Source organism: Eleutherodactylus coqui, chromosome 8 (genome assembly GCF_035609145.1).
Source record: "Eleutherodactylus coqui strain aEleCoq1 chromosome 8, aEleCoq1.hap1, whole genome shotgun sequence".
In the NCBI taxonomy this organism is placed as follows: domain Eukaryota; kingdom Metazoa; phylum Chordata; class Amphibia; order Anura; family Eleutherodactylidae; genus Eleutherodactylus; species Eleutherodactylus coqui.
This window is the reverse complement of record NC_089844.1, coordinates 113,440,190-113,584,368: the sequence shown is the minus strand read 5'-3', so window position 1 is coordinate 113,584,368 and position 144,179 is coordinate 113,440,190.

The following is a 144,179-nucleotide window of genomic DNA, read 5'->3' as shown; positions in this document are numbered from 1 at the left end:
CAGGAGAACAAGCGGTAAAGCTGCAGCTTCTGATTGGCTGCAACGGTCACCTGACTTCTGGTGACATCATCTATCACCACAAATGTTGGAACCACAATGGTGCTGCAGTGCTGGGTTGTGGCAGCAATAAATAAGTTAAGCCTCATTTTGATACCATGATTATCACTCAAAATTCGCTCAAAAGCCCTGGAATGATTTATTGTGATCTTTTGAGCGATAACCGTTGCGTCTAAACACCTGCCCATTGTGCACTTTTTGTGCACTATTCATTCATCGCTGACTTCTAGTTTTCTAGAAATCAGTGATGACTCTTATCAGCGGCGCAGGCTGATAAGATTCTCTCAGCTGGTATCCCGCTGGCAGTTCTCAGCAAGACGCCAGCTGAAAGCACGGAGAAGAAAGGAGCTGTATACAGAAGACAGTGCTCTAGGTTAAGGCCTTAAGTACTGTTCTTATTTTAGCAGGGAGCCACTAAAGGGGCATGCTGTCCAGTAACACGACAACCCCTATAAACATAGATGATTATTATCATTGGACGTGTCACTAAGGGGGGTTTCAGACGAACGGATTTTAATTGCGGAATTCTCAATCACCTTCCGAGCGGAATTTCCTCAGTAAAACGCATGCATTGAAAGGCATTTAGTTGTGATTTTTCTTTCACACTCGAGAATATGAATTGCGTATTCCATCACAACATACTCTATTTTGCCGTGGAGTCCATCCAGACGTCCTCCATTGAAGTCAGTGAAGGCATCCAACCCGCAGTCCATACGCTATTAACATTGTGTCTGTTCTGCATGTACCCGTTTTATCGCTTTAGCAACAGCGCGGTAAATCCAAAAATAACAAAACTGTACTGAGCATGACCGCCTGCGAGCCTAGGTGCCTATTAACAATTCAGGTTAGTGCTATACATAGGGTCACCGGCTGGGCTCACAGCCGGAATCCACTGTGGGTCTCCTGCATGCAGAATCCAATCTGGTCGTTTGAGCCCGGCCAAACAGTGGGGTAGCGTGACTTGGTGACAGCCAGCTCCCCCATAACTGATAAAATTCTTCCTGTAGCCACCACTAAGATTTTAGAAGCCTAGTAAATACTGTTGGCTCCAACAACTATGTGAGCTAGCATGCCGCGCACTAGAGTCTCGCGGTGTGGCACACAATAAGTACACAATAACGTGTACTTGCTGCGTGCCACCAATAATGCATGTCAAGGTAGAGCATGATACATTTTTTTTTGCGCAAGCAATACCAGCTATGAAAAAAACGCTGGCGAGTGGCCCAATACAAACCAATGAGCCATTGGAATCGTGTGTTCTGCACAAGAAAATTGTGCACAAAACAACAATACGCCCATGTGAGAGCAGCTATAAGCTGATTTTTATGTATAAACACATAAACAGGATCCTTGTAGCTTTGGCTGCAGTGAGACAATGTAGGTATTTCATTCTATGTCTATACAGTGGATTTGGAGCCCTGAGTAGAAAGGATCTCTCACACCTAGGAAGCTGTATTAAAAACTTAGCTAGCACAACACAATTGGATTTATTTAGACTGAGGGCTTAAACAGATGGGCATGATTTGTGATTTAATCCCATTATGCATAATAACGGGACGAAACAAAAGCTTTGATTTCAATGTTTTTTTGTTCACTAGTGGTATTCTTGCCTGTTAATAATACGGGCGAGAAAAATAGGACTCGCCCTATCTTTCTGGCACATAGTTAATACTACATGTTTTGGAAAGATAGGCAGGACCTATCCCCCTGCTGTTTTATTCAAACTTGCGCAGAGTTTGAATACTCCGAGAAAAAAAACGTTCATGTGTAACTCCGCTCCGTAGTGGAGAGCATTCACAGAAAATGGCCGTTACTTACTGGGTGAGGAGTGCATATAGATGCATCCTCCTCTCCCCATGCAGGTAGCTGACTACCAAATGGAGAGCATAGTTGAGTTCACGCCCATCTGAAGAAGCCCTAAAAGAAACAAAATGGTGCTCAAGAGTGGAACTTCACTTGAACTATATCAGAAGGTCTCTGGGTTTTCCGAGGGGTTTATAGAAAGTATCGAAGTCCTGGAAAGGCACCATTAAAATGGAGCCTCATGCTCAGATAAAATTGCTCTTAAAGATTCGGAATATGAGTGTAAAGAAAAAACTATTTAAAATCATTTCAGCTCAATTATAATTATTTTCATAAAAAAAGAGCCAGCAGTTTGAAAATGTATTTTATTCTGTAAGTGATTAACATAATTTAAAAACAATGTTATTGCTTTGTGAAAACTCGTGTTCAGACTTTGATAGAATCATTATTCATATATAATACAAATCCTTGGTGCATTTATATATTAGATGGCGTTCTAGCCTAACCCTAGTACAATGCCAGGCCGATCTAGCTGTTGCTCAACAAAGAACATACTTATTGGATGGGATATATCCAACACACTTACGCCTCACGCACATAGCAGAATGTGATGCAAATTTGGGCACAGAATCCAGATTTTTCCAAGCACAGATTTGAATTACCTGAATTTTTGCATTGACACAATGTGATCTGATTGTTATCCATGTCACAAATATAGACAAACATAGTCTGAATAAACTAATAACTCACAAACAGTTCATGTCTTCTATTGAGCACACTGAGTAAGCAGCCATAGTGTAGGAGGGAAAAGTAAGTGAACCCAGAATTAAATATTTTATAGTCTCTCATTAACAGCAATCATCTGTACCTAATGTTTCCTGTAGCAGCAAATACAATTTGCAGAAAATTGAGAAAGAATTATGGATCATTCCTCCCTGCAAATGCGCTTCAGGTAATCAATATTTCTGGGATGTCTTGTGTGCAGAGTCCTCTTTAGGTCATGCCACAGCATCTCGATAGGGCTAAGGTCACAACTCGGACTTGGTAATTCCTAAAACAAGTCTTCTCTCATTTTTGTTTTTAGGGGCATTGTCATGTTGCATCATCCATCATTCTTTTCGGGGCGAGCTGTAGTTTTTATTACCATTTCAGAAACACATTTTTTGAAATGTTTTGGGAGCCAGCATAACAAAAAAAACTGCAGTTCTGGAATACGTATTGGGATATTTTAATAGTTTGGACATTTACATATATGGCGATACCAAAATACGTGTGTTTTTTTTAAAATTGTTTAGTTTTCTTTTATGGGAAAATGGGAAAAGGTCTTTTTCTTCAACTTTCAATCAGGGGACTTAAACTTACAATCATTTGATCACTTCTACTATATACTGCAATTCTTCAGTATTGTGGTGTATTGTTATTTTTGATGTTGCCTATCAAGCCCTGCCACAGGCATGATAGGCAACACAGGTAAGGGCTTGACAGCCATCTATGTATGGCAGCCCTGGGAGTCTGTAGTAGGCTCCAAGCCCCCATGCTAGCCCACCGGCACCCCCAATTGTGTTGTAGGGTTGCCGTTGGGGCATGGGAAGGGGTCCTCCTATATCTTTGACTGCAGCATCTAATCAGGTAACTGTTGTGCCAACTCTGGTCGTGTCAGTTACTGTCAGAAACAACTGATAGCCGCCGGGCATAGAGCGGACTTGGTGCCCAAGCCCGCTCCATACACTCTTCATGACTGCATGACTATATTTACGTTATAGGGTCTGAAAGGCTTCTAACGCAATCATCATACTGAACCATGCAATTAATAGCTCTGCACATCTAAAGCCCAGATTCTCCACTCCTGACTTCTCTGACTTTTACTTACTTCAGCTCACCCTGACTTTTTATCTGCTCTCTGTTCAAAACTCTTTTCCTATCGCTTCATTCCAATTCTCTCCTTCTTTTCATGGTGCTAACTGCATATTTTCACTATAGAAATGCATTCACTGTGCTCCACGTTATCTCCATGACCTTTAATATGTCTTATCAGTCTCTTGCACTCTACAACTGCTTTTCAGTGCCGCATGTTATGTCCAGCTGATATTTAAAAGCTAAGATATCATTATTGTAGATGCGCACCAACATTTTTTTTCTTTTGTTTTGCCTTCCGTTTAATTGTTCTTGTAAAATCACATAAAATGTAATTTATAACAAGGAAATAAATTAAGAAAATAGCAAAGAGCTCCAAAATATTTGCCCCATTTTGAAAACTAACCCCTTAAGGACCAGGCTGTTTTGTACCTTAAAGGTGACTTCACACGCGTCTATAAGCCACAATGCGATCCCTATGGTGTGTGCACATGTCCGTACTTTGCAGGTGCGTGCCTGCAAAGATAGGACATGCGTGCACCATAGGGAATGCACGCATTGTTTTCAATGGAGCCACGTGGGAAGTTGCGCTGACACCTGACAGCTGAAGGGGAAGGGCTTATGAAGCCCTAATGATGTATATGCATGTAAAACAATCAATTTATTCACCTATTGAAGGGAATCTTAGGAAGATCCAAAGCAATGTCTGAGACTCCTAAAGATATAAGATACCATCATCTTGCACTAAATGGCTTAATATAATATGCTTCAACATTTTACTCCCCATTAAACACATCCATATTGAAATGCTACACACTCTGTACAACCAAATGAGTCTTGTGTCTAGCCTTTGGATGGTAAAAGGTCACAATAACATTATAGATTTTGCAATCCAAATAGTAATTAGCAGTTACCACTGAAAAGCCATCACATCCCTTACTTATCAGTGTTGTAAAACATAAAACAATTGCAATAGTATGTAATTTGCCGTTATTAAACAATAATCTGCAATTCCCAGAACCCAATTCCCAAATGTAAATTTGCCATTTATTCAGATTAAATTGCAAAGCAGATGATAAAGATTTCATACATTAATGGGGAACAGGTACACTATATGGTGATTAGAACTGAAAGAAGAAGTCAAATTGAGTAGAGTTAAATGGTTAAAGGGATATAACTGAGATACTGCAACTACTAATAACAATGTTACTGGAAGCATTTTTGAAGGCTCAAAAGCTCAAGAGAGTAGAATAAAGTAAGTGTTCATTGGAAGCAGGGACTAAACACTAAGGCCTAAGTCACACGGGCGCTTTTTCCCGCGATTTGCGGATCGCATAACCGATGCGCATCCACAAATCATGTGACCGGGGCCGACGATTCGCTAAAAAATCTGCACCTAGCAGCGTTTTCAGCGAAAGGGGCCCGATCAAAGGAGCGCTGCCCGCTATCCTCTGCCACAGCTGTGGCACGGCTGTGGCAGAGGAGAACGATGTTCACCCATTGAATTCAATGGAGCCGACAATACAACCGGCTCCATTGAAAGCAATGGGCTGCCGGCAAGCGCTGTATGAATTTTCGGGGAAGGGCTTAAAATATAAGCCCTTCCCTGAAAAGCATCCTGCAAATGTGTAAAAATGTAAAAAAAAAAAGTATACTCGCCTTTTTTCTGCAGCCGGAATAGCTGAGAGCTGCCTCTGATTGGTCCCTGCGCTCAGCCAATCAGAGGCAGCACTCACTCACCCATTTATGAATTCATGAATGGGTGAGTGAGAGCTGCCTCTGATTGGTGAGGGCTGTGACCAATCAGAGGCAGCCCATTCAGCAGGTGGGTATTTTAAATCCCCACCTGCCGAATACTACAGAGCAGTTCAGGAGAACTGCCGGCCGGACGCGGCTGAACTCCGGCTGCAGAAAAAAGGTGAGCATACTTTTTTAAAGACTTTTTACACATTTGCAGGATGCTTTTCAGGGAAGGGCTTATATTTTAAGCCCTTCCCCGAAAATTCATACAGCGCTTGCCGGCAGCCCATTGCTTTCAATGGAGCCGGCTGTATTGCCGGCTCCATTGATTTCAATGGGAGAACATTGTTCTTCTCTGCCACAGTTGTGGCACAGCTGTGGCAGAGGAGAACAATCTTTAGTATATGTTCTCGATGGGGTCGGCGCTGCTGCCGCCTGCCCCATTGAGCGCATATATAGAACACAACAATTCGCAGAACGCAGATAGGCGCTTTCTGCGAATCGTTGTGTCCTATAATTTATCGCACATTCGCATAAAAAAAGAACATGTGCCTGCTACCATTGGGATGCATTGGGTCTATATATCTGCAGATCGCAAGCGCGTCTGCAGAACGGACCAAAAAACACCCGTGTGATCGAGCCCTAAGGCTCAGTTTACATTCTGCCTTTCCCTCTGCCTTGGCTCTTGATCTAAGAGTTCCATCTCAATTGCCAAGATGGCAATGAGACGTAGATTGAGATGGAAGCATAGGTTTTAGTTGTAAACTGGAATCCTCTTTGTTCTACGTTTCCATCCCTTTCCATCTTTTTAGTAGGATACAGAAGGATAGTCGTCTACACTGTTCTATCTCCCTAAAAGTATGGAAAAAGGGATGGAAACCTTGTCAAACGGAAATTAAAGGGATCTCCATTTCATTTAGACAACCTATGGTTCCAACCAGGTTTCTGTCTTCAATGGTATGAGATGGAACTCCGAGATGAAAAAAGGGGGCAGAGGAAATGATGAAATGTGAACACAGCCTACATTAAATCAACAGGTTTTGGAGACTGAAACCTCAAGGACAAGACACTGTAAATAAAATATGTTCAAAATGAATACTCACTCAGTCAGCTACCAGGTAATAAGCACAAGTAAATGCTTAAAGGGATTTCAGAAATTAAAAAAACATGGCTACATTCTGTAAAGAGAGCCTGTCCAAGAGCCCCTCATAAACTACATTAGGAAGCTCAAAGGTAAATCAAGGAAGATTTTGGCGAGCTGCATTTTATACTCACCAGGTTCCCCGTTTCAGCACTGGTCTCCCAAGAAGTCAGTGAGCACTCACAGCCAGACTCTTTTTAGATAACTCTGTGCTTACTCTCCCATAGCGATCAATAAGAGAGCACGTGTAAAATACATAGCCTTTTGATTTCTCAGGGGCACAGCGCTGGAATGGAGGATCTGGTGAGAATAAAAAGTTGCTCCCTAGCACTCCCATACCCTCACCTTTGAGCCCCAGAATGTAGTTTATGGGGCTTAACCCTTTCCAATCCAATTTGTATCCTGGTTTTCCTAGGGGGCTTACTCTTTTTCTGCCATTATACAATGGCGCTATATGCTGGCTAAATCCAGTACTGCATGAGGTGACATGTTGGACAGGCTCCGGCAGCAGAGAGGCTGGCAATATACAGTAAGAGAACCCCGACGGACGTCTTCCAACATCGGGGCTGTACAGCCTTAAATCATAATGTCTTCAGACATCAGACAGTGGATTGGAAAGGGTTAAAGGTGCTGACAAGTTACCTTTAAAGGGAATGTATTGCCTTTTTTAACTAATTAAAACCAGGTAGAGAAGCAATTTTCATTTTCTAATCTATTTATTTTTTTATTTTTTGATTGTTGATTTTTTTATTCTACTGACTGTACATGATTATGAGGGAAACCATCTTGCCTGAGTTGCAGAGATATGCTTTATGGCATCCTAATGGGCCATTCACCCAATATATAGGAGTGGACCCATTGTTTTCTATGGGATGGTATTCTTGGCATGCTCTGTGACATGTACAGGGAGAGGAGGTGAGCTTCACCCATTGTGAATGGTGGATCCTGTGTTTTATATATATATATATATATATATATATATATGTTACCTTTCGTTGTAATCCTGCCTGTGATGATAATGAGACTGATAATTAACTTCTGAAAAGTTTTCACTGCAGAATAGGAAGTGTCAGACTCTTATTAGGATTAGTGGTCAGTATAAAAACTGCAAGCTATAAGATTTTGTTTATAATACTGTATAAATTGTGACATCAAAAATGTTAAAATAATCATCAAAAGTTCTTGAAAAGTACATTTAACACTAAAAACCTGATTTATGCAAAAGGTTTTTTTTATGACATTCATTTTTTAAGGGGCTGTGCAGTTTAGATTGCTCATTCTCATATACCCTCTTAGGAAATTATGACTTAATATAGGTGGGTCCTCTATTGATAAGGGAAATTAAACACTAGAGATGAGCGAACGTACTTGTCCGAGCTTGATACTCGTTCGAGTATTAGCGTGTTCGAGATGCTCGTTACTAGAGGCGAGCACCACGCGATGTTCGAGTTACTTTCACTTTAATCTCTGAGACGTTAGCGCGCTTTTCTGGACAATAGAAAGACAGGGAAGGCATTACAACTTCCTCCTGTGATGTTCCAGCCCTACACCACCCCCCTGCAGTGAGTGGCTGGGGAGATCAGGTGTCACCTGAGTATATAAATCTGCCCCTCCCGCGGCTCGCCACAGATGCATTCTGACATAGCTGAGGGAAAGTGCTGCTGATGCTGGAGCTGCTATAGGGAGAGTGTTAGGAGTGATTTTAGGCTTCAAGAACCCCAACGGTCCTTCTTAGGGCCACATCTGACCGTGTGCAGTACTGTTGAGGCTGCTTTTTGCAGTGTTGCACATTTTTTTTGTATATCGGCCGTGCAAAGCATTGCGTCCTCAGTCTGCAGTAATTTTACATAGTATAGGGCCAGTAGTGCTGAGGCAGGGACAGTGAAAAAGGTGAAAGACATATACTGTCTATATAGGCAGTGGGCTTTTCCAAAAAAATTTGGGACAAAAAAATCTATTTGGGCTGCCTGTGACCGTCCTGAGTGTACTGCGTCTCTGCTGGGGGTAGTAGTCCTAATTAATACGCAGCCAGCTAAGTGTTACAACAGGCTTGCGCAAAATTCTTTCCTGGCTCTGCGTTGCCCGTTACATCACCGCTGTCATCCTGTCCAGAGGGAAACAGTCTGCAGTAATTTTACATAGTATAGGGCCAGTAGTGCTGAGGCAGGGACAGTGAAAAAGGTGAAAGACATATACTGTCTATATAGGCAGTGGGCTTTTCCAAAAAAACTTGGGAAAAAAAATCTATTTGGGCTGCCTGTGACCGTCCTGAGTGTACTGCGTCTCTGCTGGGGGTAGTAGTCCTAATTAATACGCAGCCAGCTAAGTGTTACAGCAGGCTTGCGCAAAATTCTTTCCTGGCTCTGCTGTGCGTTCCGTAAGCGAAGTCAGCCTCCAACCACAGGCCAATAAGCGGCACATTTAATTACAGCATTCTGTTTCTGCACTACTGGTAATACACCATGCTGAGGGGTAGGGGTAGGCCTAGAGGATGTGGACGCAGGCGAGGACGCTGAGGCCCAAGTCAGGATGTGGGCACAGGCCGAGCTCCAGATCCAGGTGTATCGCAGCCGACTGCTGCGGGATGAGGAGAGAGGCACGTTTCTAGCGTCCCAAGAGTAATCTCACAATTAATGGGTCCACGCGGTAGACCTTTATTAGAAAATGAGCAGTGTGAGCAGGTCCTCTCGTGGATGGCAGAAAGTGCATCCAGCAATCTATCGACCACCCAGAGTTCTGCGCCGTCCACTGCTGCAACTCTGAATCCTCTGGCTGCTGCTCCTCCTTCCTCCCAGCCTCCTCAATCCATTACAATGACACATTCTGAGGAGCAGGCAGACTCCCAGGAACTGTTCTCGGGCCCCTGCCCAGAATGGGCAGCAATGGTTCCTCTCCCACCGGAGAAGTTTGTCATGACCGATGCCCAACCTTTGGAAAGTTCCCGGGGTCCGGGGGATGAGGCTGGGGACTTCCGGCAACTGTCTCAAGAGCTTTCAGTGGGTGAGGAGGACGATGACGATGAGACACAGTTGTCTATCACTCAGGTAGTAGTAATTGGAGTAAGTCCGAGGGAGGAGCGCACAGAGGATTCGGAGGAAGAGCAGCAGGACGATGAGGTGACTGACCCCACCTGGTTTGCTAAGCCTACTGAGGACAGGTCTTCAGAGGGGGAGGCAAGTGCAGCAGCAGGGCAGGTTGGAAGAGCCAGTGCGGTGACCAGGGGTAGAGGCAGGGCCAGACCGAATAATCCACCGTTTCCCAAAGCGCCCCCTCGCGCCATGCCACCCTGCAGAGGCCAAGGTGCTCAAAGGTCTGGCAGTTTTTCACTGAGAGTGCAGACGACCGACGAACAGTGGTGTGCAACCTTTGTCGCGCCAAGATCAGCCGGGGAGCCACCACCACCAGCCTCACCACCACCAGCATGCGCAGACATATGATGGCCAAGCACCCCACAAGGTGGGACGAAGGTCGTTCACCGCCTCCGGTTTGCACCACTGCCTCTCCCCCTGTGCCCCAACCTGCCACTGAGATCCAACCCCCCTCTCAGGACACAGGCACTACCGTCTCCTGGCCTGCACCCACACCCTTGCCTCCGCTGTCCTCGGCCCCATCCACCAATGTCTCTCAGCGCACCGTCCAGCCGTCGCTAGCGCAAGTGTTGGAGCGCAAGCGCAAGTACGCCACCACGCACCCGCACGCTCAAGCGTTAAACGTGCACATAGCCAAATTGATCAGCCTGGAGATGCTGCCATATAGGCTTGTGGAAACGGAGGCTTTCAAAAGCATGATGGCGGCGGCGGCCCCGCGCTACTCGGTTCCCAGTCGCCACTACTTTTCCCGATGTGCCGTCCCAGCCCTGCACGACCACGTCTCCCGCAACATTGTACGCGCCCTCACCAACGTGGATACTGCCAAGGTCCACTTAACAACGGACACGTGGACAAGCACAGGCAGGCAGGGCCACTACATCTCCCTGACGGCACATTGGGTGAATTTAGTGGAGGCTGGGACAGAGTCAGAGCCTGGGACCGCTCACGTCCTACCCACCCCCAGAATTGCGGGCCCCAGCTCAGTGGTGGTATCTGCGGCGGTGTATGCTTCCTCCACTAAACCACCCTCCTCCTCCTACGCAACCTCTGCCTCTAAATCAAGATGTGTCAGCAGCAGCACGTCGCCAGCAGTCGGTGTCGCGTGGCGTGGCAGCACAGCGGTGGGCAAGCGTCAGCAGGCCGTGCTGAAACTACTCAGCTTAGGAGAGAAAAGGCACACGGCCCACGAACTGCTGCAGGGTCTGACAGAGCAGACCGACCGCTGGCTTGCGCCGCTGAGCCTCCAACTGGGCATGGTCGTGTGTGACAACGGCCGTAACCTGGTGGCGGCTCTGCAGCTCGGCAGCCTCACACACGTGCCATGCCTCGCCCACGTCTTTAATTTGGTGGTTCAGCGCTTTCTGAAAAGCTACCGACGCTTGTCAGACCTGCTCGTAAAGGTGCGCCGGCTCTGCGCACATTTCCGCAAGTCCCACACGGACGCTGCCACCCTGCACACCCTGCAACATCGGTTTAATCTGCCAGTGCACCGACTGCTGTGCGACGTGCCCACACGGTGGAACTCTACGCTCCACATGTTGGCCAGGCTCTATGAGCAGCGTAGAGCTATAGTGGAATACCAACTCCAACATGGGCGGCGCAGTGGGAGTCAGCCTCCTCAATTCTTTACAGAAGAGTGGGCCTGGTTGGCAGACATCTGCCAGGTCCTTGGAAACTTTGAGGAGTCTACCCAGATGGTGAGCGGCGATGCTGCAATCATTAGCATCACCATTCCTCTGCTATGCCTCTTGAGAAGTTCCCTGCAAAGCATAAAGGCAGACGCTTTGCGCTCGGAAATAGAGGCGGGGGAAGACAGTATGTCGCTGGATAGTCAGAGCACCCTCCTGTCTATATCTCAGCGCGTTGAGGAGGAGGAGGTGGAGGAGCATGAGGAGGAGGGGGAAGAGACAGCTTGGCGCACTGCTGAGAGTACCCATGCTGCTTGCCTGTCATCCTTTCAGCGTGTATGGCCTGAGGAGGAGGAGGAGGAGGATCCTGAAAGTGATCTTCCTAGTTAGGACAGCCATGTGTTGCGTACAGGTACCCTGGCACACATGGCTGACTTCATGTTAGGATGCCTTTCTCGTGACCCTCGCGTTACACGCATTCTGGCCACTACGGATTACTGGATGTACACACTGCTCGACCCACGGTATAAGGAGAACCTTTCCACTCTCATACCCGAAAAGGAAAGGGGTTCGAGAGTGATGCTATACCACAGGACCCTGGCGGACAAGCTGATGGTAAAATTCCTATCCGACAGCGCCAGTGGCAGAAGGCGCAGTTCCGAGGGCCAGGTAGCAGGGGAGGCGCGGAGATCAGGCATCATGTACAGCACAGGCAGGGGAACACTCTCTAAGGCCTTCGACAGCTTTATGGCTCCCCAGCAAGACTGTGTCACCGCTCCCCAGTCAAGGCTGAGTCGGCGGGAGCACTGTAAAAGGATGGTGAGGGAGTACGTAGCCGATCGCACGACCGTCCTCCCCTCCTCCTGCTCCTCCTCCTGAAACCTCACGTAATCACGCCGAACGTGCAATTTTTCTTAGGCCCACAAGGCTCAGTCATATAATTTTTGTAAACAATTTTTATACGTTTCAATGCTCATTTTGTCAGGGTAATTTCTGCGTACAGCACCAATCAGGCCCACCCCAATGCCCCGCTGCCGGCGGTAAAGAAGAGACACCACACACGGAGGTCTGGTATAGTTCCTCACACGGGGACATAACTGCGCACTTTATTACAGATTACATGGCATCTTATACCCTTTGGTCTCATCCCTAGGAATGGGTGATGGGCTCATTGGCTCAAATTCACCGCATAACCATATATGGGAAGTCCGGATTTCCGTCTGAGACACTGATGATTATATACGTAGTTGAACAGTCGTTATCTAGATATGGCGCTTCTGGGAAAACAGCCAAGTACGCGGCCTTCGTGTCCGGTTCTGTATCATCTCTGAATTTCTGGAAACATCTCTCTCAGCCTTGCAAACTTTTGGAATATCTGATGTAAGGCGACATATAAGTTTTTCTCATTTTAACTTTGAATAGAACTTGCATACAGGTATAAAAGCATAAAAAACTTTTGGCAATATATACATATACCCTCACAATTAAAGCATTGAAACTTGCACCTGAACCAATTTTTATTTTAACTGGGCTGCCTCCAGGCCTAGTTACAAATTAAGCCACATTAACCAAAGCGATTAATGGGTTTCACCTGCCCTCTTGGTTGGGCATGGGCAATTTTTCTGAGGTACATTAGTACTGTTGGTACACCAATTTTTTGGGGCCCTCGCCTACAGTGTAATCCAATTAATTTTTTGCCCACCTGCATTAAAGCTGACGTTACATCAGCTGTGCTGGGCACTGCAATGGGATATATTTATGTACCGCCGGTGGGTTCCAGGGAGCCACCCATGCTGTCGGTCCACACGGAGTTGTAACTGCATGTGTCCACTTCTAAAGAACCCCAGTCTGACTGGGGCATGTACTGTGGGCCGAAGCTCACCTGCATTAAACATGACATTACCTCAGCTGTGCTGGGCACTGCAATGGGATATATTTATGTACCGCCGGTGGCTTCCTGGCACTCACCCATGCTGTCGGTCCACACGGAGTTGTTACTGCATGTGTCCACTTCTAAAGAACCCCAGTCTGACTGGGGCATGCAGTGTGGGCCGAAGCCCACCTGCATTAAGCATGACATTACCTCAGCTGTGCTGGGCACTGCAATGGGATATATTTATGTACCACCGGTGGCTTCCTGGCACCCACCCATGCTGTCGGTCCATACGGAGTTGTAACTGCATGTGTCCACTTCTAAAGAACCCCAGTCTGACTGGGGCATGCAGTGTGGGCCGAAGCCCACCTGCATTTAACATGTCATTACCTCAGCTGTGATGGGCACTGCAATGGGATATATTTATGTACCACCGGTGGCTTCCTGGCACCCACCCATGCTGTCGGTCCATACGGAGTTGTAACTGCATGTGTCCACTTCTAAAGAACCCCAGTCTGATTGGGGCATACAGTGTGGGCCGAAGCCCACCTGCTTTTAACATGACATTACCTCAGCTGTGATGGGCAATGCAATGGGATATATTTATGTACCGCCGGTGGGTTCCAGGGAGCCACCCATGCTGTCGGTCCACACGGAGTTGTAACTGCATGTGTCCACTTCTAAAGAACCCCAGTCTGACTGGGGCATGCAGTGTGGGCCGAAGCCCACCTGTATTAAACATGACATTACCTCAGCTGTGCTGGGCACTGCAATGGGATATATTTATGTACCGCCGGTGGCTTCCTGGCACCCACCCATGCTGTCGGTCCACACGGAGTTGTTACTGCATGTGTCCACTTCTAAAGAACCCCAGTCTGACTGGGGCATGCAGTGTGGGCCGAAGCCCACCTGCATTAAGCATGACATTACCTCAGCTGTGCTGGGCACTGCAATGGGATATATTTATGTACCGCCGGTGGCTTCCTGGCACCCACCCATGCTGTCGGTCCACACGGAGTTGTTACTGCATGTGTCCACTTCTAAAGAACCCCAGTCTGACTGGGGCATGCAGTGTGGGCCGAAGCCCACCTGCATTTAACATGACATTACCTCAGCTGTGATGGGCAATGCAATGGGATATATTTATGTACCGCCGGTGGCTTCCAGGGAGCCACCCATGCTGTCGGTCCACACGGAGTTGTAACTGCATGTGTCCACTTCTAAAGAACCCCAGTCTGACTGGGGCATGCAGTGTGGGCCGAAGCCCACCTGCATTTAACATGACATTACCTCAGCTGTGATGGGCACTGCAATGGGATATATTTATGTACCGCCGGTGGGTTCCAGGGAGCCACCCATGCTGTGGGTCCACAGGGACTTCACAATAGGGAGTTGTACCTGCCTGTGTCTATGAATTAAAAACCCCGGTCAGGTTGGGGCATGCAGTGTGGGCCGAAGCCCACCTGCATTTAATCTGACGTTAGCTCTGCTGTCCAGGGCACTGCAATGGGATACATTTATGTACAGCCGGTGTGTTCCAGGGAGCCACCCATGCTGTGGGTGCACACGGAATTCCCATTGCGTAGTTGTACCTGCCTGTGACTATTTATAAAAAAACGCGGTCTGACTGGGGCATGCAGACACCTTGACAGAATAAATAGTGTGTGGCACATAGGTTCCCCATTGCTATGCCCACGTGTGCAGCTCCAGATGGAGGTGGCACAGGATTGGATTTCTCATTGCTTCTGTACAGCATTGTGGGCTATCACCCCGCCCCTTTTAAAGAGGGTCGCTGCCTAGCCATGCCAACCCTCTGCAGTGTGTGCCTGCGGTTCCTCCTAATGGCAGACGCACTTCTAAATAGACATGAGGGTGGTGTGGCATGAGGGCAGCTGAAGGCTGCGCAGGGACAATTTGGTGTGCGCTGTGGACACTGGGTCGTGCAGGAGGGGGGGGTTGGGCAGCATGTAACCCAGGAGAAGTGGCAGCGGAGTGTCATGCAGGCAGTGATTGTGCTTTGTTGGAGGTAGTGTGGTGCTTAGCTGAGGTATGCTTTGCTAATGAGGGCTTTTCAGAAGTAAAAATTGTTGGGGGGGGCCCACTCTTGCCGCTATTGTGGCTTAATAGTGGGACATGGGAACTTGAGATGCAGCCCAACATGTAGCCCCTCGCCTGCCCTATCCATTTCTGTGTCGTTCCCATCACTTTCTTGAATTGTCCAGATTTTCACAAATGGAAACCTTAGCGAGCATCGGCAATATACAAAAATGCTTGGGCCGCCCATTGACTTCAATGGGGTTCGTTACTCGAAACGAACCCTCGAGCATCGCGAAAATTTCGTCCTGAGTAACGAGCACCCGAGCATTTTGGTGCTCGCTCATCTCTATTAAACACCCACTGTACAGTTTCCACTTTTCCCTAAAGATTACAGCTGATTACTAGGAGTTCCAGGAAGGGGGCTCTTTTGATGAGCTTATTGTCAAAGGACCCTTCTAGGGATTGTCCAAAATTAAGAACCCCTTTACGAAAGAGCTCCACTCTTGTCCATGTGCTGCTCCTCCTACTCATTCTCATTTAAGTTGAGCGGCATTCGGAAGAAAGCAGCCATGCTTTTCCATTCCCTTCATGCATATAATATTAGTATGGCTAGTTATCAAGCAATTTTTCTTACACAATACATACCTGTATATAAGGAACATTTTGGACAGTGCCAATTCCAGTTGATTGGCAACAGCATATAAAACCTCTGTGAAGCAGGTGCTCATTGCTAGATTTAGTACTATACTCGAAAGACATTATTTTGGAAGCTTTTCAATTAATTCTACCTTTTTGGTTCCACTTTTAATTTTTTCTTCTGGCACAATTCTTCCATCTACATGATACTTCATGATCCTGTATGTATGTTTTAGAGAATTCCTGAGTGAAAAAATGTAATTAAAGTTCCAGCAAAATAATTAGTGGGAATATCTCAAAAGGCATTTAAAAAAATCAATGTGCTATTGAGGAGCAAATAGAGTTAACACTGTCATGAAAGATCAAAGTCATCAAGGAACGTGACTGAAAATTTAAAAGGCAGCCACAATGTAATGAAAAAGGATGCTGAAACAGCTGTGGTTTCCTGCCTCTTGGGTCCCATCTACAAATTGATTTGACATGGAAAATTTCCCAGTAGATGCTTAAAAATGGTGAAATTCCATTAATTACATAGCAGAGAATCTACTTTATATAATTTATAATCCATTAGCAAACTTTTCTTACTTGCTTGCTATTACTGTTTGTACCTTCTAATTTCGTATGTGCTAAAATTGCGGGGCAGTATTATTATTTTACGCTGCTGCTGAAATCAGCTCTGACAGTCGTCATTGTTCCTTTGGATTTGTCACACCACATAAAAAGTTAAAATGTCTTCTACGTCAGCTTGCTAACTATTTTTAGATTTTTTTTATGCTGTGCATTATTTTTCTTCTTCCCTGAAACATACTTGTGGTTTATGACTTTTTTCTTATTGCAAGAATTTTTTTTTTTTGCCCTAAAACACTAATACCTAGTGGAATTCAAAGAGGTATTCTAGACAATAATATTGATCATTTCTCCAAGTTGTGAAAAAAATGTTAGATAGTGGAAGTCCAACCCCTAAGACCCCCCCCCCCCCACAGATTCCCTAGTCCTCCATCCCTCCCTTCCAGCATGTCTGGTATGGAGGAGGATTGGTATATCTTTCTAGGAAATATAGGATATATGCTGTTGCTTGGCTATTTCTGCATCAAGGCAAAGGTGATAAATGTTGGTGACTGGAGTACTCCCTTAAAGGGTTTGTCTGGTTACTCACTGTAGAAAAAATATACTGATCAGTACTTACCCCTCTTCTGCTTCTGGGAACCAGCACTGCAGCCCCACTGTGGTCCAGATGTATGTTGTGACAACTCATGTCTGGTTATAGGAAGACTGACTGCAGCAGGAGCCTCCCCTTTCTGCCCTGTTTGTAGAAGGACAAAAATATTGGTAAGCCCCCATTTGACAAGTCCCAGCTAAAAATTAAACAGATCATTCAAATAGGTCCTTTGCAAGTTGCCTGCAATGCATGGTGCGCTGAATGCATGAAGAAGCACTGGTGTTGTAGTGTACAGAAGTTGATGTGCACATGTGTTCTGGAAGTTTCTGGATGGTCTATGTAGTCTTGTGTTTCTTGTGTATGGATATGATGTGTATTGCACCTTTGCAGCACTGAATGGGTTACTGTTTGGGTTATGTTTGGGAAAGTATCTATTTGTATGTCATGTGACTTTTGTTTTATATATGTGGATGCAAGGTGTGTGAGAAAGGTCTGTTCTTTTGGTTGCTGTTTAGTGTACTCTGTGGAGAGAGGAGTCAGTAGATATGGCTGGACTAGGCCTGTACTCAGATACCTTAAATCTGAGTACAAGAAGAAATGGAAAGGGCTGAGAGGATACCCCTTTAATGACATGAAACCCTTCTTCTATTTTTCCCTTGTTATGTGAAGTTTTTCCCACCATGCAGTGTGAGGTGAAGAGTGTCTCAAGTTCCATGAGAGTGGACTGGTAAAGTGTTGGTGGAGTTTCTCAAGAGTCGGTGGCCGGGACCAGGGAACCACAGTTAACTAAGCCTGTGTAAGTCACTCTGTTTTTCCTGTGTTTCCTCCCTGTCATTTCACATGTTCCAAACTCTCACTAAAGTGCTGGTGGATGTAAAGAGGACTGCAGTGATTGTTATTCAAGTTACTCAGTAAATGGCTTTACCGACCGTTCCCGGTTTGGCCTCTTGAATTCTACCCCATTTGTGGACTCTTATTTATTTCTCCAGAGAGATCACTGCGGGGGAAGAAATTGTGTTGTCACAAGTGACAAAGACGAACCACGGTAATCCACTTGTGAGTTTTCCTATTTAATATAGTCTGCCCGCCTCCTTTGGACTTGTTCCTGGTTACCCTCCGGGTGGGAGATGGTAGAGCCACTCTACCCCGCTGTCTCCTAGGCTGGGGCCTGTTCCTCGGATGCTGCAGTGTAGCATTCAGGAACTGGATTGGAGCCATAGGTGTGGTAGCCACTGGTCTGTATAGTAGTCAGAGAAAGCCGTGAGTCGGTATCCATAGGTTTTGGTTCACAGTACAATGGAGAAGGCAGGTCATGTTGTCAGGAAGAGAAGCCAGAAGTCGGTATCAGAAGATCTCAAGTCTCGGTGTAAAGGAGGAGGCAGGTATCATTGTCAGGAGGAAAGCCAGAGGTCTGTATCAGAGGATCTCAAGTCATGTTACAAAGGAGGAGGAGCATATCGTTGTCGGGAGGAAAGCCAGAGGTCAGTATCGGAAGATCTCAGTTAGGGTTGTAGAGGAGCAGGCAGGAGAGGAGCTTGACTAAGGCTGTGCAGGACAATAATCATGCACTGGTGCAGGGGCAGGATCAGGCTTTTATAATGAGCCTAATTAGGAGCAGTGGTAGGATCAGAACAGGGGCTGGGTTTGCATAATATGGGAACAAGGCAAAGAATCATGCAGGGAACTGTCCAAAGGCTGGATGGCTCAGTAGTGAGAGCTACTGACTGTAGTGCAGAAGATCCCAGGTTCGACACCTGACAGTTGGCCTCTTCATGTATTCAGCGAATTCCCAGCAGGCATACCATGCATAAATTATACATAAATCAGTCCTGGGTTGCCAGAGGGATCTTACAGTGGCTGAGACAGAAGGAAGAGACAACTATGCAACTACAATCAGCAAGGCTACATACAGTATGCTGTATAGCTGTTTCCTGTACAATGCTGCGGTGAGTGCAGGGCTTCTGAGCACAGAGACAAACACAAATCTTACCTGCACACTCATGATGAATTGAAGAGGTATTGTAAGAGGAAGATAGGGAAATGGTAGAGGAATACAATGTCACTAGATGGTATTTACTGCATATATGGTATGTTTTTCCAAACACTGCTGCTACCTTTGAAAGGATATTCTATCTAAGCCAGTGCTTCCCAACTCTAGCCCTCTGGGCATCCCCAACAGGTCATGTTTTCAGGATATCCCATAGTAAGAACACCTGTGGCAATGTCTGAGACACTGACAATAATTACTGAAGAAATCCTGAAAACATGATCAGTGAGTGGAACAGGTTGCCATGGGAGGTGGTGAGTTCTCCTTCAATGGAAGTCTTCATAAAAAGGCTGGACAGACATCTGTCTGGGATGATTTAATGAATCCTGCATTGAGCAGGGGGTTCAACCCGATGACCCTGGTGGTCTCTTCCAACTCTACCATTCCATGATTCTATGAGTTGGGAAACACTGACCTAAACAAATGATATCATAAAATGTACCATCACTTGCCTAATATGGGGTTGTGCTTATACTTTATTCCCCTATGCTGAAAAACGTCTATGACTTTAGCATCATTACATACTAGACTTACAGTTGCAAGGAAAAGTAAGTGTACCCTAAGGGAGCACCTGACAACCGCATAATAAAATGTGGCCTGATTACCTTAATCACATCTGTCGGGCTCTGGGAATTGCAGATTATTGTTTAATAAAGGCAAATTACATACTATTGCAATTGTTTTATGTTTTACAACACTGATTAGTAAGGGATGTGATGGCTTTTCGGTAGTAACTGCTAATTACCAAAGGCCCATTTACACAGAGCGATGATTGCTCAAAAATCGCTAAAAAGCTATCATTTTAGCGATCTTCAGTGTGTCTAAACATGCGGCCATCGTGCACTTTTTGTGCACTGCTAGCTGATTGTTAAATTTAGTCCAACCTAAAAATTGTGCTTCAGTCTTATCAGCAGTTCTCCATGGGGAGTGCTGATAGCATTGTTTCCCATTGAAGAACAAAGGAACCGAAAGCTAAAGGCTTCATTTGCACACTTAATTACCCTTAAGTAGCTGAGTAGCTACTTAATAGTTTATGCAAAATGATCGCTCAAAACTGTCACTCAAACTGTCGTTTGAGCGATCTTTGAGCGATCATTGCTCCGTGTAAATGGGCCTTTAGTCATATCTTCTATTAAACATATTAAGTAAACATTTACAGTGGAGGGAGAAGAGTAAGGGCCCTTTTAGACAGAACGTTTTATTGTTCGAATGAGTTCGCTTGTGCAGCCTGTTTATACAGGCAGATAAATTGTTCGGTCATTCACATTCACTGTATAGGGCCTCTTTCACATGGGCGTTATACGGCTAAGCTAGCCGAGCAATAAAATGGTGACCATTCGAGCTGAGAATATCATAACCGTAGAATAGCTATTACTTGCGATTTTTCTCTTCATTCACATGGCTGGCTGCAGCAACTTCTAGGAAAATTACATCGCAGCCCCAAAATCCCTCGGTCGGCAGAACTACTAGTAATCACTTTTTAATGCCTCAAGTAGAGGCACCTGTCAGTGTTTAGCAGCACTAGCCTCTGCTAAACTCCCTCCCCCTTCCTTTTCTGACGGCTCGCATAGACTCCCATTGGAGTCTAAGGAGCCTCCTGGGTTGTGTGGTCCAAAGATAGGACGAGAACTTTATTTTAGCACAGAAAGAAATTTTGAGTGCTGAAATAACGCGCTTATGTCCTATATTTTTCAAAATTGTTTGTCTGAATGAATCCGTAAAAAAACATTGGTTCTACTGGTCACGATTTTATTGCTTAGCCACAAAATAATGCTAAATAATGCATTTGTGAATGAGGTCTAAGGCTACATTTACATGCGCAAAAACAGTATCGGCCCGAGAAATGCTTGCCAATGTACAATTATCAAAACAATGCGTTTTTGATTAAAAATGGCATCACATTGTTATGTGAAAATGCGATCTCCACGCAAGTGTTTCCCATAGACTTCAATTAGAAAAATTGCATCATACTCGCATGCACATCACATGGCATGCAAGGGCCATGCGATTATTTCCAAAATCTCATAGGAAACAAAGGGGGATGCCTCCTACGGGAATACCCAAAAATAGAACAGATTGCGATTATTTTTCCGCACAGTGTGGATCCTCCTCCTGCAGAAATCACCTCCACAAAAAGTTTCCTACAGCTGCAAATAAGATTTGTACAATGTTGAGGAGGAATTTTGGACCTTTCCTTCCTGCAAATGTATTTCAGTTCACCAATATTTCTTGGATGCTTTGTATGCAAAGCCCTCCTCACATTGTGACACAGCACTTCAATATCGTTACACTCGGGACTCTGACTTGGCCATTTCAAGACACAAATCTTCTTTTCAACTATTTTTTAGTATTGCTTAGTGCAACAGTGAAGCAGCTCAGAGCCATTCAGACAGTCACATTGGACAAGATGCCAGAGTTCTTGTAAAATGTCACTTGCTATGACATTCATTGCCATAACTTTCAAACTACCACTTCTCACCAGTGGCAACATGGAGAAAACAGAAATCTAGGATTGCTCTAACCCCTGTAATTAGACATCAGCACACTCCAAGGGTAGCTTTACACCGGCTGATAGTGTCTCAAGTAATCGCTCAAAAGAGCAATTACAGGTGACTGTAATTCCGTGTAAACACAGGACCTGATACGGCAAGTGAGAAGCGCTCAAGTTTTGGAGTCACTTGGTTTTTAGCTCATCTAAAAATCAAATGACTATCGTCCTATTTAAACAGGCAGTCGCTCATCTATGAACGACTGCCTGTTTACTCTGAATTGAGTCGGGTGGCCGGAAGAGATCTCCGGTGCACTCTGTGAAAGCTCAGAAGCGACAGCAATTGGGACAGCTGTAAGGTGCTTGGACACCTGACAATCGTCCATTGTTTAAAGTATCTTAAATGAATGGGGAAGGCATGCAAAGCTGGTAATGTTACCTAGGAGAATCTGTCCTCCCACTTCGTTATGAAGCAATGATTCAGAAAAGGAACCATAGGGGAACAGGGGTGAAGGAAGCTATGGGGGACCAGAATAGACTTTTCAAAAAACATCCTGCCTATCACCGCTCTCACAAAGAAAATGCAGGCCTTTTTATGGTTCCCAAAGGCACAGGATGCCTTTGAAAGTCCCTCTTTACATCACCACCAGTACAGGTCCACCCAAATCCAGAATTGCCCTTTGTTTTGAATTTGACGCTTCTGATTCAGCAGTGGGTGCTATCCTGTCACAACGAGTCGGAGAAAAAATGCAGCATCTATATGCATTCCTATCATATATCTTATCGCCCACGGAAAAAAACAACAACATTTGGAATAAAAAATTTCTAGCCATCGAGGTAGCTTTCTCTGAATGAAGACACATTCTGGAGGGAGCTCATCATCTGGTGACTGTTCTCACAGACCATAGAAATTTAGAGTTTCTTCCTACAGCCAAAAGACTATCAACAAGACAGACACGATGGGCCTTATTCTTTTCAAGATTCAACTTTATTGTCTCCTACCAACCAGGTTCAAGGAACAGTAAGGCCGATGCCTTGTCAGGGGCTCTGGGTGAATTTGGGAAAGAGGCTGAGATGGACAGTACTATTCTGGCCCCAAATGTTTTTCGGGAATTCTTAATCCTAAGGAATTGTTAACAAATTCCTTGGAAGGGTATGAAAGTGACCCTTTCTTCAAGCAACCTTTCAAGGAAATACAGCTTTCTTACAAAAAAGGGTTCTGGATGCACAAGAACAGACTGTATGTTCCAGATGTGGGTCGACTTGAGGTCCTAAAACAGATCCATGACTTGCAGGCCATCCTGGGATCACAAAGACATTGGAGCTCCTACTTCAGTTTTTCTGGTGGCCAAATTGCAAGGATGATGTGAAGGAGTATGTTAACTCCTGTGATACGTGTGCATGAAACAAGATACCCCAAGCTCATCCTATGGGTCTGTATTCAAAGATATGGGTGCCACACACACTTAACCTCTAGTGTGAGGTGGGAAACAAATTATGCAAAATTCTGTCAGCTTACCCGGATCTGGATCAGATGACCCAAAAGTATCAAGCTTGTATACACAGGATGTAAGCAGCATTCGGGGTATATTTATAGAGACATATTCAAATCATCTTCTAGAGTAAAAATATTCGTTTATTCCATTTCTTTGCTAAAAAAAAACGCCTGCTGCAGCGTTTCGACTGCAACTCTCAGTCTTTGTCAAGCCAATACATAGCACACATCCAGGTGTGCCATATATAGTATACATCAATGAAGAAACACCTATCACCACCACCAATACATACATATTAAAAGAACAGATGCTCTCATAGGGTGACCGACTTACCCAATTGCTGTAAACACCAATTAGCACGTCCAGCACACTGTGATGTATCATCATTGTCCGGTGTAGTAGCCGGCGTGGGCGCGAACTATAGTGTAATCCCGCGAGATCTAGATCCGACCTTCACCCCGATGACATCCTGGGATCACAAAGACATTGGAGCTCCTACTTCAGTTTTTCTGATGGCCAAATTGCAAGGATGATGTGAAGGAGTATGTTAACTCCTGTGATACGTGTGCATGAAACAAGATACCCCAAGCTCATCCTATGGGTCTACTACAGTCACTCCCGGTTCCATCCAGACCTTGTGGATCCATATCTATTGACTTTATTGTGGACCTCCATCCTTCAAAAGAGATTACCACTATTCTCGTGGTGGTAGACTGGCTTACTAAGATGGCCCATTTCATCCCCACCAAGGGGATCCCTACAGCTGAATACACTGCAAAACTGATAATCAGAGAAATAGTCAGACTACATAGAATACCGGATGATGTAGTTTCTGACATGAGGTTCAATTCACATCAAAATTCTGGAAGAGCTTTTGCACGTCCCTGGGCATCACCGTGTATCTATTGTCTGTGTTCCACCCAACGGGCAGACCGAGAGGACATATCAGACACTTGAACAATACCTGCGATGCTTCATCTCCCACCTCCAGGATGATTGGGTGGACTATCTACCAGCACAACAGCAGAATTTACTTGCAGGGCCTCCCCTGCCTTTCATGTAGGGGACAAGGTAAGCCTGAAGAGCCATGTCCCTTCCCCCTAGCCTGGGCTAAGATTCCTGGGGCCTTTCCTGACAATGGTAAGGGTAGGTCAAGCGGCTTTTCGTCTAGGCCTTCCTGGTAATCTAAGGATTCATCCAGTTTTTCATATGTCTCTCCTGAAGGCTTTCGAGGAAGAAGCCAACCACCTCCTCCATCAGTGAATGTCTGAGGGGAAGAGGTGGTTGAGGAAAAAATCCTCAATTCCAGACTTCATTTTTTGCTACAATGAAAGAAAGTTCCTGGGAACCAGCCTAAAACATCCATGCCTTTAGGCTAACAGAGGACTTCTACGAAAGGTACTCAGGAAAGCTAGCCCGTGGGACGTCTGGAGACCATCCTGGAAGAAGGGGGATACTGTCAGGATTCAAACCTACAACCTCCTGTACTCCTAGCAGTAGCCCTTCTTATTGAGCCAATCAACCTGCTGGACAGCTCCCCTGATTTCTAGTCCCTTGTTCTTTGTACCTTGTCTTCTGTTCCATGTCCTGGCTCCTTGTTTTCCTGTCTAAGTCTCCATACCTTGTACTTTCACCCGTTAAGTCTCCTATATAAACCTGGCCCTGTCCCCTCCTTCCTTGTGTATGTATTGTGCCATGTGCTTCTAACCAAGCTATCTTCCTGCATACCTGCTCCTTCACAAACAGATCGTCCATCTTGTATATCAGACCCTGGCTATTTCCTCCTGACTAATCTACTGCTCAAACCCTCTATGCTGCACTGCCATCTTGTGTACGAGACATCATCTATTTCCTGACTACTCTATTGCTTAAATCCTCTGTGCTGCACTGGCCATTCCTGTGTACCAGACCTTAGCTACCTCCTGACTACTCTACTGCTCAAACCCTCTGTGCTGCACCACCATCTTGTGTACCAGACCTCGGTCATTCTTTGATAATGCTACACTCCAGTACCTGCTACCACAAGAGACTCCAGTCCTGCTCCAGATCGTGACACATTATATCCATCTGCCATAGGCTATCCGTGAGTCACAGTAGGTATGGAGGGTAGAAAATGCAAGCAAAGTAATGTTAAGTTTTGTAAGCATCACAAGTCAGAAACCTGTTGTCTCGATGTACTCATGCCAACAGGAGGTCACTGACAAATAGCTTCTTGTTAAATGATGCCTCAAGTAGTCTTAGGTGGGTGGAGTATCCGCCTCGTATGTCATGGATAATTTCTCTCTCCTTTTTAAAGTCAGGCTTTTTTTCTTTGCTCAGACAATGTGGTGACTGCAGAATACATTTACTTATACTATACTGATGATTCTCATCTTACGTCAGTTCTCAAAGCATTCATTTACTTATCAAGGGCATGTCTATAATAGTATTCAGGTGGTATAAGTGCGGCAGTAGCCTACAAGATAGTGCCGAATAGTATATATTAAAAAAGTGGTGACAGATAACCCACAAGTACCCTAGTTTTTTTTATTTTATAACATTCTGAGCAGTTAAAAAATCGTCATATTTTGGATAACCCCTTTAACTCCCCGTCATTAGTTAAATCGTTTTGATGTAGATCTAGGAGCGGAAATTGTTGTCCTGTGGATCAGTAGTGCTACTTAAAGGGGTTGTCCCGCGGCAGCAAGTGGGTCTATACACTTCTGTATGGCCATATTAATGCACTTTGTAATGTACATTGTGCATTAATTATGAGCCATACAGAAGTTATCAAAAGTTTTATACTTACCTGCTCCGTTGCTGGCGTCCTCGTCTCCATGGTGCCGACTAATTTTCGGCCTCTAATGGCCAAATTAGCCGCGCTTGCGCAGTCCGGGTCTTCTGCTGTCTTCAATGGGGCCGCTCGTGCAGAATGCCGGCTCCGTGTAGCTCCGCCCCGTCACGTGCCGATTCCAGCCAATCAGGAGGCTGGAATCGGCAATGGACCGCACAGAAGCCCTGCGGTCCACAGAGAGAGAGGATCCCGGCGGCCATCTTCAGCAGGTGAGTATGAAGACGCCGGACCGCCGGGATTCGGGTAAGTACTACCCGGTTTGTTTTTTTAACCCCTGCATCGGGGTTGTCTCGCGCCAAATGGGGGGGGGGTTAAAAAAAAAAAAAAAACGTTTCGGCGCAGGACAACCCCTTTAAACCTACTTTTTAAAGCCAAATAACTGATGCCAGTACCTCCTGTGAGCCGCTGGGTATATGTGGCTCCTATAAAGCTGCACAGATAGAAAACTAAAAACAACAGAAATAGCCGCACTTCGCTATATATCCACTAGACACCAGGCACAAAACAGTAATACCCAAATCCCCATACAGCACTAGCAGATATAAATGCTGACTGCATAGAGTGCAGATAGTGAAATGAAAGTCCCAAGTGAATGCCCTTCTTATGCCAAAGTTCTACTACTCCAGTTGGGTTGAATAAAACTTAAAATCCCTATGAATGTATTCTGAACTTTATAGTGCAATTAAAGGGAACCCGTCACATTGAACATGTAGTCCCATCTGTGGGCAGCATGTTACAGAGCAGAAGGAGCTGAGCAGATCAGATTAACATATAGATTTATGGGAAAAGATTCAGTATGACCTGTAATTTACTGGTCTAAATCTCTGCTCATTTTAGGTTTAGGGGTCCAGAAGGCAATCATATTAGTGATTGGCAGCCTTTCCATTATGATTGTGTATAGAAATAAAATCATCAATCACTGATAGGACTACCCACTGAACTCTCAAAAGGATTTACCCACTACTTAAAATTGCTCCACAGCCTCTGTACTTCCTGGTTGCTGCTGACCAGGACATGTGATTTCTGCAGCCAATCACTGCGTATAGAAAGTCACTGCTGTGGCCAGTGATTGGCTGTAGCAGTCACGGGTCCTGGTCAGCAGCCACCACGAAATAAAGGTTTGCTGTGGAGCAATTTTAAGTAATGGGAAACCCCTTTAAACCAAACATGAGCAGAGATTTAGATCAATAAAGGATGAGCTGTACTAAATCTTTCCCCCAAAATTATATATCAATCTGCTCAGCTCCTCCTACCCCATAATCCTGCAGATTGGACTGAATTGTCAAAGTGTTAGGTTCCCTTTAGGCCACTTTCACACAGGGGTGACAAAATCGTACAATTTTCCCGCAGTTGGACAGTGCTGCAAATAGCATGTATGTGAAGCCCATGCTTTCCTATGGATTCTTTCACATGAGCAATGTTTTGTAGGCTGCTACATTGCGAGAATACAAAATCGTGGCATGCTCTGTTAAGTCGCGATTTGCGATGTTTTGTAGCCCATGTTTCCCTATAGAGTCTTTCTTTGTGTTGCATCGCACGAAAATGCGTTTTTCGTGCGGTGTGATGCAACTTTTACAGTAGGAAGTCCTACTGTAAAAGCCCTAAAATAAGCCCTATCTGCATAAAAAAAAAAACATCACCTATCAGGCGCTGTCAGCTCTGACGCACATCTCCTCTGCAACTCTGGCACACTTTTCTCCAGTCTTCAGGCAGCCCTTTCTTGATTGGATGTTTAAAATCCCCGCCTCCAGGAAGCACTGGCTGTGATTGTATTCTCCCTCAACTCCCCCCCCCCCCCCCACTGGCAAAAGAGAGCTACAAAGTTGCGCAACTTTGTAGCGTCATGTGCGACACAAAATCGCGATATCACCACAAGAAAACGCAGAGATATCGCACAGAACATAGACATGATATTGCTGTAATTTTCTCGCGGCGATATCGCGTCTTCTGTGTGAAAGCTGCCTTAAAAGTGGAGAAAGAGAAAGAGTGACATTAAAATCATGCATTTTGGTTGAGTCACCATCTAATTTTGTAATCATTGGATAAATTCTTCATTTTCCACATATCAATGGGTGTGCTATATACAGTGTTTCCCCGAAAATAGGTCCTACCCTGATAGTAAGACCTATTGGGTGTTCGGGGAAGGCTTGAAATATAAGGCCTCCCCCCAAAATAGGACCTAGCTCACATGCCCCACGAAAAAAAGAAAAACACAATACTCACCTGCTCCGCGGTGTCCTGATGGTCTTCGACGGCGCTGCGGTAAGCTGCGTCCTCCTCGTCTTGCAGTGGAGTTTCTGCTGGTGACAGGGCTTTGAATACCCCACCTCCAACAAAGCGACCGTTGTGATTGGCTAATTGAGTGCCGGCAGCCAATCACAGTCGGTGTTCGATGAGTCAATCACAGCCATTCAGTGATGTCATCCACTGAATGGCTGTGATTGGCTCATCGAGCACGGGCTGTGATTGGCTGCGGCACTCAATTAGCCAATCACAGCGGTGGCTTTGCTGGAGGCGGGGTATTCAAAGCCCCATCAACAGCAGAAGCTCCACTGTGAGACGAGGAGGACGTAGCTTACCGCAGCGCCGCCGCTGAAGACCATCGGGACGTGGCGGACCAGGTAAGTATAAGCCCCCCCCCCCCGGAAAATAAGACACTGTGCCCTTTGGGGGGGGGGGCAAAAAATTTATATAAGACAGTGTCTTATTTTCATTGGAAATACGGTGTCCAGATTTGTATTGAAGGTAACATATTGGGAGGAAATGCAAACATTTTTTAAAGCATGATGTAATATTTTCTGTTCTACTCTTGTGTTCTCTTGTAGATCTGATAAACAGAACAGAATGCATATATATTTTGGTTGCTTAGCGACTGCTGGTTCAGATCATATAACTTTTTTATTTTGCTGTGTAGCTTCAAATTAGGGTCAAGGAAAGTTTTGATTTGTTAAGTATACAAGGAGGTTAATAGATCCTACAGTAAGAATTTACTGCTGTTTTCACTGTAAAACGACTAGATGCATTTTATTCAGATAATTAAAAGTTAGAGATGTTAGAATATACTTGGAATATAGTTGGAGTATACTCCAGGAATGTCAGGGAAGCTGCCAGAAAAGCAGGAGCAGTCAAATTCTCACTAAATTCTCACCTCTCCTTGTTTCTGCATGTGGGGTATTACCACGTTTAGGTGAAATAAAAGACAGAGCACAAACTCCAAAAAGCAACAATAAACGTTGCTTGGCTGCTATCGTGCCCCCGAAAATAAGGCCTACCCCAATAATAAGCCCAACCCTGATTTTTGGGGTGGGGCTTGAAATAGCCCTCCCCAAAAATAAGCCCTAGCTAACCTACATGGGAAAAAAAATAGCAATACTCACCTAGCCGGCGGCGTCTGGGTCCCTTGTGCTGGTCTCTGGCACTGAGGCAGGCTGCAGTGTAATCCTCAGTGTTGACAAAGGATTCTCTTCCTGGTAACGGGGCTTTAAATGCTCTGCCTCCAGCAAACGAGTGCTGTGATTGGATCATGAGTGCAGTTGCTCAGCCAATGGCTAGGTGAGTACAGATAGTCCCCTACTTGCGAACACATTCTGTTCCAGGAGCCTGTTCATATGTCTGAACAAATGGTTGTATGGAGCGGGATAGCGGCTGGATCCCGCTCCATACAATGTCGGGTGCAGGCTGTTCTAACAGAGGACACCCGGCGGGAGCAGTTCCGAGCCACACCGCTCGTCGGAACTGTTAACAGTTTAAATGCTGCTGTCTTAATAGACAGTGGTATTCAAAGCGTTAACAGTTCCTACGAGCGGCGCGGCTCGTCGGAACTGCTGCCGCCGACTGTCCGCTGTAAGAAACACGGCTTGATAGGCGCTCTGCATAGGCAGCCCTTGGGCCCTTCAGAAGGCCCCCGGCAGCCTAGCAACCGCACAGTGTCCCGCGATCTGACCGGACAGGCTTCTATCAAGCCATAGCATTACATCATACTGTGCAGGATAGATTGTTCACATCTTGCGAAGTTCGTAACTCGAACGTTCGCAAGTAGGGGACTATCTGTATAAGACACCCCCCCCCCCCCCCAAAAAAATATAAGACACTGCCTCTTTTGGGGCAAAAATTTATATAAGACGGTGTCTTATTTTCAGGGAAATACGGTGTGTACATAGTGGTACAGTCACTTTAATGGCAGCAGCAGTACATTCACTTGAACACAAATGGTTTAGATTGCTGCAAAAAAAGTCCAAAACGCTCTAGCAAATCCGTAAGGGAGTTTTCACACAGGTGGAATTTTCTGAATTTCGCCCTGCAAGACATGGTAAATTCTGCATCAAACTCCCTATGCTTTTGATGTGGAACGGAAATGGTTTAAATCAGCCTGCAAATTGACATCAAAATCCAAAGTTAGCCCTATAGATTTTGGATCAGAATTATTTCGCCTGTGTGAAAGGTCCCTTACAATCTTTATCGCAAACACAGGCTGTTGCGATTTGTTTCACTTCCCAAGAATACACTCACTAAGTTAATTTAAAGTCTATTTCAGCTACATACAGTTTAGTTTAATTCCACTAAAATAATAAAAAAAGGTTTGAAGAGTTTATAAAAAGAAGAGCAATGCGAGTACCATAATGACGAGAGAGGTGCCAAAAGGAATGCCTGGATATGCCAAAAAACACATATGTGCCAAAATGAAATAGCTTTTCTGTCTGCGCTTAAAACTTACTTCGGAGGCTGAAAGATGCAATAAATTTGTGCCAAATTCGACAAATACATAGCAAACGCCATAAAATGCACCAACCCTTTATCTATGCAATTTAGATGAAGTGTCACTTGGTCTAATCTGCGCTTACTGTCTGCACCTGCTATCTTACATTCAGCTTTATAAATGTGTTGGAATCATCCGACACACAGAGGCCATGCCGACATTCAGAAGAAAAAAAATTGGCAGAGCTATTCGTAATGTTTCTGCTTTTTTTGGCACAAATCAGTTGTAAATATGTTATAAAAATAGTACTTCCTTATTCGGGGGCTTAATCACTATCAGACCTTCTTGCAGTAGACACAGTCTCTTAATATTTATCAGGCCTCCTTGGCTCTGTAAGCATTCAACATGACACTTGGTTTGTTTAAGACTCACAATAAGAGATGAGCGAATGTGCTCGTTTAGAGCAATTATGGATCGAGCATCGCTTTTTTTCGAGTAACTGATTCGGGGGGCGCCGGGGGTGAGCTGGGTGTTGCAGGGGGGGGGGGAGTTGGAGGGAAAGAGAAAGAGAGATCTCCCCCCTTTTTCCCCCTGCTACCCCCCGCTCCACCCCGCCACCCCTCGAATCTTTTCGCATCTCTACTCGGAATCCTTGGGTGGATATTTCTCTCATAACGCATCAGTAAATGACCACAGCTTCTTCAGCTCCCACGGTCAACTGTCCGGAACTGCAATCTGGACAGAAGGCTCGAGCAACTCTTGCATAGCTCACATAACTCTGCTCCCATCGTCTCACACAGGCTTCCAACCTTCCTTTTGCCAATTCTCTCTGCTTGCATACTTCTCTACTCTGTCAACACTCGACTTCACAGACACAACACTCAGCAATGAAAGCAAGACCAATACTTGGCCCCAACCTGCCTTTTATACTTCACTTGGAACCACCCAATGGGGCATAACATGTCCTCTTACTTGCTCACACATACATAAGCTTTGCTCAGCACAGTGACTGGATGCATAATATTCCCGATTGTCACCGTTTCTAAGTTTTGGGCCTCACACACTTGTCCACACTGGCCATGACAGCAACTGTTACAAATACCAAAGTACAGAGTTAACTATGATAATATAATTTAAGGTAACAGTGATCTAGGATTTTTTTTCATATAGATTGTGCCTGATTTTTTTTTTCTTAAATTACCGAAATTTAAAAAAAAATATGTTTAACACAAAAATACAATTTATATAATAGATCATTTTTGATGACACTTTCCCTTTAATGCTCCCATAGGAAGCAATGGTAAATTCTTGACAGTAAGCTGATCACAAAGTATTACTCTACCGGGACCCCAAATGATTGGTATCTGTGGGAAAACCTGGCAGTAAGTGTTCAATTTCCCTGTAGCACCACCACAGGGGAAATGAAGCGTTACACAGTGCCCATTCAAATCAATGACTTGTCCTTATAATGCAGGACACAAAAGATTATTCAGACACTCTGTATCTGCTCTCCAATCTAGTAAACAGATGAGGATCGGGAACAGAGGGCCCCCTCTATTAATTCAGAATTCCTTAATGATGTTTAAGGAAATATATTTTCTAAACCAGACCACCCCTTTAAATTGAGAACAAGTAAAGCATACAGTATTATATTTCGTTTTCAAGTTTATATGAAAAAAAAAAGGAAATAAACAAAAGAACATTTCATTGATTTTTATTTCATGATCTTCAGAGTTACTCTTTCAACTCTTTACTGTCATATAGTATCTGTCAAAAAAAAGTTTCTTATTTTGATGTGCAAAGGAGTAGATCAAATGAAGAGGAGATACTACCATAGATTCAATTCCATTATCTCATAACCTTAGGCTGTCAGTTCACCTATCTGAGCAGTAAGCATAACTGGACAAGATATAAGAGGCAGAGGGTTTAAAGAGCAAATCCCAAAATAAAATTAATATATCTCCAACTAAACTTAGAAGAACTTAAGAGAAAAATTAAATGATGTATAGAATATATCATGGAATTGTATAAGTTGAGTCAATGGAGTGATCAAGTCACGAGAAGCCCTAGGAAAACGACCAATACTAAAAGCGTGGTGTACTATTAGATGATGAGCCGTGTATGGGCCAGAGTGTTAAGGCAGGAGAAATGCAGTCCTAAGCTCTCGCTGAAGGTTGTGGGTTCAGTCCCCGCTTAGCTCAGGAGCTAAAACTGCTCCTTTTTCAAGCACAAGTCTACAGCTGGCTCTGTTTCTATGTCATAGCTCCGAAACGCATTGCACTCTATATTGTTTGTCAATAAATATTTACTTTCTATAAGTAGATAATGGATAAAGAGCAGCACGCCAGGGGATTTCTTCAAATGTTCAATACTTTATTGTGCCCAACAAGACAACGTTTCGACCCAACCACAACGGGTCTTTCTATAAGTAGTAACAATTCACAATTTCCTAACTATCTCCACTTATTGATTACACATAGAACTCCTTTTCAGATGTAATGCCTTCTACATCTTTATATTAGTTTGGTGCTTTGGTGTACCTTGGCACCCTGAGCACAGGAGTCTTTTTATGCTTCTATAATGCCAATCCCAAGTGAATTAGACTTTCATGTGATTCACTGTATACAGCTTTTTAATTTTGTAGATCTTAAAGGAAAGTTAGACAACTATTGACTTCTATGCAATTCAGCTATTGTGTGACAGTTTGCACTTTCAACGTTTCACACCGTAGTTATAACACCATGGGTGCTGGAGATTTGATTTATCTATGTAGCACACAACTTTTCAGCAGAGCAAAACTGGCAAAAGCACCTTTTGCGTCGTGCCAGGTGAAATCAGGAATTGGCGTCTCTACGTCTGTCTGGTCTATGTTATCATACCTTGGGCGTTGTTGAATGCCTCTTTCCTGTCACTGCAGAAAGACCTTTAGGTGTCAATTGTCAAAAATCCCTCTCTTGCCATTACAGAGTCTGCTGTTGGAAATCCCTTAGGATTTCCAACAAAGGTCCCTTTGATGTTGTCTGCTGGGAATTCCTTAATAGGCTCTTCCTCTCTTCCCATCTTCAATTTCTTCTGTGGTGTGTGGACTGATTGGCTGACAGGTAGGGATTTCCATTAGCTGGCCAATCAGCCATTACTGGTGTATATTTATTCCAGGCCTACATGCTGTATGGACTTTGTATGTTTGTCTAGTGTTATTTATGTTGGTCTAAGTCCTGTGCTGTTTGAGCCACTGTCCAATGGTGATCATATGCCTGAATTCTGTCTTCTTTGTCCCACCCATCTGATGGTGCTCGGATGCCTGCTTCCTCCATCTGATGGTGTTCAGATGTCTGAGGTATATGTCCTGTTTGTTGCGTATGGTGCCTGAATCCCCTCCGTCCGTTGGTGTGTGGATGCCAGAACCTTGTCCTGTTTGTTGTATCTGTGTGCCTGTGGTCTCCTACCTATTATGTACCTATTCCTAGCTCTGTTAGCATTCCTATCTGCTATTTATCCTTTCCTACCCTCCATCTAGGGACAGACCAGGTTCCTTAGATATGAGACGTGGAGCCGTCCTTATCAGGATGATCGTTTTGCCTTTAGACAGGGCCTGCCAAGCTGTAGGTGGTTAGAAAGAGTGTTTGTTTCCTCTCCTGTCTTTGGTATTTCCTTCATTGTGATGTTATATGTATAAGTTGGTCCATTATGGAGATTACCCTGCCATGGTATGACATGTTGCTGACGTTCGTGGAGGGCGTCGCAGTTGTGCCCTGCACAAACGTAACAGCATCTAACTCATTATAAGGCAATCACTTCATCATCAGATACATTTCATCTCTATAGTGTGTTATATTTTGTAGATTTATTCTTTCAATGTTCTATGAGACATGATAGAAATGTAACTTGCCCATTTCTTAAATTCGGCTCTTCACAGTTGTTTTTGATTATACACTACTGGTAAGAACATTGTTTATTCTTGCTACCTTACAGTATCTTTTTTTTTCCTTATTGTACGTGAACATTTCCACTCACTCAGTCATGTTCCTAGTGTAATTGGTTACTTCAGCTAGAGCACAAAGGCAGTTCCCCGCAAAGTGGAAAGAAGCCAACAAGAGAATGGACGTTTTCATGTGATAACTATTTACAATAATGTTATGGTTAACGATATACATGACAGGAACAAGCTGAAAAACTCCAATAGTCAAGGAAAGAAACAAGCTGGAAGAGTTCTTAGTGACAAGAGTCAAGAGCACACAAGTTTTTTTTATTGTCACTGTAAAGTTATCTTTGAGGAAGAACAAATCAGTTTGTCAACGTCATGATGTGCAGTTTTCTAACAAACTCTTCATTCACATAGGTATGCAAATTGTTTCCTTAATTTTGAGATTCAGTAACTTTTAGTTGTAAAGTAGGAAGACTTGCCATAAATGAGAATTTGTTTTTATTCCAAAATTTAAGAAAAACACACGGGCTGCACATCCATATTTTCTACATCAATCTAGTGCTTCTCTGCTAAATTTATAAAGAAGATCATGAGGTCCTATGGGGCCATTCAGACTAGCATTTAAAGGGAAGCTGTCCCCTCCCAGCAGCACCAACTTATGGTGATGTTTGGAGAGGTGACAGGGAGCTGGGGGATGAATTTTTTATACTCACCCGCTCTCTTGTTCCTGCGTTGTTCCCCCACTGAAGTCCATGTGGCACAAAAATCTGACTCTTTTCAGATTGCCAGGCATGTATTCTCCCTTTGAAGTCTATAGGAAAGCATGCTCCCAGCAATCTAAAAAAAGTTACATTTTCGTGCTGCACATGGGCTTCACTGACAGAAAGCGCCAAAATAGGGGAGCTGGTGAGAATAAAAAATACAGCTCCTCATCACCTTCTTGAATAGCACTATAACTTAGTTTATGGTGTTGTTGGGAGATGACAGGTCCCCTTAAGGCATCTGTGAATTGTATAAGTTTTTACTAAAAAACAAAAATCTAAAAACATATAGCTTTAGAAAAACAAAAGCTAAAAATAAGTAAAATGCAAGACATGGCAAACTTATTTAAAACCACAGATATCAGACCCCACAATATATTCAGGTGTCATGTTGATCACATGTACTGCTTCCTCTTTCCCTCCCCTGTAGTCAGAGGCGTAACTTGAAGCTCCTGGGCCCCAATGCAAAACCTGTAACAGGGCCCCCAACTATAATGCTTTATTCAAAGTACTGGGCTCCAAATATATGGAGAAGAGAGGCCTTATGGGCCCCCTAAGGCTCCTGGGCCTGGATGCAATCGCATCCCCTGCATCCTCTATAGTTACGCCCCTGCCTGTAGTAATCACAGCCAGAACTTCACCACTTCCCCCCACAGCACAGTAATCCAGGTATCCGACCACCATTTCCGCCCACCCTATCCAGAGCTTGACATCAGAGCGCAGTAATCACATCTGCAAAGTGTTTCATATCTATGCTAATCACAGTAGAAGAAAGATGACAGTGCTGACAGTGAAGCTCAATAACAGAGTAAAAGCCATGCTCCTCCACTCGCCTCTGGAGTGCTTAGCTCGGGTGGGCAGCGTCAAGGGTGATACTTTTAACATATTTGCCTAGTGTATGACGTATATGCTAAATGCAGATAGAATATTTTTTTTGACCTTCAAAAAAAAAAAATTCACTGGAGCACACGTATGTCTCAACACCCCGGCAGGTTCTCACAGCACTTGGATTGAAAATCGCTCAGATAGATGTTTGTTATTACAATAGATGGGCAGAGAGTTAACCATCCATCCATCAATCCATCCAATTTGTAATCCTCTCCAATGTACAGTGACTAGTTATCTACTTATCTGTTTAGAGAAAGTCACTGTACACTGGAGAGGATTACAAATTGTAGATCTATGTTGTTGGTAATTGATGCAATTAAGCACACATTTAAAAATAAACTAAAGTAATTGCATTCATAGCCCGACCAAGAGACCAGCAATAAAATTAGATTTGTTTATATAGTGATAATTGTTCTTCATCTCAATGACTTACAGTGCCCTAAATAAATGGGTTTTTTGTAATGTTAGCAAACATATCGTCTCCGTTAATGAGAATGACATTCCAGGCAACAAGAAACGGTAGCTTGGTGGCCAAGAGTTCAATTAATGCAGCCTTAGAGATTTGCTTTTGTTGTAAAGATAGGAAACTATTTCTGAGAATCTGAAATCTTAGCTGGTTATTAAACATATCATTCTTAGTGTCATAAATGTCAGGTTGTATGACTAGGAGTGATACTATGAACTTCTTAAGAGTCACTAATGAATTCCAAACTTCTTGAAGTCCTTAAGGACATCGGAGGATTTCTAATTATTGCTGGGTAGTGACTTGTTTTTTTTGTACACTCTGGTTTGAAGGTTGTTTCAATTTTCATAGATAGCAATTCCTTAATAAATTGTTATAGTTGGAACGACTCCGGCTGTCATTGTAACAGTAGGACAGCCACGGGGATTAAGTCTTTAGTTCATCTTCCATTTGTAGACCATGGGCTTGTATAAACGGTAACAAGATTTAAGGTCAACAATATCAACAATGGGGAGTTTAAAGGGGGTTATCTGATTTAGAATCTCCATTTTCAAATACTCTGTTAGGGCATTTAGAGTTACCATAGGGGAGTTCATCATTAAGGGCCCTCATTTACTAAGCATAGTAGAGAGCAGCTACAATGAGCATCTCTTTGGAGGACCCAGGATATCTATGCTTTACGCAGGCAGCCTACTGATCATCAATAGGAATTCTGTGCTACTTTATTTCACCTATGGTGGCGATGTAGGAAATTTGAAACTTGTTTCTAGGCTCCATAACAAAATCCAGCTGATAACTAAGGGTCTCAGCAGACGCCCTATGTTTTTTCAGAGGAACTTTCTAATAAAAACAAATTGTACAAAGTGGTCAACTCATTTAATATGTTTTTAACTGCTCCTGCCACCAAGTGAATTAGTTGCAACATTTTTAAAGTAACTAGATAATACAACTATATGGAGAAGTGTTGTTCTTGTCACAAATGAAATAGCAGAGCATGCCGCGCTATTTTGTTTGAGAAAATGCTGAATGGTGCCAGCATGTGCCAAGTCCCAGAAATTCTACCATTGATGTGAACATGACCTTAATGTTTGCTGAACAGAAGTGCCTATATATATATATATATATATATATATATATATATATATATATATATATATATATATATATATATATATATATATATATTACAGGCTGTATACAATATCAGGAATATGTAGTCAAAAATTACAGAATTTTTGTATAATTTGATATATCCTTTTTTTTATTTATTTTTTGGATGGTAATCTGCATTGCTTTTTCTTTTTCTTTAGATTTTCTAAAAGTGGCCAGTAGTGTAATTTAGACTAGATAATCTTAAAATGTATGAGATTTATCACTATGACTCTTAAGGCCCATTTTCGCTCAAAAATCACTCAAACGACAGTTTGAGTGACAGCTTTGAGCGATCATTTTGCATAAACTATTAAGTAGCTACTCAGCTACTTAATAGCTTATTAGCTTGCAAATGAAGCCTTAGCTGAATGCAGTTAATAGTTGGAGGTCTCTTATCTGCATTCAACTCCTTTGTTCTCCAACGGGTTAAAAGCTGAAACAATGCTATCAGCACTACCCACAGAAAACTCACTGTGCGGTCCTGATAAGACTGCACAATGATTTTTAGGCTGGCTTAAATTTAACGATCAACTAGCAGTGCACGAAAAGTACATGATGGCCGCTCATTTAGACGCAATGATTATCGCTCAAAAGATCGCTTTTGAGCGATCATTGTTCCGTGTAAATGGGCCTTTAGACACTTCTGTCTAACTTTACATAACCAATTCATTAGCTTACTTTACACAAGTTTTTGCATCCAAATTTTGGTGTACTATGTCACATTTAGATAATTCCCCTTTTCTGCAAACCACACACTTTTTTAGATACAGGGGTAAAAAAGACTCTATAAGGCTACATGCACAAAGACTGAAAAAAGTTGTGCCTGAGATTCTTGAGTGCAAGTTAGAATGGACAACCCACACACATCTTGTTCATGTGCTGTCCGATGTACGGGACCCCATACATGTCAATGTGCTATTTTCGTCCGAGAATGAAACAAAAGTAAAACATGCTACAATTTTTTTTACTCTAACGTTCTCCCAAGTAAGAAAAAGCCCATGAGTATATACCCATTCAAATGAATTGGTGCTATGTCTGTCCAATTTTTGGACCAATTTTTTATTTAAAATATTATACATAAATATCATCGATGTGCAAGTAGCCTAAGTAGTCATAAATGTAGGGCAAATCATGTAAGATAGTTTTCTAGTGAAATGTGTGCCCAAAACTGGGCGCATTTACTTTCTTAAGACAGTTTGCCAAGCTGCTTAATTTTGCAAACGTTCACATACTCCTTAAGATTAATGTTAAAGGGGTTGTACCCCAATTCCCTTTTTTTCACTTCTCAGTGGTGAGATCCCTACCAATCCGATGTCTATCACCTATCCTGTGGATCGGTGATAAATGTGAATCCTGGTTCAATCCCTTGAGGGACCTTACACACGGGACAGAATAGGTGGTTGCAATAGCGTTGTGGAACCGCCAATTTTTCTCCCAAAACATCTCTGTATTGTACCCCCAACATGTGTCATATGCGCTAGCTGTTAAACAATCAATGAATAAAGAAGAACCAAGTTAATCCTTTTGTTTAAATGTGCCTTACATTATAAGGGTTGTGCCTACCATTTATTATTTTCTTTTTTTTTTTCGTTTCTAGCACATTTTATGCCCTGTTACCCACGATGGTGGCAATTGGACTGGCAACACCCTAATAACTATCATACAAAAACTATTGTACTATTTTGATCACATCCTTAATAGTTGCTCCACCCTTTCCTTCTCTTAGATCTCATGTGAGAGGTCTCTATAGGATATCATCATGTGAAGCAATATGCAGTTCTGTCATATCTGTACTCCAAATGACCATTGTGCTTCCAAATTAAATCAAATCTCCCTTTACTCTTCCTTGGTCAGACCTCATCTGGAATACTGTGTGCAGTTCTGGCCACCACACTTTAAAAAAGACCTAGACAAACTGGAGCAAGTTCAGAGAAGAGCCACCAGGATGGTGAACAGTCTGCAAATCCTATGAGGAATGGTAAAAGGATCTGAGAATGTGTAGCTTCCAAAAAAGAAGGCTGAGAGGAGACTTAATAGCTGTCTACAAATATCTGAAGGGCTGTCACAGTGCAGATGGATCAACCCTATTCTTATTTGTACAAGGAAAGACTAGAAGCAATGGGATGAAACTGAAAGGAAGGAAACGCAGATTAGATATTAGAAAAAAACTTTCTGACAGTGAGGGTGATCAATGAGTGGAACAGGTTACCACAGGAAGTGGTGAGTTCTCCTTCAATGGAAGTCTTCAAACAGAGGCTGGACAGACATCTGCCTGGAATTATTCAGTGATCCTGCATTGAGCAGAGGGTTGGACCCGATGACCCTGGAGGTCCTTTCCAACTCTAGCATTCTATCATTCTATGATTCTAGTATCAAGCACATAGAATAAATTTTTGGAACAAGCTGACTCTTGACTAATCTATCTCTCAAATTTTTACCACAACGTTATCAAAGGTCTATCAGAGAGACGCCTTGATATCAGTATTTCCCCGTAGGACCTCACAATAGTGTTCCAGAATAGATCAAATTTTATGTGCCGCAGTGTTGAAGGTGCCTATCACTTTGATCTGCTCCCCAGTCAATTCACACTCAGGGTACCAGCAAATCTTCCTTTTTCTTTCCAAATACATACTAAAACATCTGCCCTATTAATCGTGTCCTGTGGATAGTCCTGTTGTAAAAATCTTCTCTGCAATTTATCAGCAATCTGTCTCACTGGAGAAGGGATCCCCCTTTTCAAAGGTGAAGGATGGTGACTAATCCAGGACAATAAGCCATTGGTTGCTATTGGTTTGCGAAAGATGGTGGAGGATAGATAGCCATCAACAGTTTTTTAATAATCAAATTGAGGAAGGAGATCAATGTCTCCTGCATGTCTGAAGTCACCTTTAAACCCAAATCATTATTGTTAAGGTAATCAACAAAAGCACTGAACGATACCACAATATCAGTCCATAAAATGACTACATTATCAATATACGTATCTAAGCCAAAGGACAATCTTAGGAGTCCAAACTCCAGGGGTCTTGGAAAAAATAAACTTTTCCTCCCACCAGCCCAAGTAATGATTAGTACACGATTGGGCACAAGGGCTCCCCATCGCAGTCCCCTTAAGCTGGTGGAAGAAGTGATAGTCAAAAAGGAAGACGTTGTATGTCAGAATGAATTCCAACAATTCAATCAGAAATTGATTACATCACCCTCTGTCCAATAAAATGTTCAATTGCCCGTAATCCACCCTCATGAAGGGCTATCTTCCAAAGCAATTTACTTTTCCTCCATATTTACAAAAAATTGTGACGGCATCAGCCATAGTTAATTTAATATATAGACCTCCAATATGCGGATAGAAGAGAATTCCTGGAACTTTTAACCTTGTAAGTCCATAGGGAAATATACAATTACAAGGGGAGTAAATTACCAGCTGCTGAAAAAACAGTATAAAGATGACAGTAATATATATTATCCTGAGGCTGTAGAGGAACACAGTGCTGTATTATTGCACAATTTCTCTGAAAGTTCAATATTATTCTGTTGATTTATACTTATATTGTTACACTTCTGCTGCACTTATGGGGATTCATAAAAGTATATCTTATGCCGGTTGTAATGGACCTGGTACTCTTGGTATGTGACAAAGGTACCACATATCATGTGTGATGTATCAGCTGAAGAGATGCGTATATATCTCAGGATGCAGCTGGCGGTATTACTATATGTACAGAGCGATATCAATCCTACTTGAAGACTTTCTCATTAAAGCTTGTGTGTTTTGACCCTGTTTTCACTTTCAACTTAGGTCTTCCAAGATACACCGGAGAATTCAGTGTGTGCGTCTCAGCAGCACCACAGTCTTGTAAATCCTTTGAGTGTCTCTGAGTGGTGTTAAGTCGGGGGTCTAGGGAATCTTCAAATATAAAATAAACCCAGCTGCAAAAACTGTGTGATTTCTGTAGATTTTAAATCATTGCATTGTGGAAAGATGTTGGTGATGTTCACAGTAAAAAGTTCATATTAACTTAGGTGTGAAGAAATACAATTTTAATATGCTTTATGAGGCTAGAAAAATGACCAGTGCCACTTCTGACTATAGGTTGTGCCTGATATTGCAACTCAGTCTAATTTATTTGACTGCAACAAGACACAACAGGAGTGGCACTGTTTCACTGTTTCTAGAAAAAAGAACAGACTCTTTTATTTTAATCCTATATAACATCTTGATTCCTGCCCCTCCGACCACTCATTTTCACATTACAAAATATATTCTCATTTTATTACTCTTTTCAGAGTGGGGGCTAATATAACCTTAAAGGAGTTGTCCTGCAAAAGCAAGTGGGGTTAAGCACTTCTTTATGGCCATATTAATGCACTTTGTAATGTACATCGTGCATTAAATATTGGCCATACAGAAGTTATACACTTACCCCCTCCGGTGTTGGCGTCCCCGTCTCCATGGCTCCGACCGAAGCCTTCTTCTCCCTGGATTAGACGCGCTTGCACTGAAGGGGCCGCTCCGGCATGCTCGGCTGCACAGGTCTTCTGCGCTTTATATATGTGCTGCAGCCATTTATATGCCTATAAAGTTATGGTTAAAACCTTTATTGGTATTTCTGTACATTTACTGATGTTGTGTATTCTGAATAGTGGTTCTTGATATATCTGTTTATTGTTATTCATACTTAATTCGCAGGAAGAGACCCTCTATTACATTTGGAGGTGTTATCCTGGTAGGAGATACTGGCAAAACTCATTTACACTCCCATTCTTCAATGCAATGAAGGTTCTAGATCTGCTTGTTCCATACAGGTTAGTGTCAACCATATTGTGTGTGGGGAAGGGGGTGGGGGAGTATTCATACCCCCCCAAAGAGGGTTACATATACAACAGGTGACGTCAGAAGCAAATTCTTTATCGCAGAGATGCCATAACATCACTGCTACAGCCAACAATTGGCTGCTGGATTCAAGTATTGTAGAAGACACATTAGGGTGAGGATGATGTGCAGTAAACAGGATGAGACCTCTGCACTGGTGTGCTATTACAATGGTAAGTTTAGTACTGTTTGTTATTTATGCCCATTTGAATCTTGTTGGGGGAGGGGGGTCAATATTTATGGCTTGAAAAACCAGCAAACTGATCATTTTGGTGAACAATGCATTATGGGTATTTTTATGTTATCTTTGGAGTAAAGAGTAAATATATAAGTTGCAGATTTATTTCCATTGAATATGAAGCTTGCATTTTGATAACAGAATGAAGTCAGCTATTCTTGATCATATTCACAATATTCTTCCATTTCTACTTAATTTTGCCAGTTTGTTTTATGCAGCTACTTAGCCGCCTCTAGCAGATCTTCACTGACTTATTACAGAATAGTAGCACTCGGGAGACATGCAGCGACATCCTGCTTATTAAGGTAAAATCGTCTACCTACTGCTAAGCTCTGTTACAATGCAAAGAGAAACAATCCCTGGGAAATAGATCAGGAATTATTCAGCCATGTAGAAAAAGAACAAGAAAAAAAAGGAACAAACTTCATAGAGCAAAAGCAAGTTGTTATTTGTTGTCTTATTATGGATATGTCATTGTCATTCATGGGCTGTTACATGCTAATGTGTTAGGTCAGACACAAGTGGATGATACAGTTACAGATCTAATCTATATGACCACTTGATGCTTCTCCAATATCTTGCAGTTCCAGGATTGAAAATCCTAAAATTATCTATGGAAGAACAGAAGTGCCCAAACTTTTTCACCATAGGGTCTACAAGTGGCCAAACTTTTCACCATAGGGTCTACTTCTTGTAAAGTTTTCACAAATTAACCTCAGGCTTTTGAATACATTTAGCTGAGAACTAAACTAGCGGCAGTGTCTAAGGAAGTGTGCGTTTTAAAATGCCCATTATGGAGGCATGGATATTACAAACAAAGATCCCTTAGGCAAATTCCAGAGGTGGTTTTTGATGCCAACTACTAGTGATTTTTAGATACGGTAGTATCCGGATGTGAGGTACAGACTCATAGAGACAAAATGTCACAACTTGTATGACTAATGTACTCAACCAGGGGTGACAAGTTTTGTACACAAAGACTTGGTTAAACCAATGGCATGTAATACAGGTTATTTTCAGAATAAATAAGAAAACTAAAACTAAATATAGCGAGATACGAAGAAGTATACCAGAACTGCCCCAACCGGACTGGTCCCTGAAAAAGGCGAGTCCACTAATGGAGAGTGCCTAGGAATCAGTTCGAGACTCACTGGCGGCTTGTATTACTTAACTCTAAATTTCGGAGATTAAAGTAAAACTTAGAACCAAGCTGACTGAAACCTCTTATGAACCACAAAGATGTCTGAATACAATAACAGAGAATTTTATGGCACAGCATCTGACCAGTACGCTATCAGTATAAGGGACACCTTTAGAGCTAAGAAGCCAGCTTATATGCCATACATTAACCACTGATGGGCTGACTGAGTTAAAAGACAACCCAACCAGCCTATCAGTACTTGAACCAGAGAGAGATGTTACTCCTTCGGGGGCCAAGACTGAATGATAGCCTGGCGTACCACGTGGGTCCGAGGCATCATGCTGACATCACCCTGCTCCTGGCAGGGAACCAGGAAGTCACAGTGCTATCAGCGCTATGACACAATTTTATTCAGTTAAGTATAGAGCAGACAGAGTCAGACAGTCAATGCAGTTGTTACGTTCGTGTGGGAGAATAAGCACAGGGCCCACACGAACGTGCTCAAGAGGGATAGGGAACATGAGGAACTACCACAGATTTACACCTCTAACTGTCTACTACTTGGCTTGGTGACACAGATCTACCTCAGCGGGGACATCGCCCCTATAAAGGGCGGCCCAGTGGTCTTTGGATCTGGGCCCTTGCTGCTCCTAGGAACCACGCACCCAGGGGACACATAAAGATGCCACCATGACAGGGACAACTGGACAGCGTAAGCGGACACACAGAGCCAGAATCACACCATACAGCAGCAAACACTAGTAGCAGATGATAAGCTTTAAATACAAGTTATTAGTTAACATTTTGATCAAAATATGGAAGCTAGTGGGCCACGTTACGGCTCTTGGCTATACCGCTAGTCCCTACACTAACCAGGAGTCCAGAGGCACCGGACACAGTTTACACCGCAAGCTGCAACAGCACCGACATCAGGACACAAGTCCCACAGCAAGCTGTATAGGACAGACAACAGGACACAAGTCATACAGCAAGCTGTATGGGACAAACAACAGGACACAAGTCACACAGCAAACAGAAGTAACATGACTGCTAACCCTGAACACAAGAGAAACACTGACAGGAGCTGGGTTTATATGTGCTGCAGACTAAAGCAGATTAGCTGCTGGAGAATACCACACCCAGCCAGCTCAATTAGTAGTACAACAGATCCCAGCAGCACACCCTGACAGCAGTTACACAGGCATGTGTTAAAGCAGGTAGTGATCCGATCAGCAAGCCAAGTCAATATACAATGTACACTTGCACAGTTAACAGCACATTAGAAACCTCATTTTGGGGGGAATGTGTAGGTGAAATATACTTTGATTATATGCATCACAAGGCAAGCATGCTCAGCTATTGGTTGGGTAGTAACTGTTTGGCGCACGCTGTAACTTTAAGAAAGCAGGTGCATTGTGCATAGTCAAATATTAGCCAAGAATCAGCCGTGAGACAAGGCAAACGCAGCTGTCACTTCACCATGGAACAGATGTGGACAAGTGGATAGCAATGCCGGTAGAGTTTCTCAAGCTTTATCTACTGGGGCGTAACCAACCAGAACATTGTGATACTTGTGCTTCACCAGTGGTTAAAGTATATGCTAAAATAGGCTCTGTTCATGTTTGACCTAGTTTTCTGCAATGGATCCATGCAGTGAAAAACCTAAAAACAATCCCAACAGACCCTGTTATAAGTCACTAGGTGCCTGTTGGGTTCTGTTGTGGTTTCTACTGCATACTACAGTATTCTTTGCATAAAAATTTTTAGCAGTGTGATCACCACCTAAAATATATGTTTGTATTTCTCTCTTGAACGCAGAATAGCATTAAAATAAGCACAAAAAAATCCAACATGCAATTTTATACATGGCATAATCCATACTCTGCCATATGACAGAGGTATTGCTTCTAGGAGAGAATATGGTGCAGAATGAAGGCACCGCATGGCCATACATGGAGTAACTACAGTTCCCTAATATGTAGCCGTACAGGCTCTGTGCACAATTTTGACATGTGTATGGCTTATTAGGAAAATTAACCTCTATTATAAGCTCTTTTGTAATGCCTTATTCATGGACATGAATAACAAATGAATTGATGCTCATAAACTAAAATCACATAGTAAAAAAGTATAATGGTTATGCTAGTAGTCAGCATTTCTCTTCATTACCAGAAATTGCATAATATCAGTATAAAAATAACATGAAAGAAAAATAAAATACTAAATCATTAAAACATATTTTCCATTCCTGAGTACAATGACTCAATCACCCTCTACTCTATGCATAAAAAACCGATGTCAATAGAAAACAGAAGTGACTAAAGGCCTTCATGGACAACCATTGTTTAGTTAGCATATGAGGCAATATTTACTACACTTGTAATGTTTAGAAAGTTGTCATGCGGAAGAGTAAAGCTTTAGGCACATAGCCATATTTTAAATCTATGGTGTACGGATCCATAATATAGGACCCATAGAAATTCATGGATCCATAATGTGGGTCATATGGAATCCATGAGAATAAACATCATGGCATCCTCACATGCTGTATAACGGAGGTATGAAGAATTTGGTGCGGTATGGGCATATCATACGATATCACAGAGTATTTAAGGCTCTGTTATATGGAACCATAAGTACACTGAGTGCCATTGCACAGTACAAGTTCTGTGTATATGGCTTTGTCATTGTTTTCTTACATTTAGGCTTATTATCATAGTAATTTCCTATGTCCATATTGTCCTGAAATCACAATTCAGATTAATGTTAAGGAAACTGAAACAGTCAAACCTTGCTAAAATTTCAATTCGGTGTGAACCAATACCTTGCTTAGTATATCTCAGCCAAACCCACTAAAACTTCTTACTCTTCCTTTTCTTCTTCCTCTTTCTCTTCTCCTTCCTCTTCTTCTTCTTCACATTCTTCTACAGTGCTTTTATGACTCTTAGACAAAGTTATACACCGGTTTTTAGAGGTACTGGTGATGTTACGTTTTTCTGGTTCTGTTCCAATTAATTTGGTCCAAAATGAACTTTTTGCCCAAATTCGGCTAATCGGCCGAACTAAACTTGTGAGAAGTTTACTCATAAATAGTTCATACTATCACAAGTTTGATTAAAATATTAGTTTTCTTAAGCATTCTTTGGAGACCTAGTAACTTGTGATACCAAACTCTTAAAGGGGTTGCCCAGGGAGACAGAATACTTACATAAACCTGTAAGGTTGGAACCACTATATCCTGACTTGGTTCCGACACCGGGTTGTATGGTATGGACTCTGTGCTTCATTCGTCATGGTCCTCTGAAGATGTAATGAGCAGAGATAGAGTCCAAACCACATGAACCGGTGACAGAACTGGGCTGAAAAGGCAGGTTCTGACATTGCATGTCCGGGTAAAGATTCTGTCGCCCTGGATAACCCCTTTATTATACCATAAACCATACTTAAGGTACCATATTATATGATTATATTACGATTAAGAGAGATTTCCTACCAACAAAGCTGTTTCTACAAAGGTGTATCCTTCCCTAACACTATTTGGTATTCAGTAACACCAGCCTCTGCAATTTCTAATGCATATATTCAAACTGCTTCAGGAAAAGAAGCCATCCATCTTAGGTTTACTGCCAAAACACTGAAACAAAGCCGAGATAGAGCAGTCAGTGAAATAATTTATGGTTCTGATGAGAAATACAAAGATCTTCTGAAGAAAACATAACAGAATCCCATGCAGGCCATGAACATGCAAGGAACTAAATAATCTACCTGTAATATACAGGGCTTTTATAATGGCAGCACATTCATCCAGGCTAGAAATATACCTGGACTTGATAACATAAAAAGTATACATTGTTTTAAAGATCTGCTCCTATAGCCAGGATATAGATGTTAGAAAGACAAGAAATTATTCAATGCACCAGATATTTAAAGCTACATCACCAATGTCCCTATTACATGGGCCGATAAATCATTAAGATTCATGCATCCAAGAAGAATCTGAACGATTGTCATTTAGTCTAAATGCGTGCACAGACTGAACGGCATACAATAATCCGTTCTCTTATAGGACTCCAGATAGTGTCTCTTCCCAGTGAACTATCCAGCTTGCTGGACAAGCTCCCCTGCTGAACCTAGCTTTGTTCCATGCTCTTGTTAAGCTAGTTCCTGCCTCCCTGGGCTGGCGCCACCTTGCTTCTTATCAGGTACATTATAAAAGCCTGACCCTGCCACTGCACCAGTGTGCAATTATTTTGCGTACAGCCATGATCAAGCTCCTTTCTCCTCCATAATAAGCGACCTGAGTCTTCCCGATAATGACTCCTGGTTTTCCTCCCAACAACACTACCCACCTCCTCCATCTGTACTGTGACCTGAGACTTCCTGATAATGACTCTTGGCTATCCTAACTACTGTCTAGTGACCTGCATGCCTACTACACCCGCGTCTGCTATCCAGTCTCGTTCTATTTATGCATGCATAAAAACTGAATGACAATTGGCCCGTGTAAACAGACAGTCGTTTATTGATGGCCTGTTTACTGTAAATGGAGGTGGACTGGCCAAAATTTTCTCCATCTTGTTACACCTCCATTCACTGAGTGATGATCGTTCCTGTGTAAAAGCAAAAGAATGATCATCACTGGGATGACATGTTTGGCATCTGTGCCAAACAGGTTGTCTCATGTCAAAGGGCCCCTAGACTCAATTGCTGGTGGGTTTTGTAAATTAGTTACTGCAATTTTTCTATCTTAAAAAATAATGCTTAAAGGTGTCAGGTGTACATATTAAAGTGAATTTTCAGGATAAAGCTTATTCTTAGGATACGTCATCAATAGCAGATCAGTCACATAAGGTCCCCCACCAATCAGCTGATTAGAATCATCTGCAGATGGCCAGAATGTTATCAATAGTGCTGTCATCCAGTTTGGGATTGCAGCTGTCTAAGGCCTTCCTCACACACGCCACTTTTTACAGCGTTCAGAGGCTCCCATTGTTTTCGATGGAGCCTTTTATACAGCCGCTCGAATGACTATTTTTGAGCATTTAGCGCTCCTCATCAATGATAAGGAAGGCTAAATGCCGGCGTCGGCTGCAGCATCGCTGCGTCTGAAACCAAAGGTAAAATGCAGCAAAACAACGTACATATGAGGGATGTCTTATTGACTTCAATTGGAGGGAACTGCAATACCAGACCAAGACATTGCGCTACGATAGCCATTCTGAGCATTTCAGCCCTCTGCAGAAGCTTCTCATCCGCTAATCAGTGGGGCTCTTGAACACGCCAAAGCAGACACTTACTGAAATGTACTTACGTCCAGGGAATTAGCTCTAAAAGTGACCCCTATAGTAGCCCCAGCTGTCATAGTGACCCCCATAGTGGCCTCAGTAGTAATAGTGACCCCCATAGTGGCCTCAGTAGTAATAGTGACCCCCATAGTGGCCTCAGTAGTAAGTGACCCTCAGGGAAGCTGCCCAGCCAGAGGCCAATAACAACCCTTCAATTGGATCAGGAATAGATAATCTGGCAACAAGAGGCACATGTTTTATTGCAGAAGAAACCTTTGGTATTAATTATGCAGAAATAACAGTCAGTATGGTGGTCTCTTTGTTCTCGCCATACCATCGTAATCGTGACTGACATTCTACTCTTGCCTTTCAGCCACTGTGTGAGATGAGTGTTACATGACACACAGATGATGGCGGTGCCACTTCTTATCTTGGTCACCAAGCTTTATTTCCAAATACTTGTGATCGGTGCACTTTACCAAGGATGTTATATTCCTCTGCTATGTCTTTGTTGTGAACTGTCTGCAGACATAGCAGAAATTGTCTGGGTTGTTCAGACATCCGCGGCAATCAGCCATATTCTTATTAAATTTTGAAAAATAGTCCCAGTTTAATGAACTATGTTCTTACAGATCAGTGGTTAATTACAATTTACTGGTGGATGATCCGCAGCGTTTCCGCCACGTTGAAACATACCTTATATGTTACACAAACCTACCCTTATAGTGTTCAGTTAGTGCACTGTACAAGAGAGATTATGAAATAGTTGCGCATTCACTTTTGTTATTCTTTTTATTAAGCAAGGTTAATAGCGAGCCGACTGGACTAATTGTATAGGGGTATTTCCAAAAAATAAAGTACAACGGCAATTAGATTACATTATTCCCCATAATTGGAAAACCTAACGTGGCAGAAAAGACGGATATCATATTTGAATTCAGCGCACTAAAGTTACTATAAGCCACCTATCTGCTCATCTGTTACAAAAATTGTGTTGCACAGTGTTATTAATCATGAGTCATATATTAGCTTGTAATTAGAGATGAGCTAGCATACTCGCTAAGGACAATTGCTCGATCGAGCATTGTCCTTAGCGAGTATCTCCCCACTCGAGAGCAACGGTTCGGGTGCCGGCGCAGGTGAGAGGTGAGTTGCGGCAGTCAGCAGGGGGGAGAGAGGGAGAGAGAGATCTCCCCTCCATTCCTCCCCGCTCTTCCCCGCTGCTCCCCGCCCGCCGCCGGCAACCGAATCTTTGCTCCCGAGCGGGCAAGTACTCGCTAAGGGCAATGCTCGATCGAGCAATTGCCCTTAGCGAGTATGCTCGCTCATCTCTACTTGTAACCATTAAGTAATAATAATTGTTAATAGGAATTATTAATAATATTTACATTTTATTTATGTTTAATAACTATTTTAGGTTTAACCTCATTTTGAGTATCAAACTATATTTTTTCTGCACGTAGATATCAGAGCTAAATAACTTTTTTTTGAAAATTGTATTTTCCATCAATTTTCAAAGATCTGAGCCAATCTAATTCATCGCAGACTTTATGTATCAACTGTGAAATTTCTAATAACTATCTTGCAATTTTTATACTGTATAAAACAACTTGTACTGTCTACAGAAACACGTTTATCTGTTCTAACCAGAGATCCAATATTCACTTATCAGGCTGTAGTCCATGTGTTACAGTATATCGGATATGATAAGAAGTGCTGTGATCTTATGCGAGCCTCTATAATATGAAGACATATACTGGACATCACAAATAAATAGCATCACATTTATATTTGTGCTGCCATGCAATCCCAGGGTGTACATGATAACGCAATGCATTTCCAAAGTCACAGACACCCACAGTCATAATCACACACAAGGAGTAGGACTGATTGTTAACAGAAGATATATTGTATATAGACTAGTTGACAGACACCCATTCCAGTCTCATCAGCTGTTTGTCTTCAGTGACATTATTGTCTCTTCAAGCCAGGAAAACAAACAGCCAATTGTGTTTAAAACTGATCTGACAAATTATAGAGAAGTTCCACTTTTGACAATATGCTTTTTTTTTTTTAAATGATCATCAGGCATTTAAAAAAAAGTAATTACATTTCTAATTAGTGCTGATCCTCGTCCTTCTATTATAATGCTGCGGCCAACAATGATTTTCTGTTTAAATTGGTAGACAGAATAGAGAAAAAAACAAACATCCATTATAGGAAGTACAAAGAACTCCTGTAAGGCAGGAGGTGTACCATACAAATGTACAATCCAACTTTAAAGGTTATGCATCATGTAATCATTTTATTTTCATTAAGTATAAGTATTTAGGCAAGGAATATAGGTCACAGTTATCAAAACTTTATACCAGTAGCCAGAGGTGTAACTTGAAGTTTCTGTTTTGTTTTTCATTTTTGGTCCTTTCTTTTTAAAGACAACTGAAACCCAAGGCTGAAACTTTCCAAAAACGAAATACATTGTGGGATATTTAACAAAACTCTCCTAACAATGAACAACTTTATTAAACGGTTGTCTCAGACCAGACATCATTAGATCACTTGGAAATGCCACTAACATTAGGTTGGTGGAGGCCTAACCACTGTTACCTCCACCAATCAAAAATACGAAGAAGCAATGGTGCCAGGAAAATTGGCTCCTATTGGCTCCACTCGATTGTTCTTTGGAGTTTGCATGGTTGGCCCATCATAGTCAATGACTGATCATTCAGATGCCCAGAATAAGATGAGTCAAGCCCACAGGAAATGAAGGAGCAGAACACTATCCTAGCATTACTTTGTTCTGGAGATTAGGTGCCAAAGTACTAGCAGTAGGACAATGGTGACATACAGGGGTGTAGCTAAAGGCTCATGGGCCCAGGTGCAAAAGTTTATCTTTGCCCCCCCCCCCCCCAATTTCTCTTAACCCCCTTAACTCAGAGCCATAACTTGAAGCTCCTGGGCCCCTAATACAAAACCTGTAACAGGGCCCCAACTATAATGCTTTATTCATAGTACTGGGCTCCCTATATGGAGAAGAGAGGTCTTATGGGCCCCTTAAGGCAGCTGGGCTCGGGTGCAACCGCATGCCCTGCATCCCCTACAGTTATGCCAGTGCCAGTAGAAACCAATCACTGAGCAATTTTGATTTTTCCAGAGCAGCTCAAGACATTAAATCTAAACTCTGACCGGTTTCTATGGCCAATAAGGCTACAAATATAGCAAAGTTTAACTTGAGCTGATGACTTTTTGCAACAACTTAGCTTATGTTAAACCTATAAAATGCCATTAGCTTATCTTTTGAAACAAAAAAAATCCATTACTTTGATAGATTGGACTTTTACGGACAGGGATACCAAATATATTTGTTTTTTATTGTTCTGATTTTTTTAAATTATATTTACTTCCTTTTATTTTTTTACTAATTTTACATTTATTTTTTACTCCACACGGGGAACTTGAATTTGCGAGGTGGGCAATCAGCCATAGCAGTGTGGAAGCCTTCAGAAGACCCAGACTGCCATGGCAACCAAACGTCACCTTGCGATCACATCGTGGGGGGAGGTGGTGGTTGAAGTTGGGAACCCCCAAACTTCAAATGGAGGATTTAAATGCAGCTGTCAGAAGTGACAGCAGCATTTAAAGAGTTAATAGCTCTGATCCGCATTCACGTTGATCGCGGCTGTTGCTGGCAGGCATCAGCTGGAACCTGCATTTTATGCAGTGTGACCGGATCCCAATTCCTCTCCATACAAACCCCGAACATACAGGACGTAACTGTGCATCTTGTGTCATTAACGGGTTAAAAGCCAGCATGTAAGGGAGTTTTTAGAGTGCCATGCACCAATCAGATCTTTATTTGCAGGCTGAGCCGACCGCCAATCAGGCTTTGAAGGGGTGGATGGTTGGGTTTGAGGATGAAAGTTATGAACTAGGGCCAATGACACTGAGGGATCCTCTGCTGCCCCATCTTGTGTAACGTGAAGTCCGGGGAAGCCCCTTTGTCTATGGTTGCCCTTGTCTTGCCATCAGATAAATAACCAGTCAAATCTCAAGACCAGCAAGCATCCTCCTGTGTAGCAGAGTGTAACAGAGAAACCAGATATTCTAGAACATCAAAGATTTTATGTGAGAAGTACGGTCATACTGTTGATGCAAGGTATTAGAGCGGCCGTTCAAGATACGGTAACCCCTGTTTAACAAGGACCGCTCACTAAACTCGGTGCAACTATTACTTAATATAGGAAGTAATTTTTCAACTCTAACAGCAGTTTCTTCATCTTTTTTGTCTGGGAACCCCTGCTTACAAGCAATTAAACGTTTTTCAGGGTTTAACCCCTTCTTCAGTTAAGCTGGGATGGGTACTTACGCACCCTTACCCATTGGGGCTCCCACCATTTGCACCACTGCTGGTACAGCCATACCAGAGTTTGGATCTTTTCTTTCTTGTCCCAGCTTAACTGAAGAACGGGTTAAACCCTGAAATGCGTTTTATTGCTGGCTTTTAATAAAAAACAGAGAAATTGACACATAAGAAGCAGTCGCCTTGGTGCCTGAAGGGGCCCTTAAGACACATAAGAACATACAACTGTTATAACGTCACATGGTTGGTGGGAACCATTTTTACAGATTTTGCAGTTGGACCCTGGATCTTTAAATTATGCCTCTGACTATATCACCATTGACATAGAGCATTTGTTGTGTAAGGCCAGGTGCACACTTTCCATGTGCGCGAGTTGTGCCTGACAGACTTGGGTGCAACTTGCATTGGACAGCACACAGAGACCTATCCGTGCACTGTCAGATTTACATGGACAGGACACATAGACAGGCATTAGTATGTCATACTTTGCATCTGTGATGCAAATCGGAATAGGGCATGCACTGAGTTTTTTCATGCAGGCCATAGTTCCATATGGACAAAACATCACTATAATGGGGCCGTGTGCCACCCATGAAGTAATAGAGCACAAGGCCCCAAATACCCTAGTGCGGCAGAGGCCCAATAGTAGAGCACAAGTAGCAGGGAAGCTATGTTGCAGGTAAACAACGGTTGATACTGTTGGGGCCGGTGATGCTTTGGCTGTATCTGCTTTGATATATTTGCACATTGCTACATAAAATCATCCTACGAAAGGTACAAAGAATCAATTTATTTCAGCAATAATTAAATGTATTAGTGTGTGTTCTAAGCAAGCTCATAATGTGGAAAAAGTAATCTGATGTTGTTTGTACAATGATTTTAGTTTCAATTTTAATTATCTCTGAGGTAATTATCTCTTGAGGAAGATAGCAATTCCATTACATTACGCCAAAGTCTGTTTTTTTTTTGTTTTGCAAAGCAAACTGAAGTGAATGTTAATAATGGATATTTAGTAGGTTTTTAAAATATAGTGCTTTAGAAATGCACAGTACTAGCTAGAGTTCCACTTTTTATAGTTTCAGAAAAGATGAAAGAAAATAATTGACATAGGGTGCAGTGGTAGCAATTTCATCTACAACCTGGTGCCAGAGGGGTCCAAAGTCCCTTCTGCCACATAAATAGCACCAGTATTATGAATGGCATATGATAGGTGGTGGCCCATTTACAGATTTCGTATTGGGACCCATGAGCTTTAAGTTGCACCTCTGAATTCACAGTTGAGAAGACTTAGCATTTCACATTGACTCTTAAGGCCCTTTTACACGCAACGATTATCGCTCAAAATTTGTTCAAACGGCCAAAAAAAAGTGATAATAATCGTTATATGTGCAGTTTTTGTTTGAACAATGATTTTAAGGTTAACTTAAAATCCATCGTTCAGCAAACTCATTTATCTCTCAATAGACCGCTTGCTGTTCTCCCCATGCCATGCTAACACTAGCCAGGAGAGAACAATGTAATCCACCGGCAGCCACCAGCAAAACAATGCAGTTGTTTGCACAGCTGGTATATGTTTAAACACAAGCTGGGCTCTGGTAACAACTTCTGCAGGGCCTTTTACATGCAAATGAAGATGATAAAGTGTTAATGGCCATTAATGGTCATTAACACTTTATGAAAATACATTGCTTAATCTTTCAGTCGCTTCAAACATTATCTTTGCATGTAAATGGACCTTTAGATGTGATCATATAATGAATAATCAGATTATATTCCTGGCAATAAAGCTGTGTACTGCAGCACTATAAACCCATTCTAAGATTAGACAAATCTCATATCACCAGTAAGAATTCAGTGCAAGGTAATTGCATAATTATCTGACATCTTGCATCTGACCCCCTGCTGATGTCTCTGCAGTCTTCATTATACTAATGAGGCCTTATATTTTATGATTCTGATTTAGTCTCGCCTGCTATAAGACAAAAATTCATCTTGTTTCAGAAAAATGGCCAGTTTATTATGGCCAATAGGATAACTGTTAAGACATACTGTAATCAGTAAATCACATGAACAGACAAACATTAAATGTTCCAATGATTGTAGGTGAAACACGGTGCAAGTTTAAAGGGCTATTCCCACACCTCCCAACTTCAGAAGCCAGAAAAGAGGGCCAACTCCTGCTCATTTTTTTTTCAAATTTACATTAGGCCACATCCTTTGTGTCACTTCACAGTGATGGTGCCCAAGGTGATCCCCTCACAGTAATAGTTCCCCTCAGTAATAGCACCCTTGCATATGCAATGTGCCCCAGCTCGGCCTGCAAAAAACAAGCCCTCACAAAGCGCCATCGACGGAAAAATCAAAAATTCGGGGGGGGGGGGGGGGCAGAAGATGACAACACAAAGCTAATTTTTTAAATAAAAGATTTTTTTTACTTTTAAAAGCAGTACAGCATTAGGGCTCAGTCACACGGGCGCATCGGCCTCCTACTGTTTCTATTTTGTCTCCATCTAGGTAATTGTTTCCACCTGCTCAGTCTTGCCTCTCTCTGCCCTACTGCATAGAACCTGGTCTACTGAGTAGACCACCTTGGAATGTTTACTGAGGTGGATCAGACACAGAAATGCTCTTCCATAGGTACATGACAATGCTATTCTAACATTAGTCCTGGAATAGCTGTGGACAAAAACATTTTTAGTGACTGCAAATAAAAAAAATAATTATAATTATGGACTGAATTTATCTATAAACAATATTTTTCATGAGGAAAGTCCTTCAAAGCATATGGATAACCCTTAAAGGGGTTATCTGAGAACATAATATTCTGTAAAATTTGTCTCAACCTGCAGTAGTAAAATAACAGAATACATACACACCCCTTCACTCCCCCCAGCCGCTGCCATCTCACCAGCTCTTTGGTCCCCACTGGTCTTCACTACCGGGTGCAAGGAGCTGGCAATGACGTGCCCAACAAAAGAGCCATGTGAATGCTATAGCCAATCACCGTCTCCCTTCAGCCAGTAAATAGCTGCAGCACTCATGTGACCCAGTGTCTGGTCGTCATCGCTCCCCTCCCGGAGGTGAAGTTCCACTGACAGTTGGCGAGATGGTAGCAGCAGGGGAGTGTGGAAGGGTGGGTATGTAATCTGTCATTTTACTACTGCAGGCTGAGCGAAGTTTTACAGAATATTATGTCCCCAAATAACCCCTTTAAGTTTTATCTTTATTGTCTCTATGGGAATAGCCAATCGTAACAACCATATTAATTAAAAGACAGATTTCCACAATTTGCTTTAATGTAATATCTAAAAATATATTTTCAAATGTCAACCACAAAAAAAAGCTCATCTAGTCTAGACTCCGCTCATCACACTTTCTAAAGTATGAAAGGTATTACCTTGGGGGAAACTTCAAAAAGGATGTAGAGTTATAGCTGCTGTTGAAAGGTACCTAGGGAAACATCAGGCAGATTTTCAACACATACACATCAGTCTGCACCATTATCAGCTATTTCTGACTTCATTTACTTAATCTAGACTGGAACACTATAATATACTGTCTAAAATGTGTATAAAAGAGATTACAGATAATTCTGTGCGCTACACATTACATAAATATTGATATTGTAGTGAGAATTACTGTCGTTACAGTCTGTATAATAGTCCAGAACATTATTTTTACTGTTTTTCTCATGTATATAGCCTGGAAAGTAGTGTTTAAAGGGGTTGTCTGGGAAGGGGGATACTGACCTTCACCTGCGGTGTCCAAACCCCCACTTTCAGCTCAGTTTTGGCACCACAGTATAGCCCTTCCATTGATTGTGACATTATTAACAGAGGGCTAGCTGACAACTAGCTCCCTTCTGTCTGTCTGCATCTGCTGTGACAGAGAAGTTGGTAAATTTAGTTAATGAAATTGGCCAAAACACCAGCTCCTTACAATGACGTCATGGTCAATGGAAGAGCCATATCACCTGACCCAGTGGTTGGAACTGGATGTTCCAACACCACAGAACCAAGTATTTGCACTTCATGAAAATCCACTTTAAAGGTGTCACCAGGTTCATGAAGTTTGACATGGAGCTGAGCTCTGAGTCATGTAGGTGGACCGTGCTAGCTACTCCCCACCCGCAGTATGGAGAGTGACAGCTCTCTCAATATACACAAAAGGGAAGAGACATGTCAGTCTACATGAGTAGCTAGCATGGTCTGCCTCCGTGACCTGGAGCTCAGTTCCAAGTCAAACTTCATCAACCTGGTGACAGAACCCTTTTAAAAGAATCTTCCGAGATCTAGATGAATTTCAGGCAATCCCGTTAGTTTACAGAATGTCAGAAAACAAGAAAACATATGTATATTTAATGTACTAATAGCTTTGAAATCCTTATGCATTACATGTCTTCCTAACACTGAGGTCATGTCCATTGAGAGATCGCATGAAAATAACAGCCAATATTGGCAAAGCTGTGTGAACAGAATACGATACACTAATGGACAGAACAGTGGGGCAGATTTACTAAGGGTGTCTACTACAGAGACAGTGTGAAGTTAGTGAGGCAGTCCAAAAATGTGTCAAATTTATCACAGTGTTGCATGCTGTTTGATAGATTTGGAACCTTTTTGGCACATGTTTGATTCAGTTTCCTGGGTGTTATATTTAAGAAAAGTTTCGCAACTCGGACATACAGCAAGTGTGTTGGAGGCTTTATAGACTGATTTATCACAAATAATCCATTAGACATAATTAATTAAAGGGGTTGTCCCGAGGCAGCAAGTGGGTCTATACACTTCTGCATGGCCATAATAATGCACTTTGTACATTGTGCATTAATTATGAGCCATACAGAAGTTATAAAAAGTTTTATACTTACCTGCTCCGTTGCTGGCGTCCTCGTCTCCATGGTGCCGACTAATTTTCGCCCTCCGATGGCCAAATTAGCCGCGCTTGCGCAGTCTGGGTCTTCTCCTCTTCTCTATGGGGCTCCGTGTAGCTCCGTGTAGCTCCGCCCCGTCACGTGCCGATTCCAGCCAATCAGGAGGCTGGAATCGGCAATGGACCGCACAGAAGCCCTGCGGTCCATGAAGACAGAGGATCCCGGCGGCCATCTTCAGCAGGTGAGTATGAAGACGCCGGACCGCCGGGATTCAGGTAAGCGCTGTGCGGGTGGTTTTTTTAACCCCTGCATCGGGGTTGTCTCGCGCCGAACGGGGGGGGGGGTTTAAAAAAAAAAAACACGTTTCGGCGCGGGACATCTCCTTTAAATGTCATGCAAGGGCATTTATAGCAACATAAATTGGATGTGCATATGTTCTTTATAGATGATAGATGGGCTCTTAGAATAACTTCCTCTGGTTGGTCCACAAAGTTTAGTCTGTTAATGTACTGAGGGTTGCACAGACCAATACATTGCCAAAAACCCAACCAGCTGTATGAACAGGACTAGGTCAGAGTGTCGATACTAATCAGAAAGAACAGTGTCTTTGAGCATGTCTCCATGGTAATAGAAACGTTTACAACATTCTAATTTTCCACTTACTTTTAAGTCCCTCTGTTTTCATGCTGGTAATACATTTTCCAATATGAAAAATGAATTTGCACGTTTAAATTTAAGATAAAAGACGAACGGGTCCTGACGGATGCATGCAACTCTGAGATTCTTAATTCTGGATAATCAACATAACATATTTAATTAATGCATCAATGAGTATTTTAAATAGAATACAAGGAAGCACTATTCATCCATTATGATTGCTGCAAATTATCATCCTCAAAATGTTTCCTACTGCTTAAGATTATCCACACCAGAATGTTTTCATGAAAATATTGCACTTCTCAGTTAAACATTAAAATTATCATTAGCTAGTAAAGCAGCAAGGTTAGTAGTCTGGCGTAATACTGTTTCTTAATGTTTCTCAGCCAACTATCTAAGTTATGTTAAACTACCCCCAAGGCTGTGAATATATGTAAGGTAGTGGAGAAGTTTACCCCCAAGAAGATTTGCAATATTTCTGCTTCGACAAGCAGGTGGAGAAGCTTTGCCACCTGGGTGACGTTATTAGAATGTCACTTGCCCAAGGGGGACACTATACGTAGGAAGTGCTGGCCAAGAAGTGGAGCAGTAACTTACTATATCTAGCTCAGAAGGAAAGTAGGGGCCACTTATAAGTGCTGGATGGCACCATTGGAGCAGATGAACAGCATGGAGTGCATTCATCCTCTTCTGAAGGTGAGTGCCGGAATGAGGGCCAATAAACAGCCAGAAGTTGAGAGATAGAGGGTGTAGGCCAAGTAACAAGAGCCAGAATGTGTAGGAAGAGATTGCGTTTCTCTTCTGCTGTGTGTATGTGTTGCTGAGCCTAAATGATACCTCCAGCTGTAAAAAAGTGCCTGCAGTTAGCTGAAGAGTCATAGATTTAAGGGCAGCCCAGAAAGAGAGAGTTAAGCACTAATGTGTGGGAGCTGAAGGAGTCTCCTTATCATGTGAGCAAAGGTGACAATAACAGGCTGAAGATGTAATGGCTGCAGTGATAAGCAGACTATAGATCGGGGTCTGGAGTTCATCACCCTCTCCTGAGACCTGAAAGGCTGCAGTGGATGTGACCAGCTAGGAACAGGCAGAACTCAAAATGGTGGGGCAATGAGCAACCTCGAGCAAAAAACGATTTCAGGTTGATGTGAATCTATTTGAACAGCTGGATAAGTTTTCCTGGGGCCACTCTGGATGAAGGGACTCTTGCATTCATAGTGGCAGTCTGAAAGGCTGGGGTGGGCAGGCTTCTTGCTGTAATATGGGCAGTCCAGGGCACATTGTAGCCAGGTAAAGAAAGATAAAGGAAGGTTACTACCAAATATAGAACATCACCCCTGTTTCAAGGCTATCCCCTTGGGGACTAGTTACTTCAAGTTATTATTACTGTTCTTTTGTGACACAGCTGTAAATAGTTGTCCAGAAACCATGCATACATGTTAATCCTTGTGTCTATAAGGCCTAACTATGAACGGTTACCCTGTCAATGAACTGTGACCATATATATCACATATATCAAATACTTCACTTATAACAAATCCATCATGACACATTTAAGAATTTGGTGCATCATATTTAGCTGCCTCAAGACCTCTGTAACTTGGGCTTTCACAAACTTGCGCCAGTTATCGTCACCCCTTCTGGTACCCAACCTCTTCCAGCATACCAACCTCTTACATCCTGTAGGAATCACATTTTACACTAGGACACATGACATTGTAGATATCACTACCATTCTCCTGATACTACATGTTTTACACTAGTTTTTTCTCACTATCTATAGTCTTGCTGCAACTCATGTTTCTTATATATCATCAACATTATACTTCTGACTACAAACACTATTAACACTTCACTTTCCCAGGATGAACCATCATTTAGTCCCAACGCATAGTAGGCCTGCTACTCACTTATTTCTTCATACTGGTGTGCAGACCAGTATTTAAAGAGGCCGAGAAGTGTCCTCTCACCGAGTGGTGCTTCCCCCACTGGCCCACGAAAGTCTGGACAAACAAACTGCCATTGAGTCCACAGCAATGCTTGTCATGCATTTGGCCCATAGTCATCAGGACCCTTTCACTGTATACTGTATTTTTGTGCAGCTAATCTAAAACTAATTGACCAACTGATTCATCAACCAATATAAAATTACCTACATTTTTCAATCAATTTGTTAAAATCTGGTTATATTTTAAGGATCTATGAGATGTATTGTTACATATCTTTCCCCTTTGTATCTACTATTCTTAGGACTCCTGCACACTTGCGTTTTTTTCACGCGTTAAAGCTTGCCTTTTTTCATGCTATATTGCTGCTTTTTTTCACGCGATTGTCAATGGGACTTTCTAATGTTAAAAACGCACCAACTTGCAAAGCGTTTTTAACATTAGAAAGTCCCATTGACAATCGCTTGAAAAAAAGGCAAGCTATAACGCATGAAAAAAAGGCAAGCTATAACGCATGAAAAAAAGGCAAGCTATAACGCGTGAAAAAAAAGGCAAGCTATAACGCGTGAAAAAAAAAGCAAACTATAACGCGTGAAAAAAAGGCAAGTGGGTGGGAGCCCTAATGCAGATTTATGTGTTACATGTTTACTTATCCATGTTGTAGTCTGCCTTCATGACCCCTGTTTCTTGCTAATGTATAGATAGGAAATGAAAGGCAGCAATTTGGGTTTAAGTCTAAGACTCTAACTGAATTCAGTATCCAGGCTTAATAAAACATGGATGCTGTCTTCCAAACACAGTGGCATCCTAGTGCGTGGACTGTGTCTGGTATTGTTGCTCAGCTTCCATTCACTTCATGGGAACTGAGCTGCAATACCACACACACTTATAGACAAGGGTCGTGCGGTGTTTGGAAAGAAGCAGTCATGTTTTTCTAACCCTGGACAACCGCTTTAACCCCTTGAGGACATGGACATTTTTTCATTTTTTGTTTTCTCCTCCCTACTTTCAAAAAATCATAACTTTTTTATTTTTCCACCAACATCGCTGTAAATGGATTTATCTCCATGTGTTACGGCCATGTGTTAGCTGTCAAAGATAGCCAACTCCCCTTTCCCCTGTGTTTGAAACCCACTCCATAGAAATCCTGTGCACATCTGATGTACATGTGTTGCCAAGAAGTTAAAAAATTGCACGTTCAATTTGATAAAATTGTATGATTTATTTTGTAACAACTAAACATCAGGCCCCATAGAAAAAGTTGAAATAGGACCCTACTCCATTAGGATAAGACAGGTTTATGATTATTTTAATCTCCACTCTGCCTCTGTGCCTTTTCTCTTTTTTATTAGTTTACATTGATCTGTTTAGTTGCATTCCATAATCTACAGTTACTTATAACTGCTCCTAATCTAAAGGCATAGATATAGAAGTGCAAAAATAACAGTCGCACCTGGTCACAATGAGACATGATTCACACTAACCAAATTTTTTTCAAGAAGAACAGATTTGTCAGCAACCAGGCTTTGTGTGACTTGATTTAATGGTCAAAACGCCTGTGAAATTCACACTCAATCTAATTTACTTAACTGAAACACCTTTTGCCATTTAGCTTTTGGAGAAGTTATTAACACAGACATTCACTTATATTTTCTCGCTGAACTGTGGAGGTTTACTCAATTAGGCCTTATTCACATAAGCGTTTTTACATGGCTATTTAGCCGTGAAAAAATGACGGCCTGAAAATCGCGACCATCTGAAACATTGAATTCCAATGTATTCATTCACCTGAGCAATTTTTAGTCGCGTGAAAATAATCGCACCATCAAAACGAGAAATTGGTGACAAAAAGGATTTTTCTCGCTGCGTGAAAAGATAGGTCTTGACCTGTCTTGTGCCGAAAAACGCTAGAAGCTCCCGTTGACTCCTATGGGAGCTAAAAAAAAAAGGAAGGGGGAAGGAGTTTACCTGCATCCACCGCTCAGAAAAGAAGACAGCTGTCGCTATTTAAGCTATTGAAGCTATCAGAAGTCATTCCGAGGATTTCTGCCGGCCGAAGAATTTCTACACTGCTGGGTATTTTTCCTGCGATATGCCCTTGTGAATGCCTGAGAAAACGCTAATTAAGCTCAGGACTGGATGGCGGCTATTCTTTATTGATCTGATTTTCGGCTGCAAAGCGAAAGCGCATATGACCGCGTGAATGAGACCTAAAAGACATGAACGGTACAACTGTGTGCATGTTATTAGTTTAGTTGAATTGCTATCGAAGTCACGATAATAGACAAACATGACACGCATTTTATTAGAAACCAATACAGAAGTCGTTAATTCCAAAGAGTTCACTTCCTTCTTCTTGCATCTACAAGTGGTGATTTGTCCTATAATTAACAGTGCTGTGTTTATGTTTCATGTTCTAAGAACTAGGATTCGGAAGACTCTCTTTTCCCAACTACTGTAACATAAGCCTGCTGGATCATGTCCAGAACTACTTTATTATTCGCGTGCATTATACCAAGAACATATTCTTTTCATTTGCAGCTAGTGTTCCCAAAGCTGAAGTTAAAATTATCGTCTCCGGGTGCGAGCAGCTCCGACAGCTATTTGCCAGCCGCAGCATCCTGGGCAATAAATGATTTCTGCAGCAGTAAATTAGTGTTCATCACACTTCATGTCGACGGAATCCCTGCATATCAGAGGTTAATGTCTGCTTCAAGATAAATATATGTGACAATATACACAAGGCCTTCAGCCCTGCAGGAAGCAAGAAATAGTTCTTTTTAATGACTGCTTGAGCAAGGCAAACATAGCGTGACTTTAGCAGCTGACCCCATTATTAACAAAGGATATGCTAATATTTAGTTTATTTACTTCCTTTATTATCCTATTTGTTTTACTCTGCCAGGTTCATGTTGTGATTTGTTGATATTAAATCACTACCCTGGTAAAATAACTAAGCATTTCTAATAAGAATTTTCTCCACAGGAGCCCTTATAAATGGTTCCTGGCACCACTAAGGAGGCAGAAACTTATTGCCAGCGTTACTGTATAAATAGGGAAAATAAGCAGATATAAAATATTGGGTTAGAACAAGCTCAACAGAGTTAATAAGGAGTCATATTATGGCATATATCTTGTTGAGGTTACACGGGATATGTGATGTTTGTATTGTAAATAGGTTGGCATCAAAGTGGCTCTCAGCTGTGCAAGACTTCCAGCATCCAAACCACGCAACCCCCTAAGGGTTCCCTCACACAACAGTGCTGTTACAGCGAATTCCGCGTGTAGATTCTACATGTGAAATACACTGTATCAATCTGTAATAGACTCCCTTGCTGCTGATGACACATATTGTGTAAAATACATGGGCAAAAAAGATCACAGTATCTTGGCGCGTATAACATGCACATATATGCCAAGGTAGCGCATGGCAATCGGCGGCGTACTTGCTGCATGCCATGCAACTGTCACATACAGGTGACAAGCAGCGAATTATGATCATGTACTGCGGGCCTCAGACTCTATTCACATCTGTGTTGGATGTAGAGCCGAATTGTCCATCTGGCTAATGCCAAACGGGCCAGAGGATCTCTACTTGCCTGAAGTGATACTGGGAAATCTCACATTCCCAAGTACGATATCCGACTTGAGCGTTATTTCTACGCTATATTGGCTGCGCAAACAAAATCACGACCATCAGAACCAATGGTTGTCTATGGATTCCATGAGACAAATGATTTTTTGGCGCACCAAAGAATCGTAACCGCAAAATGAAGCACATTATTTCAACGCCCAAAATTTCTTGCTGTGCTAAAAGATAGGTTTTGTCCTATCTTAGGACTGCAAAATGCTGGAGGCTCCATAGGCAGAGGATCGCGAGGTTCTCCTATTGTTTTCAATGGGGCCGGTGCTGCTGACACCAGCCCTATTGAAAACAATGGGGCATCTCACAGAAAGAATGAACATGCTGCAATGTGTTTCCCACATAGCATCGCATAGCGGTGCCATGCAGGAAAACATCATTAATGTGAATGACCCCATTCAAAAGCATGGGATTTATATTTGTGCAAGATTTGCGTGTCTCGCAATGCACAAATCTCGTGCAATTTCTTGGCCGTGTGAAACTGGCCAAAGGGTACTATTACACAAACATTTCTCCCCTACAAAATGCAGTTCGGCTCATCAATTCAATCACTATGATGAGCCCAGGTTGGGGCCCACAATCAATGTTTCTTATCTGCATTTTGCATGCAGGATGTAATAGCATGCTCATACCTGGACCTGAACAATTATGCTAATATATTGGTCTTTTATGTAACATGTCACGTTTTAAATTTTATGTTCGTTTTTTAAATTAACGTTTCTATATTATAGAATATCGTATTTCTATATGCAGTAGTAATAAATATTCTATTTTAGATGCATTTAAAATTTTATTTTAACACCTTAAGGGGTCGGTCAGGTGAGTGATTTTTTTTTAGCACATGAATAGCTGCACTTAAAGAGCAGCTCTATTAGAACCAATGCTTTCCAATGAAAGCATTCGTATGTACGTTTTTTTAGGAGCGCTAAATATTCCCACCTGTAAAAGATAGGACATGTGAGTGCAAATTCACCCATTCACGCAACTTTTTTACATGCGATGTGCAAATTTTTTTTAGCGCAGCTATTCATGCTCTAAAAAATTGCTTGTCTGCCCAAGGCTTAATGCTCCTGTATGTACAGTTACGTCATGGATGTTCGGGGTTTGTATGTAGAGGGGTCCGAAGTCGATTGGGCTACATACAGCTTTTTTGATCACTTACCGTATATACTCGAGTATTAGCCGACCTGAGTATAAGCCGAGCCAATACGTTTTACCACAAAAAACTGGTAAAATTTATTGACTCGAGTATAAGCCTAGCTATGCTCGAGTATATACAAGGTAAAGAAAAAATGCAATGCTCACCTCCCAGCCAGCGTCTGTGTCCTCGGCGCGATGGTCTTCCCAGCGGTGCCGCAAGCTGCTTGAGAATTCTCCCCACTGTCATCTCCCTGCTCGGCTTTGAATTTCCCCCACTGTGATTGGATCGAGCAACAGCCAATCACAACTGGCGCTCGCTAAACTAATCACAGCCTTTCAGTGATGTCATCCACTGAATGGCTGTGAATGATCGAGCGCTGGTTGTGATTGGCTGGCGCTCGATCCAATCATAGTGCTTACCTACACAGCGCTGACGGCGGGGGAATTTAAAGCTGAGCAGGGAGATGACAGCGGGGAGAATTCTCAAGCAGCTTGCCGCACCGCCGGGGAGACCCTCGCCGAGGACACAGATGCAGGCTGGCAGGTGAGTATTGAGGGTGTTTTGTTGTTGTTATTTTCTTTTTTACCTCACTCGAGTATAAGCCAAGGGGGGCTTTTTCAGCATAAAAAAAATGTGCTGAAAAACTAGGCTTATACTCAAGTATATACGGTATATAGAATCACTTTTTGACAGACAAAATAACCATTTGGGCTCTGGTTTTTAGCTTTTTATTACAGTTTTTGCCTTGCAGGATAGTGTGTTTAATTTATTGAACAGGACATTATGAATATGATGATACCAAATGTGTTTTAATTTTTTTTTTTATAAAAACAGGGGCAAGTGTGCAAAACGGGCTTTTTGTTAATATTTATTTATGTCTTTTTTTCTATTTTTTTTTTTACATTTATGTCCCTGTAGGGGACTTGAACCATGCGATCGCAGAGGGCCTAGTAAAGGCTCCTAGAGATGCTATGCAAGAGTTAATATACAAAAGTAAAAAGTACTATTTACTGCAATACTAAGTATTGCAATAGACGAGTACAAGTGATCAAATGATCATTTTAGAAAAATGTTTTCAAAAATTAAACATGAAAAGTTTAAAAAAAAACCTTTCCATTTTTTCCAATTAAAAGTAAAATGAAAACAATAAAATAAAAATATATTTAGTATCACCATGCTCATAAATGTCCAAAATATCAAAATATGACATTAGTATTAAGTAAAGAATGTGAGAATTAATGATATTTTGGTTACCCCATCTTCCCAAAAAATAGAATAAAAAGTGATCAAAAAGATGTAGGTACTACAAAATGGGTTTAATAAACGATACAGCTCATCTGGTGAAAAACAAACCCACACATAGCACAATGGATGGAAAAATCAAGTTATGGGTTTCAGAAAGCTATAAATTTGGCATTGCCCCAAACCTGATGCAACTTCATTTTTATTTTTTACATTTTACCCCACCAAAAAATGGCAAATTAAAAAACATACAACTAGTCCTGCAAAAGACAAACCCTCACACGGCTATGTCAACGGAAAAGGCTCTTGGAAGGTGGTGACACAAAAGAATTATAATAGAAAAACAAAAATCTCCCTCTTGAAGGTGTTAACCCTTTCCAATCCAATTTGTATATTGGTTTTCCTAGGGGGAGCTTACTCTTTTTCTGCTGTTATACAACGGCGCTATATACTGGCTAAAGGCAGTACTGCACGAGGTGACACATTGGATAGGCTCCGACAGCAGAGAGGCTGGCAATATACAGTAAGAGAACCCCGACGGGCGTCTTCCAACTTCAGAGCTGTACAGCCTTAAATCATAATGTCTTTACACGTCAGACAGTGGATTGGAAAGGGTTAATATACACCTAATATCTAATTAATATAAATTTTATACTTCCAATGTACGTATTATACAACATGTATAGATTTGTAATGATTATATTCTAAATACACTATGCTTAACATTGTAAGTAAATTACCTCCCTTGTGCATCTATAGGATAGTTAATAAAGTCATTACATGTGATGCAAAAAGTGTATGATGACTTAGAGGAGGACATGTCTGATGGAGGACCCTGCAGTTTAACCACGGTGGTGACACATGAAAGGACTATAGAATACATGACAGATTGGACTGGAAGGAGAGATGTTACATAGGGAGAGTTTGATGATCCGGACACACAGGCTAGATAGAACAGGACCAAGGCCAGGGGATACTAGAAAAAGTGAAGTAATCATAGACAGAGAAGTGACAGGACAATGTACAAGAATGTTTTATGTTCACACATATGTGGTATTAGGCCATATTCACAACACGAAGAATAATGACATATAGAATTACTGAGGTTTTCCAGTTAGCAATATGTGATGTAGAGTGATGATAGGAGAAGGGTTTTGTACAGTAATAGTTGGCCTTATAATGAAGCCTCCACTAGAGGCAGTAAGTGATTACATGGCACCCTACATCAAGGACATACATACCATAGAGGTAGACCATGTAACTGCTATGGAGCCCTTGGAGAGAGAGGCTGCAGCTGTGATTGCACCACCTCTTCTTCAACTGAATAGCATGACCAAATGTAACCTTCCTCCAAAGAGGAACTGCATTGTTAGCAAACAAGGAGGTGGACAACTTGCCCAAGGGTTATTTTAACCCTTTCCAATCCACTGTCTCACCTCTGAAGACATTATGATTTAAGGCTGTACAGCTCCGATGTTGGAAGATGTCCGTCGGAGTTCTCTTACTGTATATTGCCAGCCTCTCTGCTGTCGGAGCCTATCCAACATGTCACCACATGAAGTACTGGCTTTAGCCAGCAGATAGGCCGTTGTATAATGGCAGAAAATGAATAAGCCCCCTAGGAAAACCAGGATACAAATTGGATTGGAAAGGGTTAAAGGGCATAGAACAGAAAACAAGCACTGGGTCCTATTTCCTGGGTCCCAAAATCAGATGCCATCGCTTCTATTTCTGTTATACTGCTTCTGTTTTCTCCACAGTAAAGCAGAAAGAGGAATTATATTGGTAACTTTTGCATCTTTGTATTATAAGATCATATAGATAATGTCGGAAACTGAAGAAACTTGTTGACGTCTTCAAATAAATACCTCTCACCACATTGATTATTTATAAGAAGATGTTATATGTGTTCAATAAAGATCTTCAGCAGTGCAGTAAGGGTAGGAGTAGCTGATCTTATAATATACTGCATACTGTGTTCAGTAGAATACTGCTTTTGGAAGTCGATATATTCTTGATGCAACGCAGTGTTGTCAGGGTTTCCAGTATAGCACAACAACTTATGTGTTCAGTGCACAAGGTAATGCAAACTGCTGTCCAATGTATGCGGCCTATCTAATCGTTCTGGTTGGAGCCACTTATGCAGGGAGAATAAAAGTAACTTTATATTTAGGAAGTGTATGTGAAATAATCCCCTCATATAATATACAACATGGCATCTCACCAGAGCTTCACTTTAGAACCCGAAGATACAAAGTTTCTGTATGTGCAATGCCAGCGTGTCAGCATGTGCGTCCTGACACACTGGTACTAGACACTGATGGGAGCACTTCTCCATAGGTGTAGGATAATTTTGTTGACTGTGGATTTGTCCAGTCAGTCAATCATTGCTTGTCTGTGCACATTTATTCCAGCCTCTCCTTTCAAAGGGTGCTGATTATTCTCTTAACTTCTGTTTGGTTTGATTGTGCATGCTGGTCAGATTTCAGTCTGTGTCCTGCTACATGTCTCTGTTTTAACTGTGTCTTGTCTGAACACCCGCAGATGTAATGGTTGACTCTTGAGTCTGGATTGTACTGTGTCTGGTCTGAACAGTAAAATGTCTGATGCCCAAGTCTTGTTGTCTCTTGTCCTGTCTGAGTTGTGTGCGATGCCTGTCTAACTCCTGGTCTGAACCCTGTCTGACTTCTGTCTTTTGACTCTCAATCTCTATTCTTCTGGTCTCATTGGCTTTGCCTGTTCTGCACCTTGGTTAGGACAAGTCAGGCTGTGGTTGCAATTTAGGAGAAGTATATTTGTTTGTGGTCTTTTCATGTTGGTCCCAATATAGGACCTTTTAATCATTAAATAAATCAATAAAGGTTACGTTTTGGGGTCCCATCAAATGATTACTTAATTCCCCTCCTGGGGCCTTTCCACTTCAGGGACTACTCAATAAGTTGGAGTGTAGTACCATCTTAACCCTGCACTGATGGTTTTATTCTGTGCCATCTAATGCTTACCACTGTTTCCCTGTTGCCACCTAGGGAAAGACAGGGTTAAATAAATAAAATAAATTGTGTTATTTGTATAGCGCCAACTTATTCCGGAGCAATTTCAGGTAATTTATTTATTACCCCCCACCAAGCTGGGTACTCATTTTACCGACCTCGGAAGGATGGAAGGCTGAGTCAACCTTGAGCCAGCTACCTGAACCATGCTGCGATTGAACTTGAAACCTTCAGGCCGTGAGCGAGAGCTAGGGACTGCATTTCTGTTGCCCTAGCACTCTGCACCATATGGTTGCCCTAGGTTCCTGATGTGGGGTCATCCTGATCGGGGCAATCACTCCAGTTATAGTATCCAGCTATGTATCTAAGATTAGGGTCAAATTCCCTCTTATGTTCTTGTTATGCTATTTATGTTATCTGCTGTTCTAAAATGTATACATTTTTTTTATTTTGCGTTGTCATGTTTACATTTTTGTCTGTTTAGGACATTACTTTTTCACTGTGCAGGCCACATATGGATAAGCCCTGCACAGATATATCAGTTTCTTCATATGATACTTGCTACTAATTCAGGGTCTCCCGTTGATTTCTATTGTCATTGCAGTGTGCAATGTAATGTGACATTCTGGCCATAATATTGATCTTACCATTGAATCTTAAACTGCCAAACACTTGATACCAGAGCTACTCTAACCAAATGATTTGGGCAAAACTGGCTGCCAATCTTATATGTAAGGAGACCTCAAACTGTCCCCCCATTTCATATGTTAGGACAAAGAAAAGTCAAGGATGTGTAATTTTTCCATTCCTGATTCTTTGTACTCATAAAAGGTAAAATAGCTGGTAGAGTTGGTCAGTAGCAGCTTATTCCTATCTAGATATTGAAATATATATGTGCACATGACCGAGTGTGCATTTTTATGGTGGAAGAAACAGGTGTCGGTTGAACCAGTGTATGGCTGAAAGCTGTCTCCCATGTACGGCTGGCTTTATAGGTGTCATGCTCCTTATGTGGAATGAGTAAACATTTATGAGGCCTAAGGACAGCCCTCTGCAGAAGAGTTAGATAATTTTCAGGATTTTTGTAACTCATTTTTTGAAAAATATTACTGACAGACCCTCCAATGGCAGATAGGATAGAACAACAGATTGTGCTTTCCTCTATTGCAGCTCAGCGAGAACACCGGTCTCTTCTTAATAAGGGAATCGAACCCCCGTGTAATAGGGTTTGTTCTTATAAGCATTTACTATATAAGAAAAGCAAATATTATAGAATTTAGATCAACTGGTGATGTCAGTGCATTGACCCTATAAACATGTAAATCTTCTTTTCATAATGATATTATTATAATTAATAGCTAAAACTTTCTCCGAATATTAATAAGCATTACTCAACAGCCTATAGAAGGCCTGTCTCTCTGCAGCTCCTGGACACAGATGTTGGCGGTGTTCTATCATCTAAGCTGCTCTTTCGTCAGTGAGATACTTACGATGTAATTCGCTCTATCATTTAGAGGCTGGTGATGTTCTGCCATCCAGTGTCCTCCTCTAACTTTTAGACATGAGAGATGTTTAGTCCTCCAGTGTTGTCCTACATTAACTGGATATTGGCAATATTTTGCCATCCAGTGATGTCTTTCTCTGGCTGGATCTGTGTGATGGTCAGTCACTCTCCTCCTCTTCTGTCTTAGGGCTCAGTCAGATGGGCATTTTTTTGTGCGAATTTCTTTGCGCCAAACACAAGTGTAAAAATATTTGCATTACCGAAGCGTGCATTACGCTGACAGAAATGCACAGTGTGGCATGTTCTAAAGAACACAATAACAGGCAATGGCAAGTCCTGCGTTTTTGAGAAAATTCATTGCGAACACAGAATGCAGATAGCCGCGTTTTAAAATACGGCGTCCTATAATTTGCATCGCAGGTAAAAATTGAAAATGTGAACCCTGCAATTGAAAAGCATTGGTTCTAATTGATGCAAATCGCAAATGCAGAAAACATGCGCAGCAAGCAAACGCCCGTCTGATTGAGCCCTTATTGTATATACTAGTACATCTTCCTCCTTCTTCATCTTTGCAGAGGTGTCCTGGGGTATTGCTCTTCTGGTTGAAAAGGGGCAATGGTAGCCATCATCCTTATATTCATTTACATTCTCCTCCCTCTTTCTCTTTGCAGATATATCCTGGGACATTACCCTGAGGTGAGATATAATTGATGATAAATATTATAACATGAATATCATTGCTCAAATTTGACTCAATCTGATAAAATCTATAGGTTTTATATAGAAATATTTCTATTGGTATCTGTTTCGGCACATTGAGTGCCTAGTACACTCATGGTGGCAAAGTCAAATACCTAATATCAATCAGTGTTGGTCAGAGATCCATAAGTCGCAGTTTCTCCCCAGCTATATATCATACACCAAGCCTATCTAACTCTTCTGCAACTTCATAAAATGGGTAAAATTCTATCTCACTCATGTCCCCTATACTTTAATTTATGACTCTATCCAGCTACCCCATATTATATGTGAGGGGACAGTACACATGACATGCAGACCTTTGGGGTAGGGCACCGACATATCTTTGCCTTCTGTGAGGTCATACTAGAAGATTTCAGTAGTGGTACTCATCATCTGAACTATGGAAGCTGTGGTCTGAGGAAGGCCATGTTCAGAACTGCACGGTGATGTATAGTCCTAAAAGTGGGGGGGCACCCAGGGCCAGACTGCCCAACTGGCAATTCTGACAAATGCAGATGAGCTGGTGTCTGACTTCTCAGATGATCATCCAGCCCCCATGTTGCCCCCTCTCTTCCTCCTCACCATGCTATTACTGACCTCCTGTTGTGCTATTACTAATGAGCTCCAGTCCTCACTCCCTTGCTCTGCGTGCCGAACAGCACTGTGTGTATTGCCGGTCATCCTTCCCTCTCTACTCATCTCAAGGGCCTCAGGAGATAGGGAAGGATGATTGGTGATACACACCATGCATTTTTAGGTACTTTTTGATATTTTACATTAAGTATTTATTCACAAAAAAATTACACGTGTGGTTGATTTTATCAATATGGCCTAACAGATGGATTTACGTACTGTGAGTCATACCAATAATCACAAAAAGTATGATTCCAAATGAATCTGAATGTTTCTAAGTGCTCATATGTAAGTAGTATATTTAGCAATGAAAAGCACTGGAGCTGTAACCGTGTACAGCTGTTATTCACGGGGATAATACAGTAATATAAAGTTAAATAATTTCACTCAACAGATGGGCTTGTAGATTTTTACAGGCAAATGAAATGACATATTGCCATGGTAGAATCAGTCATAATTTTTGAAAGACAGCAGAAGAGGTTTGTACCTGCTTGGTCACCACTGCGTGTAGAAAATGACTTATCAGCTGAAATTAAAGAGTTCTATGAAAACGCCAGTAAATCTGTGTAAACCTTCTGGTCCATGACCTGCAAAGGATTGCTCCATAAATAAGCTAAGGATTCATATATTATGTATACAATAGATTTTCATGCTTGGGGTGCATTCATGATGCTTTTTTGCTGTACGTTTAGTGTATTTGTCTGGAAAGCTCTAGATGTACATGATAAAGGAATCCATAGCCTTTCATTGCCAGACGGAGGCCAAAAGAGATTGGTGGGGGGGTCTCAGCAGTGAGATCCTCACTGATCAGCGAGTTATCCTCTATCCTGTGGATAGGAGATAACTTGCAATTTTGCCACAACCAATTTAAAAGTGATGGATACCACTATATGGCATTCATCACTGACCTCTGGATATACACCTGGACATGCACCTCCTTCACACCCAACCATCTCATCTGTGGCATGCCTACATGGTGGAATTCCACGTGCACACGTTGCAGAGGCAAAGCAAGTAGCAGAGAGCAATCACAAAGTACCAGATGGTGTATGTGTAGTGGCCCAAAGTCTATGTATCTGGCCCCTCTATAATTGTCATACATGTCATGTCTTTTATGTGGATGTGCTGTGCCAAGTGTCTTGTCTGCTGTTATGTGTATTGCACAGCTGCAGCATGTAAGAGGTTAATGTCTGCAAGTGCCTGGGATATGTCTGAAAAATGTAAGAAGTTTGTCTAGTCACGTGATGAAGGATTGAGAGTTAGGTGTGTTCTTCTGTCTACTTCAACTGTGAGAAGAATGAGAGTGATGGCCACATGGAGGAACCTCAACTCTCATGTGGTGAAGGGATGGAAGCAGATGAAAGTTATCCTAAGGTCCCCAATTCCAGGAACTGCGTGTGAGAAGTGAGAGAGAAGAAAGGAGTCTGCCGTGCAGTGTTCATGCTACAGAGTACAAGTGAGTGTTAGTGGAGTGTTCCCTTCCCTCGTCCTCCTCTGGAGTGTTCCCTTTCCAGGAGCGGAACCTTGCAGATAACTTAGCCTGAAGGTCCAGTATCATCCTTAGTTCTCCTCCATGACCTTGCCTGTCATTCCTACACTGGCGTTTGAAGCTTGTATCATAAGAAGTAAAGTTCCAGTCACTGCCCGTTCCCAGTGATTGAGGTATTTAAGCATAACAGTGTGTGAACTCTATTATTTCGACCTCTGGAGAATTAATGGTGAAAAGGAGTGGTGGCGTCACGAGTGACAACTTCTATGGTCCACTACACCACCCTATACAGGTAACCACTCTCCCAGCATTGCCTCGAAGAGGCCTAGCAGTAGCTTGGCCGAGGTTGCATGTGTCCCTCCGGGGAGGAGTCTGGTAGAGCCACTGTAACAAGTGCCATCTCTACCCCGCCAGCTCCTCAGCGTGGGCCTTGTGTCTTGGTCGCTGTGGGACATTACATAGGCCATTAGCAGGTGCTGAATGGAGGTCGGTCACTTGACATCTGTGGAGTGGCTGCATATCAAAGATGTTTGTGCCATTTTAGCCTGCTTTGAGGAAGTGACCAAAATGGTCAATTGTGATGACACACTGATCAGTGTAGGCCTATGTGGATGGGATGAATGTCGGGCAAACGATGCCCGACACTCATCCCCGCACATACTCGCTTTCATGCTGCTGCACAGGAGCTAGTATCGCTGGCTCACAGCAGGGTGGCAAGAGGAGATTTCACTCTTTGCTCTCCCTGCCCTTCTCCATTGATTTAACATAGCGGCTGTTCAATATTGAATGGCTGCTATTTACACTGAACGTCGATCTTTCACCTCATCGTCCATTGTTTATGCTGCATAAACGATGGACGATGAGCTGAACAATGATTGTTCAGTGTAAATAGCAGCCGTTCAGTATTGAATGGCCGCTATGTTAAGTCAATGGAGAGGGGTGGGGGAGTGCGAGGAGTGAAATCTCCTGCAGTCTTCCCACCCCCCTGCTGGCTGTTCTGTGAGTGAGTTAGCGATACTAGCTACCTTGTAATAGCACAGGAGCGAATGTATGCGGGGGCGAGTGTCGGGCATCATTTGCCCAACATTCGTCCTGTCTACATGGGCCTTATGACCATCCCTTTTGTTTGCCTACTGGGTTCAGGGACAATGACATGTTGTTGATACAGTAGGAGAAGGAGATACCAATCTCCCAACTATCTGGCCAGTCCACCATTACTCAACCCTGCAGGGAGAGTAGTTTTAGACAAGAAAGGGGAGGCATCTTCTCCAAAAAGTTTCCACTAAAATTTTCTAAAGCACAAGAAATAGCTGTAGCTCTGCAGCTTTTTCTTGTAGAAGACCTGTGTTTGGCTGTTCTGTTCACCTGATAGAATTTATCTTTTGCAAACTGTATGACATTGCTCTTAAAACAAGCAGCACACCGGCTGCCTTGCATAGCAAAACCTTTTGTAGCTCTATAGCTCTTCCTTGGAGTAGGCCCGTGCTTGAGTGTTGTGTTTAACTGGCAGAACATTTTATAAAATTTATGACATTGCTTTTAAAACAAGCAGCACGCCTGCTGTCCTCCTTGGTGCCACTTTTGGTCTAGGAGACCCTGTGTGGGCCTTCTTTTGATTTCAGTGACCCCTGTTCCTCCAGATTATTGCTATATAGAATAGTGTTATGCTTGTAGCATAGACCCATCAGGTGAGCCTCCATTATCGCATCTATTGGTTGTCTGATTTTCTAAGACATATTTACCTTAAAGGGGTTCTGACACGAATAATGTTTTTATGCTTTAACAGCCATTGCTCCCTGGTCTGCCTAATGAACACAGGGAACCCACGATTAATGGCTGTTAAAGAATAAAAACATAATATTTACCTAATACTTACCTTGTCTTCTGTTGTTGTTGTCATCAGGGGGGTCATCTCCCGGCAGGCAGTCTTCTTCCTCTTTTTCCGCCGATGAGCCGCTCCGCTCCAGTATTGCGCGCATGCGCAGTGGAGAGGTGCCCTCTGACAGGAGTCAGGATCGGCTGCGTCTCCACTGCGCATGCGCAGAACTCCGACCACAACCAGGATGGACGGGCCACCCACAGCAAGCACTGCTTGTGATGTGCTTGCTGTGGGCGGCCTGTCCATTCACCTTGGAAGTGGCTGACAGACGAAGCAGAGCAGGAAGCGGTCATTTAGACCGCTCCTGCTCTGCTTCTACAAGTAACAGATGAAGAAGCCGGACGGATGGGACATGCCTGGCGATCAGTCCTGGCCAGGCAAGGTGAGTAAATTTTTTTTTCATGTCAGAACCCCTTTAAGTGGCAAATTTTTTTCTCTTTCCCTTTTTTGTGCGCTATATCTTTGGCATCTATTTTGTAAAGAACATAAGCTTTAAAAAGTCCTTTATCTCTGATTCTCCACTCATTGCTAATTTCCAACAAATCTCTGGAGGGAACATCAATATAAGTAGCATTTGTTGAGAGCTTCATGAACTGGGTTTCTTGACCAAGTAGCTGCACACAAACCTCATATTACCATATCAAGTGCCAACAATTGGCTCTACTGGTGTAAAAAACACAAACACTAGACTCTGTGGCCATGGAAATGTATACTCTGCAGTATTGACTCCAATGCTGCCATCTGGCAGTTTGATGAATGAATCTTGGGGTTGTAAGTGCCCTTCACAGAAAAAGAACCCAATAACATAAAATAAAGGTTTTATTAATGTAAATATAAAAACAATAAGGACTAGGACTAGCAAACAAATAACTAGTGACTATCCTCAGGATTGGGTAATCCAAATTAGAAGCGATCGTCTAAGGTAGTGATGGTGAACCTTTTAGAGACTGAGTGCCCAAACTGCAACCCAAAACCCACTTATTTATCGCAGAGTGCCAACATGTCAGGGGCCGTGGCTTATCACGAGGTATGATTTTACCCCCGTCGTTCTAAAAAGGACAGGGCCTCTTCAAAATAGACAGCTTGCAAATTTTGACAGCTTTTTGGATGCTGAAATGTTGCAGAATGTCCTCAGCGGAAATTTCTGTGGAAAATTCTGCAGCATTTCCGCATCCAAAAAAGCAGTCAAAATTTGCACCCTGACTGTTTTGAAACAGCCCTGCCCATTTTCGCCACATGTAAACATACTCCAGTGGTAATAGTGACCCCCCAGCAACCCCAGCGATAATAGTGACACCTCCCCAGCGGCCCCAGCGATAATAGTGACACCCCACAGTGGCCCCCAGTATAATAGTGACACCCCACAGCAGCCCCAGTGATAATAGTGACACCCCACAGTGGCCCCCAGTATAATAGTGACACCCCTCAGCGGCCCCCTGTATAATACTGACATCCCACAGCAGCCCCCAGTATAATACTGACATCCCACAGCAGCCCCCAGTATAATAGTGACATCCCACAGTGGCCCCCAGTATAATAGTGACATCCCACAGTGGCCCCCAGTATAATAGTGACATCCCACAGTGGCCCCCAGTATAATAGTGACACCCCACAGCGGTCCCCTGTATAATTGTGACACCCCACAGCAGCCCCAGTGTAATAGTGACATCCCACAGCGGCCCCCTGTATAATAGTGACATCCCACAGCGGCCCCCTGTATAATAGTGATACCCCAAAGTGGTCCCCTGTATAATAGTGACACCCCACTGCAGTCCCAATGTAATAGTGACATTCCACAGTGGCCCCCTGTATAATAATGACACCCCACAATGGCCCCCAGAATAATAGTGACACCCCACAGCAGCCCCAGCATAACAATGACACCCCACAGCGGCCCCAGTGTAATACTGACATCCCACAGCAGCCCCCAGTATAATAGTGACACCCCCAGCAGCCCCCTATATAATAGTGACTCCAGCAGCCCCAGCGATAATAGTGGCACCACACAGTATAATAGTGACACTCCACAGTGGCCCCCTGTATAATAGGGACATCCCACAGCAGCCCCCAGTATAATACTGACATCCCAAAGCGGCCCCAGTGTAATAGTGACATCCCACAGCGGCCAGCCATCCCTCCCCCCCGCGACCCACATACTTATCCCCTCCTCCTGGTGGAAGCTCTGCTCCTCCTCTGCTAAGCGTTGCTGCTCAGCGATGTCCCGATGCACACTGTGACGTCAGTGTGCTGCTGGATGCTTTCTCCCCTGCCCTCGCGGAACCTAAGAGGAGACGTCAGGGGATGGGGGAGGAGGATCCTGGCTGCACACTGACATCACAGTGTGCCCAGGATCAGCGCCGCTAGCAGCGCAGCTGAGTGAATACTGGCAGGGGAGCCGCGGCCCCTGCCGGTATTCACTAAAGTGGTGAGTGGTCGATGGCGGCGCTTGCCGGTAGGGAGGGCTCTGCTTGCCACCTCTGGCATGTGTGCCATGGGTTCACCGCCACTGCTCTAAGGGATAGAAAACAAAAAGGACCTAAAGGGTATGCATACTGGATAATTAGGATAATAGATTAGAATCGTATCGTAATCTCTATATGCAAAACGAGGAAAATAACAACAACCATTGGGTCCCCATAAAGAATACCTTACTGTATAGGTAAGAAATAGTGCTGGATACCAATGCTTTGATCCACTATATTGCCTCTTCAGACTAGTCCCTAATGATATCTCCCTATTTGCATAATAAAAAATATCTCATATTATTCCCAGGATTACTAATGAGAATTCACAATTCAACATATGCAGTATTCCCTAATCAGCTAATCGGACAAATTTGCATTACTAGATGGATAAACTAAGTGCCATAGATGTAGCACTTGGCACTTCAGATATGGCTCACTGTAAGGGTGCGTTCACACGAGCGTAGGCGTATTTACGTTCGCACGAGCGCAACGTATAATCGCCGGAGAGAACGTTTTTCGCCGATCACGACCAGAGTTAGAAAGCGTATTTTCGTTTGTTCCTACTTTGCAAACTATCTTTTCGGCCATCGAATATGCGTTGGCGCGTATTTCGGTCGCATATGTTCCGTTTTTTTTCGGGTTGCCGTTTTTACGCGCCGTAAAATCGCCCATGTGAACGAATACATTCGAAACCATTGCCTCAGATGGTCACGTATATACGTTTGGTCGCAAAAACGCGCTGTTTATGCGCTCGTGTGAACGCACCCTAAGACTTAAATAAGTCAAACATTCAGAGACTCGTAATAAAAGAAAGATTCAAGGTTCTCTTAAATAGATCAAGAGTCCGAGTAAAAGAAAGGGGTTTGACGCAATTCATTTGGACAGCTCAAAATCATCAGGATATATATACTGTATATATCATTAAGTATATAGAATAGCTTTAAATGCAAAAAAATCTGAAGTGTAGATTCTTGGCACTGAAAACCAGTGCAAAAAATGCTTCAATCAATAATCCCTAGGTGAACCAAATCCCTAGATAGCTATTCAAAATCAACCTAGATCAGCGCAGAGCCCAATCCTCCTAGCTACACAAAATAAAAAATAGATCAGCAGCAGCAGCATCAGCTCTTAGCAATTGTGATTGTAGGTCGTTTAGGGCTCCTTCACGAAGGCATACTTGTGTGTATATCTGCGCATGCAAAATTTGCAAGCGCGATAATAATAACCTTTATTTGTATAGCGCCAACCTATTCCGCAGCACTTTGGAGGCACATGGGGAACACAAACAATACGAAATCTACAGAAATTATAAAGGTTACATGTGGTATTCAATTATTTGGAAACAAAGGGGGTGGGGTGATACAGGATGTCTGGGGCAGGAAGTGTATATGATAGGCAAAAGTGGAAAGCCATAGGGAGGGGCAGGGGGCATATTGTGGGGGTGGGGGACTAGATCAGGAGGCTTGGTATGTCTATATGAAGAGGTGTGTCTTTAAGGCGCTTCTGAAGTTCCATGTGTCCAGAATTGTCCGGATGTTTTGGGGTAGAGCGTTCCAGAGGATCGGTGCTGCTCTAGAGAAGTCCTGGAGGTGAGCATGTGAGGTTCGCATTAGAGGGGTGTTTAGCCTGAGTGTCTTAGCAGATCGGAGCGTGCGGGCTGGGTGATGTATGGACAGGAAGGAAGTGATGTACAGTGGCGCGGCGCCATAGAGAACATAGTGGGTGTGGGTAATGAGTTTTAATTGAGTTCTGCAGTGGATGGGCAGCTAGTGCAGCGACTTGCATAGCACTTATGCGTCTGAGAAGTGGCTGGATAGGAATAAGCAAATAATAGAACCCACTGATAACAATAGGTTTGTATGCACATTCTATTTTTGTGTGCACATTTAACACAAAGAAATAGGGCCTGCTCTATTTTGGCCGCATTTCTGCACCAAAGGTTCCTATAGAAGTCTATATGATTTACGCAAATGCACACGTAATGCGCACAAATGCACAATTCTGTGGAAAAAAAACACATCTGGAACTAATTATGCTAGACAGACATTTAAATCAGGGTGTGTGAGCATGCCCTGGATGCGCAAAAAATACAGAAAAATGGGCTGATACTAGGGCCAAAAAGTCTAGTACATAGCACAGAAACGTTGCGCTTAGGCGTGTGCAAAAACACATACGCTCGTCTGAAGGAGACCTAACAATAACTAATACAAGGGTTTCAACACTTCTTGCTCATCCCAGCCTTCCACCATACATAAAAGTGCTTCATCAATGTTATTATATCTTGTACGGATATGCTTACCTCGCACAGCTTCCAGTGACCAGTTTGGCAAATGATAGTTTGTTATTTTATGATGACCTACTGATGTTTAGACAAGCGTTTCTGAACCGCGGCGGTGATGTCTATTATTTCAATAAACTGTATTTCCGAAGACCAGATCGTACGGTTAATTAGCATGATGCAGAAACACTTTTTTTCTATCAACTTGTCACAGAATTATTGTCTGTAAAGTACTAAAGCGTATTTTGGCTTTGCTTGTCACAGGAACATAAAGGACATATAATGTCGGCTTCTTCTAAGACTGAAGAGGAGACTAAACCAAGATAATTATACAGAAGTGACTCACTGCCTTCTGTTACATCACTTTCTCATTAGTGCCAGAACATCTCAGACATTTTATCTAATTAAAAAGTACAAATAGGGCCGGTTGCACAAGAACGGATTTAAATCGTGAAATCCGCAGTCGGTACCTGCACCACGGATCCGCAGCAAATACCGTTCATAGCATACTATGAGAAAACGCTTCTTCCTGCACACTCATGGAAATTAATTGCTGCTTCTGTGAGCGGAGAAAAAGTCGCAGCATGCTCTATATTAGTGCGGTGTCCACACAGACAGCCTTCATTGAAGTCAATGGAAGCTGGCCGACCTGCGGCCCATCCACAATTCCCATTGCGGACAGGACGTGCATAAAACAAAAAGATTTGAAAAAAAAAAGTACTGTGCATGTATGACGGCAGCTCACCGTAACCATCCGCAGTACAGAGAAAAAGAGAAATGACAGGTGAGCACGGGCTACTGCATGTAGAATCCGACCCCTTCGTGTTCAGGCAGCCTTAGGGTGACTTCAGACGGGTGTGTGCGCAAATACGCCCGCCTCAGTGCAACGTGTTTGCGCAATGAATGAGGTTGATTTGTGTGTGTACCAGTGCAAGAATCGCTCACTTGTTGGAGTCACTAGGTTTTAGCTTGCCTCAGTATATACACATAGAGGTGAGCTAGATTCTCCTCAGTATATACACATAGAGGTGAGGTAGATTGTCCTCAGTATATACACATAGAGGTGAGGTAGATTCTCCTCAGTATATACACAGAGGTGACGTAGATTCTCCTCAGTATGTACACATAGAGGTGAGGTAGATTCTCCTCAGTATATACACAGAGGTGAGGTAGATTGTCCTCAGTATATACACAGAGGTGAGGTAGATTGTCCTCAGTATATACACAGAGGTGAGGTAGATTGTCCTCAGTATATACACAGAGGTGAGGTTGATTCTCCTCAGTATATACACAGAGGTGAGGTAGATTGTTCTCAGTATATACACATAGAGGTGAGGTTGATTCTCCTCAGTATATACACATAGAGGTGAGGTAGATTGTTCTCAGTATATACACATAGAGGTGAGGTTGATTCTCCTCACTATATACACATGGAGGTGAGGTAGATTGTCCTCAGTATATACACATAGAGGTGAGGTAGATTCTCTTCAGTATATACACACAGAGGTGAGGTAGATTCTCCTCAGTATATACACATAGAGGTGAGGTAGATTCTCCCCAGTATATACACATAGAGGAACATTACATTGTCCTCAGTATATGCACACACACACAGAGGTGAGGTAGATTGTCCTCAGTATATGCACACACACAGAGGTGAGGTAGATTCTCCTCAGTATATACACACAGAGGTGAGGTAGATTCTCCTCAGTATATACACACAGAGGTGAGGTAGATTCTCCTCAGTATATACACACAGAGGTGAGGTAGATTCTCCTCAGTATATACACACAGAGGTGAGGTAGATTCTCCTCAGTATATACACACAGAGGTGAGGTAGATTCTCCTCAGTATATACACACAGAGGTGAGGTAGATTCTCCCCAGTATATACACACAGAGGTGAGGTAGATTCTCCTCAGTATATACACACAGAGGTGAGGTAGATTCTCCCCAGTATATACACACAGAGGTGAGGTAGATTCTCCCCAGTATATACACACAGAGGTGAGGTAGATTCTCCCCAGTATATACACACAGAGGTGAGGTAGATTCTCCCCAGTATATACACACAGAGGTGAGGTAGATTCTCCTCAGTATATACACACAGAGGTGAGGTAGATTCTCCTCAGTATATACACACAGAGGTGAGGTAGATTCTCCTCAGTATATACACACACAGAGGTGAGGTAGATTCTCCTCAGTATATACACACACAGAGGTGAGGTAGATTCTCCTCAGTATATACACACACAGAGGTGAGGTAGATTCTCCTCAGTATATACACACAGAGGTGAGGTAGATTCTCCTCAGTATATACACACAGAGGTGAGGTAGATTCTCCTCAGTATATACACACACAGAGGTGAGGTAGATTCTCCTCAGTATATACACACAGAGGTGAGGTAGATTCTCCTCAGTATATACACACAGAGGTGAGGTAGATTTTCCTCAGTATATACACACAGAGGTGAGGTAGATTCTCCTCAGTATATACACACAGAGGTGAGGTAGATTCTCCTCAGTATATACACACAGAGGTGAGGTAGATTCTCCTCAGTACATACACATAGAGGTGAGGTAGATTCTCCTCAGTATATACACATAGAGGTGAGGTAGATTCTCCTCAGTATATACACATAGAGGAATATTACATTGTCCTCAGTATATGCACACACACAGAGGTGAGGTAGATGCTCCTCAGTATATACACACAGAGGTGAGGTAGATGCTCCTCAGTATATACACACAGAGGTGAGGTAGATTCTCCCCAGTATATACACACAGAGGTGAGGTAGATTCTCCTCAGTATATACACACAGAGGTGAGGTAGATTCTCCTCAGTATATACACACAGAGGTGAGGTAGATTCTCCTCAGTATATACACACAGAGGTGAGGTAGATTCTCCTCAGTATATACACATAGAGGTGAGGTAGATTCTCCTCAGTATATACACACAAAGCTGAGGTAGATTCTCCTCAGTATATACACACAGAGGTGAGGTAGATTCTCCTCAGTATATGCACAGAGGTGAGGTAGATTCTCCTCAGTATATACACACAAAGGTGAGGTAGATTCTCCTCAGTATATACACACAAAGCTGAGGTAGATTCTCCTCAGTATATACACACAGAGGTGAGGTAGATTCTCCTCAGTATATACACACAGAGGTGAGGTAGATTCTCCTCAGTATATGCACAGAGGTGAGGTAGATTCTCCTCAGTATATACACACAAAGGTGAGGTAGATTCTCCTCAGTATATACACACAAAGCTGAGGTAGATTCTCCTCAGTATATACACACAGAGGTGAGGTAGATTCTCCTCAGTATATACACACAGAGGTGAGGTAGATTCTCCTCAGTATATACACACAGAGGTGAGGTAGATTCTCCTCAGTATATACACACAGAGGTGAGGTAGATTCTCCTCAGTATATACACACAGAGGTGAGGTAGATTCTCCTCAGTATATACACATAGAGGTGAGGTAGATTCTCCTCAGTATATACACATAGAGGTGAGGTAGATTCTCCTCAGTATATACACATAGAGGTGAGGTAGCTTCTCCTCAGTATATACACATAGAGGTGAGGTAGATTCTCCTCAGTATATACACATAGAGGTGAGGTAGATTCTCCTCAGTATATACACATAGAGGTGAGGTAGATTCTCCTCAGTATATACACATAGAGGTGAGGTAGATTCTCCTCAGTATATACACAGAGGAGAGGTAGATTCTCCTCAGTATATACACAGAGGAGAGGTAGATTCTCCTCAGTATATACACAGAGGAGAGGTAGATTCTCCTCAGTATATACACAGAGGAGAGGTAGATTCTCCTCAGTGTATACACAGAGGAGAGGTAGATTCTCCTCAGTGTATACACAGAGGAGAGGTAGATTCTCCTCAGTGTATACACAGAGGAGAGGTAGATTCTCCTCAGTGTATACACATAGAGGTGAGGTAGATTCTCCTCAGTATATACACACACAGAGGTGAGGTAGATTCTCCTCAGTATATACACACAGAGGTGAGGTAGATTCTCCTCAGTATATGTACATAGAGGTGAGGTAGATTCTCCTCAGTATATACACACAGAGGTGAGGTAGATTCTCCTCAGTACATACACACAGAGGTGAGGTAGATTCTCCTCAGTACATACACAAATACAGAGGTGAGGTAGATTCTCCTCAATATACAAATAACTACCCTAGGCTTTATGGTTTCTAAGAAAAAAACTCTCATGTATCGCGGTTTTCTGTTTTTTCTACTTAGAGTTGAATATTGAAGTTGCAACCCCTTTACTTTTCCTATTTCAGATGTAAAGAATGGTCGTGGAAAATTTCAAGTTTGTACGACACCGGGTATTTAGTGTTACGTTCATCCTGGTGTGCTAACAAAACCCTGAGATGACTTGGTACTGGAGCAGTCAGAACTGACATGCTTGCTTGCTACACAAGTGGCTAGACATAGGAGCAAACAGACACAAAAAGGTAGCGATCAGAATGGGGCACTCTGAACCCCTCAGACAGAACCCACCTCGCAGCAGAGTACCCGTCCTCGAAGAGATGACCCCACTACTTCCATGAGGAGAGGTCCAAGGTCAGAGGGGAACCAGAGTACATTAAGCAATGGACAATCACAGACAGACAATAAATAAAAGACAAGAACACAGAATGCAAGACAAACAGAAACACAGAGGACAATCCAGAACACATCAGCCACACTACAGACAGGAGAACTGAGCAAGCTTAGTTCAGCAGGAACACTGAATATAACCATCAACTCACAGCCAGGAAGAGCTGGATTATATAGGAAAAAGAGAGCAGTTGATTGGCTGACAGAACTGTCAATTGCCAGCCACCACCTCAGCTAACAGCTGCATGATTAATTAACCTGAAATAGTAAGCGCAAGAGATACTAACCCTAGCTAATCAGGCTGGAACCCAACAAAATTAAAGGTGTGCTGGCAGAGATTTGACAGTGTGCTGACTGTAACATGACAGTTAGAGAATTAGATTAGGTACATAACATAAGGGGTCACTTACTTTCATGCTTAGAATTGAATAATCAAGTTGTGATCCCTTTATCTGTCCTATTTACATCCTAAAGAATGGTTGTGCCAAATTTCCAGTTTGTATGACACCAAGACGTTATTGTTACGTTTGTCCTGGAGTGCTGAGTGAGTCCTCAGTGAGTCAGTCAGTGAGGGCTTTCACCTTTTTATATACTGTATATATATATATATATATATATATATATATATATATATATATATATATATGAACAGTAGGTTGGCATGATTACAATGAAAATCATGTCAGTCTCATGCAATCACATTGGTGGTAGCACTCTTACATGTTTAACTAGTGCACTGGTGAATCACATCTAAAGTTAAAGGCAGTATATCACCATTTTTTTTTTATTAATTAAAATGAGATAGAGAAACATTTTTCAGTTTTTGAATCTGATTTTTAGATTTGATTTAGATGCAACAATTACACTGTAGCATGTAGTCAGTGGAACCTGAAAGACGGAAAAAAAATTTAATGGGAAAGCATTAGAGATGAGCAAGCGTACTCGGCCACGCCCCCTTTTCGCCCGAGTACCGCGATTTTCGAGTACTTCCGTACTCGGGCGAAAAGATTCGGGGGCACCATGGGCGAGTGGGGGGTTGCAGCGGGGAGTGGGGGGGGGGAGAGGGAGGGAGAGAGGGCTCCCCCCTGTCCCCCGCTGCTACCCCCGCGCCGCCACGCCTCCCCCCGGCGCCCCCCGAATCTTTTCACCCGAGTACTGAAGTACTCGAAAATAGTGGTACTCGATTGAGTAATTACTCGAAACGAGTACGTTCGCTCATCTCTAGAAAGCATAGATTTTCCAACTAAAATTAAAAATATCAAATTTCAAGAAAACTATAGCATTCACACAAACACTGGTGACAGATTTGTAATCAGCATTGAAAATGCACATAGAAACAGTTAAAAAATCTCATGCAGCAGAAAATTCAAAAACAATTGTTGGCCTGTGTTAACGCTCAAAATTCAGTGAAAAGCCATCTTTTGAGCGTTAATCTTTGTGCATAAATGCTTCAATCTTTCCCTCTTCAACTGAACGATAATTTTCAGCTGTGCATTAAAACCATGGTTCAGCCAGAGTGAAAATAAGGCAGACCTTATGTTGTGTCTGCTGTCCGTGGTGCTGAATTCTCCTCGGGGAGCTAGAGATTACATTGTTTTCTCTTAGCAGCCCCTAGCAGAACAATGGAGCTAAATGCAGGGCTCAGACCTCCTGCCGAGTTCTGCAACAGCTCCCAGAAGCTCATTTGCATGCAAATGAAGCTGATAAAGTTCTAATAACAATTGGTGCCTATTACCACTTTATGCAAAATGATTGCTGATCTTTCAATCTTTTGAAAAATTATCTTTGTGTGTAAATGTGCCTTAAGACTGTGTGGTCAGTGGGAAAACTGCAGGATTTTAGTTTTTTTTTATTTAAACAGAGCTTGCGATTGAGCATTATATTTATTGTGGTACATCAACAGAACTCATGACACATTGTTCACACTGTTGGCATTCATCATAGTGTACATGAGCATGTGCAAGTGCCTAGCTGCAAAATTACATAGCATTTCCTACTGTCTCAATATGACAACACAAATTTCTTCATAACCATCCAGGGTGTCAGTTCCCTGTCAGACTCCTGGTATTTAGCTAGCAGCACCTTGGTCTCCACTGGACCTCTCAGGGACACTACCCAGGACCCAGAACAAGGAGCTTTTCTCCTGTCTTGCCACCCACACAGGTGTGCCCTGAATAATGAGTAGGCTAAACCCTTTCCCTGCCAAACATTTCCTCAGAAATTCTGCTTTCAAGACCCCCTGCTGGCCACTTTTGGCACAGCACTCTTAACACACACACATATTATATATATATATATATATATATATATATATATATATATATATATATATATATATATAGATATATATAGATATATATATATATATATAGTAGCACCGCGGGGGTTAAAGAGCACTCCAAACCGTCACTTTTCTTTTCTTTAGGTTTATTTGCACAGTCTTTAACAGGCAACAAAAGTAACTGGGTCTCCGGATAAACAGTAAATGATAGCAACAACAAAAAGTCTCTGTTCAGGATTAACCCTCCTCAGTCCGGAGGTAACGCAGGTAAACTCTCAGGTAAGGAGACCAAACAAGTCCTTTAGAGGTGCACAGACCTGTAGACGTCCAGAGAGCAGCTGGTCCATATGCCCTCGCTCTCTCAGGCTCTAGTCCCAGGGCAGGCGTATCCACGGGGTCCTGCTGGAAGCTTGTAGCGCCTCGTCCACAGCGCCTCGTGGCTCTCACTGGAAGGCACAGAGTACATCCAGCCTGTATCTCCCAGATACACAACTACTTCTACCTTCCACCTGTCTCCTTAAATGGCCGACTGGATAGGTGGTAAGATCTGGCCTGGAGTGGAAGAGGATCGGCCTACCTCACAGAGGCTAATAACCTCTGTGACACATACCTTCCACTCCAGACCATTCCTCTTACCCTGTAACTATATATATATATATATATATATATATATATATATATATATATATATATATATATATATATATATATATATATATATTAGCGAGGGGGGTACTCTTGCCTCAGGATCGCTGACCTCTCATACCAGAAATGGCGCACGACATGGGTAAACACGGCTCAGGAATAGTGTATCTCTTTGTCTGGCTCCTGCCAGCGTTTATTTTACAGCACATCACAGCACAGCAAATCACACAATGTCCATTATGTCAGTCAGCACCCCAACTTGGGTGGGAGCCCAGGAGCGTCATCCGTGTCGGACTCTTGCCTTTTCAGGCCACCAGCCTGCAGCACCTTCCTATGCTGCGCTGGTCCTCTCTCTCTCTCTTTGGTAGGAACTGGCTTTTTATCTGGTTCCTGCTCCACCCCTTGGTTAACCCTCACAGCAGAAGTCCTGTCTCTGGCCCTCTACAGGCCCTTCTGTGTACTGCACTACTAATATATTATATATATATATATATATATATATATATATATATATATATATATATATATATATATATATATATATATATACACACACACACATATATACACATATATATATACACATATATACACACACACACACACACATACATGCAGCCTGTGAGGTATGAGAGGCAGTCTGTGAAGAGCAGGGGTTAAGGGGAGCACTCTGTGAATGAGAAGAATGCATAGAGAGCGATCTAAGTATGAAAGAGAAGGCGCTAACACAGGGGATATAGATAGCCATCTGTGTAAGAGAGGCATGTCTGTCCATTCTAGTCTCACCTTTCCTGCTACATGGAGAATGCTAGACCCTGGACAGGTGAGTAACCCATTGGACACCAGGCATGCAACATTAGCCAATTCTCTGCCCTAAACCACCAGAAATATTGAGTTTAACTCTTTCTCTGCCCCAGGCCACCAAACATGCTGAGATGAACTCTTTTCCCTGTCCTAGACCACCAGAGATTCAGACATTAACCTATTCCTGCCCTAGATCACCAGGATCGCAGATATTATTTCCTCCTCTGCCCTCGACCCCAGAGACGTTATCATAAATCCATTAACTACGTAAGCTAATTCTAACATATTAGTTGGCACTATGTAGCAATATATATTTCTGCTGTTTTGATCATCCCTAACGTACCTGCCCACTAGCAACAAAGACTTAGCTTTTTCCTTCTTACTGTTGATTTTGAGGGTCCTAGAGTTGCACTCCCACCTATCATACAGTAATATCACCCTAAGCATAGTACATTGATATGTTTTTTTCCCCCAAACCCGGAACTAATATATCATACTTTGTATTGACCTCAGATATAACCCGATTCTATTTGTATTAAATACAATAATGTTTCATCCTGTTACCATTTATTTTCAGCTTTTTCCTATACATAGTTTACATTAAAAAATAAATAAAAGTAGCATTTAGCTACATTTTTATGACCTCTTTCATTCTGTCACTGGATTCTTTATTCAGTTTAAACAGTAATACCTCTATAGTCTGGAATGTATCTTGAAGTATCTATACAGCTAATTAAAGCAGACCAAGTCGTACAGTCTGCTCTTGTAATACATTTCTCACAGCTCATTAAATGCCAATTTTGAAGCAAGAATCTTTTGTTCTTTGTAACCATGGTCTGCAAAAAGTATTTATAATTCTGTTTGAGACATGTCTCAGTCTACTACATCGACATTAGTATTGGGAGGACACTGTCAGCTCTATTGGAAAGTTATTTCACAGTGATATGGAAGCTCATAAAATGTAGAAATTCAAATGAGCAGCAACAATGAAACATGGTGGTTCAGTGGTTAGTGCTAGCGACAAGCGATTCGTGGAATAATTGGTTTGTGTTGATATTAGTCTGATTTCACAAAAATTATTGTGAATTGGGACAGTCGATTCTGACTCCCATTAAAGTCAATGGGAGTAAAAATCAGGTTCACTAATTTGCCCTCTAGAAGGTCCCCAATGCAGCCAAAGACCGCCAAATGATGAGGCTGACTCTTTGCCTTCTGGCCTAGGTGGGCCCTCCAAGGTAGTGGGTGGTGTGAGTTTATGTGGCTGCTCATACACATTGTGTTGAGGTCACTGGCTTAATTATAGGGGATTCGGTTACAGGAGCCTTTGGGGGCCCATAAGGCCTCTCTTCTACATATAGGTAGCCCAGTACTATGAATATAAAGCATCATAGTTGGGGGCCCTGTTACAGGTTTTGCATTGGGGCCCAGGAGCTTCATGTTACACCTCCAGTTGAGGTTGTTTAAATTCTTGCTGCGTTTTAAACTTACCGCAGATCTTACAGATGACCACTTTTCTGTCATCACATGAGGTCTCAAACAATGCCCAAGCTGCGCAAGTCCTGTGAACAGACCTAGCTGTGGGTCTTGAGTTGGTGCTGCTGTGACTAGTGGACCGCATGCACTGATCCACCCTCATCTTCCTCTTTGGAAGAAAAAAATGGTTGGGCATCAGTGCATTCAATATCTTGGTCTTCTCCCTTTGGTTGTTTGGACTGCCCCATTGACATCCATGACACTGAACGATCACACAGCTCTTCAGTCTCATCCGTGTAAACTGCTTTAGAGGGTGCAAGAGAACTGGCACAAGGTAAAGTAGAGGGGGTGATGCTTATGGCCAACTGATGGAGTGACTGCTGTGCGCTTGCAACAGATGGATAAAGGATGTACGAGATGATAGAGTGAAGAAAAAATTCCTGTGCTACTAAATATGCTTGAAGATGTAATATATAAAGATGGAACTTACTTCACAGAAGGTACTTGGAGAGGACCATTTTTATGTACGTATTGCATCTTCAGGCATATTTAGTAGTGCAAGAATTTTTTCTTCTCTGTGATCTCCTATATGCTTTGTGATCAAGGCTGTATGGTCCTGGGTATTTCTGTTGTTACTCTCCCTGGTATTTGACATCTGGCAGGATCATGTGCTTGTGAGGACTATTGAAGCTAACTTGGACCATAGGTGTGGAGACTTGTCATTTGACAGGCCCCACACAAGGTGAGTCCACCTCTATACTGTTTGTACTATATTATTGCAGCGAGCCAAGGGTAGTTTGAGTGGGTAGTGTCAGTTTACACTTTGTCACAGCGGCAGCTACTCTGATAGATATGGCGACTCACGCAGAAGGCGGTTGGTAAGAGTCTCTGGGTAGTTTAGGTACTGACTGCTGATATCTGTATGCGATGCCAATGCCTTTATATGGGAAAAACCTTACTTATGGTAATGAAGTAACGAGACCAGTCCAATTGGATGCCAGTAAACTGAAGGCATGCAGTTTACAATGTAATGTCAAGTCATAGAGACAGTTCACTCTTGTGGATTTAGGAGCAATGATAACAAGAACAGTTACATTTGTATCCACATTGCCAGCATCAGATTTCTTACTTCTCTCAGGGTGATGGTTATTTGGATACAATAAAGATTTAGCCATTACTTTGTCTGGGGCTGCCAGTGACAGGCTGGAAGGGCTTGTGTAAGGTACATTATATTCCACTGTCAGTAAACTGTGCAAGGGAAGGTAATACTATTATGATGACCTCTCTTTCTGACTGGCTCCTGTCAGGACTGGCTGCCCTTGGGGTCTCCGTGCCCACACCGCCGGTCATATCACACGGGCTGTGGAGGTGCAGTTCAGGTCTTTGTGACCTCCCCTGGCCACCGTAATCCTGGACGCCGGCACCGGGCATGCTTCCATGTTCAGGGAGCAGGTGCCTAGGTAGCCAGGTTGCTGGGGACACAGTGGGTGCCGTTCCACGCAGCATCCCCATTGCCATGACATGCGGGCACGCTTATCTGTCTCTGCCTGTCTTTAGCAGGCGCCAGGGGCTGTTTCTTCCAGTGTCCTGTGATTGGGTTCTGCTGCTGTCAGGTTCCCCGCCCCAATCAGTTGCTGGGGGGGGGGGGGGGGGGGGGAGTTCTGACAGCATTTAAACTGCTCAGTTGCTCGGTTTCCTTCTGACCTTGCCAGTGTATGTTTGGTCTCCAGCTACACCCGTGTTACCTTGAATTGATGCCCTGTTTTGACTCGATTGCTTTGGACCTGACTTCAACTTCACCTGACCCCTTGTACCACATTCTCTCCTGTTACTGACCCCGATTGCCTGAACTGCTTTTGTATTTGTTTGTTTTCCTGCATTTTTCTGTGAGTCTGACTCCTGCTCCCCGTCCCCAGTGAGCCTAGGGACTGTTGCCCAGTTGTCGCCCTAGGGCCTAGCCTAGGGGGACAAGTAGGTAGGGACAGGGGTTGAGGGTAGGACTAGGGAATTCTACCTGCCCGGACTCCAGTCGTGACAACTCCAATTTTCTTACTCAGGATGGAGGAGAAACTCCACTACTCTCCGTTCTTCCTCCCCCTATCTCTTCTGATGACACACTCACTGTCTCACCACACTATATCCCTCTCCAGCTCTTGTCTTTGCATCTGCCCTCTTCTGCTCCCAATCTGGTTTTGGTGTTGCTAAGCAACTAAAGCACCAATCAGTAAGCTGCAACTAAAGCACCAATAAGCTGTTGCTGGGATAGCTATTTCAGGAATAACAGCTTCTATCTCAGGTGGAGCAGCTCCTATGTTCCCTTGAGGCTCATTGTCAGATCCCAGGAACTTATTAACTCTTTTTGACTACTCTGTAGGATGCTCTGGGTCATTACATTATTATAAGGTCATCAATCCCTTCTTGTAGCACAGACACTACTACAGATAGGAAGAGGGGGTGGTCGTACTTGCAGCATGCTGTGTCATCTACTCTACACCTTGTTTCGTGTGCTGCAGATGTAACACATGGGGCTGAACGACTTCTAAGGAATGGCAGGGGCTTGCCTCATCTCCTGCACAAAGTGGAGATGCTGTTTAAGTCGGAGCCACTTGACGTGTAACTTGGCCCATCCTCTAGCACTTCCACCATGAATACATCTCCTACCCTTTGCTGTCTTCATGATTCCTTTTTATTAATTTTTTTGTTATTTAGTTTTTTTGGGTTCACTTTTTAGTGTAGTTTTATGAAATTTATCAGCTAATTTTATAGTTTGCAGAAAACTACTGCTTGCTGCATAAGGTCTGCAAATAATTTATAGTGGCTGGACTGGCAATATTGAACGAAGTCTGAGAAATATAACCTCTCCCAAAGTACAGACCACATTTCATATAGGCACATAAACGTGATGCAGCACCTTTCTCTGCTCCCTCCAACAGGACCCCTGTTTAAGTTCTCTGCTGGTATACAAGCATTCACACTAGCAGCAATATATCCTCTGTAGAATATCTGTCCCTATTAACAACAGGCTACATGTAATATAGACATATAAATGTGATGCAGCCTAATAAAGGCCCAGAGCTGTCCAGTATTAGGGCAAAAACACATGGGTGCATGCATTAATACGCACGCTGCTACGAAGCGTATTAGCACATGAACCAGGGTTTTTTTGCGCTTTTTTGGACTATTCAAACTCCACGCTATTGTGTGCAAGCTTGGAAAAAAAGGGTCCTGCCCTATCTTTCTCGCACGTAGAAATCAATGGTTTAATTTCGTCCCATTATAATTTTCACGTCCGCATAATGGAGCTAAAACACACCCATGTGTTTAAGCCCATAGTGCTTGTTAGGCCTTATACAGATGCAGGTGCATTTTATATGTGCAAGCAGTAGTGTAATGGAACAACATGGAGCAGAAGGGTAAGGAGGGTGGGGGGGACTCTGAAGAGTCTCTGACTATACGGTGCTAGCCGGACAGGATCAGAAGAGTGGCACTGCTGCTAAAACATCTTTCTGCTCAACATGTCTACTGACTTTCAAGTACAGGAATTGGATTTATTCAATGACCTGGAGCATCGCAAATAGGGCCAATAAGAGAAATGTCATTGCCTCGAGAGCACACTCTAATAGAGCGCACAGTACACAAAACCGGAATTATATGTGCTCTAAACAGTGCAGGATTTTCAAAGAGAAGGTCAGAAAGATAAAGCAATCAGTCTGACCCATCCTATATCTGACATGACTGTGCAGCAAGAGAAAACATTCAAGGAGCTCAGCAAAGAAATATTCCGAATGTGAAAGCTGGTCAGTGATCCTCAAGTAATGACCTCAGACCTAACAACCATTCCACTCCTTATCAACAAACCTATGTCATCCAAAAACACAATAATAAAAAGACTCGAGCATGAGAAAGAAGTAGAAATCTGTATATTAGGCTCTATGCACATGTCTGTTTTCAGACACATCAGAGGTATACCCTGTAGTGACCGAGAGGATCCTACAGGGTAGTCAATAGGGTTAACAAGTCCCAGATACCTTGGTATGAGCCCTTAGGGGGCCATAGGAGGCATCCTGCAGGAGATAGACACTGTCTCTCCCTGAATATCGAGCTTAAGCTAGTCTGCCCGGCAACAGCTCTCTTCTGATTGGCTGCTTGCTGCTCAATTACCTGATTGGTGGAGTGGGAGGAGACGAGTCAAGTTGGGACAGTGAGTTGGGTGGAGAAGGAAGTGAATCAGGAGGGGAAAGAAAAGTGCAAGAAACAACAGGAAGTGAAGGAGAGTTAGTCATTGGAAGTGGTAGAGAGAGGCCGCAGAGTGAGGAGCTGCAGCAACTTAAAAAGGCACCGGAGGTCAGGAGTTGGAAGAAGGTGTTGGGAGCAAGGCACAGTGAGGAGAAGGAAGCCAACAGTGCCCGGAGTGGGAATGGAGGCTATTTCAACCCTGTGGAAAAGAACCAGAGTCAGGGCAGGCCCAGTGGAAGCTGAACAGGAAGGGAACTTCTCAACCATGAGTGTAACTTGCCTCTGCTTAATTAGGAAATAGTGGGAGTACAGTCGTTTCTACACTGGGCACTTCATAGTTTTACAAATAACACTCCGGAGCAACCCCCAGATAACTGAGACTGGCAGGCTCATCTTCCTTAAAGGAGAGAGAGTGAAGGAATCAGTACTTGTTATCTTTGCTAACCGAAAATCTGTTGGATTTAATGTTGGTCAAAAATCTGCAAAGTGTGAACTATTTATATAACCTCTCAAAATGCTGAGGAAACCGTATACCATCGGTTAACACAAAGCTACATGGACTGGTCTAAATTATTTCACCACTACACCTACGGGTACACCCTCAAAGGTACTGGCGTCACGATCTGACATTACCGGAACCATTTAGATGCGTATTGCAATCCCCCTACTGCACAAGTAGCCATTTTAGTTGGAGTAGCCACCACCGTGACCACGCTAAAGTTAGTAATCCACTCAGGCTAGCTCTGCCCTTCCTGCTCGCTGTATACCCCAACTTACAGATGTAGCAGTGCTAACCCAAATGAGCATGGTGCAATAAACTTTTAATGTAGCACAGCAATCATTGTATTACAACAGCCATACTACACAAATGGTGTAGAGCCACATGGCATTCTATGATAATACTGTAGCATAGTGCGTTAGAGCTGCTACTTCTGCATACTCCATGGGGGAGATGAACAGAACATTTTACGGCATCTCTAGCTTCACTTGTGCAAAAAATGTGCTTGTTTTTGACTGCTGCACCACCTCATGCCACATTCCCAAAAGGTGTGTAGCTTGTCGGGATGTGGTCTGGCTGGCCCAGACAGACATATTCATATATCATTTACACCTGAAAATGGTGTACATTTTACTAGAAAGGTATAACAGATCACATCTTGTGTTCATTTGTGAGCAAGTGCATGGAGCATCAAAAATGCGCCTGAAATATGAACAGACATGTGCCTCCTATATTAGAGACATTGTGCACCGGTGGAAATAATATTAAGGACTTAAACACATGGGTGTGATTTTGTCCTGTTATGTGGCCGTGAAAATCACATTCGCATAACTGGACAAAACAAAACCATTGATTTCTATGGTTTCAATTCCACTATAGGGATTCTCAGGCATTAATACTACGTGTGACTCAGAGTTGCAGCTGCCGCGGTACTCCTTTCTTTATGAGCGGCTATGTACTGACCCAGCACATCATCCTGGTCCCCTCCATAAATGTCATACATGTTTGTCTTATGTACATGCACTGTGCAAGCCTGTCTTGTCATTTCCAGTATGTGTGTAGCACAGCTGCAGCGCTTGAGAGGTTAACATCTGTAAAATCTAAAAGCCTGTCTGCTTAATGTATCAAATCTGTCATGTCACGTGGTATGAGAGAGGGTATAAATAGGAGTGATTAACAGCAGGAAAGGAGTTCCATCTTCTAGAGTTGTTGAGTTCCACCTAATACAGAGCCACATGGAAGCACCTTCAGCTTCCATGTGGTGAAGATGGAAGCGAAGGAGAGATGTTCCACGATGTATGAATTCTAGATGTAAGTGGAATGAGCCCCGAACATAAGAGAGAGCATTTGTAAGTAATTCTTTCAGACAAGGCCAGTGCAGAGGTACTAAACAGGTCGGGGTTGAGGTACTGCAAGAAAATAGCCTTTATTATGTTTGAAAGTCATATGCCTGCACTGTAAAATCTCTGATTGAACTGCCTTGTAATAATTGTTTCCAAGTTTATGAAAGTAAAAGTTGATGCCGGGCCTTAACCATTCCTAGGGACCCATGGTACTCAAAGACTGTCTCTGTCTACATTTATTCTCTGCTGAGTATCATTCCGGTGTGTAGGAATGGTGGCGTCACCCGTGATAACTACAACCCTCATTTTCCTGTGTTATTGGCATTCCCCATCATAGAGTGTCTTTGGTGGCCTTCATCGATAGCCTGGCCTTGGCTGTGTTATCCCTCAGGGAAAGGAGCCTGGTGAGTGCTGCCGTAACAAGCAGTTACTTTACCCTCCCAGTTCCCCACGTATGAAGATGTCCAGGGTCTCCCTATGGAATGCTGCAGCTACCCCTGAGTGCCGCAGCCAATCAGACCCCACAGTGGTCACCTGCTGTTTTCCTGTCATCACAGCTCAGATGCTGGGAGCCATGATGCCAGCAGAACTGGGCATGATCGCTATGGCCTCTGATTGGCTGCAGTTGTTAGATGCCAGCTATTTATAAACAAAGACCGGGAGGCCCGCAGGATTTGCAGCTATGGATTGCCGGAGAGACGACGGGTAAGTACTACTTCTGTTAATATTTTAATACATTTTAAGCCATTTTTAATTGCTTTCACACCACTTAGGCCACCACTTTAATGCAATATATCCCATAGTATCTAAAAGTTATATAAATGATAGCTTTTATCTAAATACACAAGAAATCATTAAATGCTAAAAGCCAGCATCAAACATGCTTAGATTAAAAGAACGAAAATAGATTCTCTTGAATCAGGATATAAATAAACTGTCCCACCAAACCCTGGGAAATGCAATCTAAAAGCAATTTTTGGCGTATAAAAATAATTACCATACTGTCTAAAACATTTTTCCTCTTTTAGATCTGAATGATGGATATGGATTGTAATTCAGTATTCTGTTTAGTTAGAGGCTGTGCTCAGTCATACATAAGTAACTAATATAGTGATCGCAATCCTTGCAGCTGTCATCATATCTACATGGAACAAACTGTAACAGGCATCTAAAAATCTCATGTTCCACAATCGCCCTTGACAAGTCATATGTATGGCATTGCTTTTAGTGAGCTATTTAGTAAACAAAAAATTCCTGTCAATCACTAGACGTATTTTCATAATTTTTCTATGAAAATTACGGACTTGATTATAACTATTGTCAAAATTTAACTATTAAAGGGCCGTGCCAACTTCTGAACTCATAAGTGCTCAAATCACTGCTAGGAAGCAATTTGTGTTGTTTTCCGCACTTTTAACTACAAGAACGGCATATCATGCATTATTCTCACCATCAAAGTGACTGAAACCTCAACAGAACTTTAACGGAGCCCATTATAAATCAATATAATTGTATCAGTTGTTGTTTAGATTCATTATACAAATCTGGTACAAATACACGGTTGTGGAAACCATGACATCAGTGTGCGAGGACCCTGCTAATGAAGCTACCCTGGACATCAGGTGATCAAACTTCCAGCAATCACTTCTATCTCCTACAGTGCAGTATTAAATGGCGCTCAAAGAAATAAACCAGTGAACAGAAAAAAATGTGATGGGTACAGGTGCAGCTGACTGAAATATAAAGTTCCATACAATACAAGAAGTAAGCCCAGCTTCTCCATTTTATTTTATACCAGCATAAAAATATGCGTTTCTGGGTACATACAAACACCTAACACAAGGTGTATCCTCAGCTATAACTGAGGAAGGGGCGTTGACCCGAAACGTGTCTTTTTATGCGGTTATAAAAAAAACAGAGAAGCTGAGCTTACTTTTTGTATTGTATTGAACTTTATATTTCGGTCAGTTGCGCCTACTCCTATCACATTTTTCTCTTCACTAATCCATCAGAATAGTCTCACCTACCAGTGTCACTGTCATTGGGTTGGCTGCACCCGAACAATGAGGTCTTTTCCATGACCCACCATCTTAACAAGAGAGAAGAAATACATCTTCTGCACGTTCCTCTACCCATATTTATCCAAATAACTCACTCATTCAGGTAGCTCCACCCTTATTTTTTTCACCTTCCTATCTATTGAAATAAACCAGCAATTAGACTTTTTGCATTGGCTCTTCACTCTGGCTCATAAATGGGGATCCCAAATGCGTAAGAAAATGGGTTATCTTTTTTCATGGAAGCAAACTAGAATCATAGAATGGTAGAGTTAGAAGAGACCTCCAGTGTCATCTGGTCCAATCCCCTGTTCAGTGCAGGATTCACAAAATCATCCCAGACAGATATTTGTCCAGCCTTTGTTTGAACACTTTTATTGAAGGAGAACTCACCACTTCCCGTGGTAACCTGTTCCACTCATTGGTCACCCTCACTGTCAGAAAGTTTTATCTAATATCTAATTTGTGTCTCCTCCCTTCCAGTTTCATCCCATTGCTTCTGGTCTTTCATGGTTCAAATGTGAATAGGGCTGATCCCTCCAGCTATGCAGTCCTTCAAATATTTGTAGACAGCTATTAAGTCTCTTCTCAGCCATCTTTTTTGCAAGCTAAACATTCCCAGATCCTTTAACCGTTCCTTATATGACATGATTTGCAGACCACTCACCATCTTGGCAACTCTTGAACTTGCTTCAGTTTGTCTATATCTTTTTTATAATGGGGTGCCCAGAACTGGACACAGTATTTCAGATGAGGTCTGACTAAGGAAGAGTAGAGTGGAATAATTACCTCACGTGATCTAGACTTTATGCTTCTCTTAATACATCCCAGAATTGTGTTTGACTTTTTGGCTGCTGCATCATATTGTTGACTCATGTTCAGTCTATGATCTAATACTAAATGTAAGTCTTTTTCACATGTACTGCTGTTTAGCCCAATTCCTCCCATTCTGTATGTGCTTTTTTAATTTTTCTTGCCCAGATGTAGGACTTTGTATTTCTCCTTGCTAAATACCATTCTGTTAGTCGCTGCCCACTGTTCAAGTTTTTCTAGATCTTTTTGAATACTCTCTCTCTCTTCCCTAGTGTTAGCTATCCCTCCTAGCTTTGTGTCGTCAGCAAATTTGATCAGTATTCCATCAATTTCCTCCTCCAGCTCATTTATAAAAATGTTGAACAACACTGGGCCTAGGACAGAGCCTTGTGGTACCCCACTTGATACATTCTTCCACTTGGATATGCAGCCATTTATGACCACTCTTTGAGTACGATCACTCAGCCAGTTGTGAATCCACCTAACAGTTGCCTTGTCAATCCCATATTTGGTCATTTTTTCAATAAGTATGGTACGAGATACTTTGTCAAATGCTTTACTAAAGTCAAGATATACTATCCACCACATTTCCCTGCTCAACCAAGTTGGTGATTCTGTCAACGAAGGAAATGAGATTCATCTGGCATGACTTGTTTGTTACATACCCATGCTGGCTCTGGGTAATTACTTAATTTTTATCCAAGTACTTGCATACATGCTGTTTAATAACTTGTTCAAAGATTTTTCCCGGTATAGAAGTCAGGCTCACAGGCCTGTAGATTCCTGGATCCACCTTCTTCCCTTTTTTGAAGATAGGGACATGATAGGGACTACCTGGGTGTAGAGGAGCCTGCAGAAAGCCTTTTGCCTGACTGTGGTGTACCAACAGTTTAGTACGGCGGGAATTGTGGTCTGGGGATGTTTTACGTGCCATGGTCTCAGTCCGTTGGTTGCAGTAACATAGTATGCCAGGCAGAAAGAAGACAATGTCCATCCAGGTCAACCTCTAACCCCCCTCCCCGTTGATCCAGAGGAAGGCAAAAAAAACTATGAGGCAGAAGCCAATTTAGTCCATTGGAGGGAAAAACGGATCAACGTTTGAAAGTTCCTACCTCACTCCAAGACCCGGATCAACAACCCCGCTAAAGTGGCAAAAACCATGAACGCAGAGGTGTACCCTGACATTCTAGACAACAATGTAATGCCAACAATGTGGCAATACTGTGGGCTTTGTCACAAATCAAACGCTATTTTACATTGATTTGAGGATATGGATGTTCCACAATTGGACTGGCCTGTACAGAGTCCCCGACCTGAACCCTAATGAACATCTTTGGGATGAACTGGAACATTGTATCAAAAATATGAACAGCGTCCATCTTATTTGAGAGAACTTGCCAGATGTTTGCAATACCAGCTGCAGTGTATCATACCTTAGTAGAAAGTATGCCACAGAGAATATCTGAGTCATTAGGGCCAAATGAGGGCCCACTAAGTATTAACATATGAAAATAAATACTACTTTTGATTCTTGCTCAGGCATGCAGTTACTTTTGGTAGGATAGCGTATATCTTGTAATCCAACTAACAAAAAAAAAAACGGTTTTACATATTTGCATCCAAGCTTTTCCGGCTTGGTTTCCTATTCCCAATCATTGTTTTAAAGACTTGTACATTGATTTGAAGGAATGCTGCGATCCAATAGGTGGTGCTGCACAGGTATTGTTTCCTATTCCTTATTTACATCCAAGCTTTGACATGATGGTGTCCTTATGGGCTTCATCAATGGAAAATAATGACTGAAGCTTTTCAGAGTATTTATGATGCACTATGCCATCACCATCATCTGCCCAGTGAAATGGTTAACATACTGTACATTTTGCAATGTTTATTTCATGCTCTGCCATGTTCTGGCTTTCATCTATTATAGCTATGCTATACTCCAGAGATTCAAGACTCAGCACTATGGACAGCTCTTCAGCTAACTGCTGTATTATAAGTAATGATTGGAGCAGCAGTGCATTTCCTGGCGGAACATACTGGTTTCTACATGCTAACCTAAGGCTGTACAATGTAGTGTCTATATCAGTAAGTGGTATGCTCAAGAGGAAGTGGAAGTTCTGAGAGTTCATCTGTCAATTTATGATTCAGGAGGATGGAGAGCTATATACAGTATATAACAAGATGCTTGATGATCATTGTATGTAACAAGGCAGATTGAGAAGAGATTATCCTCCAATGTGCAATCCCGAAATTATCAACACAGTTCAACAGAGCCCGATTAACACTACAAACTTCACCATAACGCTACCATTATACACATTGCCTTTTGTCGGGAGTAGATTCTCCAAGCCTCGTATCTCTCAAATAGGATGTAACCAATATAGCAAAATACTATTCAACTATATACTCCATAATGTATAGTGCCTCTGATTTGATCTAGTATGTGACAATAGCTATCCAATATGTATGGCCGATTGTAGGGCAAATTGACGCCTTTGCAGTCACTTTAAACACTTTTCAGGAAAATGTCTAAACACTATTTTCATAGTACTATGAAGAAATTTTTTTAGTTATAGGGGTTATCCCACCAAATGATGTTATCCGCTACCCACAGGATTGGGGATAACTAATAATCTTTATTTATGTAGTGCCACCATATTTCGCAGCGCTTTAAAAATCAGTGGAAACATACACAAAACACTAGTTTTGGAGCGCTTTTTCAAGGATGAGTGGGCAAAGATTGCCAAGTCAAGATGTGCCATGCTGATAGACACCTGCCCAAAAAGACTGAATGCTGCCATAAAGTCAAGGGGTACATCAATAAAGTATTAGTATCCATAATGTATTCTGCATCCAGTACCACATAGCACACAGGCATAGCACTTAATTCGCAAAACAAAATCTGTATAATCCAGCTTTATAACAGATGTATGCTAAAATCAATCCTGTACTTAGTCCACTAATCATAGTTCACATGAAAATAAAAATTTAATCCGTCCGACGTGTTTTCCCAGTATGTGACAACCGGTTCATCAGGAAGGAATCTCAAAATCACAACAGTCATTCAAAAATACTGTAGACTACCAGTACAGACATAGTTATGCCACAATGAGGTATTCTGTAGCAATATAATGATAAGATATGCTATAAACAAAGCAAGGTAACTCAGAATGACGGAGTAATGTTTGCAAGATAATTCTATCCAATCCCATACACGCTTAGATGACAACCGGTATGTATCAAAACACATGCTTTGATATTAACATAGCAACACAAATATATGCAACCTGTTAAGCTGTAAATAATGATACTATAGCAGCCATCACTAAACATTGTAGATCATTAGAACATATATGGATCAAACACTTATCCCCTCAGATGATATATGGGTGAGCCAGAAGAAGCTGCATACAAATAGATGGTCAAAGGGCCATTCATTAAGGATTTCCATTGACCCCCTTCTGTTTATTGCAGGAAGCTGAAACTGCACATGTGTGATGATATAAGTCTCTATAGGTTACCAATTTGCAACTCTGAACTGATAACGATCTTTCTTTTACAGGTGCTGAAGTGGTGCAAGGTCTGATAATGGACCCAGTGGAATACAGAGCAGTCATCAAGTTCCTTTACTTGAAAGGTTGCACACCGAGGGAGACGTCCGATGAGATGAAAGAGGTTTATGGGGAGGATTCCCCATTATATGATGTAGTCAAGAACTGGCATAGTCAGTTTAAATGTGGTCGGACTTCAGTGGAAATGGCTCCAATTCCAGGGCATCCCCACTCCATTATCGATGAACACACCATCCAGCAAGTAGAGGCTTTCATTTTTTTTTTTTTTTTTTTTTTTTTTTAAATCAATTTTTATTCAAGTTTTCTAACAGACAAATCGTCTAGGATATCAAAAACAGTTATCTTTTCACTCAATGCAAGAAACAAACAATCATTTGGATCAAATTACAAGCTTAGGTTGAGGTATAGCTGTTTGCTTACATTCATACTAAGTACGCATTTTGCATCTCAATCATCCCGGTGCTTCGCGCTACTTAGCGCTAATCCTGAGACCAAGGCGTTGAGGTAAAACATCAAACATAAAATTCTTAATAAACAATTAAGTGGAGACTGGGGGGGGGGTAAATGGGGGGGGGGGAGGAGGGGGGGACGGGAGGGAAGGGGGGGGGGGGAGTTCAGGTGGTGGTGGTAGTAGGAGAGGTACCTCTATGAGAAAAGATGTCCAGGAGCCTCAAGCTGCGCCAGGGGTTCCAGATTTTGGTAAATCTGATGTGTGCCATTCTTCCAACTCGACAGCTCTTCTAGATTGAAGAGACTATCTACTCTTTCTCTCCATTGTTTTAGTGAGGGGGGTGCTTCGCATTGCCAGTGCAGTGGTATTAATGCTTTAGCTGAGTCTATCAGGAATGCCATCAGTTTGTCCTTTCTGGGGTGGAAAGTTGCGGAAGGCCTCCAGAGGAACAGTATCTCTGGTGAGAGTGTGAAGTTTGGTTTAATTTTCCTCAGGATCTCCTCAACTCCCCTCCAGTAGGATTTTAGGGGGGGGCAGTTCCACCATAGATGGAGGTATGACCCCTCCTCTCTACCGCACCTCCAACATTTATCGTGGGAGGCTAATTTATAAGCATAGAGCCACTGCGGGGTCTTATACCACCTTACAAGCAGTTTATAGTGCGCCTCCTGAGCCATAATGCAGGGGGAGATACCAAATGAAGTTGCTAATATTGAATTGATGTCTTCTTGGGATAAAGAAACGCCAAGCTCTTTCTCCCAGGAGCTAATGAAAGCTGGTTTAGTTATACTCTGAGGTGTTATGTAGCGTTTACGTAGAGGAGCAATTTTCCTTACTTTTGGGTCTTTGTTATTCAGGGTAGTCTCAAAGGGAAGCATAGGTCTAGCCCCTTTATGTCTCTTAATGAATTCTCCTATTACGCTGGTCACCATTGCTTGGTGTAGAAAAGATAGCTTATGCGAGGGCAGGAGGGTTTGGAGTATCTCTGAAGGGGAAAGATGCGCTATGGAAAGCAAGTCTCCAATCCTGAGGGTTCTGAATTTTTTCCAGACCGACTCAGTGACTGGATCAGCCACGAGGTCTAGTAATTTGTGTATTGTATTCAGGGGAAAGGTTGGTGAGGGTGACGGAGCCAATCTCTCTCTTACCCCGTCCCATACTTCACACGGGCCTCTCAGCAAGGGATTAAAGTTTTTTGCTCTATAGCGGTTTTTTTCGGGTAGCCATAAATCCCCCTCCGAAGCCTCCCTGTTATATTGCAGGGCCATTGCTGCTAGTAACTTGTCTCCTATCGGGTTCACTAGATTCATCCAGTAACCTAGTTGTGAAGCCCTGTAATAATCGCTTATGTTGGGCAGGTCGATGCCTCCCTCAGGTCCTCTCCTTATCATTAGGCTATAGGCCAGTCTCGGCCTCCGTTGTCTCCATACAAAGCCAGAGAAAATGGTGCGCAGGGTTTTGAAAAAGCTTGTAGGGAGGTGAATAGGAAGCATCCTTATTCTATAAAGCACTATTGGAAGTATATAAGACTTCAGGATGTTCTTCCTACCGAACCACAATATATATGGTATATCGTATGATCTCAGAAGGCTCTTAATTTTGTTTACCAATGGTATGAAGTTAGCTTTGAACAGGTCTTCCGCTCTTTTTGTTATAATCACTCCTAAATAGTCCAGTGACACCTCTGACCACGTAAAGGGGGAGGATGTCGAGAGGGTGTTAGAAAGGGTGCAGGGGATAGAGATATTCAGCACTGTGGATTTATGGAAGTTGATTTTGAAATTTGAAATTTCTCCGAAGAGGTTCAGCAGCCCCACCAGCCCGGGGAGACCCTCAATAGGGTTGGTGATCAAAAAGACAATATCATCGGCGAATGCCGCTGTAGACAGTACCTTGTCCCCAATAGAAAGGCCTTTAATGTTCAGCTTTTGTCTTACTTCCACCAGGAGAGGCTCTAGAGCCAGAACAAATAGTGTGGGGGAGAGAGGGCACCCCTGCCGTGTACCGTTATTTATTTCAAATGGAGGGGACATAGCATCGTTTACTCGCAGTCTCGCGTGGGGTTTAGCGTAGAGTGTAAAAATAGCAGATACAAAGTCTGGTGGTAGATTGTAATTAAGCAGTACTCTTTTCATGTATGTCCAATTCACCCTATCAAACGCCTTTTCTGCGTCTGTGCCTACAAAGGCTAGGGGAATTTGGTGTTTTTGGGCATAACGAGCTGCGTGTAGTAGTCTATGACAGTTGTCTTTGCCCTCTCTCCCCTTCACAAACCCTGCCTGTTCCCCGTCAATCAAGGAAGGGACCAGGGCCTCGAGCCTTTTTGCCAAAAGCTTCGCCCACAACTTTACGTCCAAATTAATAAGCGAAATCGGCCTATAATTTCCGCAAAGTGTGGGGTCTTTATTTTCTTTTGGGATAAGGGTAATCTGAGCCTCCTGTGCCTGTCTAGGTAGTTCTTTACCCCCCAGTAGGGCGTTAAAGAGATCCGTTAGCCTTGGAACCAGCACTGCCTGAAGGGTTTTATAATAAGCTCTGGTCAATCCGTCAGGGCCTGGACTTTTGTTAGGCGGGCAGGAATCTATCAGGTTTTTTACCTCCTCTTGGGAAACCGGGGTCAGCAGAGATTCCGCTTCCTGGTGATCCAGCTTAGGCATATTTACTTTCTGGAGGAACCTGTCAATTTGTTCTTGCAAACTCTGATTCCCTCCTCCCGTGTGGGATGTTTGTATGTTGTATAATTTTTTATAGAACATCTGGAATTCTTTGGCAATTTCCTCAGAGGATGTAGCCATTGTGCCCGATGTGGTTTTGATGGCTCTAATTGTGTTCTTTGCCCGGGCTTTTTTAATTAGCTATGTCATAAATTTGCTGCCCCTATTTCCTTGCGCGTACACCACCTGCTTCATAAAGAGGCTCTTTTTGTTGAACCTCGATTCAAGGCAGAGTTTCAAATCTTTTCTTGTCTTCTAGTCTCTCCAAGTTATCAAGAGTCTGTGAAAGTTTGACGGATTGTTCCAGCTTAGCTATTGATGCGAGTTTTGTATCTATATCTTTTTGTAATTTTTTCTTGACCCTGGAGCCTAGTGCGATTAATAAGCCTCTCACATAGGCCTTATGGGCCTCCCAGACTGTGGGGGTGCCGACCTCTCCGTTCGCTTTCAGAAGAAAGTATTCCTCAATAGCTTTAGAGAGCTTTGTAGCCTCGTCTTCTGAGTCCAACAGTGACGGATTTAGTCTCCATCTCCATTCTTTGCAGGGTGGGTGGATGGGTCTGAGCAGGATGTGTATGGGGGCGTGGTCAGAGATGGTCAGCGGATCTATTATCGTTTTATTTAGAAACTCCACTAGTCCCTTGGATATCAACAGGTAGTCCAGTCTCTGGAAAGAGGAATGGACCGAAGAAAAAAAAGTGTAGTCCCTCATTGAGGGGTTGAGGAGACGCCATACATCAATCATTCCCAATTCCTGGAGACCTCGGTTAAGTTTTCTTAATTTGACCTGCGAGATCTGGGATCGGCCCACAAATGAGTCTAATACCGGGTTATGGGTGACATTAAAATCGCCCCCCAATATCACGTGACCTATTGCAAAATGTTTAAGTGTGTCTAACTGTTTGAGTAACCACGTGACCTGGTCAGTGTTTGGAGCGTATAAATTTGCTATAGTGATTTTAACATTATCCAAGAGACCTTTAAGAAATAACACCCTCCCCTCTCCGTCCGAATATTGGGACTCACATACAAAATTCACAGACTTGTGAAGGAGTATGGAGACTCCTTTAGATGCCGAGGAGGGGTGGGAGTTATGATAGCATTGGTGGTACTGTCTGCCTGGCAATGCAAAGCACTTGTCCCCTTTAAAATGCGTCTCCTGCAGGAGAACAATTTTCGAGTTGTACCTTTTTAGCAGCACTGCGATGTTGTGGCGTTTCAGCGGCGAGTTGAGGCCCTTGACATTGAATGATGTGAAGCGTAGATCATTCATAGTTTGCCGTATGTAGAAAGGTAAAGCGATATCTGAGAAAAGAAGATAATATTAATTGAGGGGGGGTTTCAATCGGTATTGAACCAGTGACCCCTAACACCAGGGTCACTAGGGAAACTATCAACAGCCTGACCTGGCAGGCGCCCTCCAGGACTATTCGTGTCCTGCAGGGGGAAAGACATTTGTTCCCGAACTGGGAAAACCTCAGAGTCGTCACCCAAGGGAGAGAGGGGGGGTCTGGAAGTATGTGGTATAACCCCTTCTTCCTCGGCGGGCAAACTGCCAGCTGATTCCTCTCTCCCTGCCCAAGATAAGGAACTCGGGGTAATATTGGGGGTGAATCCCCTCCCGTTCTGTAAGCCAGGGTCTCTTGATGAATGTTGTGCATCACCCTGAGAAATACTATTCTCAAAATATTGTCTAAGGGGGGGGGGGGGGGGTGAGAGAGGGAACAACTACTTAAAGGTACGAATTTAGTAGGGACTAGAGTCTCTTTCAGGTATCCATTTCTGCGACGTTTTCTTTTGATTTTTTCCTTCTATTCTTCGGCGATTTCGGATTGCTCACAGTCTGCCAATTCTCCTGCACAGCTAGGCTGGGGAAACTTGGTAAATCGGGCAAAGGTAACCATCCTTGAAGCTGTATGGGTTCTACGTCTATTAGTTGCCATAGCTGTTGCAGATCTTCTGGGGTTCGTACATTGAGCCTGCGACCTTTGTAAGTAACTCCCAGCCCAAACGGGAACAACCAGGCATATTTTATGCCGTTCTCTCTTAATATTTCCAGGAGCGGACGCAGTGCCCGGCGCTTCGCCAGGGTTGAGGGCGCTAAGTCCTGGTATAGCTGTATAGGGGTGTCGGCATAGCGAAGATCTTTTTGCTGTCTTGCTGCTCTCAGTATTGCTACAGCATCTGGAAACATGAGCAGTTTGCAGACCACGTCCCTTGGGGGGTCTGATGCAGGGGGTAAAGGGCGCAGGGCTCTGTGTATCCGCTCAATGTTAATAGCTGCGGCTCTTTCTGCTCCTAATAATGAGGTGAAAATCTCTGTTGCAACTTTGTGGAGACAGTCAGTAGCCCAGGATTCAGGGAGCCCTTTGATGCGCACGTTGCTGCGCCTGCTCCTGTTCTCCAGGTCTTCCTGCATTATAAGGGTTTTGTTTAGCTGCTCATGCTGTTCTTTTATGATTTTCTCCATCTCACACGAATGTGTGATAATGGAGGCAGAGGTGGATTCTAAGTCCTCTACACGTCGCCCCATTTGCTTCAGGTCCTCCTTGATCTCTGTGAGATCTGACTTGAGTGGAAGTAGGGCTTGGGAGAATAAGTCTCTCATAAAAGCTCTAGAGACATTCTCTCCCTCTTCCTCCTCTGATGACCCCCCCTCCTCCTCTGCCTTACTGTGAGCTGCTGCAGATGCTGCAGGTTCCCAGGCCGACACCATCTTTAGCTGGGAGCGGGGGGAGGGTGCGCTCCGTTCTTTAAGGTATTTCTGCATATCTGTTTGTCCCTTTTGCGATCGGGGTGTTCCTGAGGGTTCCCCTCCTCTCTCCTTTGTAATCTTCCCCATCTGCGCTGCTTGTAGCTGCTGTATTTAGCCCTGGAAGGCACCGCTGAGAGGGAGCTCTGTACTCAGACCACCATCTAGCTCAGCAGCCAGGCTCCGCCAGAGGCTTTCATTTTGAAAAATTACCGCATGACCATTCTCGACCTAGCCAAAAATGTCCAGATTAGTGGGACCTTATGCATAAGGTATCCGCTCACTGGGTTCCACAGCTGCTCACACCTTTCCAGAAGCAGGAACAAGTCGAATGCCCCAAGATCTTTTGTTGATGTGCCATGGAAATCAGGAGGACTTTTGCATCAGACTGATCACACAGGATGAAAGCTGGGTCCATCACTATGATCCGGAGACTAATGTGCAGTCGATGCAATGGAAGCACCCAGACTTGCCCCCTCCAAAGAAGGCACATGCCCAACCCTCAGCAGACAAGATCATGCTCAGTCTTTTAGGACCAGCATGGACTAGTCTTGACGGATTTCCTAGCAAGGGATACCACGATTACTGGGGCATACTATGCTTCACTGCTGTGGAAATTGCAGGAGGCCATCAAAACCAAGAGATGTGGCATGTTCACCTAAGGTGTCCGACTTCTGCAAGACAATGTCCCAGTCCACAACTCACATGTTCCCCAGATGGAAGCACGCTGCCGCGGGTATGAAATTCTACCGCATCCCCCTTATTCACCCGACCTTGCACCATTGGATTTCCACCTCTTTTCAACAATGAAGTCATTTTTGATGGGCAAGCATTTTCCAGATGATGAAACTGATTCCCAAAGTCCCAGCGTGGCTTTTGGAGCAACCTGTCGGCTTCTACAAGCGAGATGTTTACAGTTTCATAAAGAGATGCAACTGCAAATAGTGTGTCTCCCTAGGTGGCACCTATGTAGAAAAGGACTAATAACTGTGCCAAGTTTCATTGCTCTCAGTCCACAGGAAAAGGGTCAGGGGAAATCTTTAATGAACGCCCCTCATATAAGGCTAATTGAACTCCCATCTTCTCCTACTGCAGGCTGTAGTAATAATGGCATCCACTCATCAAGTTAACTCTTTCCAATCCACTGTCTGACGTTTAAAGACATTATTATTTAAGGCTGTACAGCTCTGACGCTGGAAGATGTCCGTCGGGGTTCTCTTACTGTATATTGCCGGCCTCTCTGCTGTCGGAGCCTATCCAACATGTCACCTCATGCAGTACTGGTTTTAGCCAGCAGATAGTGCCATTGTATAACAGTAGAAAAAGACTAAGCCCCCTAGGAAAATCAAGATACAAATTGGATTGGAAAGGGTTAAACCCTTAATGCCACAGGATGTAAGTTTACATCCTGGCAGGGTGGTAGTTAATGCAACAGGATCTAAACTTGCGTCCTGTGGATGGTGTGGGCTCAGAAGTGATTCAAATGCACAATCCGGAATGCTGTGCCAGAAAATCTCGGTAGATCCCTCCAGGTTGGCAAATAATTACAGATTGCTGACTGAGAGTTCCGCATGATGCTGCTCAAGTATGAGGTGTCATGTATGTTAGCACTCAATTAAGGGTGCGTTTTATTGTAAATACCAGCAGCTTATATGCATGTATTATGGATTGAAAAAAGGAGTATTTGTGTTCAATTCACGAAATGCATTGCCCTGATTTCTCTATGTTGCTCTCCTAACAAACTCATGGCTCCGATATTCCTTGTTGTCAGAGAGACCTCATTAGATTGATATATTAAGCTCTTCTAGAATGGGGTAGTTAGTGGAATCTCCTTCTGCCCTTTGGACCACATAAGTTTCGCTCTGTGATAGCCCTGGTGCATAAGGGCTTATTCATTTGATTTATTACCCTGAGCGCAGGTTTAAGCAATTTTATTATTTTCTATTCTTTTCTTGAAACATGTTTTATTTCCTACTTGCTAACCCTTGAGCAACTTCTTAACTTTGTTCGTCAGTTGGCACGGATGCAAGGGCAGTTTGAGTGCCTTCAACAAAGCCACACAGATTTATCATCGACTTCACGAGTCTTGTCACTCTGGGATCGATATATCTTCGGCCTGCTTAAGACGCAATAAGTTTTTGTGCAAGTAATTGCAGGAATTTCTTCCTCTTTGTTTTGAAATTCCTGTCCCTTTGCTGAATGTTCAACATATAAATCAGGTAGGTGTTGACCAATACTCTGCTGAAAATGCAAAAGAATGCTGAAGGAGTTCATCTTTGTGTCCCTCTAGTGACCATGTATCTGGCACACAATTGCTCACAAGTGTCTACTCCACCCTTCATTCTCTTATTTAGTAGTGAATAATATTGGGTTTCTTGGTGTAGTTTTACTCAGTCACCTGAGTAATCGCTCAAGCAAGCAACTTTAAACACGGGACCTAACTGTGCAAGTGAGGGACAATAGCTCACTTGTCGGAGTCACTCAGTTTCAGCTCACCTAAACAACAAGCGATTGTTGATCTGTGTAAACAGACAGTGGTTCATCTATCAATGACAGCCTGTTTATTGTGAATGGAGGTGGGCTGGCGGAAGAGATCTCCGATGCACTCTTCCTCGATGATCACTGAGTCATCATCGCTCCTGTGTAATAACACAGAAGTAATAATCTCTGGGAAGGCTGTTGAGTGCTCAAGTGCCTGACACTCAAGTGTAAAGGCACCCTCAGGCCAGTTTCACATCTGCATTGGAACCTCCAGTCGGAGATTCCATCACAGAACTTGCTGAAAATGCCAAAAGAAAAAACACTGCATGCAGTACTTTTTCTTCTGTCCAAAAGCCAGGCAGCAGGGCATAAAGCAGATGGATCCCATTATAGTCAGTGGCATGCATCTGGTGCTGTTCGGTTCCGTCCAGAGACTGAGCCATTTGGGCATGCGGATTCCCTTTCCTGCTCCACGAATGGAGCAGGAAATTGGAATCCTTAACACAGATGTAAGACCACTAGAGATGAGCGAACATACTCGTCCAAGCTTGATACTCGGTCGAGTATTAGCGTGTTCGAGATGCTCGTTACTAGAGCCGAGCACCACGCGATGTTCCAGTTACTTTCACTTTCATCTCTGAGACGTTAGCGCGCTTTTCTGGCCAATAGAAAGACAGGGAAGGCACGACAACTTCCCCCTGCGATGTTCAAGCTCTATACCACCCCCCTGCAGTGAGTGGCTGGCGAGATCAGGTGTCACCCGAGTATATAAATCGGCCCCTCCCGCGGCTCACCACAGATGCATTCTGACAGAGATCAGGGAAAGTGCTGCTGATGCCGGAGCTGCTATAGGGAGAGTGTTAGGATTGATTTCAGGCTTCAAGAACCCCAACGGTCCTTCTTAGGGCCACATCTGACCGTGTGCAGTACTGTTGAGGCTGCTTTTTGCAGTGTTGCACATTTTTTTATTTTTTTTTTGTATATCGGCGGTGCAGAGCATTGCATCCAGAGCATTGCGTCCTGCAGTAATTTTACATAGTCCAGGGCCAGTAGTGGTGAGGCAGGGACAGTGAAAGACATATACAGTCTATATAGGCAGTGGGCTTTTCCAAAATAATTTGGGGAAAAAAATCTATTTGGGCTGCCTGTGACCGTCCTGACTGTACTGCGTCTCTGCTGGGGGTAGTAGTCCTAATTAATACGCAGCCAGCTAAGTGTTACAGCAGGCTTGCGCAAAATTCTTTCCTGGCTCTGCTGTGCGTTCCGTAAGCGAAGTCAGCCTCCAACCACAGGCCAATAAGCGGCACATTTAATTACAGCGTTCTGTTTTTGCACTACTGGTAATACAGCATGCTGAGGGGTAGGGGTAGGCCTAGAGGACGTGGACGCGGGCGAGGACGCGGAGGCCCAAGTCAGGATGTGGGCACAGGCCGAGCTCCTGATCCAGGTGTATCGCAGCCGACTGCTGCGGGATTAGGAGAGAGGCATGTTTCTGGCGTCCCCACATTCATCTCACAATTAATGGGTCCACGCGGTAGACCTTTATTAGAAAATGAGCAGTGTGAGCAGGTCCTGTCGTGGATGGCAGAAAGTGCATCCAGCAATCTATCGACCACCCAGAGTTCTGCGCCGTCCACTGCTGCAACTCTGAATCCTCTGGCTGCTGCTCCTCCTTCCTCCCAGCCTCCTCACTCCATTACAATGACACATTCTGAGGAGCAGGCAGACTCCCAGGAACTGTTCTCGGGCCCCTGCCCAGAATGGGCAGCAATGGTTCCGAATCCTCTCCCACTGGAGGAGTTTTCCACGACCGATGCCCAACCTTTGGAAAGTTCCCGGGGTCCGGGGGATGAGGCTGGGGACTTCCGGCAACTGTCTCAAGAGCTTTCAGTGGGTGAGGAGGACGATGACGATGAGACACAGTTGTCTATCACTCAGGTAGTAGTAATTGGAGTAAGTACGAGGGAGGAGCGCACAGAAGATTTGGAGGAAGAGCAGCAGGACGATGAGGTGACTGACCCCACCTGGTTTGCTACGCCTACTGAGGACAGGTCTTCAGAGGGGGAGGCAAGTGCAGCAGCAGGGCAGGTTGGAAGAGGCAGTGCGGTGGCCAGGGGTAGAGGCAGGGCCAGACCGAATAATCCACCAACTGTTTCCCAAAGCGCCGCCTCGCGCCATGCCACCCTGCAGAGGCCGAGGTGCTCAAAGGTCTGGCAGTTTTTCACTGAGAGTGCAGACGACCGACGAACAGTGGTGTGCAACCTTTGTCACGCCAAGATCAGCCGGGGAGCCACCACCAGCATGCGCATACATATGATGGCCATGCACCCCACAAGGTGGGACGAAGGCCGTTCACCGCCCCCGCTTTGCACTGCTGCCTCTCCCCCTGTGCCCCAACCTGCCACTGAGATCCAACCCCCCTCTGAGGACACAGGCATTACCGTCTCCTGGCCTGCACCCACACCCTCACCTCCGCTGTCCTCGGCCCCATCCACCAATGTTTCTCAGCGCACCGTCCAGCCGTCGCTAGCGCAAGTGTTGGAGCGCAAGCGCAAGTACGCCGCCACGCACCCGCACGCTCAGGCGTTAAACGTGCACATAGCCAAATTTATCAGCCTGGAGATGCTGCCGTATAGGGTTGTGGAAACGGAGGCTTTCAAAGATATGATGGCGGTGGCGGCCCCGCGCTACTCAGTTCCCAGTCGCCACTACTTTTCCCGATGTGCCGTCCCAGCCCTGCACGACCACGTCTCCCGCAACATTGTACGCGCCCTCACCAACGCGGTTACTGCCAAGGTCCACTTAAGAACGGACACATGCGGGCAGGGCCACTATATGTCCCTCACGTCCTACCCACCCCCAGAATTGCGGGCCCCAGCTCGGTGGTGGTATCTGCGGCGGTTTATGCTTCCTCCACTAAACCACCCTCCTCCTCCTACGCAACCTCTGTCTCGCAATCAAGATGTGTCAGCAGCAGCACGTCGCCAGCAGTCGGTGACGCGCGGCACGGCAGCACAGCGGTGGGCAAGCGTCAGCAGGCCGTGCTGAAACTACTCAGCTTAGGAGAGAAGAGGCACACAGCCCACGAACTGCTGCAGGGTCTGACAGAGCAGACCGATCGCTGGCTTGCGCCACTGAGCCTCCAACCGGGCATGGTCGTGTGTGACAATGGCCGTAACCTGGTGGCGGCTCTGCAGCTCGGCAGCCTCACGCACGTGCCATGCCTGGCCCACATCTTTAATTTGGTGGTTCAGCGCTTTCTGAAAAGCTACCCATGCTTGTCAGACCTGCTCGGAAAGGTGCGCCGGCTCTGCGCACATTTCCGCAAGTCCCACACGGACGCTGCCACCCTGCGCACCCTGCAACATCGGTTTAATCTGCCAGTGCACCGACTGCTGTGCGACATTCCCACACGGTGGAACTCTACGCTCCACATGTTGGCCAGGCTCTATGAGCAGCGTAGAGCTATAGTGGAATACCAACTCCAACATGGGTGGCGCACTGGGAGTCAGCCTCCTCAATTCTTTACAGAAGAGTGGGCCTGGTTGGCAGACATCTGCCAGGTCCTTGGAAACTTTGAGAAATCTACCCAGATGGTGAGCGGCGATGCTGCAATCATTAGCGTCACCATTCCTCTGCTATGCCTCTTGAGAAGTTCCCTGCAAAGCATAAAGGCAGACGCTTTGCGCTCGGAAACAGAGCCGGGGGAAGACAGTATGTCGCTGGATAGTCAGAGCACCCTCCTGTCTATATCTCAGCGCGTTGAGGAGGAGGAGGAGGAGCATGAGGAGGATGAGGAGGAGGGGGAAGAGACAGCTTGGCCCACTGCTGAGGGTACCCATGCTGCTTGCCTGTCATCCTTTCAGCGTGTATGGCCTGAGGAGGAGGAGGATCCTGAAAGTGATCTTCCTAGTGAGGACAGCCATGTGTTGCGTACAGGTACCCTGGCACACATGGCTGACTTCATGTTAGGATGCCTTTCTCGTGACCCTCGCGTTACACGCATTCTGGCCACTACGGATTACTGGGTGTACACACTGCTCGACCCACGGTATAAGGAGAACCTTTCCACTCAATACCCAAAGAGGAAAGGGGTTCCAGAGTGATGCTATACCACAGGACCCTGGCGGACAAGCTGATGGTAAAATTCCCATCCGACAGCGCTAGTGGCAGAAGGCGCAGTTCCGAGGGCCAGGTAGCAGGGGAGGCGCGGAGATCAGGCAGCATGTACAGCACAGCCAGGGGAACACTCTCTAAGGCCTTCGACAGCTTTATGGCTCCCCAGCAAGACTGTGTCACCGCTCCCCAGTCACGGCTGAGTCGGCGGGAGCACTGTAAAAGGATGGTGAGGGAGTACGTAGCCGATCGCACGACCGTCCTCCGTGACGCCTCTGCCCCCTACAACTACTGGGTGTCGAAGCTGGACACGTGGCCTGAACTCGCGCTGTATGCCCTGGAGGTGCTTGCTTGTCCTGCGGCTAGCGTCTTGTCAGAGAGGGTGTTTAGTGCGGCTGGGGGAATCATCACAGATAAGCGTACCCGCCTGTCAACCGACAGTGCCGACAGGCTTACACTCATCAAGATGAACAAAGCCTGGATTTCCCCAGACTTCTCTTCTCCACCAGCGGACAGCAGCGATACCTAAACAATACGTAGGCTGCACCCGCGGATGGAAGCATTGTTCTCTATCACCATCAAAAACGTGGACCTTTTAGCTTCATTAATCTGTGTATAATATTCATCCTCCTCCTCCTGCTCCTCCTCCTGAAACCTGACGTAATCACACCGAACGGGCAATTTTTCTTAGGCCCACAAGGCTCAGTCATATAATTTTTGTAAACAATTTTTATATGTTTCAATGCTCATTAAAGCGTTGAAACTTTCACCTCAACCAATTTTTATTTTAACTGGGCTGCCTCCAGGCCTAGTTACAAATTAAGCCACCTTAACCAAAGCGATTAATGGGTTTCACATGCCCTCTTGGTTGGGCATGGGCAATTTTTCTGACGTACATTAGTTCTGTTGGTACACCAATTTTTTGGGGCCCTCGCCTACAGTGTAATCCAATTAATTTTTTGCCCACCTGCATTAAAGCTGACGTTACATCAGCTGTGCTGGGCACTGCAATGGGATATATTTATGTACCGCCGGTGGCTTCCTGGCACCCACCCATGCTGTCGGGCCACACGGAGTTGTAACTGCATGTGTCCACTTCTAAAGAACCCCAGTCTGACTGGGGCATGCAGTGTGGGCCGAAGCCCACCTGCATTTAATCTGACGTTAGCTCTGCTGTCCAGGGCACTGCAATGGGATATATTTATGTACCGCCGGTGGGTTCCAGGGAGCCACCCATGCTGTCGGTCCACACGGAGTTGTAACTGCATGTGTCCACTTCTTAAGAACCCCAGTCTGACTAGGGCATGCAGTGTGGGCCGAAGCCCACCTGCATTAAACATGACATTACCTCAGCTGTGATGGGCAATGCAATGGGATATATTTATGTACCGCCGGTGGCTTCCTGGCACCCACCCATGCTGTCGGTCCACAGGGACTTCACAATAGGGAGTTGTACCTGCCTGTGTCTCTGAATTAAAAACCCCGGTCAGGTTGGGGCATGCAGTGTGGGCCGAAGCCCACCTGCATTTAATCTGACGTTAGCTCTGCTGTCCAGGGCACTGCAATGGGATACATTTATGTACAGCGGGTGGGTTCCAGGGAGCCACCCATGCTGTGGGTGCACACGGAATTCCCATTGCGGAGTTGTACCTGCCTGTGACTATTTATAAAAAAACGCGGTCTGACTGGGGCATGCAGACACCTTGACAGAATGAATAGTGTGTGGCACATAGGTTCCCCATTGCTATGCCCACGTGTGCAGCTCCTGATGGCGGTGGCACAGGATTATATTTCTCATTGCTTCTGTACAGCATTGTGGGCTATCGCCCCGCCCCTTTTAAAGAGGGTCGCTGCCTAGCCGTGCCAACCCTCTGCAGTGTGAGCCTGCGGTTCCTCCTCATGGCAGAAGCACTTATAAATAGACATGAGGGTGGTGTGGCATGAGGGCAGCTGAAGGCTGCGCAGGGACACTTTGGTGTGCGCTGTGTACACTGGGTCGTGCGGGGGGGGGGGGGGGTTGGGCAGCATGTAACCCAGGAGAAGTGGCAGTGGAGTGTCATGCAGGCAGTGATTGTGCTTTGTTGGAAGTAGTGTGGTGCTTAGCTAAGGTATGCATTGCTAATGAGGGCTTTTCAGAAGTAAAAATTGTTGGGAGTGGGGGGGCCCACTCTTGCCGCTATTGTGGCTTAATAGTGGGACCTGGGAACTTGAGATGCAGCCCAACATGTAGCCCCTCACCTGCCTTATCCGTTTCTGTGTCGTTCCCATCACTTTCTTGAATTGCCCAGATTTTCACAAATGGAAACCTTAGCGAGCATCGGCGATATACAAAAATGCTCAGGTCGCCCATTGACTTCAATGGGGTACGTTATTAGAAACGAACCCTCGAGCATCGCGAAAATTTCGTCCCGAGTAACGAGCACCCGAGCATTTTGGTGCTCGCTCATCTCTAAATACCACCCTTAGGCCGGTCTCACATGACCGGATTTGTATTGCGGATTCTGCGATCGGTGACCACGCTGACTTTCCATGGTAAATTAAATAACTTTAAATAAAAATTAAAACTTGGGGTTTTGCAGACTCCACAGTGAAAAATGAGGGTTAAAGTGCCTTTCTAGTTTGTATCTCCAGACACTCTTAGGCACTTGAAAACTGCAATTTGCAGCATATTTTATAGTTATTTTACCCAAGCTGTGAATGGAAAGCTTTAAAAGAGGAGTTTACACTACAAGGTGCACTTGTGCTATTATGTTAAATACCACCATCTATGATTGACTTGCCCTTATGCATTTAGTGGAATGGGGATGGTGAAAAATATCGCATATAGTTCTATATTGATTTAGTGACCATGTAATCAAAACAACTCTCCATTACCTTTTTTGTGATTCTCTTTGAATTGCATTGTACTAGTCAAATATGGCCTCCAGTTCTGGCAATCTCCAAACTAATGGTTATCCTGGCATCAGTCCTAACATCCTGGGTGCCATGATGCCAGGAGTTCAGAATAGTGACACTGCGACCTCTGATTGGCAAGCAGTGGTCACCTGACTTCACTGTCAACACACATTGGAATTATCTCAGGGCTGCAGCACTGGATCGCCGGGGCTGAGTAGGGTGTATACTGTTTGTTTTATTGTATTAAATCATTTGAATCTAATTTTCCAAAGCTGATGTTTAACTGGACAACCCCTTGAACCCCTCAACTTCTTTAGACCACCAAAGAAGTGTTTGGAATATTTTTTTCCCATTTTCGGTTGCCTAAATTTGGTGTGCATCTTATAGTCCGAAAAATACTGGGCAAAGAATAGCAATGACTTGATAGCTGTCTGTTTGCAAATTTACAACTGTAGAAGATGGTAAATTTAATTCCACGCTCATGAAATGCTTAACCATTTGCTATGATCAGGATCATCGAACTGTAAAAAGCATCAGTATCATCACAGTGTTGATAAATGCACCCAAAATCGTACAATATATGGCTTCCACCCAGCTCTTTTTCAAGAATTATTTTACAATTTTCTATTAGCCCTTATGGTGAGATATGATTCATTTGAGATTGCACAGACGGTTGAAAATGGAAAGCCTCTAGCTACAGGGAGAAAAAAAATTAACAGCAGATGTTACTGAACACTATCCAGCTGCACTTGACAGCTATTTCACAAATTCACAGATACATATTTTTTTATATTCCCAACACTCTACGATATTCCTATGGGCACTAATGCCCCAAGTAAGAATCAATTGGATGACAACCTCTGCTTGTTTTTTTCAACATATATTTTTTCTACTAAAGAAGATGCTACAGCCATGCTTAGAGTTGTGTAGAGCAGCTGTTATCAAGCCGAAGCATCCATTCTAAAAAAAAAAAAAAAAACTGCGCAAATCCTGCTTTTCCTAAGATGTTTAAGATCAAAAAGCTACAAACAATCCACAATGGGTTTAGAAGAGCTTTTATCCCAAAGGCCTCAGATTGACTTATATCACTTTGCCTGCTATATATTCACATATATTAAAATAATGAAGGTGCCAAGGGGTTTCTATTTGAACAGCTTTATTTATAGAAGCTTGGCATTTATCATTTCATTACACAGCAGGCATTTAATACACAATTCAGCCTTATCCGTATAGTATGACAGTTTGATATTTCATCAGTATGTACACTATAAAGAAACACCAGACAAAGTTATAATATACTACTTGATCTCATTGTCAATGTAACAACATAATATTTAAATCTACGTTCAAGGGCTACTTTCTTGGAGACACCTTCCCTTTCATGATTGGAGATCCACTGGGACAGAAATTGGACAGATGACCCTGAAGTGTAGCATAAAACCAAGTGAGCAAGTTTTGTGTTGATCCGTTTCATTAAGAATCCACATTAGAATGGGAAATGAGTGACTTTAAAAACGGCCTGGTCATTGGTGCTAGACTAGCCAGGGCCAGGATTTCCAAAAATGTCAATGTCAAATGTGTTTTTTACTGAACTTCTGATCCAAAATTATAAATTACAACTTAGGTGTCCTACTTACCAGGATAAGTGCAATAATACATTGCAATACAAATCCTGAAGAAGAATCCTGAGAGATTCGAAAGCTCGCAACATCATCATGCATTTTTGTTAGCCGTTAAAAGGTATCATATCTACAAAATTACCTGGTTTCTTTTGCTGGGAACAGTCATATTTCAAGACGTGTATGAAACAAACACCTTTATTTTAAAACTGTTAAAATTGTTTTTTTTATCTCTGCAAAGCTATTGTTAATGTAATATTACACTGAAAAGAAGTTATCGAGGTTCTGAGAATTTACCAAGCCGGAAGACACCCATAACATATAACATTGTCTGAAAGCTACTATGTAAGTACCTTTACATAGTAAGGGGAGTACTATAGTCCAATCATAAAAATATGGAGTAATAAACATGCATATGAAAGGCTGCCTGTCCACGGGCGTTTTTGTATTGCGTTCTCCGCGGCAATAATCCAGCCATGGGGAACACAATGCACACTTTCCATAGTGTTGCTATGGAAAGCGCAGCCCCCCTGTCCACAAACGGAGAATCATGGCGATTCTCCGTTTGCTGCCGGCAATTCGCAACATGCTGCGAATTGCCGCGATTCTCCGCGGTCAGCCTGTCAGATAGGCTGTCCGTGGAGATCCACCTGCAGGCTCCTGCTCCCGGGCGGCAGCTCCCGTGGCAGAAATCCGCCATGGGATACCATAACGCCCGTGGACATGCAGGATAAGGTACAAATTTGGTTTCGGAAGCTTACATTACTACATTTTTTCCCCTGTTGATTTCAATGGGGTTTCAAAAACAAAAGAAAGCAAATGGAAGGGTCTCTGCTTGCTTCTATTCCGTCAGGTTTCCAATTCTTTTGCAGTGTGCAGTATTTTTCCATCCAAAAAATGTGTATTTACATGAGTGACCTTTCTCTTGCAGCGATGCTAGACATAAAAATCGCAGCATGCTCTATTTTCGGGTTTCACTTGAGAATAGAACATGCAGATATGTGGTCTCCCACACATCGCACAGCACATAGACACTCCAACCAATGCGAGTTGCACCGGAAAATGTCTGTGATGCGAGTTGCACCTGAGAAAGTCGAACATGACCCGCTCTAACCTGCGTGCATGCACACCAAGTGGCCTTTCAATGATGTGCTGCAAGCAATGTTTATGCACAGTTGTCCCTGAGTTTGGCGCTTCAGTACTTACAAATAGAGAATATCCACATGTCCTCATTCCTTTTAGACAAGTTATTGAAGACCACAGAACCTTCCAAACAACATATGTTCCACATTAAGCAGAGCAGGAAAAACACTTTAGTCACATAATGCGTCATCTCCATTCTTCCCTTTCAGACAGTTATTTAGTCAATATTTATAATAATCTCCATTGTTTAACTCGAGGGATGGAGTTCCCGCTGTGCCCCATATGTTACTTTATGTTTGTTTTCAACAAAATCTCTGAACAGCGAAAGTAGAAATTTATAAACAAAAGTTTCAATAGCACTTAGATATATGTCGTTCCCAGCACTTGATTCAATTATGTTACAAATAAAGAGGTGATCGAAGATTAGAAAAAGTAAATCTGCTTTTCTACTTTGCAGTCATATATTTCTAGTAACGGCTCCACTTCTCTCCATGGGTTGTGCCTAATTCTGCAGCTTAGTGTAGAGGTGATAAAAGTTTGATCAGTGGGGGTTTTCAGCATGAGATCCCGAGGGGGACCTGTTCCCCCCATCTTCCTCACTGCAGGCTCCCTACACTCCCTGCAGTGAGGAGGAGCTTGAATGGTGCTATGGCCATCCATGTACGGTGCCTCTCTAATCATTTTCAATAGGACTGCCGGAGTTAACGGAGTACAGGCTCTCAGCTATTTCCATTCTTCATGCTGAAATTAATAGAGCTGTGGCCATGAATACATGATCACAGCTCCATTCATTTTGGCATCACTGAAGATGGGAGAAGATCCCTGCCGTGAGGCACAAGACTCCCGTTCTTGGGATTGATATGGGTCCCAGCAGTGAAGCCCCCACCGATCAGACTTTTATCACCTGTCTTATAGATAGGTGATAAAGGTATATCTTCTTACAGCACCTTTAATGGTGCTTTAAAATAAATAATAATATGCCCGTAGGACATATAGACAGGCAGAGGCGTAACTTGAAGCTCCTGGGCCCCAATGCAAAACTGTAACGGGGCCCCCAACTATAATGCTTTATTCATAGTACTGGGCTCCCCATATGGAGAAGAGGAGCCTTATGGGCCCCCTAAGGCTCCTGGGCCCGGGTGCAACCGCATCCCCTGCATCCTCTATAGTTACGCCCCTGTAGACAGGATATGAGACAACTCCTTTAGTATGAAAGTGACAATGATGTATCAGGGAACACAATATTAGCAGGTTTGCTTTAGTCTTACTAAAATATCATCAGTTCCATCTGATCCAATGAATCTTCCAAGAAAATTCTAGACAATATAACATTCCTATTCAACACATCACCTTGTGACAACTAAATATGTTATAGAGAATGGTAGCTAGAGGACAAGATGAACATATTATCTACCTGTTCCCATTTTGTAGTCCCAAAGAGAAATGGATATAAAGTTCCAGAGGAGGCACAGCAGATTACAGCTGTATTATTATTACATTAACTTTGTACCTGCTAATATACACGAAGATGTACTCAGTCCTTCAATCCAATTATACGTTTTCTGCAGTAGAAGCTTTATGTGATTATGTCCCTTGGAGGGATTATACACATACAAGATTTTGCCATCTTAATTGTGGTGCAAGACTTTTTTTTTCCAAATGGCTTTCCTTTTGACTGTGCACTTCCCATTCTTAGTGCAATCATTGATGTGTTTCATTAATTCTGCAAGCAAGAGAACGAGTTCTAGAAGAAAGTTTGACACCTGTATGACAATGTAATACTTTACTGATTGGTTTTTATACAGAACCTGTCACAGTGAAAATTGCAGTCCACTCAGCAGGCAGCAGATTATAGAGTAGATTCATATATAGTTTTGTGGGCAAAGATTTAGGGTGGCGTCACACTGGCGAGGGAATCGCACGATTTCCCAGTGCTGCGAGGCTGCGGCAAATCACAAAATTATGAAGCTAATGGCTTCCAATGGCTCCATGCACAAGTGCGATGTTTTAACGTTTGTGATGCAGCGTTAAAACAAAATTGCGGCATGTTCATTCTTTTTGCGATCTTGTCCAGTGTTTCCAATGGTGCTGGTGGCAGCAGTGCCAGCCCCATTGAAATCAATGGGTGAGGATCACAATCCTCTGCGACTGCTATGACAGCAGTGGCAGGGAACTTGAAATATAAGCACCTACCCCCACCCTCCGAAAATAATAACTGTAGAAAAAAAAAAAAAAAAAAAAAGAGAATAATAAATCACCTTAGTAACACTGTCATCTCCGACACTCTTCTTCTGCTTCTCTTCTGGCCGGGGAATGAAAATCCCTGCCTCCTGAAAGCACTGCCTCTGATTGGCTGAGCGCTGTGACCAATCAGAGGAAGCACTCAGCATTGAATGACAGCTGAGCGCTGCCTCTGATTGGAACATTTGTGTGCCTGACTATTGTTTTTTTCATTGCTAATCATCTCATTTAGGCCCAATGTCCACAGGCGGATTTTTGCTGCAGAATCCAGTGTGAGCAATAACCCTCCATAGCATGCTATTATGTCCCGAACCCTCTGTCTCGAGCAGGCAGGTGCTCGCTAAGGGCAATGCTCCCTCAAGCAATTGCCCTTAGTGAGTATACTCGCTCATCTCTAGTCATAACCTATCTTTTGACGCTTTGAGGAAAATCAACAACCGAAAACGGTCGCCAATTTGACGATTTTTTTTCACACGCCGGTAAATCGCCCATGTGAATGAATGCATTGGAATCCAATGCTTTACATGGTAATGATTTTTGGCCAACGTGTTGTTGCGGCAAAACAGCTTGAGTGAATGAGGCCTAAAGGACATTTACATGAGCACTGATCTTGTTGATCAGCGCTCGATTAAATGATGTTGCTGTTATAGCATAAATCGATACTATGCATGAACTCTGTCTTAAGAAAGTAGGCCAGAATGTAACAGATCATTTAAATTAAGCATCATTTTTAATTTTTCATGAAAAATAAAATTTGCAAATGTTCTGTATCATTAACATAACAAATTATGTCCAAATGTGAAAGCTGAAGCTAAAGGTACAATGAACCATGTCATTTTGCATGGACACACGCCGGGTGTCTTCTGTACCTAGTTCACCTATATATCATTTTTAATACTTCTTTTGCACATCTTTTCTTTGTGCTCTACTATTTCTTATCCTGGATCGCCTTCAAACATATCATAAAATCCAGAATTACAAGTACATATATGTCTCAAACTAGGTGCTGGGGTTTTATATCCAATCTGTTGAGATTTGCATAGCAGATGTGAGCTTGATTCTCACACCCACCATAGTATTCATTAAGTAGAATGTCACGAAAAGCTATAACATGTTGAAATCAGGAAATAAGGCCCAGGATGTAACAAAAGACAGTGATCTATAAAATATCTAATGTATGGCAAGAACCCTCTGCACAGCTGCTAGATGTTTAATTCCGCCGAACTAGAGCGAGTTCACAGCTAGTACATGGTGCTTTAAAAGGCACAATGCATTCTCTGTGCAGAGCGACAGAAAGGACTTCAAATGTGTTCCCCAATTTATGCGCTTCAGTTGACAAAACTGTACCTCCCGATGGTCACCTCATAATAAAAGATGCTACAGTCAACTGACCACACCATTTTTTTCTCCACTGGCATGCATCTCACATTAACCTCAGCGCAGTCATTGGAATCTGCAGTCATACATGACCAAATTATACCACTACGCTATTAGGAAATAATGCTGCCAAACTCACTGATTTTGGCAGGTTCAGCTGATTATCTAAAGTGTGTGGCGGTCATTCTATGCTCCCCCAAAGGCAGATGTCAGGGGAGATAAGTACTGCGCAGTTTGACTTTAACTTCCTGACCCTTTTGTTCTTGGGGAGATAAGCCACTTCCAACAATCAGAACACATGTATGTTCTGTAAGGGACACACCCTAAAGCGTTAAGGTTTTCATGCTGATGGACTTAAGAGATGCACGAAACTTATGCCACAATGGCCATGTGCGCCAAAATTTGTACCAAATTTTGGTGCAGTTAGACTGAGCATGTTTCCCTAGAATTTTGTAGTGTCTGGAGCCCTAGCTATAACAAGGACCTTTTTGTGCTGTATCACAGTGTTGAGACACTGCTTAGTAGAGTGAGCTGGAGGTGCAGCACTATGCTGAATGGGAACTTGGCTGGAGCAAGCATCTGGATAGCAGCAAGGATCTCTGTAAACTGTGATAGAGGGACACTCCTGATGCTGAACTAACCTGGGCCGGTTAAGGTGAGTACTCACACGTTACACTCCGTAAGTGAGGCCAGCCTCAATTTGGCTGTAGGTGTGTACATTGTTAAGAACACAGGCAAATAAGTAATAGGACTGTTGTGTAGCATTTGGACTGCTCAAACTCTGATGGCTGTGAACTCTGATAGGGTAACAGGTCCATAAACCGCTACCATAGTGACACATTGATTGGGGGGCGAACAAAGCATTAATCCCTTTAAAAGTTGACTGTGTTCTGTGTTTCTTTTTACATCAGACTGATCACTGTATAGTAATATAAATATTGCTTTCTGTCCTGCTGTTGTGACGCATAGTTTGCGAAGTCTTACTGTTTTCTTTTAGTATATAAAGAGCTGTTAATCCCAGGATTTAGTTAGCTGTAGTCTGCAATGGGAAAGCCTATGGTTAATAGTATGTTGTTAGGATATTATCCCCTTCTGTTCTTTGATCATAAATAAATATTCCTCGGTGTTGTAACTCTTTCTGCTGCATCATATCCTGTATCTGCACCACAATATCAATTACCTGCATCAGCTCGACCAAGCCATGCATGCATGTGTATTTGGGTGTCAGGCACGATATCTGCCAAACAAGTATTGGGGCCAAAAGCTATCTTACATGCATGGATAGTCTAACCACCCCATGATATAATTGAATGTTACAACCATATAGTGACAGGATTCTGCCATGCAATGACTACATACCGCCATACTGCAATGAAATAATAATACTAGCATTCTGAATAATAATGCCATACAGAACCCATGGAGTACTGCCATACAGTGACTGAATAATACCTCCATACATGACTGTATTAACATTCACCTGTCCTTAACATGCAGATACAATTACGTATAATGACGGCCTGTGACCTGGGTCACTGGGCCAAAAACCGGGGTTCTGCACCCCTGTTGCCCCGTGTTGATTACACCATTTCTTGGGATTTCAACTTGCAGTTCCAAGAACCCTACTTCTTTAAGAAACTTTAGAAAATTGGCAGTGTAACAGTCAATCGCACCTTCTTATCAGTCTTTGTACATGTTCAAGCTCAAGTACTGTATTTAGGTGTCATAGGTAAAAATGATCCACACAGCTTTCATAGATGGCACGGAGCTATATTTACACGAAAAGCAATAAAAACTATCCAAGTGTATCTTCTCAGACATTCCAGGCTACAGGTATGGAAGCTTTAGTCGTAAAGCTGGTTTAATGAGTATGCCGAGCATGCACACTTCTCCCCAGCATCAATCCTCAGCTCCCCTGTGGGTCTTGCAAAGCCATGCAGGAATCAAAGAGAACAAAGTCTTGCCCGGAGCCCTTGCTTTAGGTAGCATTAGACATACAACTTTCTTTTTAATGTGTATTTGCTAATAAGCACTCGGTCTAAAAAAAATAATTACTTAAGACGTACAGTGCAAATTACTCCATATAATAACATTTACAATAGCAAAGAAATATCAGAAATATTAAATATTTTTATATGATTATTTGATTCTCTAAATACTGATATTTTAGCAATGGTTCCTACGACACATTACTGATAAATAATAAAGTTGCGTTGTTTCTTTATATTTTTTTTTACACTTTTTCCATACATATACCGTAATTGTCCAATCATTACCATGATATAATTCTATAATATACATAGACAACATCAGTTCAGTGCAAATTAAATAAGTGCAGACACCACATCCATGTAAACTGTACCCCGCTATAGTGTCATGAATAGAGTTGAGCGAGCGTACTCGCTAAGGCAAACTACTCGAGCGAGTATTGCCTTATGCGAGTACCTGCCTGCTCGTCTCATAAGAGTCGGGTGCCGGCGGGGAGAGCGGTGAGTTGCGGGAGTGAGCAGGGGGGAGCGGGGGGAAGAGAGATCTCCTCCCTGTTCCTCCCCGCTCTCCCCCGACGCTCCCCGCCCCCCGCAGGCACCCAAATCTTTTGAGACAAGCGGGCAGGTACTCGCATAAGGCACTACTCGCTCGAGTAGTTTGCTTTAGCGAGTACGCTCGCTTATCTCTAGTCATGAAATGATCATGTGTTAGTATCATGACAATATGAAAGTAGTCTAACTGCAATACATGGAAACTAACATTTTTAGCACTTCTATCTAATTGATAGAATCTTAACTTCAAAATACTCACTGCACTTGTTAAGTCTGACCGGGCATTATACGTATACACACTACAATAACGTGGAAAATGGAAAAGTGACAAAATGTAACACAAAAAGGTCAAATGGGGTAACTATACTGAATCTATTAAGATGTGCAAAAGATCTGCTTATAAAGCAGAAGACTCGTCCTGAGAAGGACGACCGTGTGTCAGGAACCTGGGGAAGCCCTGAAATGCTCTAGCTGGAATAATAGAAAGAGAGAACAGGGCCAGGTGACAAGGAGCAGATGAAAAAACAGCATAGGATAAAAACTAGCAGAATAAACATAACCATGAACACTGCCACAGGGAAAACTGAACTTGACAGGAATACTAGGCAGAACAGGACATAGCTTAACACCAGAAATACCACCAAAATAGACAGTATAACCAGCACCTTCTCTTCAGAGGAACTGGTTCAAATAACCAAAAACATTTGTCAAGACTTGAACCTGGGACCTCTTGCTCTCAGAGCAACAGCTCTCCCTACTGAGCCATACAGGCCTTTGAACAAGTTCCCCTGCATACCTTGACTTTGTTTTCAGATTCTACTATCCAGCCCCTGTTCTTGCTCTGCCTGTTCCTGATTAGGACTTCCTATAAAAGCCTTGGCCTGACACTCCTTGCTTGCATGATTCTTCTGTTCCACAGCATTGGTCAAGGTCCACTTCTGCCTGCTCTTCTGCTATTGCTACAAGACCTCCTGATACTGACCCCTGGCTTCCCTTCTGACTATGCTACCCACCTCCTCCATTTGTACTGCAAACCGAGACTTCCCATTACTGACCCCTGGCTTCCCTTCTGACTATGCTACCCACCTCATCCATCTGTACTGCAAACCAAGACCTCCCATTTCTGACTCCTGGATCTTCCCTGACTACTCTCTAAACCTGCGGCTATTACACCAGAGGGCCCAGCCCCATGCCTGAAACTGCTACACAATTGCTGAGTGATTGCTGAGTAGCATTAAACCAATAGACAGTTTGAACAATAGGGTTGAGGGCCCTGCTCACAAGAACTTACAAACTATAAGTCAGGGTTTCAAGGGAGAATATGGAAGTGTGGTAAATAGAGAAGAGTTTTAGGGAATTTGGTATGCTCCCCTAAAAAAATGTTTTTAGGGCACACTTAAAACTTTTGGTGTTGTAAATTAGGTGGGTGTAAGGTTATTAGCAGAGCGTAAAGCACTGTGGAGGGTCTTATGAATGATAGTTATATATTATATAGTGGATAGGCAGCCAATGTGGTGACTGGCTCAGGGTGGAGGCATCAGTATAGCAGCTAGACTAAAGGATAAGGCAATTTTTTCCCATGGAGTTTTGCACTATGCTGTGGGATTACATCTAGGGGGTTCCTTTAACAATTGTCAAAAGCGGCATTGTGACAGAACCCATGAACAGAAACAAAGGAAACTAATCACTCCCATTACTGAAATGGACACCACTTTGGTGTCTATTTGACAAGGTTTCGGTTCACTTCTGTTTTATTTGGAGTTTAGAATAGCGTAGTTGACTAGGTTATTCTGTACTCCAAATGTAACGGAAACAAATGAAAACCCTGTCCAACAAACGAAGGAGTGTCCCTTTCACTCACACAAGTCAATAATTCCCTTTGTTTCCATTTGATGGGAATTATTCAGGAAAGAATAGAGTTTAGCGAGTTGAAGACTGATCAGTAGCAAGTTGCAGTAATCAAGCCAAGGGCAGATTTGGGCAACAACAGGGGCGTAACTATAGAGGATGCAGGGGATACGGTTGCACCCGGGCATATAAGGAGCCCAGTACTATGAATAAAGCATTATAGTTGGGGGCCCTGTTACAGGTTTTGCATTGGGGCCCAGAAGCTTCAAGTTACACCTCTGGGCAGAAACAAGAGTTTTTGATGTATCAATAGTGAGAAAAGGGTGGATTCTGGAAATGTTTTTGAGGTGCAGGTAGCATGAACGTGCACGTGATTTAATATAGGGAGTGAAGGAAAGATTGGAGTTGAATATGACCCCAAGACAGGGGGTGTGCTCCCTAAGAGATACAGTATAGTGCAGGGGCGTAACTATAGAGGATGCAGGGGATGCGGTTCCACCCGGACCCAGGAGCCTTGGGGGGCCCATAAGGCCTCCCTTCTCCATATAGGAAGTCCAATACTATGAATAAAGAATTATAGTTGGGGGCCCCGTTCCAGGTTTTGCATTGGGGCCCAGGAGCTTCAAGTTACGCCTCTGGTATGGTGATACCACAAACTGAAATTAAATATCATATGGAGAAAAAATACCGTACAAGCAGCACTCATTCATTGCCCTGCAATGGCAGGATCCAAGGGTGCATAGCCGCAGTCGGAACCCGGACCACGATTTCACAATCCAAGGAGAAAGTAAGGTGTAGAGGCAGCACTCAGATGCAGTAAAATACAACAAGTGTGGCGGAGGTCCCTAGTGCATCATCCAGGATTTTATGACGGAGGAATAAAGTTTGTTGCATTTTACTGCATCTGAGTGCTGCCTCTACACCTTACTTTCTCCTTGAAATTAAATATCAGGTTTAGGTAGGTTAGTTATTATCCTGGTTACTGTAACTACAGCAGGTGTTAGGACAATACCTACGCTTCAGGTATATTTAGGTGTTTCAAATTATAACAGAATGAGATGAAGTACTTCAATTAACTAAGATATGTTACACTCAGCTTGGTGTAATCAAGATAGGTCCTCTTTTTTTAGTGCTGTGTCTCAATTTGTAGTGCTAGGTAAACAAGTTTATTTCTACCATGCGTAGTAAGCTTCTTTATCATATATTTAAAAACAGGTGCTTGGAAAACTGGAGCGGATATGGTCAAGGTCACAAAGCTTGATTTCTTGTCACAGGTTGCTTAATAACCGAGGTTGTTTTTCACCACTTCTAAGATAATATGCCTGGAATGCTCTAGTTATGGAAAATTACAAGTTTATGATTGTCCGACTGAAGTATATAAAATGGATACAAGATACACAATGGATACATATTTACTGCCTTAACACAGATGCAGCATATGCATTTGTATCTGCGTTTTGGAACTAGAGGGGCCTATTAGGCCCCTCTGTCCAATAGGAGATCAGTATTATGAATGATACATGACCAGTGTCAGGCTGGTGTACCTAGGGTACTGTAGTGGCCCAGAGTTAGGGAACCTCTAGGTGGCGTTTGTCTACCTCAGTTGGATTGTCTTCGTGTATATGGTGGTCTATGTACTGTGTTCATGTTAGTGTCACCATTTTTAGTGGTGTTGGTGTGTCTGTCTTCCTATCCTGCTCAGAGTGGTGTGATTGGCCATTAGAGAGGTTGGGAATGGAGCTAGTAGTGTCAAGGGAGAGCAGAGGTGTAGTCGGTGGAAGAGGGCATGTGAGCAGGTGGCTCTGCTGCTGCTGCCTGGGCCTTTTCTCAATTGCCATGGGAAGTATCCCCTCTGGGGAATGGAGCTCAGAGACCGTGTCCTGTATTAAGGAGTTGGCGGATGGTATCACACACTCCCCTGCTTAACTACATGTTGAAGAGAAGGGACTGACTCCGTTATTGCAGGTTGGAGGATAATTTTCACATAAGCCACTGCACCACAAGGGTGCCGCAAGAGAAGTGAGTTCAGAGAAATAGCTAGCGGGGAATGAGGAATAAGTGTTTCCCTTCCGTGTCTGGATTTTTCTCTCAAGAGTTCTACCATCAGATAACTGAGGCTGATGATGACTGTACTACGGGAGAAGAGTGACTCTTAATTACCAAAGTGTTGTACCTAAGACTGTCAGTCATATGTTATTTTTGGAAAATCAAAGGTGGAAATTGTGAGTAAAAGAAAAACGTGTGCCTCCAGTTTAAAACTACATCTTTGACTGTGGACTTATTTATTTGACTCGAGTGATTTATCACTCAGAAGAGGCACTGATGTCACATGAATAGATAAGTACCAAGATTTCCATAGTATGGTTGATAATTTTATTCCCCTGTGTGTAGATGGGCCGTATGTTTGGAGGTACCGGGAGGAGACGATAGCGTCATTGTGACATTGCACCATCTTGCATCCCCCCTGTCTCCCCCGGCCAAAGGTCTGGCCCCGGCTGCTGCAGTACCAAAGGATCTTCCATTGGACTAACAGAAGACAACTTCTTTTGGAGCTGTCATGGCAGCCAATTACTTGCCTAGGGTCTATTTTTTATGGATTGCTTTGAAAATAATCCCTTGGTCCTTACTAATTCTATTCGTAACAACAACAAGGTTTATGATGCAATTGGAAGTGGACAGGTAAATGTACTACATTTATAGAAGGTGGATTTAATGAACCCCAGTACGACACTGAATATACAAGTTAGCAGGGCTATAGATTTTGCATTGAGGCCCTGTATCTGTCTGGTTTATATTAACAGCTGAACCTGTATGGGCACTTTGGAGAGTTCCACCAGAGGATCTGATCTCTTCTCAACCACAACAGTCCTTCAACAAGTGAAGTGTTTTATTCCCTTATAATGAATCTTATTCATGGACCTATTCTATTCTATTATGTCCTTTTAAATTGAAGAAAAAATAGAGGAGATAAGAGGTCTTTGTGGTTGATGCCTCTGGGAGCTTGCAGCACTTCCATCTCAGCAATCTGATCCGCACATGTGGTTTATCAGTATGAGCTCTAGAGGGACGCTAGGCCAGATCTCGTTACACTGCAATGGTGAGATACTTCTTCAAAGTCGACGTTAATAAGCACTTAATCCAATATTACCTATTTTACTTCACTCTCAATTAACTGTCCCATGTTGTTCTCTTCCTCCAGAGGAGAATATGCTTTTAGATGATATCCCTATGTGTGTACAGTAATCTAATAACATTTATCTCCTTTCACTTCTAATGTTTTCAATTCACTAATAGATCTTGTTGTTGAATAATTAAATTCCGTGCACATGCCAGCTTTAGCAGGGTGCAGAGATCAGGAAATATCATTGTCCCATTAGAATGCAAAGGTTTTATTTTAGCTGGGTTAGATTTCTAGAGGAAAACAAACAGAGCCTTGAAGATCTATTAACGGGTTTTATGTTTCTCCCTGAGACATGGATTGAAGTACAGTATTTTCTAGGTAAGTACATTTTTATTTTACATAACAGAAGTAGTAAATGTATTTCCATTTTGATCACCAACAATATAACACACAAAAGCGCAAATAAATAGCAAAAAAATAATCTTTATTAAATTGCTGTAAAATATTTAAAGGGACACTCCAATGATTTTTTTTATTTTTTCATTATGTGGCTATATAAGTGAGCTGGTGTTAACTTGGTTGATTATTTATTTCAGTTTTAAACTCCCTGTTTAACCCTTTAAGGACCAAACATGGAAAATGTACGGCATTTGGTCCTGGGCTTAAATTCTGGCCGATAGTAAAGTATGGCACGAGATTAACCCTTTCCAATCCAATTTGCATCCTGGTTTTCCTAGGGGGCTTACTCTTTTTCTGCCATTATACAACAGTGCTATATGCTGGCTAAAGCCAGTACGGCATGAGGTGACATGTTGGATAGGCTCCGACAGCAGAGAGGTTGGCAATATACAGTAAGAGAACCCCGACGGATGTCTTCCAACATCAGAGCTGTACAGCCTTAAATCCATAATGTCTTGGTCAGACAGTGGATTGGAAAGGGTTAAAAGCTCCTTCTCCTGCAATCAAGCAGGAGCAGGTCAGGTTCTCAGCTGTCAGACACAGCCGAGGACTCGGAGGAGAAGGAAGAAGCAGATTTTTATTGTTTTTACCTTCTCCTTTCTAGGCTACATATCACTCTGCGCTATGTAGTACAGAGAGAAAGCAGAAGTGTTACATCTGCTGATCGACCTGGCGGTCACGTGGCCACCAGGTGGCCCCTGTTGAAAAAAAATAGCTACAAAAATAAGTTGAAAAAAAATAACAGAATAAAATAAAAAATATATATAAAAAAGAAAATTACTCGCCGCCAACCAATAACGTCAACACATGCACCCTGTAATCTAAAACTGAGCAAATTATGTATAAGAACATCCAAAACAAAATGCAGAGCCCAGTCCTGTATTTTAAATATACTAATTTTAAAAAGAAATAACTATATGTTAGTATGTCACTGTGTTAAATTTTTGTTGTTTATATGCAGTTAAGGTTGCAGTGCTGCAGGTGGCAGCAGTGATAAGAATCTGCACACAAAAATCATGCAGTTATGTAGCATATAAGCACAATGATGATGTTTAAAAATAAGTCATATCTCTCTCTCTCTCTCTCTATCTCTCTCTCTCTATCTCTCTCTCTCTATCTCTCTCTCTCTATCTCTCTCTCTCTATCTCTCTATGTTCAGTAGTTTAAAGGGACACCAGGTAGGACCTGAGAGGGTGGATGCAAAGAATACCAAAGTGAGGAACCCTGTGTCATGAATGACCCCCTGCAATAGTCATGTAGTTATAACACAGGCTCAGGTTTGTGCTCCATAATTGACATTACTATCCAGTGTACATCTTATGCCATGCATGCAGTCCTTGAACAGTCATTCGAGGGTGCAATACTGATGTACAAAATAAGAGCGTGTTTGTATTTGGAAGGCCAGATCCTGGATCTAAATTGGGAGCTTGCAACACTGAGATCCATTGGCAATATGGAAAGGAGTTTGCTGCTCACTGAGCAGGCACTTGCTGGGGTAGATGTGGGGATGGATGGTAGTTTTGGAGAGCAGGATGATCAGGCACCTAGCTGGGTGACAGTTAAAAGGAGGGGTAAAAGGTAGGGATCCAGGAGGACTAGTCCAGAACTGTCACACTCCAACAAGTTTGTAAAGTTGGCAGATGAGGGGGATGCCATTACAGGGTTAGCACTGCTACCGCATGACATGCCCCTGACTGCCAGGGGAATGTCTGCTACAGTAAGAAGGGGAATGGGAGTGCAGGGAAGGCTAGACAGGTCCTGGTAGGGAAAGACTCAATTATTAGAGTGACAGACAGGGCAATCTGCCACAAAGAATAGAATCGTTGAATGCTGTGTTATCTTCGTGGTTTGACACGTCACGGATCCGTTTGACAGATTACTGTGAGGGGCTGGTGAGGATCCAGCAGTCATGGTACACAACAATTGGCACCATTGACAAAGTTAGAGGTAGGTGGAAGGTCCTTAAAAATGATTTCCGGGAGCTAGGATGTAAGATTATGGCAAAGACCTCCTAACTAATTGTAGCATCTTACGACACTGGATAGGAGCCGCAGGTGTAGTAGTCGTGCAGGACACTAGAGAGTAGTCAGGATAGCCAGGGGTCATTACCAGGGCATCTTGGGTCACAGTATAGATCAGGGAAGTGGGTAATGTTGTTGAGAGGAAAGCCAGGAGTCGTCATCGGGAAGTCTTGGCTCGCAGTACAGATGGAGGAGGTAGGGTAGCGTTGTTGGGAGGAAAGCTAGTAGTCATTATCAGGAAGTCTCAGGTCACAGTACAGATGGAGAAGGTGGATAGCATTATTGGGAGGAAAGCCAATAGTCATTATCAGGAAGTCTTCAAGTCACTTGCTGCGGAGAAGGAGGAGAGGAGCTAGATCAAGTCTATGGAGCAAAATAATCACATGCTGGTGCAGTGGCAGGGTCAGGTTTTTATAATGAGCCTAATTAGCTGCAAGGACAGGGGAACAGACCATGATTATGAGCAAGTTTAATGTCCAGCAAGGGAGCTATCCATCCCTCCTTATAGTAGTATTTTCTTTAAATACTACTGGTACCAAGAGCCACACCAGAAAGGCAGCAAGAGATTAGAGGGCTAAAGAAGTGGCTCTAGGGTTGATGTAGGAAGGAGGGATTTGGGTTCCTGAAGAACTGGGCTGACTTTGCTGTTGGCTACAGGTTCCACTGTAGGGATGAGCTGCATCTTAATAGGTAGGGTGCAGCTGTGCTGGGGGAGAGGATTGCTATAATGTTGGAGGAGTGTTTAAACTTTGGACTTGAGAGGAAAGCAACCAGAGCGATAGGGAGAAAGACAGTCTAGACAGCAACCTGAGACTCAGTAATGGGAATGGGGGTGGAGTGGTGGGAGGGTTTAGTACAGTTAAAACTGGCAGAACAGTTAGTAGGGATACACTTAATGTAAAAAATAACCAAAACCTTTCAAACTGTATATAACACTGATAAATGTAAGGTTCTGCACATGGGCAGAGGAAATACATATCACCATTACGCACGAAATGAGAAACCACTAGGAAACAATGATATGGAAAAGGACTTGGGGATTTTAGTTAAATGTAAGCTTAACTGGGGCAACCAGTGTCAGGCAGCTGCTGCCAAGGCAAATAGGATCATGGGGTGCATCAAAAGAGGTCTAGGGGCACATGATGAAAACATTGTTCTTTCTCTTTACAAATCACTGGTCAGACCACACATGGAATATTGTGTACAGTTTCGGGCACCGGTCCTCAGGAAGGACATATCAGAGCTTGAGAGGGTACAAAAGTGGGCAACTAAAGTAATAAACTGTATGGGTCAACTACAATACCCAGAGAGGTTATCAAAATGGGGATTATTTAGTTTAGAAAAAAGACAGCTGAGGGGCGACCTAATAACTATGTATAAATAGATCAGGGACAATACAGAGTTCTCTGCCATCATCTGTTTATAGCCAGGACTGTAACTGTAACAAGGGGGTGCCCTCTGCGTCTAGAGGAAAGAAGGTTTCTACACCAACATAGAAGGGAGTTCTTTACTGTAAGAGCAGTGAGACTGCGGAACTCTGCCTGAGGACGTGGTGATGGCGAATTCCACAAAGTTCAAGAGAGGCCTGGACGTTTTCCTTGAGCAATGCAATATCATATGTTCTAATCATCAATAACTTCAGAAGGGTTGTTGTTCCGGGGTATTTTCCGAATGTCAGATTGGCAGAGTCAGGAAGAAATTTTTTCCCTAAGGGCGCCTACCCACTGGCGATTTTTTTTCCTTTGCGTTTTTTCTGAAGAGCAATTAGTATAGAATGTGTTCTTGTCCATTTGCGTTTTTTTTTTCGCTCCGTTGCAATTTTTCACATAGGAACTGTCAGTTGCATATGTGTCCTTATTTTTCTCTTAATGCACCCATGAATGTCAATGGAAATTAACGGAAAACGCGCAAAAAAGCCGTGGAAAACACGCAAAAAACGCGCGGAAAACGCACCAAAAACGCTGCGTTTTTCACGCACGAAAATCGGCAACGCCAGTGGGTAGGCGCCCTTAGATAGGGAAAATTGGCTTCTACCTCATTGCCTTTTTTTGCCTTCCTGCATTGGGGGGTAATAGGCCGAACTGAATGGACATATATGTCTTCTTTCGTCCTTACATACTATGTTACTATTTCCCAATTTTCAAATCAGATTGTCCCTATTATTGTACCACCTGACCAACTCTAAAAAAAAGGCAGATGCCTTTCCAGAGCTGTAACAAGGCTATAGATGCAGCTTGCTGCCCTCATTCCTGTGTCTAAATATCATAGCCAATGCAAAGTGGCTTGATGGTGCCACGCAACCCCCATATTAGATACACCCCTAGGTTTTTCATACTGCAAGTGACTCAGCTGATTTAAATATATCCCATCTGTCTCATTATTTCCCCACTTGTAACATTTATCAAGCCTGTTACAAAGTAACATGAGCCAGACTTCAATAGAAGAGTGAATTCTGTATTTTGTCTCCCGTAGTCAGTCAACTTTCAAAAGACATTGGTACTTCTCCAAGTTCCATGCATTAGTGACTAACTCGTACAAGGAGAACAATAAAACAACAAGAAACCATAGTACTTAACTTTACTTAATTAAAGGGGTGGTCTCGCGAAAGCAAGTGGGTCTATACACTTCTGTATGGCCATATTAATGCACTTTGTAATATACATCGTGCATTAAATATGAGCCATACAGAAGTTATTCACTTACCTGCTCCGTTGCTAGCGTCCCCGTTGCCATGGTTCCGTCTAACTTCGGTGTCTTCTTGCTTTTTTAGACGCGCTTGCGCAGATGCATCTTCTCCCTTCGGCTGGTCTTGGAAGCATCGGAGTTTTGGCTCCGCCCCCTTTTCGCGTCATCGCGTAGCTCCGCCCCCGTCATGTGCCGATTCCAGCCAATCAGGAGGCTGGAACCGGCACACGTCATGGGGCGGAGCTACGCGATGATGCGTACAAGGGGGCGGAGCCAAAATGCCGATGCTGCCGAGCGGAGCCGAAGGGAGAAGAAGGGAGAAGACGGATCTGCGCAAGCGCGTCTAAAAAGGCAAGAAGACACCGAAGTTAGACGGCTCCATGGCAACGGGGACGCTAGCAACGGAGCAGGTAAGTGAATAACTTCTGTATGGCTCATATTTAATGCACGATGTATATTACAAAGTGCATTAATATGGCCATACAGAAGTGTATAGACCCACTTGCTTTCGCGAGACCACCCCTTTAACAAATCCTCCAACTGAAAGCTATGGCTCTAGACACTTCATTAGCTCCCCAATTTTTTACTTGCAAAGAATCTTTGAGGTAAAGTACACATCCCACAGTGCTGTCACTATATATTAGAGAATTTGCAGAGAGTGCATTGGCATTTCAAACATATTGACTATTTAGAAAAAAGAAGCCGAAACACGCTGGGTATGGAGAATAGCTTAATTGATTTTATTACTTGCAGAAATAAATATAAACAAAGGTGATTTCTTTTGGAGGATAAAAACAAAATTATTGGTTGCATACGGCTAGAACTGAATTAAGTACTTGAAGTTCAGGCTCCCTGGAGAGCTGACAGAGCAAGCAGCAGATCAATAGTAAAGTCATTTAAACTCCAGATTCATAGTCTGTGCTTATTAACTACTAATTAACCCCAGTTCTTTTTTTACACATTCTTAACTCCTCACCAACTTTTTAACAGCACCAGTGGCCATTAAACAAATAACTGTAACTTTTAGCAACTCATAAGGGCTTCTGCCGACGGGCGATCCTGCTCTCGTTTTTGTGCAAGCAAAATCGCTTGTGCAAAACACAGAGAATAGAACCCATTCATTTCAATGGGTTCCCTCACATACGCACAAAAATAGAGCGTGTCATGGCTGCCTAAGGTGACAAAACCGTGTTTGCCTGAATCATACTAAGGGCTCCTTCAGATGAACGCATTTGCGTGCGTATTTGCATAGAACCCATTGATTTCAGTGGGTTCATTCTCAGTTTCCTTTTTTGTGTAGGTATTTTGTGCACATGGGAAAAAAATTGGACGTGCTCTATTTTTGTGCGCATTTGCGCACCAAGGGATCCCATAGGAGACTATGGGATGTGCACGAATGCACGCTCAATTCTGTGAAAAAAAGAACATATCTGGAATTCATTAGGTTGAATAGCCTTTTAAAGCAAAAAGTATGCAAAACGTAAAGTAAAATGTGCCGTTACGCATGCAAAAACTCTTAGTTTGTGCCGCAAATGTGTTGGACTGAAGCATACACAATTGTGCATACATTTGGAGAGCACACAGACATCTGGTGGTGTGCCCTCCAGTCTCCTGCATGTTACCTGCCCCCCATTTTCCTTCATGAAAATGAAAGAGAATAGGACATGCAGTAAGTTCTCAGTTCTTAGATCCATGTGATAAAATTGTTCCCTAATAGGCTATAATAGGGCATGTGCTTTTTGTTGAATGCACAGATAGCACACACCGAAAATACTGCCAATAATGAGCTGCTCAGGGTCTGGAGCACATTCTTTTGTTCATTAAGACCTCCTTTACATGGGGACCTATGCGCGCAAAAGGTACGCACTTAAAACAATTATTAGAACCAATGGATTCCTATGGAAACATTCAGACAAAAGAACTCTAAGCACCTAAAATAATAGGACATGCACCACTGGAATCTTGCAACTGAAATTCCCTACCACGGGAAAAGAAAGGACCTGACCTATCTTTGGTGTGCGAGGCACAGGAATTTCCATAGACTCCTAAAGGAGCTGGATAAAAAGAGGAAGGGGAGGGAGATTAGCTAAGCATTCACATTGTTCAAATAAAAATTCTAAACAATTGGAATGGGAGAGGAAGGGAGATAAGGGGGTTGGGAGTGCCGTTGCACCGCTAAACACAGAAGCACATTTTAAATGTTGCGCTGTAAGCTCCTATTAGTCCCTGCAGGGATGAGGGGACTCCCCGGGACTTCCCCTCTTTCCAGCGGGGCTAACAGGAGATTACAGCAGGACATTTTAAACTTGCTGTGCAGCTGTCCCCGAAATCTGAACAACAGCAGCAGCGGAAAGAAGGAATTCCCCTGCAGGGGAGAACAAGGGAATCCCATAGTGGGCAGAGAGAGGAGAGGGGGTGAGGCTACATGGCTTCCCCCAGAGTGGGGGAGAGAGGGTGGAGCTAGAGGGAACCTCTCTCTAGCCCTGCCTCTCTACCCCCCGCCCTCTCTCTCTTCTTGTTATTGGGGAATCCCTATGCCGCTAATGGGTAGTTTAAGAGCTAAAAGGCATAATGACAGTCAGTGTAATTACATTCTGCAGGGAATCTTACTTTACCCGCTACAGGGGAATTCCTCCATTCTCTGCGGGGCTTCCCTTCATCTCAGCTGGGCTGGAGGGATATCCCCAGCAGTGGGGAGACCAGGGTGTGCATACAGGGAAGAAGAAGGAAATCCCCAACAGTGGAGGAATCCCTTATTCTCTCCTGCAGGCGAACCCTGGCATCGCCGCATCTGGGGATATCCCTCCAGCCCTGCTGAGATGAAGGGAAGCCCCGCAGAGAAGGGAGTTCCCCGGGGCTTTCCTTCATCGCCATCTCTCCCCCCTCTCGGAGCAGTAGTGCTCATTTCCAGCAACACGTAGCTCGCGATTGTGTGAATGGGCAATTTCACTGCTAATTAAGCTTGTGGCTTAATTACGGGAAATCGTTCATTCATGTTATTTTTTGCACAGTTAGCCTCGATTTTTTTAATGTGAATGAGGCCTCAATGTGTGAGGTACTTTTTTGGTTTATGGGAGTATCTTGATGAAGCTAGTCCTAAAATACGAACAATGTGTTTGTCCTTTAACAGCATTGACATTTCATGAGGGATGTTTCAGGCTCAGCAAGTCTCTGGCTGCCTGATAGAGCTCAAAATGTAATTTTGGAGCCTGAAGCACTAGGACATAAAATGAATTGCCTAAGGACTCAAACAGCTGACACAGACATCAAACCAGTCTTTGCTTTTTGAAACTTCGGAACAAGATGGAAAGAAGGTTTATTGTAAACAACCAAAAATAAAAAAATATTTTTTATTTTCATACCAGTCAAATTTCACTAATTCTACATTAGTACAAAGACAACGAGATGGCACAGACTGTTAAGTACTATCATTCTTCAATGAAATATGGCTTCATCCCCAGCTATAGATATGGGGGCTAAAAAGTGAGTTTTGTGGGTACCAAAAATAGACGGATGGACAGACAAACAGACAGATACATGGATAGATGTTGATTTACTTAACTCACATAGGAGCATATGAGGATCCAGAGCCCCAATGTCTGGAGAAAAACCTTTTCGGAGTAAGGATATAGGTACCCCGTTTTACTAAAAATAAGACCTACTCTGCAAATAAGACCTACCATGATTTTTCAAGGAGGCTTGAAATATAAACTCCACCCCAAAAATAAGCCCAAGCCTCATTACATTTTTCAAAAAGAAGGAATACATTAGCTCTCCAGAGCTCTGACGCATATTCATTCATATTCAGTAAAAGAAGTGTTTTTGTTCAGCAAACATGTGGCAGCGTTTCTTTGGTTTCCACGTCATTTAAGCTAACCCTGAAAGGCAATCTATATGACAAATAGGGATTCTTGTGGAATCATGTGTCTGAACACAACCCAGAACCCCAGAGCACTGCAGTAGATAAGGATGCAGAGACCCCTGACCCATCTCAGGAACCAGAATCTGGCTTACATATATGGGGCTCTGTCCTCACTACATGGATCCAATCTATCCTTTTATTGTTTGACATATAAATCTGGCCATCACCCTTTTGCAAAACTTCATTACCTGAAAAGATACAGTACTTCGGCTGAAAACGTATTATTTATATAGTGATAATGCGGCTTAACGCCTAATTCACAGGAAACAAGAAGACACCTTTCAGCTATAAAAGTTTTGCATAATTGAATAATTTACCTCTGCTATTTACCAATATGGAGTTCTTTGGTGGTGTATATTCAACTAGTGAAAAACACAGAAAGATATGCTGTGTCGGACTGGGGTGCTTAGGGCCCAACCGTAAAATTCATTCTGGCGCCTATTGTACAGCTTCACAATGTAACGGTGGCTGTGTTTGTGTACAGCCATGTCTGTAGTGAAGCTTAAGACTTGATTCCAAAACATTGAGAAGGGTCATCAGAAGTCTGTCTGTAGGCTCCACAAAAATTCTGGACTTGATACCGGAGAACCCCAGGGCTGAAACATTCTACATGCTTCCCAACTACACAAAGCTGGCAACCCATGGAGGTCAATTATCTCAGATGTGGGAACCCTCACTGAAGGAATGTCAGGATGAGTATGAGGTGTCCTCAAACTACTGGTGAGAAACATCTATTTGCAGGACACCACGGACCTACTGAACAAACTATCAACCGTAGGTCCCCTCCCCAATGGCACCATTCTGGCCACCATGGATGTGGAATCATTATACTCCAACATCCCACACGAAGATTGACCGACTGCCTGTCAGGCACACCTTGAGGCCAATGGGGTTGCCTCTGAATCCATGTTACAACTCACGAGATTCATCCTAACACACAAATATTTCTCCTTTGGCAAAGAAGTATTCCTGCAATTCACCGGAACTGCGATGGGCAGTAAAATGGCACCGCAATATGCCAACATTTTCATGGCAAAACTGGAGAGCGACTACCTGGCCTCCTGCTCCATCAAACCATTTGCCTACTTTCACTACATGGATGACATCATAATCATTTGGACCAATGCGGGCGAGAGGTGAGTTTATTCTTATTTTTATGCCTCGTGTCCGTGGAGCAGGAGGGAACTGCTACGGATTCTACATGGAGACTTCATAGCGGGCCTGATTTTCCCCGTGGACATGAGGCCTCAGGCTGGCTTCACACGAATGTGTTTTTGCTCGTACAAAGGTGCATACATAGGTGCGCACCCATGTACGTGCAAAAACACACGTGAATTCAGGTCCGTGCATTGTTTTCAATGGAGCCCATGGGCTGCTGCCAGCGGCTCCATTGAAAACAATGGTTTTCCGGCACCCTTGCATTCTTTTTCAGGGCAGGGCTTTACATATAAGCCCTTTCCTGAAAAAGAAAAATTTTAGTGTAAAAAAAAATATATATATATACTTACTAGAGATGAGCGAACGTACTCGTCCGAGCTTGATACTCGTTCGAGTATTAGCGTGTTCGAGATGCTCGTTACTCGAGACGAGTACCACGCGATGTTCGAGTTACTTTCACTTTCATCTCTGAGACGTTAGCGCGCTTTTCTGGCCAATAGAAAGACAGGGAAGGCATTACAACTTCCCCCTGCGATGTTCAAGCCCTATACCACCCCCCTGCAGTGAGTGGCTGGCGAGATCAGGTGTCACCCGAGTATATAAATCGGCCCCTCCCGCAGCTCGCCACAGATGCGTTCTGACAGAGATCAGGGAAAGTGCTGTCTTGCTGGAGTTGCTACAGGGAGAGTGTTAGGAGTATTTTAGGCTTCAAGAACCCCAACGGTCCTTCTTAGGGCCACATCTAACCAGGTGCAGCAGTGTGGAGGCTGCTTTTTGCAGTGTTGCCCTTTTTTTTTTTTTGCATATCGGCCGTGCAGAGCATTGCGCCCTGCAGTAATTATACATAGTCCAGGGCCAGTAGTGGTGGTGAGGCAGGGACAGAAGACATATTTATTGAATATAGGCAGTGGGCCTTTCCAAAAACATTTGGGAAAAAAAAAATCTATTTGGGCTGCCTGTGACTGTTCTCAGTGTACTGGGTCTGTGCTGGGGGTAGTTGTCCTAATTCATACGCAGCCAGCTAAGTGTTACAGCAGGCTTGTGCAAAATTATTTCCTGGCTCTGTGTTGGCTGTTGCATCACCGCTGTATTCCAGTCCACAGTGCAACACTCTGCAGTTATTTTACAT